The 111618-nt window shown below is 46.6% G+C and overlaps 1 protein-coding gene across 3 annotated transcripts; it reads right to left on the bottom strand.

Annotated features, from left to right (window-relative positions):
- Nucleotides 1-12134: 12134 nt before the first annotated feature.
- On the bottom strand, nucleotides 12135-109425 carry DOP1B (DOP1 leucine zipper like protein B). Of its 3 annotated transcripts, none has more exons than XM_086675941.1 (36): nucleotides 109241-109424; nucleotides 84143-84324; nucleotides 83348-83518; nucleotides 77543-77732; nucleotides 75477-75575; nucleotides 75015-75138; nucleotides 73060-73169; nucleotides 72634-72748; nucleotides 70241-70361; nucleotides 68149-68268; nucleotides 65931-66033; nucleotides 64671-64862; nucleotides 61462-62146; nucleotides 59488-59759; nucleotides 51947-52099; nucleotides 51169-51269; nucleotides 50000-50190; nucleotides 44625-46254; nucleotides 44029-44140; nucleotides 43200-43388; nucleotides 41802-41924; nucleotides 39666-39800; nucleotides 34893-34948; nucleotides 33485-33589; nucleotides 33322-33388; nucleotides 31355-31499; nucleotides 28812-28897; nucleotides 28486-28595; nucleotides 28235-28381; nucleotides 27195-27256; nucleotides 26556-26684; nucleotides 18875-19011; nucleotides 15625-15680; nucleotides 14813-14974; nucleotides 13161-13290; nucleotides 12135-12640 (listed from the first exon to the last, which is right to left on the bottom strand). In XM_086675941.1, exons 1-36 carry the CDS (start codon nucleotides 109376-109378, stop codon nucleotides 12389-12391), a joined length of 6900 nt encoding a protein of 2299 aa, XP_086532067.1. In that variant the 5' UTR covers nucleotides 109379-109424; the 3' UTR covers nucleotides 12135-12388. The 3 variants fall into 3 exon arrangements, 2 of the variants coding, with proteins under 2 accessions (XP_086532067.1, XP_086532068.1); XM_086675942.1 differs by having other exon boundaries at nucleotides 28812-28894; XR_015240439.1 differs by lacking the exons at nucleotides 12135-12640; nucleotides 13161-13290 and having other exon boundaries at nucleotides 14891-14974; nucleotides 18875-18941; nucleotides 109241-109425.
- Nucleotides 109426-111618: the final 2193 nt, after the last annotated feature.

Below are 111618 nucleotides of genomic sequence, written 5' to 3'. Positions count from 1 at the left end.
TTAATGTTTATTTGAGGGAGAGACAGAGCGTTGAGTGGGGAGGGACAGAGAGGGAGACACAGAATACGAAGCAGGCTCCAGGCTCCAAGCTGTCAGCGCAGAGCCTGATGGCAAAGCTCACAAGCTGTGAGATCCTGACCTCAGCCAAAGTCTGATGCTCAACCCACTGAGCCACCCAGGCGCCCCTAACTCTTTTTTCAACTAAAAAAAAAAAAAAAGTCATCCCATTTCTCCCACCCGCTTCCCACCTATTGCGTTTTTAAACTGTAATACATTTCCTTTGTAAAAATGCAAATCATACGGAGATATGAAACAAAATTTACTCCCAATCTCTTCACCAGAACGTATAAACAATTTGGTATACATTAGTCCAGGCTTACTATAGACTAAATATTCCAATACAGATGGTAACCCCACCCCCACCCCCACCCCCACTTACCCCAGTTCTACTTAGGATTTGACGACTTTACCGTGGTGCGGAAATGATTCGCATTCAGTAGAAACTGTACGTGGAATTTCGAATTTTGCTCTTTTGCTGATGTGAAAATTAATAACCAGAAACCTGGGTAAAGTGGAGTAGGGGGTTTGACAGAGGGCGCTCTCCCGCCCTACCTACCACTCCTTGTCAAGTGCAGGCCCAACAGGAAGAGACTGTCTTGACACTACCCGGACTTGACCTTGCTGCTTGGTACTACTTTACTATGGGGGATGGGGGGAGAGTGGGGAAAAGAATAAAGCCTTACCTTTATCTCCTACACCCCCGAAACAGCTCAGCCAAGACACTCTACTTTGAACTCCCAATTTACTCCAGTGGACTTTTTAGTTTATAACAGCCTTCCCAATCTACCCATTTTCTCCTTAAGAGAGGGTACCTCGCCTTTATTCTCTGGAATCACCTCTGGCTTTGCCGCAACTTGTTTGTCCCCAACTGCAATTCTCTTTTATTCTTTTTTTTAAATTTTTTTTTCTTTTTTTTCAACGTTTTTTTTATTTTTTTATTTTTTTTAATTTTTGGGACAGAGAGAGACAGAGCATGAACGGGGAAGGGGCAGAGAGAGAGGGAGACACAGAATCGGAAACAGGCTCCAGGCTCCGAGCCACCAGCCCAGAGCCCGACGCGGGGCTCGAACTCACGGACCGCGAGATCGTGACCTGGCTGAAGTCGGACGCTTAACCGACTGCGCCACCCAGGTGCCCCTCTTTTATTCTTAAATAAGCCCAATTTTGCCAGTAAAACAACTGGCAGTTTTTATTTTATTTTTAAGGTCAACACCGAGCTAGCGATATCCGGTTTGGTCTTCCCTCATGATGCTGGGTAGCAGCAAGCTGTAGTTCCCAATCAGCCATGCTATCAGAATAAACAACCCACACACTTAACAACAATTGCAACCCATAGGACCAGGCTGTTTTTCACTTTCAGTACAGTATTTAAAGAGATATCCAACACTTCCTTATAAAATAGGCTCTGTATTAGATGATTTTGTCCAACCGTGGGCTAGCGTAAGTGTTCTGAACACATTTAAGGTGAAGCTACACTAAGCTCTGATGTTCGATGTGTTTAGGTTTATTAAACGCATTTTCAACCTACGATTTTTTTTTTAAATGTTTATTTATTTTGAGAGAGAGTGCGAGCAGGGGAGGGGCAGAGAGAGAGAGGGAGGGAGAGAACCCCAAGCAGGCTCCAGGCTCAGTGAGCATCTCAATCTCATGACCTCGAGATCACAACCTGCGCTGAAATCTAGAGTCGGACACCTAACCGACTGAGCCACCCAGGCGCCCCCACCCTACTATATTTTCAACTTACAATGGGTTTATTGAGAGGTAGCTCCATTGTAAGTAGAGGAAGATCTGAATGTACGAGGAAATGTTAAAAAAAAAAAAGTTCTGTTGTCACCCTTGCCACTCACTCATTGGGCAAATGACATAATGTGAATCGCCTAAATCAGGGTGCTAGTTACTACCCTTTGTAATGCCCTGCACTGGATAATTTCTCAGTTCCCTCCAGCTTTAAGATTGTTATGTAACAGGCTTTCTTATCAACTCTTTATTGAGAGCCTTCTTCATATCTGTCAACGTCAGAGCTCTAAGGATGCTGTGGTGAACAAAATAGCCAAGGTTTCCTCTCTTGAACTTACGATCTCAAGACTGTGTTGGTTAAATAAATCGTGGCCCATTTGTGACTTGTGAAATCAATTTGATGAGTCTCAACTATCGTTTTGTGGGAATCCAAAGAGTTTTAATTTACTAGTATAGAGCTGTGTCAGTCTAGGGCTGACAACTTCTTCACTTATTACTATTATTATTATTCCAACTTCCCTTCTTGATCATATGCTGTTCAGCACATTTTGAGATGAGATTATCCTGGATTATGTGGTTTGGGCCCTAGATGCAATCCCAAGGGTCTTTGTAAGACAGACACAGGGGCAACCTGGGTGGCTCAGTTAAGTGTCAGACTTTTGACTTCAGCTCAGGTCATGATCTCACAGGATTCCTGAGTTTGAGCCCTGCATCGATCAGGCTCTCTGCCGGCAGCATGGAGCCTGCTTGAGATTCTGGTCTTTCCCTCTCTCTGCTCCTACCTCTCTCGTACTCTCTCTCTCTCTCTCAAAATAAATAAATAAACTTAAAAGAAAAAGTTATATAAGACAGGGACAGAGGGAGATGGGATCGCAGAAGGTTATTTGGCCTCTGCAGCAGAGAGAGACTTGAAGATGCTATACTGCTGATTTTGAAAAGAAGGGGTCTTGAGCCAAAGAATGCCAGGAATGAGCTCTAGAAGCTGGAAAAGGTGAGGCCACTCCATTCTAGAACCCCCAGAGTCTGCAGAGGGAATGAAGCCCTGCAGACAGCTTGGTTTCAGCTCAGTGAAACTTATTTCAGACATCTGGCCTTCAGAACTGGAAGAGAAGAAATTTCTGTAATTTTAAGCCACTAAATTTGTGGTAATTTGTTAGGACAACTGCAAGCGTAGACAATATATTCATGTGCAAGCAAGTACTTACCTATATATACAGATTCTTGTCCCCCCACCCCCTTTTTTTTTTAACACAATTGAGCACACTGTGGAATTCTACATCCTCAAGGCTTACTCATATCGAAAAAAAATGTGAGGCAAACACGTACAGGCTGAACTTACACTACATTGGTATAAAAGGGGATTTTACAGGAAATAAATGCCCCACCACACCCCTCTGGTACTTGTATCAAATCCAAGCTTACATGGAAACCTTTATTTTTTAAAAAAAGCTGAGTTTGGTGTGATTTTTTTAATGATAGAAAACTATCTTATTTGGGGAGCGCTGTAGACTGAATGTTTGTCTCCCCCACAAATTCATACATTGAAATCCTAGCCCCCAATGAATGTATTTGGTGGAGCCTTTGAGAGGTGATTATGTCACAAAGGTGGAGCCCTCATGAATATTAGTGCCCTTATAATAAAATAGACCCGCCAGAGCTCCCTCAACTCTTGTGCAATGTGAAGACAAGGCAGGAACAACCAGGAAGGTACCTTGACCTTGAACTCTTAGCCTCCAGAACCGTGAGAAATGAATGTTTGTTGTTTAAGCCACCCAGCCTACAGTATTTTTGTAGGACTAAGTCAAAGGAAAATGGACTAGGTCAAGGAAAGAGAAATGTTTAAAGTCCATACAGGAGTTAGAATATTTGTCAAATAAAATCTCTCCCTGATTTAATAAATACAATGTGAAATCTGGTTGCTTTCACAAACCTATACAGATATGCACCTTGACTTTTACACTGAACAGTATATTTTGTAGATCCTTCCAAAACAGCCTAAAGAACTTCCTCATGTTATTTTGCAACTTCCTAACATTTTTTTTTAAGTAATCTCTATGCCCCACATGGGGATCGAACTCATTGACCCTAAGATCAAGAGTTACATGTCCTACTGACTGAGCCAGCTGGATTCCTCAATAACATTCCATTTTATTGATGTATTGTAATTTCTTTAGCCAATCCTTCCTTGTGCTGGTGGGCAAAGGTTGTCTCCAAAGTTTTGTTATTATCAATAAGACTACGGTGAATAATTTTTATGTAAGTTATACATGTATATCAGAAAAATTCCCAAAAGTAGGATTGTTGGGTCAAAAGATACACCCAATCATAGTTTTGATAGAAATTGACAAATTTCCTCCAAAGAGCTTGTACTAATTTATATTCCTTATTTGTAGAAGGGATCCTGTTTTCCCCTAATACTAATATCTGCTGAAACGGTCAGTGAATAATATTTCAGAGCAATTTTAAGTTTTTCCTTATATTGTAAGTTTGGACATTATTTGACATGTGTTAAAGCCAATTGTTTTTTCGTGTGTGTAGAACCCCCCGTTCATTTCTTTTGCCCATCTTTCTATACTTTATCTTTCAATAGGTGTTCTTTGAGTATTGGAAAAATTAGCCCTTCATAAAAGGAGTCTTTTCAAATATGTTTCTCAGTTTGCCATTTGTCTTTTACTTTGCTTATGATTTTTTTTTTCAACATTTATTTATTTTTGGGACAGAGAGAGACAGAGCATGAACGGGGAAGGGGCAGAGAGAGAGGGAGACACAGAATCGGAAACAGGCTCCAGGCTCTGAGCCATCAGCCCAGAGCCTGACGTGGGGCTCGAACTCACGGACCGCGAGATCGTGACCTGGCTGAAGTCGGACGCTTAACCGACTGCGCCACCCAGGCGCCCCGTGCTTATGATTTTTTTATGCAGAATTTTTAAAAGAAAATTCATATAGCCAAAATTATTGAACTTTCTCTTATGGCTTCTGGGATTTGTATTCATCTAAAAATGATCATTATTGGCTTATATAAATGCCTTCTCTTGATTTCTTCTAGTATTTTTATGGTTTCTTCATGGTTTCAATCTTTGATCTCTTTGGAATTTATTTTGGTGAAAGATGGGAGGTATAAATCCAATTTCTTATTTTTTTCTGTTGGTTACCCAGCTATCCCAATACCATTTATCAAATAAGCCACCTGTCTTTCCCCCTATTTGTTCGAATACGACATTTTTCTATGCATTTGTGTCCATTGATGGACTTTCTATTTTATTCTGTTGATCTGCTGTCCATTCCTGCACTGGTACCAATTATTTTAGCTTTATAATATGTTTCAAGACCTACTCAGTGTAGTTCTCTTCTTTACTCCTTGTTTTCAGAAAATTTCTGGCTACTTTTGCCTATTTTTCCAAATAAAATTTAGGATGAGTTTATCTTGTTAAAACAAAACAAAACAAAAACCAAGTGTTGTTTTTGGGGGATTGCCTTAAATTCATAGATTAATTTAGAATTTGCAACTTGATGATGTTGAATCTTCCTCTTTAAGACCTAGTGAGCCTTTCCTTTCACTCCAAGTGTCCTTTACTCCTTCAGAAATATTTTCTTCAAGGAGTTCTTATGAAGCTTTTTTTTTCCCTGGATATTTTATTGTTGTTGTTATTGTAAGTGGGATTTCATCTGTCTCATAACTAGCCATTTAGAGATGTTGATGTCAAAAAAACTATATTGATGTATATATATGCATATGTGTGTATAAAGATTTTATTTTCATTTTTTTTTAACGTTTTTATTTATTTTTGGGACAGAGAGAGACAGAGCATGAACGAGGGAGGTGCAGAGAGAGAGGGAGACACAGAATCAGAAACAGGCTCCAGGCTCCGAGCCATCAGCCCAGAGCCTGACGCGGGGCTCGAACTCACGGACCGCGAAATCGTGACCTGGCTGAAGTCGGACGCTTAACCGACTGCGCCACCCAGGCGCCCCTATTTGCATTTTTTAAAGTTTATTTATGTATTTTGAGAAACAGCAAGCGCAAGAGAATGAGCATGAGTGGGGGAGGGACAGAGAGAGGGAGAGACAGAATCCCAAGCAAACTTCGTGCTATCAGCACAGAGCCCAATGTGGGGCTGGAACTCACAAACTGTGAGATCATGACCCGGTTGAAACCAAGACTTGGACGCTTAACTGACCGAGCCACCCAGGTGCCCCTAACGATTGTATTAATTCCTACTCCCAAAGTGGGGCTCGAACCTACAACCCCAAGATCAAGCGTCACATGCTCTACTGACCGAGCTAGCAAGGTGTCCCTTAGTGTATATGTATTAACTTTTTATTGAGTCTGATTGCCTTTAGGCCAATCATGCTCTTTGATTAACCACAAGCTCCACCTCTCCCAATCATATTAGACAACTCGTCTGTTTCCCGAAGAAATTTAGATTCCTTAACAATTAGATGCTTAACCTGGCTTAGATTCAGAAACAAATGGAAAACAGTTGCAAGGGAAACCTGGAAGAATATACAATCAAGTGCTTATGAGTTAAGATAGTAGCTTTACTATAACACAAAGAGCTCTCCAACCAGCACGGTGGTGCCCAGGGCCAAGTGTTCACCCCCCACACAGCACAGCAGTGTTTTGTTGTCAAAGGGTCCAATGAGAATTGAGGACACGCTCATGGAGGATAGAAAAGGCAGTCTTCACGTGTTTTTCAGGTGGGTTGGGCTGACTGTGAAATCAGGTAGTTCAAGGACCAGCAGGGAAGAGTGGGGACAGCAAGCCAAGAAGAGTGCCCTCGTGCGCCAACACTGGGTGCTCAGTGAGACAGCAGGAGCCTCCGGGGAGTGGTTACTAGAGAGGGTCTAAGTTTGGGGCCCAAAACCCACTGTTCCCTGAGCCCCCCACTGTCTAGTCCTACAAATTACTTTATTCAAACTGGGGTTTCCTATTCTTTCTTCCTCCTCCAGCACCACCTTTATCAGAAACATCAACCTTTATGTTTTTCATTTAGTTACTATGGACAGCCTACATATGCGAGACCCCAAAAGAACTGAAGAAGATACAGGGTCTCTCTCTCTTCCACAAAAGGGCGCCTGCCTCGCAGCCAGCGATGGGCTATGACATTAGTAGGTGCTCTAATAGGGCTGTCCTGTGACAAAGTGCCTCACTGTGTCTGAGGAGCTGCAGAAAGAAGCAAGACTGAGGAATTCGGATCTCAAAGACTGGCTCCCATATGTTTGTTACATAAACAATTTGAGTGGGACGTGTCAGGTGAAGGAAAAGAGTATCACGCAGCTGGAACAACATAGAAAAGATATGCAAGAGATTAAAAAGCCGAGTGGTTAGGGGAGACAGAAGAGACAGACGAGAGGCCTCCAGGTCCCAAGGATTAAATTCCCACCTTCCCTCTGCTTCTGGTTGACTTTGTGGGGGAAACCCAGGATGAGACAGACACTGTTCATTGCATAAGGGGAACCCTGGCTTAGACCCTCTTCCGTGCCCTCCTTTTAAACTCACAGTAATTTTGGTTTTGTGTTAGAATTTTTATTGGGGGTAACATACACAGAACCTGAAATTTGCCATTTTCACCCTTTTTCAGTGTACAATACAGTGACCTTAATTACGCACACATTGTGGTGTCACCATCACACATCTCCAGAACTTTGTCATCTTTCCAAACTGAAACACTGTACCCATTAGACACGAACTCCCCATCCCCCTCTCCCAGCCCCCGGTATCCACCCTTCTACTTTGTGTCTATGAATTTGGCTACTTCAGGTCCCTCATGCAAGTGGAGTTATCCATTTGTCCTTCTGCGACTGGTTTACGTACCCTAATGTCCTCAAGGTTCACCTATGCTGTAGCATGTGTGAGAATTCCCTTCCTTTTTAAGACTGAATAATATTCTGTTGTGTGGATAGACCACATTTTGTTTAGCCATTCATCTGTCAATGGACATTTGGGTCATTTCCACCAATTGGCTATTTTGGATAATGCTGCCATAAATGTAGGTGTACAAATATCTGAGACCCCAGGGGCACCTGGGCGGCTCAGTCAGATGAGCGTCCAACTCCAGCTCGGGTCATGACTCACGGTTTATGGGTTCACACACGAACCACTCGTGCTTGCTTGCTCTCTCTGTCAAAAATAAACAGTAAAATAAATAAATAAAAAAAAATGAGACCCTGTTTTCAGTTCTTTTTAAAAAAAATTTTTAAATATTTATTCATTTTTGAGAGTGAGAGAAACAGAGCATGAGCAGGGGAGGGGCAGAGGGAGAGGGAGACACAGAATCTGAAGCAGGCTCTGAGCTGTCAGGACAGGGCCCGACGCCGGGCTTGAACTTACAGACCGTGAGATCCTGACCTGAGCTGAAGTCAGACGCTTAACCAACTGAGCCACCCAGGCGCCCCTGGTTTTAGTTCTTTTTAGTGAAATTGCTGGATCATATGGTAATTCTATTTTTAACTCGTTGAGGAACTACTTTACTCCTCTCCTAGACCCACAGTATTTAAAAATTTTTTAAATACTTTTGAGAGAGAGAGAGAGAGGCAGCGTGTGAGCGGGCAAGGGGCAGAGAGAGGGAGACACAGAGTCCGAAGCAGGCTCCAGGCTCCGAGCTGTCAGCACAGAGCCCGACGTGGGGCTGGGACTCACAGACCGTGAGATCATGACCTGAGCCGAAGTCGGACACTTAACCGACTTGAGCCACCCAGGCGCCCCTAGACCCATAGTATTTTAAAATGTATTTCCTTTCCCGTTGGTTTAAAGGTGGACTTACTTGATTTCGATGGAGAACCGCTTGGAAGGAGCTACCTATATAGGATGAGAAGTAACCAAACAAGTTCAGCCTTGCTGGATTCCTCCTGGTTTCCATGTCATACTTATGAATAAATTGCTCTGAAAACTAGCGTGTCTCCAAGAATGATCCAGGAAGCACCGGTGACAAAAATAACTTGTTACACATGCAGATTCCTGAATGTCACCCTTTCTACTGACTCAGACTCTCTGGGGAGGAGGCTAGGCATCCTGCAAGTTTGCAAGCTCTCCAGGTGGTCCTCGTGCACATGCAGGTGGGAGGACCCTTGCGAAGCATAGTTCCTCTGCTGGATTCTAACTGTAACTGACAGATTTCTAACCTCAGGATACCCCTATCCAGCCTGAAAAATGCTTGCAGGGGTCCTCTTCACTCTGAACTTCAGAGACAGCACCAAGTCCGGTTGGAGAGGATGCAATGGTGTGGAATGATTACTGCACGACGTAACAAAACACATACACATGATCACACACACAGGGTACTAACTTGACCCTCACGAGCCCAGTTGCTCCTTCAGGTAGAAGGTGGAGACTCCTCAGTGTGCCCTTGGCTCATCCGCATTCTGCTCCTAATCGTATTCTCTTTGAAGGTGTTGACTTTGCACGTTCATTGGTTTATGTGTCTCACTGAACTGCAAGTAATACCCGCTAGCAGGCGTTGTCTTAACACCAAAGCATTTTATTCCAATGACACAGAACCTGTCTGGGTAGTTCAAAACTTTTAAGTTCAACCTTCCTTAACTACTTTGGCAAACCTAGCCATTTCTCCTAATTTAACCGCGCATAATGTACAAATACTGGAAAACAAGGCGTGTTCTCCTCTAAAAACAGATCTCGCCACACTTTCAAAGCTAGGCGCTACTTTCTCTGTGCTGTGGCCCTAGCACGAGCTGGTTTTGCAGGAAGTCATACATGGGCGGGGTAGTTTCAGAAACTTGTCTTCCACACATTACGGAACAGCAGTAACCACCATGGGGATTTCCCAATTTTCTCAGCACTGGGGTGGAGAAAAGGGCTCTAAGAGGGAGACAGATCTAGGTTCCGTTTCCTAGCTCTGCTGGCCTTGTAGAATGGGGTAAGCCTCTACTTCCCAAGGGGGTGGGAAGAGAGAATGTGATGCCCGGGAGGCGCCTGGCACCGTGCCTGGCCCCTGGAAGGCACTCTAGTTACAGGGATCGGTTCATCCGCACGCGTGGGCCACCCTCCCACCGACACTGCCCGCAGCTGTGTGTGTTCAAACCCGCTCTGTTAGAGCACCAGCCTGTTCTCCTTGGCTACGGCCACTCCTGGCAAGTCCCACCTCTCCCAGCACACTCCCTGCCCTCAGTGCAGTGGCTGAGGGCTGGACGCGGAGCATTTCCACCGGGAGGAATGGAGGCAGAGCAGTTGGCTCCACAGTGTGGTGAAGGGCCTCGGTTCCAAAGTAAGAAGAAAATACGGAACCGCTAACCTTGCTCCTGCTCATCTTACCGATATTGGGGTGGGCACAGGCTTCTTTTTCACTGAGGGGTGCAAAACTGTTCACAGATCACAGAAATGGTTAGTTGCTAGAACCCTAAGATGCAGTTGCATTCGATAGTCCCATTTTATAGATGAGAAAACCGAGGCACAAGTTTTGCTCACGCTAGTATGTGGGGAAGCTGAACACCACACCCAGGCAAGCCGACCTCACAGCTTATAACCCCAACTCCTACGGTATTCACGAACTAAAGATTTAAACGTGCATCACGTTGATAAGACTTCCTTAGTGTTCCATGATGTACTATGGGATTCCTTTTAAGATTTCCATTTAATAAATAAGGATTCACTTACACACACATGTTCAGAGACCCTTAAGCTGTTTTAGATACTAGAGAGAAAAACCATCAACAAAATTTGTAAATCTAAGCACAGATGGCATAATAGCTCCCGATGATGTAAGTTACTAGTTTTGTAAATTCTGAGGTATGAACATATGCATGCCCTTGAGGTTAACTATTGATCGGCATATGGTTATCGCTTCACAGTCTGAATTACAGCAAACTCACAGAACTTACGTAGAAATTATAGCTCTACGCTTCGGTATTTAAAGCTTTAGTCACCAAGCTTGCAAATGTTCTTAGAGATACCCCTTACACGCACAAACCCATCATTTTCATGTAATTCTTAACACATATTTGTATGAATACCCCTATTTCTAGTGGTGAGCTTGAATTCTTCTTTTGAGCCCTTATGTAGGTAATCGGGTGGTTCTGTCCTCCCCAAATCCCGTACTGGGGCTCTTGACACAAATTGCTTCTACACTGCACACACGCTAGGAACTAGTAGGTTGTTACGGGAAACTTAACCGACAATGCTGGTTAATTCCAAACCGATCCCTGGCGTGCAGAAAGGATGGACAGAGGGCACGCATTAGGCCAGTGTGCATCACCTGGCCTGGAACCCGACTTCATGCGATGCTCTGGAGGCTGAAAAGGGGACATGAGGTAGGCAAGTCTGGAAGGCAAACCATGCTCCCTGGCAGAGAGTTCAGGCTCCCGCAGCCGAGCCAGGATTCTAAATAGGGTAGCTGGCTTAAGCCAGAGAGGCTCGGCAGGAGTGGGGTGACCCCCTGCCAGGAGAGAGGAGTCTGTGCTTAGGAAGGGATTATTTTAATGAACAGTGAGGTCTACAAAGTGGGAAAGAGATCCCAGAAAGGACAAAGGAAAAGGGAAGAGTCGAGAGTCCGTTTCTCTGACAGAGGCTTCAGGCATTAAAGGCTCCGTGACTACATCGACTGATTTATGTTAAATGGAAAGTGCTGGCAAGGCACATCATGGTACATAACTAAGGTTACAGCTGTCAGAGTTCTGAAAACTATGTATTTCTTTCAAAGCTGGATGCACTGTGATTTTAACGCGTGACTTAAAGTTTATTTACTTATAAACTTTACAACCAACACGGGGCTCAAACTCACAACCCCAAGATCAAGAGTCGCACATTCTTCTGATTGAGACAGCCAGGCATCCCCCCCTTTTAAAAAATGTTTATTTTTTGAGAGCGAGAGAGAAACAGCGAGTGAGCGAGCGTGCGCATGCGAGCAGGGATAGGGGCAGAGAGAGAAAGAGAGAGAGGGACAGAATCTGAAGCAGGCTCCAGGCTCTGAGCTGTCAGCACACAGCCCGATGTCAGGCTCGAACTCACGGACCTCACGATCACGATCTGAGCTGAAGTCGGTGGCTCTTCTGACTGAGCCACCCAAGCGCCCCAGCCAGGTGCCCCTTAATATGTGATTTTAATGAGCAAGAGTTAAATACGTTGAGATATCTTCAAGCCCTCACCACTGCTGAACCGTCAATGGTAATGGGCAATTATTATTTTCAGAAAACAATGTATTTTGGCTTTAAAATGTGGTACCAAAATAAACATTTTAAAGGACATAAGTGTGAGGGGTTAAGAGTAATACCCCACAAGTGTAAACTTTTAGAGAAATATACCGAGACAGCCCATATAGCTGCATCAACAAAGAAAACAACTCTTCATTGCCTTCATGCTTCATATTATGAATTTTGTGCTTGCATTAGGTGACACATTAACTTTATTTTCTTTACATAAATTGAAGACGAAACATACAATCAGATCCAAATATATTACAAGGCATTTAGGGAGGTGTGTTTTGTTGCCCAACAAAAAATTATCTGAAATCTACCTTCAAAATCGAAATTGGCTTGTTTAAAAAGCACTATCCTCGGCTCCTTTCTCGTTTAGAACGCACATATCCTGGTTGTCACTGACGTATCGGTAAATGGATTAAACAAATCCTGTCTTATGGGGCTAACATTCCAGATGTTCCAAAAAATCATACTCAACACATTCTTCTAGCTGTTGCAAGACCCTCGGGCTATCTGTGACCGGGAACTCTAAGACTGGAGGTCCTTGGGTGTCGGCAGACAGCTTACTCTGGGTTTTAAAAGCACGATTTAGAGTCTGGAAGAATGGCATCAATTGCCTAATGCTGGAAACAGAATGTTGGCGCAGCAGAGGGAATTCATTCTTTGCGCTGATCTCATCAGAGCTGCCAATTTCCTACAAAAACAAAAACACCGCATAAAGATGATAAGGCTTTGTTAAGGGTTAGAGGTGCGGGTCAAGGACATGTGGGCAGCAAATCTAAGCGATGGGTTCTCTGGGGACCACTCATCGTCAGCACTGGTGGCAGTTTCCCAAAAAATTCAAACGCGAGGTCTTCAACCGACGTTTCCCGCCGGGATTTCACCCCAGCCCCTCCCCTCTCCCCGAGACCCCTATTCTTCCTGCAGGGCCTTCCTCCGCCTAATAAACCGACTCTGTGCGAAACCTCTTCCACGTGATTGTGGTTCTCCAGGAGGCGCACCTCAGCATGTGGGCAGAGAAAGTGACGTGCCAATGAGGAAATAAAGATGGGATTTGGACCACCTCCGAGTTTTAACACTCAGACCAAAGAACTTCTGAAAACTATTCGGTCATTAAGATCAAGTGGCACATGACGGGCTTCTCTCGCGGCCCTCACTGCCTAGCCTCTCTCCCCTCCGCCACAAACACTGACTGTAAAAAGGAAGACGTTTACCCCGTATTTTAACTTTAGAAGTTCTAGAATCCTAACAGTGTGGGGTTTGCATTCTTGGTGATTCTCCTCTAGGTCTGACAGGAAGGCAGGGACCTCCGTGTCCACTTCTGGGACAAATGCCCACCTGTAACTGGATGAAAACAATCCGAGGTCAGGCGTGCTGGCTCAGAGCTCACTTCGAAAAAGATTTTTCAACAGGTTTATGGAGAAATAATTCACATACCCTATAGTACGCCCATCTGAAGTACATAATTGAATTAGCTTTTAGTTTATTCACAGAATTGTTTATCCACCACCATAATCAATTTTAGGATATTTTTTTCATCACCCCAAAAAGAATACCTGCTCCCTCTAGCTATCGCCCCTCATCCCCTTACATCCCTTCAATCTATTTTCTGCCTCTACATATTTTCTTATTTGAAAATATATTTGGCATTTCATAGAAACAGAATCATGCAATATGTGGTTCTTTGTGACTGGCTTCTTTCGCTTAACATAACATGGTCAAGGTCCATCCACGTTGGAGGACACGTCAGTATTTCATTTATTTTTTATTTTTTTTTTTTATTTTTGCTGAATGTTTCATTGTAAGGATATACCAACGTTATTTACCCTCTCGTACATTCGTGGACTTTAGATTTCCTCCACCTTTTATGAGTAACGCAGCTATGCAATCATATACATCAGAACCCACTTTTAAAAAAACTTTCCTTTTTGGAGCAGTTTTAGGTTTGCAACACAGTGGAGCAGGAAGTACGTACAGAGGCTTCCCATGTGCCCCCAGCCTCCTCTCCACGCAATGCCTTCCCCGCTATCAATACCCCACCAGAGCGGTACGTTTGTTATAATCAGTGAAATGACATGAATTTGTGTTATCATCCAAGGCCAGAGTTCACTTCAGGGTGCACTCTTGGTGGTGTGCATTCTATGGCTTTGAATAAATGTATAATGACATGTATTCGTCATCAAGGTACCAAATAAAGTAGTTTCAGTGTTCTAAAAATCCTTTGTGCTCTGACTCCCTGTCTTGCAATCCCTGACAATCTTTTTTGACTGTCTCCATAGTTTTGCCTTTTCCAGAGTATCACAGAGTTGGAATCATACTATCTCAAGCCATTTCAGATTGGGTTCTTTCACTTTGTAATATGCTGTTAGAAAGAACCCACATTTTAACCACAAACATTTCTACGTGATAACTCTTTCTTTAGAGGGGGCAGGACAGAGAGAAGTGGCATCTGGGGCCAGGCATGAAATTAAATGTATGAGCAGCTGTGTTAAGCCTACAGGAAATGTAAGCCAATAGGGGCAAAGTGAAGTGGAGACAGCCTGTTCCACTTATTAAAAACAAACAGACGAAGAAATCTACGCAAATGCAGTGAGGACCACCAGTCCGTGACTCTCGTTTTACGAGCATTCGGTGGCAAAACTACCTAAACGCGTATACACCACAGAAACCCAGCCATCAACACTACTGTGAGGCAAATCCAGAAAACCACAGGTGGTGTAAGCACTCTGACATCTGGTATTCTGAGGAGGCTCGTGGGCCACCAGAAACCCCTACGGCGGCTTCTCCCACCCTGTACAGAACAAGTGAAAGTGCTCACGAGGAAAGTCACCAATTCAAGGAAGGCACACGGGCTTATCTGACTTACATTTGAAACAACGGCATCTTGTCAGGCGGAAAACAAAGTGCTGTGTCCAAGAATTTGCAAGCTGACAAATATAAGATGAGCTCACTCTGGGCTATCTCCCCCAGGGAGGGCCCGTTGCCATCAGCAACTGAAACTTTTGTTCTGTTGATTTTGTTGCTGTTTCTAAAAAATTGCAAAGAAACTCTTGTTATAAATTCATTCACGTATGCTGTAGTCCATTTACCTATGCAATGTCCCTAAGAAGGGTTTTTCCGTTTAAGAACAGTTGAGGGTTGGCTCAGCTGGTTAAACGTCTGACTCTGGCTCAACTCAGGTCATGATCTCACAGTTCGTGAGTTCAAGCCTCATATCGGGCTCTGTGCTGACAGCTCAGAGCCTGGAGCCTGCTTTGGATTCTGTGTCTCCCTCTCTCTTTGTCCCTTTCCTGCTTATGCTCTGTCTCTGTTAATAAAACATTAAAAAAAAGAATGGTCAAATGGCTGGTCTCTTCACAAGTATTTCAAGAAAATAATATTGAGTGTTTGGGGATGCCTGGGTGGCTCAGTTGAGTGCTGACTCCGGCTCAGGTCATGATCTCATGGTTTGTGGGTTCAAGCCCCACGATGGGCTCTGTGCTGACAGCTCGCAGCCTGGAGCCTGCTTCAGATTCTGTGTCTCCCTCTCTCTCTGCCCCTCCCCTGCTCATTCTCTCTCTCTCTCGCAACATAAATAAACATGAAAAATTTTTTTAAATGATAATATTGAGTGTTACATAATCCTACATCACAAAGTGATGTCCGCTCACATGTGTGCATAGAACTCATACAGCTTACCTCAATAATTCGTCATCCTCTTTCAGATCTTCTTCAAGCTGTATGAATGTCTGAATCTTAAAAAGAAAACATAATTCAATTTACTATTGGAGAGGGGTTAAACCTAGCTTAATGTTTAAGATTTATATGTCCATAAAAAAGAGCAAATAAAGCAAGAGACTCGGCAAAAAGAACCTGAAGAATAGGAAAAAATACTTGCTAACCAAGTATCTGATAAAGGGTTAATATCCAAGATGTATTTAAAACAACTCATACAACTCAAAAACAAAAAAGCCAGTAACTTAATTTAAAAATGGGCCAAGGACCTGAATAGGTATTTTCCCAAAGGGGATACCATGGCCAACAGGTACAGTTGCAAAGGTGCTCAACATCACTAACCATCAGGGAAATGCAAAGTAAAACCCCAGTGAGGAATCATCTTACACCTGTTAGAAGGGCAAGCGGCAGAAAGACAAGAGACAACAAGTGCTGGTGAGGCTGTGGGGCAAATGGAACCCTCAGGCACCGTTGGTGGGCATGTACATTGGGACAGCCACTCTGGAACGCAGTTTGGAGGTTCTCCAAATAATTAAAACTAGAACTACTATATGATCCAGCAATTCCACTTCTGGGAATATACCAGAAGGAATGCAAATGCTAGGTTCAAGAGATACATGTCCGCCCATGTCCACTGCAGCACTATTTACAACAGCCAAGACAAGGAAACGTCCTAAATGTCTACTGATGGATGAATGGATAAAGAAAATGTTGTATATGTACATACAGTAAAATACGATTCGGCTATAAAAAAGGAAGGAAATCCGGCTATTTGGAGCAACGTGGAAGACCTTGGCAGTATTATGATAAGTGAAGTCAGTCAGACAAATATTGTATAATCTAGTTTATACGTGGAATCTGAAAAAATCAAAACGAAGCCAAATTCACAGAAAAAGAAATCAGATTTGTGGTTACCACAGACAGGAGATGTGGGGGAGGGGAAATTGGATGAAGGCGGTCAAAAAGTACGAACTTCCATTGCAAGATCAAGAAGTATTAGGGATGTCACATACACCATGACAATAGTTAACACTGCTGGAGGGCATATATGAAGTAGTTAAGGTAAATCTTAAGAGTCCTTATCACAAGTTCTTATCACATTTTTTCTTTCTCGATTTGCTTTTTCTGTCTATAGGAGATGATGGATGTTAGCTGAACTCACGGTGGTCCTCATCTCACAATGTTAGTCAGATCACTTTGTACACCTAAGGTTATATTATACTGTATGCCAATTATGTCTCAGTAAACCTAGAATACAAGTTTAAAAAGCAGATAGTATCAAACGATACAAATGAGTGTGAACAAGCTGACAGTTAAAAAAAGGTCAAATATAATTACAGAAGATAACATATTCTCTATTTGGCCAAGAGCCATGTGCTATCAACTTGAAAATTTTCAGATGAAATTAGATATAGATGAAATAGTATATTAGTCCTGAAAAGGGAATTTTGAAAACATTCCTAAATATCTATTCAGAATCTTATGACATATCCTCATGAGTAATTGATAACTAAATGTAGGTAAGGAAAAAGAGTTAAATGCGTGGAGTATTTTGGAAATGCTGCTCTTAAAAGCCTATCCACAAACTTCTAGTGCTTTCCGAGATTAATGTTATTAATAGCCCTCTAAACAGCATTCAGCTTTCCACTTTAAATATTTCTATATAAGGCATGGCTTCAAAGAAACCCACAACATAAGTACAGGGGGCCTATTATGGAAATCTAGTGTCAGTGAACGTGAACATCTGGCTAGTAAATTCTTCAACTGAAATTTGAAGGATTTAGGACAGATCATTTCTCATGAGGAAGCTTCAGTGACATGGATTCATGGAGTGGTAGGTCATGGTATGTGATGGATGTGATGGTAATGTTTTCGGGGATGGGTGTAAACTCTATAATTTAGAATTTAAAGGATCAGTCTTCAGATTAGGTAATTCATGTCGCCACAAAGTATAGCCTGCCAGTAGTTCTGAAACACGATAACCTGACCTCTTCCCTCTAATTTGATTTTGACTTCACATGAGATAGCATCTCCACCTCATATATTTGGTTATGCACTTATCTAAACAGGATCTGAATCTTTTCTCCCTAGGGCCTCTCCATCTAACAGAGCTTGCCTAGAAACTTTTCTGACTGCAGGTGAAGGCAGAGAATAACTCAGAGGTTTTATGGTTTTTTATTTTTATTGATTTTTTTTATTTTAGACAGAGAGGGAGAGTGTGCGAGCTGGGGAGAGAAGCAGAGGGAGAGAGAATCTCAAGCAGGCTCCACGCTCAGTGTGGCGCTAGACACGGGGCTCAATCCCACAACCCCGGGATCATGACCTGGCCAAAATCAAGAGTTGGAGACTCAACTGAGCGTCCCAGGCGCCCCACGTGTTCCTTGAATTTTACCTTCTTTACTTGTCCAACAGTGGCCAGTTTGTAATGTGTAGTTATTCACTGTGCCTTAAAGTTTTATACTTTGTTTATTCAAACTATAAAATTTCCCAGAGCTACATTAAGTGGTTCTATCTTTAAAAATTCTGTATTTAACCAAGAGCTGACTACATGCTACCAACCTGATTCAAAATTTTGTAGATAAAATAAAAAGGAAATTTTGCAGATAAAATTAAGATATATTTGGAATAGTTGGGGCGCCTGAGTGGCTCAGTCAGTTGAACGTCTGACTTTGGCTCAGGTCATGGTCTTGCGGTTCATGAGTTCGAGCCCCTTGTCAGGCTCAGTGCTGACAGCTCAGAACCTGGAGCCTGCTTTGAATCTAGTCTTCCTCTCTCTCTGCCCTTCCCCCGCGCTTGCTCACTCTCTTTCTCAAAACCAAATAAACATTTAAAAAAATTAAGATATATATGAAATATTATTCCTGAAAAAGCATTTTATTTTATTTTATTTTTTTTTTAAGGTTGGAGTGTCATCGCCTTCCTCTTTTTTTTTTTTTTAATTTTTTTTTTTCAACGTTTATTTATTTTTTGGGACAGAGAGAGACAGAGCATGAACGGGGGAGGGGCAGAGAGAGAGGGAGACACAGAATCGGAAACAGGCTCCAGGCTCTGAGCCATCAGCCCAGAGCCTGACGCGGGGCTCGAACTCACAGACCGCGAGATCGTGACCTGGCTGAAGTCGGACGCTTAACCGACTGCGCCACCCAGGCGCCCCTGAAAAAGCATTTTAAAAAGCATCAACTCTGCTTTCAAGAGTTAAGATATTTGTACTTACTAATTCAGAGACCATTATTGGCCACAATGAAGTCAAATGTTGGGGAGATATTCTTAGCAGCAAAACTCTGAAAAAAAGAAACATCTGAGCAGCAACTGTGGATGTCTGTCCAACTCTGAGATTGTCTGTCAGGCGTTCTAAGGAAAGAAGATTTTAAAGACGTCACACAAATATGCAGTTTGGGTTTCTCATTAGACAAAGAAAAAGCATAAAGCTGTAACTGCTTTGGCATTTAACGACAACGCAGCCTAAGTGGTGCGTGTTGGGAGTCTGTTTCTGCCCCTCTCGCTGACCTCCAGCCCTCTTCTCTGTGAAGTGAAGCAGGTCGTGGCCTTCGTTGAAGGAAGTGAACCAAGCAGCCCTTTACTGCCCTGCCACAGCTGACCAGAGGGACACCAACTTCTGACTGAAACCAGAAATCCGTCAGATGGCCAGTGGCCACCGCATTTTCTTCCGAGAATACGAAATACAAGACACAAGAACCACAGACGGTCCTCGGTGAGTGACGGAGCTACAAGATCACAGAGGTTAGCTGGCAGCTGACACCACATTCTGGGAGTGAAGGGTGAGAAGTGCAGGGGGTGAACAAAAGAGCTGTTTTCAGTGAACTTTTTCATGGCCATGATAAAAACTTTAATTCCTGCAGGAACAAAAGGTGTGAGTTCCTCCAGCCCCTCACAGTCTTCCCCACTTCTCCGCTGAAATAACTGTAGAATATGATTCCCCTGCCACCCCCCCCCCCCCCCCCCCCGTAATTTAAGGTTTCTTAGAAACGTAACAAATTGTTACAGCAAACAGCCAGATAATGGTTCATGCCAGTTAAGATTTATTTGCAGTATCTCAGTAATAAACTCTTGATGTGAGCTAGCTTAAGTGGGTTTTTATTTCTTGCTTTTAAAAGTACTCTTGGGAGGGGCGCCTGGCTGGTTCAGCTGGTAGAGCTTGAGACTCTTGGTTTTGGCTCAGGTCATGATCTTGAGGTTGTAAGATCGGGCTCTGTGCTGAGCCTGGAGCCTGTGTAGGATTCCCTCTCTCTGTCTCTGCCCTCCCCTGCTCATGCCGTCTCTGTCTCTCTTAAAATAAATAAAATTGAGAGAGACAGGGGAGGGGCAGAGAGAGAGGGAGACCCAGAATCCAAAGCAGGCTCCAGGCTCCCAGCTGTCAGCACAGAGCCTGATGTGGGGCTCGAACCCACAAGCAGTGATATCGTGACCTGAGCTGAAATCGGGTGCTTAACCAATTGAGCCACCCAGGCACCCCTCAAAATAAACAAATAAACTTAAAAAAATACTTTTAACCAGGGGTGCCTGGCTGGCTCAGTCCATAGAGCATGTGACTCTTGATCTTGGGGTTGTGAGTTCGAGTCCCAAATTGGGTATAGAGATTACTTAAATAAATAAAACCATAAAAAACAAAACAAAACAAAAAAAACTTTTGACCAAATGAAGGATCAAGCATAGCTCAGACACTTGACAGACAGACTGGCATTAAAAAAAAAATTTTTTTTTTTAAGTAACCTCTACACACAACGTGGGGCTTGAACTCACAACCCTGATGTTAAGAGTAGCACGCTCTACCGACTGAGCCAGCCAGGTGCCCCAGGTTAGCATTTTTGAAGAAGGCTTTGTTTCTGGTTCTGGATGAGATGGAGTAAATATATTACATCCTATTTTTCTAACTGCAATTAAAAAAAAACCAAAACAACTAAAACCTTGAGTAAAATACATTGACTATCAGAAAACTGGAACATGAAGGAAAGGCAGCAGGATGGGCTAGGATCCTTGGGACTTAAGCAATGACCTGAAGGTGAATTTGCTAGGGTTTTTAAATCTTTTATTTAAATTGTTTATTTTATTCTGGCCTGGACACCTGAGAAGAACATAAGCTGGAATGCCAAAGTTTCAACCTGAACGAGAAAAGATAAGAAAAGACACCAGTGCAGAGAGGATATGGAGGTTGGGATTATCAGGAAAGGATTTTAAAGATGTGGTCTAAAAATATCCCAATGATCAATTATGGACATTTGAAACACATGAAAAATAGAAACTGTCGCCAAAGAAACAAGAGATACAAAGAAGAGACAAATGGAAATTTGGGAACTAAAAAATAAATCCGTAAAATCGAAAAGCTCACTGACGGGCTCAACAACAGAACGGAATGGACAAAAGAAAGAGGGAAGTTGAAGACAGAATTCATGGGAATTATTGAAACTGAACAAAAGAAAGAAAAAAGGCCTGGGGGTGGGGGAAGCAAGCAGTCTCAGGGACCAGAGGGACAACAAAACGTCTAGCATTTGTGTCACTGGAGTCTCCCCCCAAAAAAGGAAAAAGAGTACGGGTTGGAAAAAAAATTGAAGAAATAATGACTGACAACTTCCCAAATTTGGTGAAAGACGCAGAAGTCTACAGACAAGAAGACAGACAAGAAGCTGAGTGAGCTCTGAGAGGGATAAAACCAAGGAAATCCAGTTCAGTCACATAATAAAACTTCTGAAAACTGAAGCTACAGAAAAAACCTTGACAGTGGTCAGAAGGGAAAGCTACATGACAGCGGTCCCCCAGCTTCTCCACGTTCTGCTTTCCGAGGCCTCACTCAGCCGCGGTCCAGAAGCACACGATCCTTCTGACACGCAGTCAGAAGGTCAACAGCAGCCTCACGTTACACGTCACGGTGCCTGTGCCTCTCACCTCGCTTCAGCTCACTATGGAGGCACTTTACCACCTCCCATCATCACAAGAAGGGCGAGGACAGAACAGCAAGATATTCTGAGAGAGAGAGAGAGACCACATTCATGCAACTTTCACTAGGGATACTGTTACAACTGTTGCATTTTCTTGTTGTTGCTAATCTTCTGTTGTGCCTAATTTACGAATTAAGCTTTATCTTAGGTACCTACATAAGGACAAAAACCACAGTACAAGTAGTATTTGGAACTATCCATGGTTTCAGGAGTCCACCGGGGGTCTTAGAATGTATCCCCTGTGGAAAAGGGAGACCACTGTACTGAGAAAGGAACAATAATTTGAAGGAGAGCAGATTTCCCTCAGAAACCACAGAGTCACAAGGAAGCGGCACATTTTCCAAGCGCGGAAAGAAAAGAACTTCACCCCAGAACTCCATTTCCAGTGAAAACATCCTTCTGGAATGAAGGTGGAAGGAAAAAACCCAACCCAGACCAAGAAGAAGGAAGACAGTCTCCGTGGAAGACGGAGAAAGCTTGCAGCCAGCAGATCTGCGCTCCAAGAATGTCTAACAGATGTTCTTCAGACAGAAAAGGAACGGTAACGGCAGGAAGCGTGGAACAGCAAGACAAAAAAGCGACAGAAAGGGTAAATTCATGAGTAAAAATGATGTTATCTTTTGAAATTACGCGGGACAGTAGAAGTGGCTTCGGAGGTGGACTATGCCATGTGAGACGCCACCACAGGGGAAGCTGGACGTACGGTACACAGGACACTCGCTACTGTTTGTGCGGCTGCTTCTGAGTCTTAACCCATTTCAAGACAGAAAGTATTATGGAAAAAGTGGTTTGCACGCACAGGGCCCGTTTCATGTTGGTGCTCCGAATAAAAGCTAAACTCGTGAGATTCTTCTTTAGCCACGATGATCTGTTGCAGAATCACTAACGTTCTTCAATTCTAATATTCCTTCCTCAGCTGAGTGACAAAACCTTAGAAATCTAAGGAGCTTCTGCGAGCAGAGAGCGGGAGGGCCCGAGACAGCCCCCGCCCCACCGTTCCAGGTCGTGGGACCCCGTGCAGGCCGGCCACCTAATCTTGCCGCGCTCTGTCTCCCATCTGTGAAACCGGAGCAGTCCCCTACTCCACCCCCCTCCCAGGGCACCTACTCAAGACCACAGCCTATCGCTGGGAACCAAAGGGCTCAGGTTTCAGGCCTGGTTTTGCTGGTCATGGCGACACAACTTTAGGCAGGTGCTACTCTCTCTGAGCAGCAGTATCCTGATGTAAAAATAGAGCTAATACATACAGGACAAGGAGGGAGACTTAAAAGGTGGGACATCCTCCAACAGATGGGCCAAAGTCACCCAGCCTGAAGGGTACAGAGTGTTGCCACTACATCCTTCTGATGCCCCTAGTCAGGGCCTTTGTCAGGGATGGTCTCCTCTCACCTGAGACAAACAGCTTTCTGCCTCTTAAAAAAAAAAAAAAAAAAAAAAAAAAAAAATCCTTGGTTTGGGCTTATCCACAGCTTCTTTTGTGATCAATGTAACATTTATGTCCCTCTGCGCCAAGCTGTACAGAGCCACTCAGTTCTACACCCTGTGCACGCCGACCTCCTCCAGGGCTCCTTGATGGTGCCATCAGTCAGGGGAAAGGGACTCCAGGGTGTATCCCAGGGGAGAAATGTTAGAAATTCCTGACTAATTTTAGATTAGGCCTGAACTATTTACCATGGCATGCAAGTTAGAAGCTTCTGGATGTATCTCTTCTCCTGACTTGGGCATCATTGCTCCTTGGGGGCCAGTCAAGTGTCCCAAGACTATCAGAGAATGCTCTGAATTCTATCACCCCTGCCTCACAGAGGCTGCGTCTATCAATAGTCTTGGGGACAATGACAATAAAGTGGAAAATGCTTTGTAAACTGTCAGTTAACAAAATATGAAATGGGGTAAAAATGCCCATGTTTAAAAACATGGATCATTATTTAAAATGCAGCATTTGAGCTATGCAAAATGGAGGGTATATGGGGAAATTCTTGCTTCTCTAAGGGCCCCCAAACCACCTCCAGATTAAAGTCAGCACACATGCACAAACACACATGCTTTTATATAATATGTACAGTATTATATTGCCTCTCCTCAGAGGTATGATTGCTTAGAACTGCTGGATGCTTCAATCCTGCCATGGTCAAACCACACCACTGTTTGAAAAAGGCTGTCGTCTATACTTTTCCTGTCCTACACATGTAATACTGTCTTTCTAGCTCTCTGGGCCTCACCCTAAATTTTAAAGGCGTGTGTGATGGGAGACGGGAGAGAACGAGCAGGTGTTTGCTCTCAGACTGGGAAGGCACGGGAAGGACTGCAAGGTGCTCTGGCCAACACGTTCTCCCTTCCAGTTTCCCCCTCTTGCCGCCACTGAAAGTGGACTTTCAGACGCTGCTGAGCAGCCGGGTGTGTAAAGCACCTGCTCGCACACTGCACAGGCATGAGGGGGCGGTGCTCCCTGCGGTCCTCTCTCCCTCCAGATCTTGTGGGGGTGCAACAGAGCTCGGCTTGGACTCTGCATTCAGCCAAAGTCTTTGGAGGTCTGCCGTTACCCTTACTGGCACTCCTGGGCGCCACCTGACCAAGTCAGCCGCCCGTCAGCACTTCCAGAAAGGATCTGTCAGTATCTGAACATTCGCTTTCACGTATTTCAAGCGTTCAGGGCGTTAGGACGTGAAAAATCTAATGTGCCTCACGTGTTGAAGTTATGTCAGTTTCGCTGTAAAGATATTTTATTATTGCAAATATATAGTTATAATTAGTAACTGTAAAAGCTATTAGTGTTCTGAATTAAGGCAATTAGGAGCTTTCAAATAGTCAAGTTGGGATGTGGGCCAACACTTACTACTAATGTCAAGATGGGATGCGGGCCGACACTTACCACTAATGTTAAGAGTGAGTAATCAGGATAACTTTGGGAAGAGGACTGCTTTGTGAGCTGACAGGTATTTATAAACATTTTTTTAAACGTTTATTTTATTTATTTTTGAGAGAGAGAGCGTGTGAGCAGGGGAGGGACAGAGAGAGAGGGAGAGAGAGAATTCCAAGCGGGCTCCTCACTGTCAGCACAGAGCCCTGACACGGGGCCCGATCTCAGGAACTGTGAGATCACGACCTGAGCCGAAATCAAGAGTCGGACGCTTAACCGGCTGAGCCACCCAGGCGCCCCTATAAAACATTTTTTTTAAAGGATAGAGTACGAGATTTATGTCATAATTCCACCTGAAAACAACCCGAACGTCCTTCAAGTCACAGACTGGAATACCGTTCAGCAATAAAAAGGAGTATGCTGTTGATAAATGCAATGGAACAGATGACTCTCAAACAGATGACACAGGTCAAAAAAGCCAGACTCGAAGGCTGCACCCTAGCTAATTACATTTCGGGCACTGTGGAAAAGACGAACCCGTATGAACAGAAGGCAGAGTAGCACTTGCCAGGGCTGGGGAAGGGGAGGGGATGATTCCAAGGAGCAAAGGGAACTCTCCGGGGTGATGAAAATGTTCTGTGCGTTGACTGTGGTGGTGGTTACGTGACTATACGTGTTAATCCAATTCATAGAGCTGTACACCCAAAAGGGTGACTTTTACTTTATGTAAACTATAGCCTAGTAAACCCGACCCTCAAAAGAGGATTCACAACATAATTCTGATATTTGTAAAATTATGTTACACTAGTCTTTGTAGTATTAATTAAAAAATCTGTCAAGAATTGTATTAATTTTATTTGATTCCAATCAGGCTGTGAGTGTTAAGGAGAACATATTTTTTTTTTGAGAATTCTTTCATATCGTGGAGAAGGGTGAACTTAGAATGCCCACTTCACCATCTCCACATTTTATGAGGAGAAAAACCCTTCAAAATCATGTATAATAGCTGCAATAATTCATGGGAACGCAAGCTGGTGCAGCCACTTTGGAAAACAGTATGGACGTTCCTCAAAAAGCTAAAAATAGAACTACCCTATGACCCAGCAATTGCACCACTAGGCATTTATCCAAGTGATACAGGTGTGCTGTTTCGAAGGGACACATGCACCCCCATGTTTATAGCAGCACTATCAACAATAGCCAAAGTATGGGAAGAGCCCAAATGTCCATCGATGGATGAATGGATAAAGAAGATGTGGTATGTATATACAGTGGAGTATTACTCAGCAATCAAAAAGAATGAAATCTGGCCATTTGCAACTAAGTGGATGGAGCTGGAGGGTATTATGCTAGGCGAAACTAGTCAGTCAGAGAAAGACAAATATCATATGACTTCACTCATATGAGGACTTTAAGAGACAAAACAGATGAACATAAGGGAAGGGAAACAAAAATAATATAAAAACAGGGAGGGGGACAAAACAGAAGAGACTCATAAATAGGGAGAATAAACTGAGGGTTACTGGAGGGATTGTGGGAGGGGGGATGGGCTAAATGGGGAAGGGGCACTAAGGAATCTACTCCTGAAATCATTATTGCACTATATGCTAATTTGGACATAAATTAAAAAAAATAAAAAATAAAGCAAAAGAAATAGCTGCAATAATTCATTTTTGAAGCAAAGAACAGAGTGAGTATGAAGTACTGTTAAGGAAAGGTCAGGCACTTCCCCAAAATCCTGCTCCTTCACTAGCCTCGGTTGGTGCTGTGACCTCACAATATCTTGACTACAGGAGGAATCCAGCAGGGACAGTGCCGAGAAAGTACTGTCAGACTTTTAGAGACTACCTAGTGGAATCTAATAGCATTATAATAATTCAGTTTTAAAATAAAGCTTCAGATTCACCAATACATTTCTGGATTGTTCTTCTACGATAACCCCTGCCAAGTGCCTATTTCAACACTCAACCATCCTGCCAGAATGTGCCCTGGGCCGCTCTGGTAGCTGGCCCGAGTCAGCCAGCCGGGGGGTCTGCCATCCGGCAGAGGGGTGTGCTCAGGGCGAGGGAGGGTGGCCTTCTTACCTTGTATCAGAGGAAGGTACAGGTGGTATTGATCAAGTTCTCCACTGAAGACAGCAAAAGCCTGACGCTTGAGCAGCATCGCTTTCTGCTCGAAACTTGAGAACAGTTTTAAAGAACTGCTCTGCATGTCTATGATAAATACAGTCAGGAAGTTCCGTTTAGTGAGAAAACCGTAGTCAGAGGGAAGCGACAGGAAATTCACACTAGTGCAATTTCTATCCTTCCTGGTGAAAAAGTCGTGATCTTGACTAAGTAATTATGATCTTGTGGTTACTACTCACATATTTATTTGTAAACAGAAACTTTTCTTTAATGATCATTAATGACAGGGAATTGGAAGAGAGGATGAAGGACGGACAAGTACTCCTAATAAATTACGGTGAGTGAACCGATCCTTACTCTCTAAAGTATCCCTCCACTGAAAAGCTGCCAAAAAGGTTGTCAGGGCCTTCTGGTCAACAGACTGGAACTGGGAAGGCTCATTCATTAGTCCTGACATGTTATGCACATTACATTATGGTCTGCAGCTTAGATGGCACCAGAAAAGATCCTAGTGGGGTTCTGAAATATGTGATAAAAGCTGATTATGATGTATTGGTTCTTTAAAAGTGACTTATGTGCACGTAACATACAACTTACTCATTAGATCTTTAAACATGGTTTTCTCGTGAGTCAGGAGATGGTCAATAATGGACTTCCAACTGGATATTGAAAAAGGCAAAATTAAATATGTCAAGGATGACAGTCTGATTAAAGGCATTAAGAACACACCCCCTTTTAGATATATTAAAGACTTTTCTGAAAAGTTACTGAAATGAATAGTTTTTATACAAGGGAAAGGTGAGCAAAAGGTCTTCATTTACACACTAAACACAGGCAACGAATAACACGGGAAAGAACGAATAATTCCCAGCTTATGGTAAACAAAGAATGGTTTTTTTCAAGAGTTGCCCTTGACTATGTTCACACGCTTGTGCTGATGGACACAAGTGGGGAGTAGTGGCAATACACACCACCAGTTTTCAAATGGGGTCCCCAGGAGGGTTAACAGGAGCTCGAGATGGAAGCCACAGGACTCTGGGGGGAGGCAGGGCAAACTGTCAAGCTTTATAGACTGCTGACCAGTGTCCGCCCTCTATCCCTGTGGTTAATGAGGACATGTTGGGCCACACCAGGGGGAGAGGCACTGAGTGGTTTTGTTGACCTTCCAGCAAAAGGCACTGGGAGTTCACCTTGTGTGTGTACCTCAATGGATCTCTGCCAGCAAAGTGTCTGGCCGGCTGCACGGTCTGAGAACCTGTGTAAGCTGAGACATGGGATAAGGACACCATGGCGTCACTAGTGGGCTCTGTCATCTTAGTGCTAGTGGAATATTGTGTGACTCCCAGATGGAGCAGTACCAGACCAGGGGCCACGGGAACCCTGTTTTGTGTGCTCTGGGGATAATACGCTCCCTTAATTCAGATTCTCCTGAGAAAAAAATGCACCTCTGTATTTTTAAAACACCTGATCTTTCTTCCATGAACACAGTTAGCCTGGAAGCTTGTGACAATGACGTCCCGGGATCTGGGCTGATGCTGACCGCTCCCATTTCAAGTATGAGAATTAATTATGTAAACCGAAACCCTTTTTCCACTCAAGCATTTGCAGCACCCTTTTGTCAGGGCAGCGTTTCTTACTGTGCACAGCAAGTGTCCATCTGAAAGAAAGCAGGGTCCAAGAATAACTCCAGGACTTCTTTTTTCCAGGCTCGCTTGGTATAGGCATAGCCACTCAGGGAGCTCAGCAGCTGAGCGCCGGCTCGGAAGCTGGGGGTGTTGTAGGCACTGAACAGGGACAGGGAGGGAAGAGGGTCGAGGTCAAAGACTGTGCAAAGAAAGCCACTTGATGCATTTCCCATAAGCTAGTGTGCTACCTACGGGCAGGATACCTGTGATTGCGCAGGTACGGAAACACATAATAGAGCAAGCGGGAGATGAGCGGCACCGCCTTCTCCTTCTCGTCACTTCGATAAACCATGTCCAGGAGAGAGGCCAGGACCTACCAGAGCAGGACCACAAGAAGACAGAAACCTGCTGAAGCCAGCGACAGTGAGAGTCGGTCCTCAGGGTGGATGTCACCTCCCAAGAAAAGTCTGGGGTGCAGCTTGGGGCCAAGAGCGACTCCTGAGCTCCCCTGCGAGGGGCCGCCTGCCTGCACAGAGCGTGGAGCCGGCCGTCGGGCCCGCGAGGGAGGACCAGTAGGGGGCGCACTTACATCTGCCAGGAGAGACAGGGCCTGCACGCTGTATACCGACGGGGCGGACGCGGACACCATTGCTGCAGCCGTGGCGGTGGCATCTGGTGACAGAAAGAGGCAGCTGTGTTTCAGTCACGAAGGCTGGGCCACCACTCACGCCTCGAAAGCATCGCATGTACGTGTGACGAGTCCCTCTTCTCACGCGGAGTATGCAATGTCCTCCGTTAGCGTGCTCGACTCCACAGTAAGCATCTGAGCACTGTGATCAAGGGCGTCAGTGCCGACTCACTGTCTTCCTCCCCAGCTCTGTGCTCTGAATCGTTCTCGGGGCATCAACAGCCCCTTAGGTGATCCATCTGACACCTCGGCCTCTGAGCCCCCTGACCCTCTTCTCTCTTCCGACAATCTTTTACTCTGCACCAGCTCTGCCGTCTGTCACCATCACACCCTTGATGTCATCAATTTCTCAACTCTCCACTTCCAGCCTCCTTCTCTGACTGTATCTTGTCTTTCCCGGATCCTCGCACAGGCCACCAAATCCTTCATCAACTCCTCCAGGTCTGCCCTTCTCTGCCTCCCCACCTGCACCCACGGTCTGCCTTCTACCTGGGAAGCATCCCGACTTTTGCTGTTCTCTCCCTCTGAGGCACTCACCTGTAAAAATGCAAACCTGGAGAAACCCAAAGTTCGGCCTATGCAGTTCTGTGTAGGTAAGTGCTCTGGAGAAAACCAAACCACGAGACAGACCTCACTTTCCCCCATGACCATGAACCTCAAAAAGAACCTGATGGCTACCAGATAGTCCCACCCATGGACCTTGGTGGTACGCTGGCTTCCCTTCTCTCCAACATAATTCAGATCCTCCTTCGATAACCATCAATACTCTCCCCTTGTCAGCTGGTAACCTCATTCATATTTCATGGAGAAAATTACTGGAAACAAACAGGACTCTGTCAGTTTGGCCACGATGAGTTATTAATCTACAACATATATATCTATGTTCTCTGCCTGGTCTCCTGTGTTGATAAACATGCCCCTAGCTCCTATGGGAAGACCATAATTCCATTTATGACACCAACTCTGGCCCCATGGCCATCAAGGGTTTTGCTTTCTAACTATCCTTTCTCTCTGTGGTATTTATTTCTTCTCTGCTGCACTGTTGTTTTTCTGTTTTTTTAGTTTGTTTATTTTGAGAGAGACTGAGAGAGAGAGAGAGACTGAGAGAGACTGAGAGAGAGAGAGAGACTGAGAGAGAGAGAGAGAGAGAGAGAGAGAGAATCCCAAGCAGGTTCCATATTGTCAGTGCAGAGCCTGACACAGGGCTTGAACCCACGAATAGTGAGATCATGACCTGAGCCGAAACCAAGAGTCAGATGCTTAACCAACTGAGCCACCCAGGCACACCTCTGCCGCACTGTTCGGTCACCACACAAATATGTGTTGGCATACTCCAATTTATTTATTTTTTATTTTTTTTAATGTTTATTTATTTTGAGATTGGAAGAGAGAGAGAAAGCAAGCCAAGGGACAGAGAGAGAGAGAGAGAGAGAGATGGAGGGAGAGCATCCCAAGCAGGACCCGTGCTGTCAGCACAGAGCCTGACATGGGGCTCGAACTCACAAACTGTGAGATCATGACCTGAGCCGAAATCAAGAGTCAGAAACTCAACTGACTGAGCCACCCAGGCGCCCCTGGCATACTCCAATTTAAAAACAAATCAAGTAAGAGATATTCTTTGGCCTTTGGTTCTACTTGGTTACTGTCCTATTGACAAGTGAGCTTCAGGGAGTTCTCTGCATTCATGCCGTCACTGCTGTCTCCTCCCCCTCCTTTTCTCCCCAGCCTCTTCTCTACCTACTCTGGTGTTCCCAGCCCAAAGGCTTCCATGTTGTTGAGCCCAGTGGGTCTCTGTCCGACTTGCCTCCATTTCTTGGCAGTCTTCCACTGTGTTATTCCTCCCTTCCTCTGGAAGCACTCTTATGTTTCTGTGACCCTACGCTCTCTTGGTTTTTGTCCAACCCCAGTGACCACCTAAGTGTCTTTTCTGGCTCTTTCTCTGACATCTCAAATTTAATACTTGCAAAACCAAGCTCAATTTCCTGTTCCAGAATGCTATTTCAGTCTTTTCCACCTCAATAAATTGCGTAAGCCAAAAACCAAAGTCATCCTTGATTGCCTTTTTTGTTAACCACCACATCCAGCCCATGAGCAAGTTCTGTGGACTCTGCATCTAAATCAGTCCACCTTTTTGTATCGCCCTTGCCTCTAAGCCAACACTGTCTCTTGCCCACACCACTGTGAAATCCTTTTAGTTTTTAATTTTAATTAACTAATTAATTTGAGAGAGAGAGAGAGAGAGAGGGAGAGAGCATGAGTGGGGGAGAGGGGAAGGAGAGAGAGAGAGAATCTGAAGCAGGCTCTACACAGCACAGAGCCTGATGCAGGGCTCGATCCCACGACCCTGCGATCATGACCTGAGGCAAAATCAAGAGTTGGACGCTCAGCAGACTGAGCCACCCAGGCACCCCAGCAGGTATCATTTTCTGACCCCGTGTACCTACCACACAAATCTTCCTCAGCATCAGATTCTTCTAGAGAGATCTGAGGCTGGGCCTTCACTTCCAGGTTTCTACTTAGCCAGCTGGTTTGTTCCAAGGAAGAGCCAGCAATGTTCCCTACAGCTTCTAGGATTTTTTGAGTGACTTCCTGAAAAGAAGAAAGGAAGTTAGCTCAGGAAAAGATGCTGAAATGCCTAAAACCGCACCATTCGGTAGAAACGTAACATAGGTCACAACTATGAACCACACAGGTAACGTGAAGTTTTCCAGGAACCATATTAGAGGGTCAGAGGAAACAAGTTCACAATTTCTAACCTCATATACCCAAAACATGATCGACACGTAATCAATATAGAAATTATTAATGAGATTTCACACTCTTTTTTTGCACTAGACCTTTGAAATCTGATGTGCACACTCAATTCAGACCAACCACATTTCAAGTGCTCACCAGCCACAGGGGGCTAACGGCTACCATACCGGCCATCATGGGCACGCCACAGAGAAACAGGAAGTTATAGCTGCACACTGCCATCTAGCAGATTTGTTTCCGGTGTCTTTGGGACCATGGGTCCTTGCTAGAATGGCATCCTTCGATAATATGACAAGAAACAAAATTAACTGAATTAAGTTGACTCGATGAGGGTGAAGTGAGGAACGATTCATATCAGGAGTATAATCAGTAAAGAATCTGGCCAAGTAGCTGGGATGGAGGCAGAAATGCTGAGCCCCTTTCTCAAGCCAGCACCATCAAGTCTCACCAGCAAAGACTGGCTGCACATCCTTGCCGTCTGAGAACAGAACAATCCTGACTTAGACCGTAAGCCCAACTGGTAGGCTGGGGTGGTCAGGCACAGAGCGAGAACACTGCCAGTGGGAAGAGGGGTGCACGTGAGGGAGCTACCTCGGCGAACCCGGGCAGAGGTGTGGTGTGGCCGACGGTGGCAAGAAAGAGCAAGAAAAGAGACTGAGGGCTCGGAGGGTATCCCACTTCCCACGCAGCGAGTGGGCAGGGAAAAGGTGTAGGTGTGCCTCGAAGCAGGGGTGAGGAGTTGGGGTGTCAGAGAGGCTGGGCATCATGAGATGGGAGCAACCAAAGGGAGCAGGGGTGAGGCACACCAGCTGCCGTAACCCCCAAGGCCAACGCTACCGCCAGAACAGACAGAAGGCAGGGGCGTGCTGTAGGTAATAGGCCACGAGGCAGGTGACCTTGAGAGGCTAGTCTGGGAAGTGCTGTCCAAGTACTGGTCGTGCAGCGTCAGCTTTCTTCCCCACAAGTGGAGGCCACGCGGGTCCCTGGGTTGTCTAACTAAGCCTGGCTGTGCTTTAAACCGTGCTCCAGTGGATCAGCAGCACTGGAACCGGAGAGACCTTTCACAAAAGCCAGGAATAATGGTCAGCAGTAACATCCCCAGGGCTGTAAAACTGATACACATCCCGGTTTAACTCGAAGCCGTGGCTCCAAAAGCCCCTCAACCAGCGATTCTAATGGTTGCAAAATCGTGATTTCCTGACCCCGCCAATCTATTTGTAGTTGGCATTTTACTCTAAGGCTTCCCTTCTCCTGGGGTGAGTTTCACCTTTACTTTTCAGGTTTTTGGAAACTTCCTGTGAGCAAATACTGCTTCAGCAAGGAGGGGCCAGAATGGTTTCAAGGACAGAAATCCACGTGTACGGAGTTGCTGTCCTAATGCTGTGCAGGAGGCGTCTCCACCTCTATCTGTGTGTGGTGGGGGAGAGGGGGCATCGTGTCAATCCCTAGCGGACTGCTCAGGCCGGACGCAAGAACTTCAGCAGGAGACCCCGGCCCGGGTCCCTCGAGCCCCCGAAAGACGTAACGAAGGAAGTGAGATGTGACGACAAAGATCTAAGAGCCGATTCTGCCCAGTGCTGATTATCCACGAGCACGTCCTCTAAAGGCGGCCACTACTCCTGGAACGGTGGCATCGCTACCCTTTTCACACACGGACCTGCAGGTCTCTTTGGTCCTTCTTGCTTTCCAGGTTGGGAGTTCTCGTCACAAAGTCGTTCAGCATGCTGTTGAGAGACAAGCAGCTTCAGACTAAGAATGTTGCAGGAACAAGATGTATTCTGGCAGGAAAACACGGTGACGTGACTGTTGGGGCACGGTACCTGAGAAGCAGAAAGTATCCAGGCGGAGCTAGATTCAACTGCACGGATTCCTTTAGCACGCCCAACAACGAAGGAAAGTTCTCTTGCAAGGCCGTGACTGGCAGCCTATGTTTAAAAAAGCAGGAAAAAATAACCCGACGGTGAACAAGTCAAAACATACATTATAAGCACATTTTAGGTCCAGGCAGTTGGAAAGCAGAGGACATATGGCCTATCTGACTGACCTCTTTGTTCTTATTCAAATTAAAATACGCACGAGCTACATTTTTGTATTCCGGCAAGAACCTGGGGAGTCTGGAGACCAGAAATCCTGCTGCTGACAAGTCAGATGCTCCCAGTTTCCTGTGTATCAAACAAAGGCCTTGAACCAGAGGACTATCTGACCCCTCGGGCCAGTCTAGCTCTAATATCTGGCCTTTCCAGTGTCGCTGGTAACGGGCGCAGCCATCAGCCCACAAGGTCACCCGCCAGGAGCTGATCTTCAGTAGTTTTCATGGTGAGGCCACATAGTGCGACAGGCCGCAGCCCAAGGGCTCCAGGTTCAAGTCCTGAGCCACCTCAGCAGTGCCTCCCCTGCAAGAGGAGGAGGATGGAAATCTGCAGCTGCTGACGGCTCATGGGTCACTGAGACCACCGTAATGCTGAGACCCGCCAGCATTACAAAGCACAGCAGTGACCACCAGGACGGACGTGACCAGCTCCTCTTTAACCCCTGGAAGAAGGAACTGGAAAATCGCTTGTGGGCGAAGTATCGACAGCGGGTTCGAACTTAACCCCAGACCCAGGGACTCCTGGGACTATGACGCTCGGATCTACCCGCCTGTAGCCGTGGGGGTGGCAAGCTGCAAGAAGCTTGGCCCGAGAGCCTTGTTAACCAAGGAAATGGGACCTGGTTGTCAGACTGCCTGACTGTGCAATTCCCGCCACACGAGAAGGGGACTATGTCCCCCACTTCGCCTTCGTGACCGTGACAGAGGCAGCCCTGCACGGTGGATCCGGTATGGCTTCCCTTCCACCTGGGGAACCTGCTTCAACGTCCCCTGTAGCAGAGGCTGAAAACAGACACGAAGCTCACAGGCAGAAACCACAGGAAAGCACTGAGGACTCAAAACAATCACTTCTCCTTTTTCTAAGTCTTTAACACTTTGACGCCGAATGTGAAGTGTTCAAGGGACAGCACACGGATTTTACAAAGTCCGATTGGATCTCTGGAGGAGAAGGAAGAGCCTCAGGGCATTCATTCTCACACCTTGGGAAGAAACCAGGCAGGACACCTTCAAGATGCTTTCTGAACTAAGGCTCTCCAGTTGGCAAGAAATGCAATTGGGAGTTACGTTTATAATCGGCGCAACTGCATCTGTGCAGTGATTGCTGCGACTGAGCAAAGTTTGTGAAGGGTTTGCCTTACCTTTGGATGAAAGCATAGCAAAACTGCAACACGGGGATATCCACGAGCGGCGCTTTCTGAAAATGAAAGTGAAACCAATCACTCCACGTTGGTTAGGAAATAAGGTCAAAAAAAGAATTAGAATACAAAACGAAAGAGAGTCTACATCCTCACAAAGCAAAGGATTTTAGCCAGAGTCTCTCAGATGGGATAGCACATGGGAAAGCAGCCCCCAAGCGTGACAAAACACATGCACACTGTGAGGTCCCAAATCATCACCGCCCTTCTTACCAGATTTCAGGGCGAGTCCCCTCCAGGCTTGTAACAAGTATTTGGGGGAAGCTGTGGTGTAATAAAACTTTGGTGGCCCAAGTGGACCCTCATGAGTGCATGCGACTCACTACCGAAAAGAGACCATAAAAAGTTCTAATTCTTAGCTCAAGGAATTCCCTCAAACTCAGCCCAGACAACTTCCCTACATCCCAAGGGGTTGGAGCCACTTAGAAACTGGTTTTAAAAACATATTTTTTTCTCTTCTTGCTTATAAAAAGCTATTTGCGGAAGTTAGGGAAGTTGAACTGATTAATCAATAAAATGTAATTTTGTTGTTTGAACAGTCAAAAACCAGCCAGCCAGACGAGATCTAATGGTTTTTTTTAATGTTTATTTATATATTTTGAGAGAGAGCAGGCACACGCATGAGTGAGGAAGGAAGAGCGAGAGAGAGGGAGAGAGGATCACAAGCAGCTCCACACTGACATAAGGCTCAATCTCACAAACCTGGAGATCATGACCTGAGCCAAAATCAAGCCCGACACTCAACTGACAGAGCCACCCAGGCGCCCCCTCGTGGTTTATTTCTAGCCCACGAGTTGCAGATATTTGTAGAATTTCAAGCAACATGAAGGAACAAAACTACAAGGGCCTGCCTGGTCCACAAAAGCCGTCGCAGAGCCTCCTCCTGGAGGACAGCTCCCGCTGGTTCTGCAGCTGTACTGCTGCTCATAGAAGTGACCACAGCTTGCAGGGTCAGTTTCCTGACACCTGAGACTGGCTCAGAGTTATAGATGCAAAGTCACCGAGGATCTGACAGTTTCTCCAACCCTGCTCCTCTCTTCAGGGTTGATTACTTTAATATTTATGTACCAGAACGAAAGACGACAAGTCTCCCGGGCATTCGAGGGAGGCCCCCGGGGCAGACATCCAACACATGCCGTGGACGTCTCCCATGACATTTCACAGCTGATCCCTTAAGGGCTTCAACAGCTCCACCATCCGGGCCTCGTGGCGCTCATTTTTAGGCTGGTTCGTCTTCTTTACCCAACTAGAACACAGCTGACTAAGGGCAGACACGGTTTCACTATTGAGGATTCCCTACCCCCGAAGCACAGTTATCTTCAGTTTTGGAACGAAGGAAGGGCACAGCTGACTGGCTGGAGGACCTCGCAGGCCTGTGCCACGTGCCACTGGCTGGAAGACCACTACCCTGTGCCACGTGCAAGGGGGGCCCTTCTGGAGGAAGACGTGACCAAAGGCAGAGTTGTGCTCCAAGACAAGCAGAGCTATGAACATGGCCTAAGACCTTCTTGGCCAGTTTTCTCACATACAGGGTGACAAATGGCTGAGAACAGTGCTTATTCCAAGGTTCAGCTTTTGTTTGCCATCCTGGGTGAGAACTTTAAAATTCAAAGCTATACTCCTTTGTTATAAAACTTTTTATTGTAATAGAGTATACATAAAATTTACCATTTTAACCATTTCTTTTTTTTTTTAATTTTTAAAAACCATTTATTTAGCTTTTGAGAGAGAGAGAGAGAGAGAGAGAGAGAGAGGGTGGGCAAGGGAGGGGCAGAGAGAGAGAGAGAGAGACACACACACACACGCAGAATCCAAAACAGACTCCAGGCTCTGAGCTGTCAGCACAGAGCTGGATGCAGGGCTCAACCTACAAGCTGTGAGATCATGACCTAAGCCAAAGTCAGACACAACTGACTGAGCCACCCAGGCGCCCCTCATTATAACCATTCCTATGTGTCCAGTTCCGTGGCGTTAAGTTCCTTCACAATGTTGTGCAGCCATCTTCACTAGCCGTCTCCAGGACTTTTTTATCTTCCCAAACTGAAACTCTGTCCCCGTTCAACAGTAACTCCTGTCCTCTCTCCTCCCACTTCTGGCAACACTACTCTGCTTTCTGTCTACACAACTGAATATTCTAGAGACGTCCTATAAGTGGAATCCTTTCACTTTGGTCCTTCTGTGACTGGCTTCGCTTGACATGTCCTCAACGTTCATCCGTGTTGCAGCAGGTGTCAGAATTAACTTCCTTTCTAAGGCTGAGGAATACCCCGTTGCATGGATGCACCTGCTTTGGTCTATGTAATCATTCATCGATGGATACCTGGGGTGCTTCTACCCTTTCACTTCTGTGAGCAACGCTACTACAAATACTGGTATACAACAAATACCTGTTTGAGTGAAACTGTAATTTTATTTTATATATTTTTAATGTTTACTTTGGAAAGCGAGAGCGTGCGCACATACATGCTCAGACGTGCGTGTGAGCGTGAGGGAGGGGCAGAGAGAGAGAGAGAGAGGGAGACACAGAATCTGAAGCAGGCTGACAGCTCAGAGCCTGACACAGGACTTGAACTCATGGACCACGAGATCTTGACCTGAACCGAAAGTGGATGCTTCACTGACTGCACTACCCAGCTGCCAAAAAAAATTTTTTTCAGTAAAACTGCATTTTTTTTTAATTTTTTTTTTTTAACGTTTATTTATTTTTGAGACAGAGAGAGACAGAGCATGAACGGGGGAGGGGCAGAGAGAGAGGGAGACACAGAATCGGAAGCAGGCTCCAGGCTCTGAGCCATTAGCCCAGAGCCCGACGCGGGGCTCGAACTCACGGACCGTGAGATCGTGACCTGAGGCGAAGTCGGACGCCCAACCGACTGAGCCACCCAGGCGCCCCCCCTTTTTTTTAAAAATATATATTTTTTTTAACGTTTATTTATTTTTGAGACAGAGAGAGACAGAGCATGAATGGGGGAGGGGCAGAGAGAGAGGGAGACACAGAATCGGAAGCAGGCTCCAGGCTCTGAGCCATCAGCCCAGAGCCCGACGCGGGGCTCGAACTCACGGACCGTGAGATCGTACATTTTTAAATAATCACTTTGTCCGTTCCACTAGTTTCCATTTATGTAATTATTCTTATATTTTTCCTAAAAATTTTAAATCACTTCATAGAATGCAATTATTTCAAGGCTGAAATAAATCCCTGCTTTCTATCAAATTAATGAATTAAGAACAAAAACAGCTCCTACACTTTCAATGAGGCTCCCCGCTTTGGTAAAAACAAAAACCTCTGGGAAGCCTGGCTGGCTCGGTCAATGGAGCATGTGACTCCTGTTCTTGGGGTTGGGAGTTCAAGCCCCATGTTGGATGTAGAGTTTACTTAAAAATAAAATCTTACCAAAAAAAAAAAAACAAAAAAAACCCCAAGTGGTTTTGTTTCAAAACCACTGTACATGACTGCAAGAGGCCTTGGGCAGCAAGGACTCCACACCCGCTACGCAGAAACGGCCTGCAAAACCATAGGAGCCTCATGGTCCCATCCTAGCTCTCTACACACCACGGCTTCTGCTGCAGCCAGATGAAATCTCTTCCTTCTCAGAATGCCTCACATGAGTCCTGTCCTCTGACCCATTTTTTTTTCTTTTATGTAAAAATTACCAAAGTTTGAATTCTGGTCAGAGCTCTCTTCTCCACCAGGCCTCCACTTTGGCCTACGAGGACTGACTTTCAGCAGAAATGATCCCGTCCATCCTCCACGCTAACCTGAACAAACACCACCAGGGTTTCTAGCAGCTCAAGGTGGTGTCCCTCAGGTGATGACCCCAGCCCCCTTAAAATGCCTGCCCAAGATTGTTCAAGGCTGCCAAAACAATCGACCATGTGCTCAGTCGGCACCTAACAGGCTCCTGACCTTCCTTCTCAGAGCATTTATTAAGGAAAGTGTAGTTATAAATCCTTCCTCTGTCCTTTGAGATGCACATACGTTTCTTACAACAGGACTGTCTTTCTCAAGGAGCTGGGAGCCGTCCTCTGGAGTACCATCATTGGGAAAGACAGGGCCCTTGTCTCCCAGTCTCCGGGAGTATAGGAGCCTACCTTCCACGAGCACCGGTCAGCAAACCCAACAGCCTACTCACAATGACCAATCCCCTTCCCCACTTTTTTGTAATTTTCTACTTCCCTGGCTTTGCTGGAGCCCCTGCTCCTTCACGCTTCCTACTCCTCCATTTCTCAAAGTACTCTGTTACCTCTGCACAAATCAGAACTGAGGTCCGCTCTCTCCCCTAACACAGTAGCTACGGAATATAAGTTGGCCTTTACCACCTTCAACTAGTGTCTGGCTTTGCTTCTCTTTGATGCCTTTTAGGCTGCTAGCTCCTTGAGGCAAGTGTCATTTCCTCTTTCTAAAGGTTTTGTTCAACTTGGCATACTGCAGGCACTTGGTAAGAACCCACTCCCAGGCAATGCGTGCCGCAGCAAGGAGGGAACGATGAAAGATGGCCGCTGACCTCCGGTGGTTCCCACCTTCAAACAGGTGCACCAAAGCCCTTTGGGCACACTTCACGTGGCCTCCTCCAAGCCCAGCAAAATACCTCCATGCCACCCCCCAGGGAATCCTAGCTGCTCCTGAGACTTCTGCTTCCCTTCCAAACACAATTTATGAGACACAGAGACAGGAGGGCGCCACGCATTCATCTGGAAGATCCCCAGGCTCCTGACCTCGTCCCCTCGGATTTGCGGCGGCCTCTTCACCACCTCCTTTGCCAGGTGAAGCACCGTGTCTGTCTGCAGGGTGCTGAGCGCACAAATCAAGTCGACAAGGGTCAGCTGGGATGTGCTTGCCGCCGGGACAATCTGCCAAGGAAAAAAATAGTTCCCTTAAGGCTCACAGAGAGAAAACAAACATAAGAACAATGCACAGAAAGTCTTCTATAAGAGCTGCCCCCAGAGAAAGAACTTTGATATTTTAAATAAATATTTAAACAAAAACTGGGTAAAGGACTCTCTTGGTGGGGACAAAGAGTGAGCTAAGCATTTAATCACTGTGACAGAATTAGCATCTGACATACATTAGGAATAACAGGTGCAGTTGATGATGGGGCAGTGACACTGGTACGTTCAAGCTCAGAAAGCATTTATTTATTTATCAAAAGCAATTTTTTTCAACATTTATTTTTGATAGAAACAGACAGAGTGTGAGTGGGAAAGGGGCAGAGAGAGAGGGAGACAGAATCCGAAGCAGGCTCCAGGCTCTGAGCTGTCAGCACAGAGCCCGACACGGGGCTTGAACTCATGAGCCATGAGATCATGACCTGAGCTGAAGTTGGACACCTAACTGACTGAGCCACCCAGGTGCCCCAGAAAGGATTTATTTTTTAAAGTAATCTCTACACCCATCGTGGGGCCTGAACTCACAACCCCAAGATCAAAAGTTGCATGCTCCACCAACTGAGTCAGCCAGGCACCCTTCAGAGAGCATTTTAGAAACATACACTTAATTTGAAGGAAGCAGGCTGACATTGAAAGGTAGCCCTAGAAGTATGAGGATGGTAACAGAGAAAACAGATAAATCAGATTCTTGATAGTTGGCCTTGGCAGGAAATCCCAGGGATGGGAGACACATCTTTTTTTTTTTTTTTTTTTTTTTTTAATGTAGGGCTTGAACACAGGGCTTGAACTCACGACCCTGAGATCAAGACCTGAGCTGAGAATCAAGAGTCAGATGCCCAACTGACTGAGAGCCACCCAGGTGCCCCCGGAGACACATTTTTGATGTCAAGAGTCTCTATAATGTGGCTACATGCACTTGGAAGGATCAGACTTACCACCAGTGAATACCCCACAGGTGTTAAGCTGGGTGGCCTGGGCCACCAACCTCTTATGCCTCCTCAGGGAATAGGAGCCTATGTTGGACACTGAGATAGTGTCCAGGGGGTGGGAAAGACCCTCTGAGGGAGGTGTGACATAGGAACCTAGATGGTCAAGAGAGAAAAAAGGAAGAGGCTTGTGTTGGTTTTACAGAAATAAACCAAGTCCCTGGAGGACTGAGTGATGGACCACAGTGGATAAAGAATGGATGAAATGTAAAACGAAGTTATCTTTGGGAACAGGAATGTGAGGATTTGAATCAGGTATAAATTTTTGTAAGTACTATTTTTACAAATTAAAAAGCCTATGGGTCCTGGGTGATAATGATGTGTCAAAAAGTAGGTTTCTGACTGTAACAAACACACCACTTTGTGGGGAGGTGTTGATAATGGGGGACACCATGCGTGTGTAGGGTAGGGGGTACTGGGGAAATCTCTGTACTTTCCCCTCAATTTTGCTGTGAACCTAAGACTTCTCTTAAAACAAAAAGCAAAGTATTTTATGGTTTAAAACATCTATAAGAGGGGCACCTGGGTGGCTCAGCTGGTTAAGTGTCCAACCCTTGATCTCGGCTCAGGTCATGCATGATCTCTGGGTTCATGAGTTCAAGCTCCGCGTCAGGCGCTGTGCCAACAGCGTGGAGCCTGCTTGGGATTCTCTGTCTCCCTCTTTGTCCCTCCACTGCTTACGTATACACATTCTCTCTTTCTGTCAAAATAATCTCAAAAAGATAATAATAGAAAGAAGTATTCTACATTCATCACAGAGAGATCCGAAAGCAGAAGCCAGGGGTAGCTCCCTGCCCGCCCGCCTGCCCGCCTGCAGTCCCAGCTGGAGTGTGACACGCCTGTGTCATCTACGCATTTAAAGCAGTGAAAGCACTTCAGCGGTTTCCCGAGCCGGCCTTTAACACCACCGTCACTTGCATGTGACTCTGGTGATCCTGGCAGAGCAAGTTTAAATACAACTTTGATTTTTAAACTCTACCTTCATCTTACTGAGGCGTTTAACCTTCTTCCTGCTCCATACTGCTGCAACAGCGGCTGTTAACTGAACTCCCAGATGCGCCGTCAAGGGGTTCAAGAAGTCTAAAATTTTTTGTCGTATGGTCTAGAACACGGGAAAAAGAAGAGTTATGGCAGAGTGGGGCCGGGGCCACTACGCAGCGCCTGTAACGCAAGGAGTAGAAGCCCGCTAGCTGGCCTCGGGAAGGCTGCCCCGCAAGCCCAGCCCCAGTCCGGTTCCCTGGTCACATGCCATCAGAATGTCCAGCGTTTCCTCTCACTGTTTCTCGTCATTACTTTTAAACTGGAGGGTAACGGCTGTGTCTGCCGTGAGCACAGGGACTTCTTCCATCTTGCTCACCGGGTATAAACAAGGCCCAGCACACAGCCGCAGGCATGCAAATATTTGTTCGAATGAATTTACTGAGCACGTACTATGCCCCTATGCCTATATTTAATATCATTTTATTATTTTTAGATACAACGAGCACATGAGGGAGATGTCCTCCTTCCTGGGTCCTGGGTCCAGCCTCAGGGCTGCCTTATCAGATGTATAACTGACTGCAAAGCACTCACTCTCTCTACGCCCCAGTGTTCTTGTTCCTAACTTGGGACTAATAAGAGCGCTTACCTCCTATGTGAGGGCTAGATATGCTAATAATTGTACAGCACTTTGGACGGTGTGTGCTTCCAACCAAAGAAACTCCAGCACAGAGAGGCTAGTGAACTTTCCCAAGGTCCCAGGGAGCTGAACCCAGGCTCCCCAGCTCCCCATGCTCTGAACCAGTCCACCCAGCCTGGGCTGCTGGATGCCTGAGTGAGCCCAGAGGCCACACCTGGCACTGGGTGGTCAGCAGACACAAGACATGGCCAGATAATTCCAAGCCACCATACCTGGCAAACAGAGACTGAGCCACGTGCCCGGATGCTTCTAAGGCAGAGACCGTTAGAACTGGGGGAGAGCTCAGTAAACTAGAGCTTTGCATTTCTGGTTTAATAAAAAAAACCAGCGACACCCTAACATTCTGCCTTGACGTGCCCATGTGTCCAAGGCAATATTAAAAGCTGGACATAAGAGACAAGCTGTGTTACAGAAATGCTTGAGAGCAATAGGAAAGATCTTTAAACCCCCAGAAACTTCTAGTTTAAAAGAAAAGGGCGAAAGGAAAAAAACAGGTTAAAAACTCACAAAGCCTTTTAGTCAGGAATAGGAAAGTTATTCTAACAAACTAACTGGAGGTTTCTATCTCCGACTTATGCCTAACTTGGGTTTCACTGAGCACACACTGATTATTTATGTACACATTCCTGTACGTACTTATTTTTGGTGGGACAACACAAGACAAAAGAGATAATCAAACCACAGAGGAAGTTCTCTCACTTTGGTGGTTTTAAAGTAAACGGAAGAGGATCCCTTCGTGGCTCCAAGGAGATCGACGGGTCTCTTGTGAGTCTCCTCCTTTCTGAGAACATTCCAGAGAAGGGCCATGGTGTTAACGATTCGAGGCAACTCTTCCAGAATGGCATTCTTGGCATTTTTCAAATTGGTCGGATCGCTTACAGCAGTGGTCTAAGAATTGGAAATGAACATGAGTCTCGGCTGCGTGTGTGGCAGAACTAGATAACCAGAATCCGGTGATCGCCAGGGCACTGGTGGGATGGGAGTCTGGGCCGTAGCACTCACACCTCTGACAAGTCCCACAGGCAGGGATCTGGAAGCAAAATGCTTTCCTGTGCATTTCAACCCATAGCCTTCTTTCTAAGAGGCGCCCCTGGGAGTCCGAGGCCCCACGTCACAGACTCCTTTGGTCATCCGGCCAAAGCAGCAGCTGCATTCTAAAATTTTAATCCCCAACAGGTCAGAGCAACTAACAGCTAAAATGGCTTCAGACTGCAGATTTCACAAACGCCATGAGGTCAAGGAAAAAATATGTCCAAGAAAGAGGACATTTTATCCCATTTGGTTATTGATCTAACACTGGGCACTGGGAAGGAGCCCCAGGGAGCGCCAGAAGAACAGACTACACTTGTTTACTCTCACACAGCCTTGTGCATGCGTATTTGCATATGCACTTCATTTGCAAGCATACATTTGCATACATATTTTCATTACTCACATGTGCTGCACATTTCTTATTTGAACCGGTCATAACCCAACGAAGACAAAACAATACAAGAAAATTGCCTCAAACTCAGAAAAAAAATTTTACCTTCTTGTTTTGGTTGGGTTGTTCCAAAAGACAAAAGTGAGTAATGGTTGTCAGACCTTCCAAGAGAGTGAGTGGATAATCCGGAGAGATGTTTTCCCTCTTGGCGGTTATGCTTTGGTGAAGAAATGAGAAATTGTTTTGAGAATTTTTAAAAACGAGGCTGTAAAATATTTAATCCTATCTAGAAACACAGAAACCAGAGAGACAGCGGTATCTTAAAGAAACCGGGGCCCTCATACTGAAATAGTTATAATAACGATGGGCATCCTTTGTGCAATTTTACGTAAAGTTCATACGGTCATTCTAGAAAAATGTTTTCAGATGTTTTAGAATTTCTGTGAAAGTGATGCATGTTTTTAGTTTTGTTTTGCAAAAACAACGGAGAGTGACGGCAATACTCAGCTGGGCTGGGTATCTGTGTAGAATAAAAAGTAAAGGATGGGAGCATTTCGTTCCTAGATACCCCTCCTGACGACGCTAGACAGGCGGCTGATCAGGCTGAAATGATTCTCCAAGTGGCTTCTATGGCAAATTAGTCATTCCTCGCAAAAAACTGTCACTAAGGCAAGAATAGCGTATCAAAGGGTTGGCCGTACCTGATAGAGAGCTTCACAGATTCACTTTCATACTGCTTGACTAGCTCGTCCAAATTTTTGCAAATCTGGACAATGAAAGGTGTCACCGTCCAGCCCAGGGACTTTCCGAAGTACGGCAAGGAGTGCGTGACCAAGCTCACCCAGGCCGGGTGCATGCCGTAGCCGTAGGCCGGCTGCAGCCCTCGCACCACGGCGGACACCAGCAGCCCCTGGGAGGTGAGCGGGTGGGGCTGCACGTACTGCAGGGCGCTGATGGCCTGCTGGAAGTTCAGGGCTTTCCGCCACTCCCGGGACAGTTCTGGCTGATTTTCAGCCTCCTCTTGGACCTGGCCCAGGTGATGTTCCAAGACGATCAGCACCTGCAGGAGCTTCAGCAACTCGATCTGCAGCGGGTGCTCACTCCAGATCTGATCCTGGCCCAGGTTGATGAGACTCTCCTCGAAGAGGCTCTCCTCCTGCAGGGCCCGGCCTCGCTCGGCAGTGGCCAGGCCGTAGCGCTTCTGGCTGGTGTACATGGATGCTGACAGCGAAAGCAGGACAAACTCCTGAACTTTGCACCTCTGCAGCAAGCTGTGAATGAACTCCACATTCTTCCCCTCGGCGGACTTGGCCACGGAGACCAGCTGGGTCATTATTCGAATCAAAACCTCCACGCTCTTGACCTGCACGTCCCGGTTGCCGAGTATGTCTCGGTGGGAGACCTTCAGGTAACAAGGGTAATAGCTGCGCAGGAAACTCAGGCACAGGTAGGTGAGGAGCTCGATCAGCAGCGAGTGGGGACACACGCTAGGAGACTGGGTCTGGAGCTTCCCGTAGAAACTCTGGCCGATGAGGGCCTCCTGGTGGCGAGCGAGCAGGTTGGAGATGAGGTTGAGGTGCGCGGTGGCGCTGGTGTCCATGCTGGTCCTGGACACCGCCTCGATGAACTCCTTGGGGTTGGTCTTGAGCACGGCCTCTAACACGGAGAAGGCGTACAGGACCCTCCGGGAGTCGTAGGGCTGCAGGTAGAGCAGAATGTGCTTGAACAAGGCCTCGATGGTCTCCTGCCTTTCCCGCTGCTGCTTCAGCAGCCGGGACGCACTGAGGGCCTGGAGCTCCAGGTCGGCCTCCTCGTCGCTGGACAACGACTCGGACGCCCGGGTCCTGTCTGAGTCCACGCGCGCCAGGCTCAACTTGGCAGTGGGCTTGAAGCTTTCGGCCTGGAAGGCTGCCAGCAAGGCCGAGCGCTCGGGGTAGGCCCTGCCAGCCATGGGGATGGGCGCGCAGCAGTTTTCCTCGTTGCTCAGCTCCTGCGGGTCGTGGGAAGGAGAAGAAAAGGAGGACGTGTTCTCACTGTCCGTGTGGGCAGAGCTCGTGTCCGCAGACTCCGTGTGCTCGCTGCTGTCCACGGCGCTGCAGGCGGGCCCGTCGGGAAAGTCCACGTAGTAGGGCAGGTCGTCCTCACTCGGCTCACTTCCTGGGGGGCACTTCTCTGGTTCCTTCTCCACCTCGGCCCAGATGGCCTCACGGTCGACGGTGGTGAACTGGCTCAGAGACGCAGCTTCCTCCGAGCCGCCTTCCTGGAGCTCGGGCGCTCCACCCGCCTCTTTGAAAGGCGTCTTCTGCCGGTGAAACCAACGGTGCAAGTCTTCTGGAAATTACAAAACGACAAATGACTTCAGAACAGGAGGGTCAGCCACGATAAGTCAGTTCTAGAACGATCTTTATCTTAAAAAGCCAGACAGAAAGATCAATGTTAATAAAACTCCCCCAAAAAACTATAACAACTTGAGTCCACACTGTATTACGGACAACAGGCAGACAAGTAAAACAACTTTTACGGGGAGGGTGATTTTTAAAAATGCGTATTATTTTGTTCGGCAGTTTCCTTTCAAGAAACGCATCCCACAGAAACGAAAGCAGAAAGTTTTCAAAGCTGTAAGGGTATTCATTGGACAGTCATGTGTGAGGATAAACCGGGACGTGAGCAAAACATGTAGACTGGAAAAAAACCTCAGCTCACGCATGCAATGAAGTGCTACTCGGGTTTTTAAAAGATATGTGTCCTGATACGGAGCAGTGTGTGGGATATATTACACGAAAAAAGGAAAATCAAGGGGCGCCTGGATGGCTCAGTTAGTTAAGCGACCATTCGATTCTTGGTTGTGGCTCAGGTTATAAACTTGTGGCTTCTTGGCAGCGTGGAACCTGCTTGGGATTCGTGCCCTCCCTCTCTCCCTCTCTCGCTCTCTCTCCCTCTCTGCTCCTCCCCCACTTGCCCTGTCTCTCACTCAAAATAAATAAATAAATTAAAAAAAAAAGGTGGGGGAAGAAAAATCAAGCTGCAGAATCAGGCTGTGGTGAATGAGCTCATTTACATGAGAGCATCTGAAATACACAGCTATGAAAAAAATCTAGAAGACTATCAAACTATTATCTGTACCTAGCTCTAATCGCATTTCAAGGGACTTTGATGTATGTTTTTACTTCAGTTTTTTTCTTTAACGTTTATTTATTTTTGAGACAGAGAGAGAGCACAAACAGGGGAGGGTAAGAGAGAGAGGGAGACACAGCATCTGAAACAGGCTCCAGGCTCCAAGTTGTCAGCACAGAGCCCGACGCGGGGCTCGAACTCATGGACCACGAGATCATGACCTGAGCCAAACTCGACACTTAACCGACTGAGCCACCCAGGTGCCCCGTTCAATTTTTAAAATAAGCATGTTAGTACTTCTATAATCAGAAAATATGCAATACTTTAAAATATTTAGGTCTTAGGGCACCTGGGTGGGTCAGTCCATCAAGCGTACGACTCTTGATTTCGGCTCAGGTCATGATCTCATGGTTCATGAGATGGAGCCCTGTGTCAGGCTCTGTGCTGACAGTGCAGAGCCTGCTTGGGATTCTCTGTGTCCCTTTCTCTGTACCCCTCCCCTATTTGCGCATATGCACCCTCTCTCTCAAAACAAAGTAATAAGATAAAAAAAATAACGTTTTATAAAAAATAAAATACATGATTACATATTAAATACAATTATATTATATTATATTATATTATATTATATTATATTATATTATATTATATTATATTATATTATATTTCAGGTCTCTGTAAACAGGAACAACAACCAGAAAGAAGACTTTGGTATGTATCACCAAACCATCTTAATACACAGCTCTCAGCAAATCTATTCCGTGAACATTAAATAAGATTAGGGAAGGAGGAAGAATAAGACAGAAATAGACGAGCTGCCTGATACTCATAGTAATATCTTCAGTATAGATTTCTACACTATTACACAGATAGCGTGAGTAAGGCACTACACTTCTAGGTCCTTCCAGGGGAAGGACAAGGCAGGGAAAAAACATTTTCTCTTACTGGGAAGGGTGCAGGGAACATGGGCTACAGGAAGCAGCAGGAAGTGCTGTGTGATTTTTAAAACCAGCACACGTGGCATTAAAACTTCCTTTTTCATTTTTTTTTTAAATTTCACTCCAAGTTAGTTAACATATAGTGTAATAATGATTTCAGGAATTGATTTTAGTGATTTACCACTTACACACAACAGCCAGTGTTCATCCCAACAAGTGCCCTCCCTAATGCCCATCATCCCCGTAGCCCTTCCCTCCACCCAACACCCCACCAGCAACCTTCAGTTTGTTCTCTGTATTTAAGAGTCTCCTGGGGCGCCTGGGTGGCTCAGTTGGTTAAGCATCCGACTTCGGCTCAGATCATGATCTCATGGCTTGTGAGTTTGAGCCCCACGTTGGGCTCTGGGCTGATAGCTCAGAGCCTGGAGCCTGTTCTGGATTCTGTGTCTCCCTCTCTCTGCCCCTCCCCTGGTCACACTCTGTCTCTGTCTCTCTCAAAAATAAACATTAAAAAAAAATTAAAAAAAAAAAGAGTGTCTCTTATGGTTTGTCTCTATTTTTATCTTATTTCTGCTTCGCTTCCTTATAGAGCTTCCTTCGTAACACAAAGGAACACTAAAAAATTTAGCTGCCATAAATGACAGCCAAACTTTTGAGAAGGTGCTTCAGTTTACATTTCTTTGGACTTTACTTTCTCATAATATGGAATAATAAAAGGCCTTGTCTTTGAGGAGGCAGCCAGCTTTCTTTCCTAGAGGAAAACGGGAGATTACGGTTTTAGGCAGCATCTCCAAAATTGCTGCTTATGCAGGTGTTAGGCTGCTTTTCTCTGTAAGACAAGACTGGTGCAAACAGTATTTACAGCCCAGTGAGCTAACTCAAAGCCCGTAAACAAGCTAACTCAAAGCCTGTTAACCCACTGCTTAGAAAACTACAGGAAGTCATAAAACACACCTATTGTGGGAAGTCATGTTAGTCCATAAACTGTGCCAGGAGCTAATCACCCAAATGGAACGCACTCATCAGGTTTATTTTAGCCTTTCTTTTCTTCTTCCTATTTACTGTTACTTGTGCTAAAGATGCCTCTGGAAGTTTTTTGGAACTCAAAGGCTTATTTCTTCTGCATTTCTGATTGTATGTTCACAGAATTTATAGCTGGAAAGAACCTTAGAGAGCAGAAAGAAACATGGATAAACAGAAACCACTGTGGTTTCTGTGGTTTCTTACCATGTGTTTGAAGGCTCACAAGTCATTTTTCATAGATACAATTGACCAGATTACATGCAAATTTCAACTTCTCGGCCATTCCTAGCTGGAGGCCACCTAAACTATCCCTAGCTCTGAGCAGGGATCTGGAGAGAAGTGCCAGCCTAGCCTCCTCAAACTTAACTTCCCTCTGGACACCAAACTATGACTTCTAAGTGAAGGCATCGGCTTATGAAGACTGGTGTGGATGGTCTGTTACTCTTTCCTCCTATCTTAGGTGCACTTGAATTTTTCATTAGCAAAAGAATAAAAAAAAAATCAGCTATTTTTTTAATGTTTATTTTTTGGGGGGGAGGGGCGGAGGGGCAGAGAGAGAGGGAGACACAGAATCCGAAGCAGGCTCCAGGCTCCGAGCTGTCAGCACAGAGCCCGACGCGGGGCTCAAACTCCCGAACCGTGAGATCGTGACCTGAGCCAAAGTGGGACGCTTAACCGACTGAGCCACCCAGGCGCCCCCTCAGCTATTTCTTATTGGAGCATGGGTTACTAAACATTTCCTTTTTTATTTAAAAAAAAATCCGATTTTTCATGAAAACGACAAGCACACTCCGTAGCATTTCTAAGTGCTGGTTCATCTGCTCCTTAACCTTCAAAAGTCTTCACAACTTTACAAAGTACTCTCACACCATTTGAAGCTGACAAAACCACTGAGTGGGGCTAAGGAACTTGACTGTCACCACGGGCAGCTGGGATCGGGGCTGCCCCTCCCTCCCTCCCAGGCCCAGGGACCCCGGGGTTGCCCTCCGTGGCGGGCTCACCTGCTGAGTTCTCCTGCTTGAGGCAGTGGATGGAGGTCCTCTGGGTCTTAGGCTGCAGCAGGAGCAGGAGCATGGGCTCCAGGATTCGTGCCACATCACCGAGGGAGAGCGCCCGCACCAGCCAGCCCTGTGCCGCCGCACTGATGGCACCGTCCGTGCAGGCCAGACTGTCCAGCACGACGAACAGGGACCTGTGGGTGGGAAGGGCACCACTGAGTCAGCGTTCGGTGACCCCGTGCTCCAGGACGCCCCCAGGCGGCTCCACGCAAACCAGGTTTAAAGACCCACGCAGACAAAGGCCAGGGGATTTCCACCTTGGTTTCACACTAGCATTGCCGGGGGAGCTTTCCAAGTCCCCGGGCCTCACCCGGGCTTCACCCCACATTGGTTCAATTGACTGTGGGGCTAAGCCGCCAGCATCAGAATCAGCTGGCATCTCTCTAAAGCTGGGCACCTGGTACCACACCCAGGTTTGGAAACAAGGAAGGGGCTTTAAAAAAATTTTTTTTAAGTTTATTTATTCACTCTGAGAGAGGGGGAGGGAGAGAGAGAGAGAGAGAGAGAGAGAGAGAGAGAGAGAGCGAGCGCGAGAGCGAGCACAAGCAGGGCGGGGGCAGAGAGAGAGGGAGAGAGAATCCCAAGCAGGCTCTGCACGGTCAGCGCAAAGCTGGACACGGGGCTTGAACTCATGAAGCGTGAGACCGTGACCTGAGCAGACACTTAACCGACTGAGCCACCCAGGCGCCCCAAGGAAGGGGATTTAAAAAAAAAAAAAAAGTGCACTAGATTGTAGTGCAGCGAAGTTCACATCTCATGAACACGGTGGACACTGCCGAGTGTACGTACCCAGCATAGCCAACCGGCCCGTTCCAGACCCAGACCACCGTCCCCTACAGAGGTCCCCTCATGAGGCATGTTCTCCTCCGGTGATTCTGATACATGCTGGGCTTCCTGCCCCCAGGATCAAACTGAGAACATTCCTACCACGTATTCACATGTGTCTGGCCGGAATTCACTTGGGGGATCGTGGGAACCGTTTGCTGTACATCCAGAACATGGGGTCACATTTTCCACTTCACACGCTCCCCTCCCCAGCCAGACACACTGACCAGGAACCTCGGCAGAGCGTCCTGTGAGTTCAGGGTAACTGCCCACAAGGACCACCTTACCTGTCTAAGGAGCGGTTGTGAGATGTCACGCGACTGCCTGGGGTCTCTCTCGTCAGGTGCCAGATGACGGAGAACCTAAACAGAGCTTCTAGTCTTGTCCCCTTGATGAGGAAACAAACGGCAGTGAGGCACTAGTTTCCTAACAGCATGTTGTCCGCAGTCAGCAAACCCCACCGCGTAACAAACAGGAGCTCAGCAGGGCGGCAGCAACGTCGGCAGAGGCGCTGGGCTCCGACCGGCCTGCGGGAGGAAGACCTACGTCCTCCTCTCTTCCTTGCTCACTTTACCACAATAACGCGCATGGTCAGATGCCACATTAGCCTACATCCAGGGGCACACCTGGGCCTGTGATCGAAGATCACAAGAGAGCGTCGCGTTCTCACACCTCTTGAAGATGTCAGGCCCAAGTGGCTTAGAGAACCAGGATACAACTTGACTGCAAAGGACGGCCAGGGCCTAAAAGGGCGATGCATTCTCTATGACTGCCTACTTCACCTGCGAGAGCTCACGGTTCCTGCAAACATCACAGGAGTTGGGGTAGACTTCCCTGGTGAGCCTTAATACGGACACAACCCATGTTCTCAGGACTCTGAAAAGGATGGCTAGAGCTTCTGAAGGCCTCCCAACCCCAAGATTCTGTAACACCTGTTGATTGATCAGGATGCCCGCTGAGCCCCGGCATGACTGTATGTGTGTAAGTCTGTCCCGGGCACAGGCAGTGATGGGTGGCCTGACAGTTGGGATCATAGGACAGAGAAGATAGGCTGCTAAGACTGACCTTGTCAGGGTCCAGGAGGGCGTGGCAGATGATGTCCTCACAGATGTTGGCCGTCGGGGCCAGGCAGTGCAGCCGGTAGAACAACTCTACACAGGTGACGTGATGCTCCCGGGTCTCCTTGTTCAGCTGATTCCAAAGCACACGAGCCACCCTCTGTGACAGAAGGGAGACCGTGAGAACACAGCCAGCACCCGCATTTCTTCCTTGTGCCAGTCCAGTCCCAGCCCCGAGGAACTGGCTTCTATCTACACTTGCTACGTGAGAATCCTTAATATACAGAGAAGTACCATCAACAAACAAAACAAAGCAAACCAAACTCCAAACCAAACTAAAACCCCAGCAGGTAATGTGATAGGTTAAACTTGGAGGTTTCTCTACATCCAATGAGGGGCTCAAACTCATGACCCTGCGATCAGGAGTCGCAGGCTCTACTGACTAAGCCGGCCAGGCGCCCCAAAACAACGCTTTTCATTTAATTTTTAAAAATGTGTTTTTTAACATTTTTATTTTTGAAAGAGAGAGAGAGAGAGAGAGAGAGTGAGCGAGTGCATGAGTGTGGGAGAGAGAGGGAGACACAGAATCTGAAGCAGGCTCCAGGCTCTGAGCTGTCAGCACAGAGCCTGATGCGGGGCTCAAACCCATGAACCGTGAGATCATGACCTGAGGCAAAGTGGGATGCTTAACTGACTGAGCCATCCTGGCACCCCACTCTTTTCATTTTTTAAGTAAGCTCTATGCCTTGTGGGGCTTGAACTCACGGCCCTGGCATCAGGAGTTGCAGAGTCAATCAACTGGGCCAGCCAGGCACCCCTTGAAACTTGGAGATTTCTGACCAGCTAAGAACACTGCAGCTCTTGCCCAAACCTTGACGTTACTTTCCAAGAGATATCAATTGGAAGCAAGAACCTATTGGCTGACGTATCCATCTGACCAGCACACTTGACCCAGTCTTACTATGTGCTGGCAGTGTGGTAGATTTGCAGTGGTCACCAGTCTCGAGGTGACACTTGCAGCACCTTCCCTACCACCTGTGGCTGGTTCAAACTGGTCACCACACGACAGTGATGAAGACTTGTGTCTTTCGAGGTGTTAACTCCATAAACCTGCCTGTTCCCATTTCCACGCACAGTGCCGTGGCGGATGCCCAGCTCACTTTCAGGACACAAATCACACCCCAAATCAAGTCTTCTGTCTCCTCAGCCCTGATCTTAGCTCTTTAAACATGCAGGGTCTGCACCTGGCTGCAGCCCTTCCCTAAATTCCAGGGAGCCCCAGTGAGGGTTGGGGGTGCCTGCCCCACTGGGTGAGACTCAAAGGGAGGGTCAATCTCATTTCCTGGAAGGAATCTCTGAAGGCATTCTTCCAGGTCATGTTAAAAGACTATGCCTCCCCATATTTAAGGGTCTCTTATGTTTTAACAGAGGGTTACCCGAGAAGTTGTGGGGGGAGGATGGGCTAAATGGGTAAGGGGCATTAAGGAAGCTACTCCTGAAATCATAGTTGCACCATATGCTAACTAACTTGGATGTAAATTAAAAAACAAAACAAAAAAAACCCCAAAAACAAAAAACAAAACAAAAAAAAGACTATGCCTTATAGACTGTAATACTTTATAAGTACATGTTAGACCAAATGACTCCTTTTTTGGCCCCTTTATTTCTATTTGACAAAACTATCTTCTCTGCATAGATCAGATTAACCACCGACTGCCTTGAGCCCCTAACCATGATGTCCATTATTTTTTTTAATCTAAAGGAATGTGATTTCCAATTATCAAACTGCAGTTAAACCTCTGATACAAAACTTTTGACTAAGCAGAGTAGTCCCTTTACTTGTGGTCCCCATGGGCAAACTTACAGGTAAGAGACTCCTCCTGGAATTGAAGGGTTGGAGAGTGGATGTTGATCCCAAAACACACACCTGCTCCTTCATCTATGTTGGACTTCTTGATCCCTATGTTCTGGACACTTCATTAGTGAACTGAATTCTGCCTTTACCACCTGACCGGAAAGGTCAGGGGATTCATGGGATTGCAGACCTTATTCTGTACGTCGCGGGCAACAGGAACACTGGTACGTGGACTGTTCCGTGGGAATGAGAAAAGTCTAGAAGATCTGGAAGCAGCCCTCTTCTTAGAGCCCGAGAACTGGGCGGCGGCCTGGATGTTGGTGCGGGCTGCTTTACTGGCTCCTGTCCAGTATCTGGACATGGTCAGGCACCGGCCCCTGCTGCCCCAGCCCTTGAGAGTTGTATACTTTAATAAAGGATGCTACAGTGCATGATGAGTGGTAAGTACTGAGATGTGTACTAAATCTGATTCAAAACAAAATTCAAGACTTCAGACAGAACTCGAAAAAGCGTCCTTTTCAAAAACATCACTAAGTGTGTATCATCGCAAGAGTAATTAATGTGGTCAAAGATTCATGGGCTAAGTTCTCTCCTCTGTTTTCCTCTCTGTGCCTATAATACAATGATGCCAAGCTTCTCAGATATATGCAGGACCAAGGAAGGAAGGACTTGCCCAATCACTGTTGCTGTATTACGGTGACACTGTTTCCAGTTGCAAGATCCACACGGGCTCAATTTTGGCAGGAAGGGGAGGGGGACAAGGGGCCCAAGCCGAATAGCAATTAAATAAAGCTCCACCAGGACCTAATACTGTAAACAGGATCTGAGTATGCAAGTTAGTACGGCTGTGTGAGGAGCTCTGTGGACTATCAGAGAAAAATAAAAATAAAAAAATTATTAAAAAATTATAAAATTATAAAAATATAAATTACAACATTTAAAAAAATTACAGAAAGTTATAAAAAAATAAAACATAATTTAGGGTCTTTGGAAATTATCCTAAGGGCATTCAGGAAATAAAGAAACATTTATTCAAGAATATCTACTAAATTACAATTAAAGCAACAAGTCTGTGGCAGTTGAACTACAACCCTGCCCACCCCCTCGGCTCAGTGAGGCTCGAGGAACAAGGTGACTACCCACTCCAGGTAGAGTCCCCTCCCCACCAGCTCCTAGTCCAAGGCTCTGCGAAAGGGAAGGCAGCGGCACTTCACTCCTCATCCCTCCTCTCGGGTGGAGGCTATAACTGGGCTGCAGGCCAACAGTGCTGGGGTTCTGGTCATTCTTACCCTACTTTGCTTACAGGGGGGAGGTTATATGCTGGGAGAAGCCAGCTCACAAGACTGGAGGTCCCCCCCCCGCAAGTAACCTGTGGAGCTTTCACTCCAAAAGAAGCAGGTCACTATTTGGGTCCCAGCTCTTCCTGAGCAATGGGACATGGAGACTTCGCCCAGAGGGAGAGGCAGGCCACAAAACAGAGAGCTCCATCAAGGGAAAAGAGTTTACTTGGAAGAGGGTGAGGAAGTTCAAGCCTAGGGTACTCTTAAAAACAATGGAATTTTTGTAGTAAGTAATTAAGAGGAGGCTGGAAGCTCCAGCACAGCAACAAATTAAACCACAGGCCAGCTTGTTTATCAGAAATAAACCAGGAAAAGAGGGAGCTAGGAAGAACTCTCCTGGCAAAACAAAAAAAACAAAACAAAAAACCCCTCAAAGACTAGTGTCAAAAAATTATCAGGCTGTGGAGTAATTTACGCCTTTGGGCCCCACTGGAAACAAAAGAGCAATCGGTCAGCAGTTAGTGGAGCCTAACAGCTGGGTGTGATACCAAAAGACACAGCTTCAGAGAGACCAGGGAGAGATATAGTCAATGAGAACCCAGCTAAGACCACCGTCATCTCAGGGGCCTGCACATTCCTCCAGAGAGTAGCGCCACATGGCTCACACCTCCGGGGAAACAGACTTCACTAAAACGGTCTAGGCAAGTCACTAAGCAATAAACAAGAAATGAAGACAACAAAAAGACTTGGGGGGAGGGGTCAGAATAAAGTTGCTATGATACATTATCTAAAATGCCCAGTCTTCAAGAAAAACTATAGGACATGCAAAGGCACAAAAGAATACAATACATACACAAGGGGAAAAAAAGCAGGCAACAGAAGGTATCTGTGAGGGCGACCCAGGTGTCAGATTTATTCAACAAAGACATCAAAGTAGCCAGTATAAATGTGTTCAAAAAACTAAAGGAAACCGTGTTTTAAAAAGTAAAGGAAGGGCACCAGGGTGGCTCAGACGTTAAGTATCTGACTTTGGCTCTGGTCATGATCTCACCGTCTGTGAGCTTGAGCCCTGCCTGCCTCGAGTATGCCCCAGCTCTCTCTCTCTCTCTGCCCTTTACTCGTGCCCTCTATCGGGGGGTGGGGGGGGGGAGTAAAGAAAGGTACAATAACTTCTCATCAAGTAGATAATATCAACAGGTAGAAAGCATAAAAAGAAAAAAATAACCCAATGGAAATCTAGAATTGAAAGTACAATAACTGAAATGAAACTTTCACCCCTGAGGAGGCTCAGCAGTTCATATCAAAGACGAGGAAGAATCAGTGAAGAAAACCAGTCGACAGAAATTATGAAATCTGAAGAACAGAGAGAAGAAAGAATGAAGAAGAATGATCAGGGCCTTAGAGAAATGTGGGACGCCATCAAGTGCAGCAGCTTCCCACAAATGGAGTGCAAGGTGAGGAGAAGAGAAAGCAGCAGGAAAAATATGTGCAGAAATAATGGCTAAAAAAAACTTCCCACATTTGATGAAAAAACATTAATGTACACATCCAAGAAGCTTAAAGAATTCCAAGTAGGATAAACTCCAAGCCATCCACATTGGACACATCACAATGAGATGCCAATGGACAAAGGAGGGAAAATCTTGAAAGCACCAAGAGAAAACTCACTCATCATTTATAAGGGAAACCCAGTAAGATTAAGAGTTGCCTTTTTATAGGAAAGGCTGGAGACAAGAAGACAGTGGGATCACATATCCAATGGTGAATTCAAATGGTAAGTTCATTTGAACATTCACATGAGCATTTGTTACAGATTATTTAAAAAGTGCTGCTTTCCTGGGGCCACCCTGGGTGGCTCAGTCGGTTAAGCATCCGACTCTTGGTTTCGGCTCAAGTCGCGATCTTGCGGTTGGGGAGTTCGAGCCCCACGTTGCACTCTGTGCTGACAGCCCAGAGGCTGGAGCCTGGTTCCGATTCTGTGTCTCCCTCTCTCTCTCTCTCTGCCCCTCCCCCACTCGCACTCTGTCTCTCTCAAAGATAAATAAAAATGTTAAAAAATAAATAAAATAAAAATAAAAAGTGCTGCTTTCCTTAAATATTGCATATTCAGGCATACCCAGGGCTGATTAAAGTAGATTTGTTCTTCTATTCAAAGTGTTGAAAGGAAAAAAAAAAAGCCCAACGAAAAGCATGCTATCTAGTAAAACTATCTTTTATAATAGAAGGTGAAATGAAGACATTCCCAGATAAACAAAAACTGAGCAAATTTGTTGCCAGCAGACCTGTCTTATAAGAAACATGTAAGGAAGTTCTTCAAGGTGAAAGCAATCGACCCCAGTGAATCAAATCCATAGAAAAGGCAAAAAGCACCAGTAAAGGTAATTACATGGTTCTACAAAGACAACCTAAGTGTCTCCTTTTTTCTTTCCACTGATTCTCTTCAAAAGGTTGTGTGAAAGACAGGCACACAGGTACTGCTCAAGTGCACTGGCGGGACACAGCATCAGTGGCACGGGGGAGGGGGTGGCAGCGCAGGTGCAGAGGAGGAAGGAAATGGCCCAGGTACGGACTGAAATCCACAAGAGAAGAGCCAGAAATGGTAAAAAAAAAAAAAAAAAGGAGGTTAAGTAACACACTCTGTCTTGCTGTGTGTTTTCCTTTCTTCTCCCAGCTTCCTGATAAGGACATAAAATTACGTAACGACTATAACACCACATCGCTGGGTTCGTGACGTGCATGGATGTCACGTGCGCACCAACAGCACAAGAAGGGGAAGAGGAGAAGCCCATGCTGCAGGAGGCCTCTGGGTTTCACTGGAATTTAGTCGGGAAGTGAGTCGATTCTGGTAAGTTAGGATGTACCTGCTACGCCCTAGACCGACCACTAATAGCTCCAAAAATATACTGAGGAAAATCATTAAAGCGATTAAAATACTGAACCGGAAAGCATTCATTTGCTCAAAAAGAAAATTACAAAGGAGAAATTAAAAAAAGAGAAAATAGGTAAAATGGTACAATTCTGTGAATATGGTAAAAACTGCTGAACTGCACATTTCACGTGGGTGATTTATGTGGTATGTGAATTCTATCTAAATAAAGCTGTCACTAACAACAACAAAAAGCAATAAAGCCGAGAGGTGGCCTCAGTTACGTGACTTGCTTGAGAAGCGCTCATCCCAAACAGGAGAAGGGTGGCCTATCTCAAAGGCTTTCAGAGCACAGGCTGTTAGGACCTAAAGGGACTGGACGGTTTCAGTATCTCATTCACCCATAAAATATCAGAAAGCTCTCTTCCTCAGTGTCAAAACTTTTCAGGGTGTCTGCTGCCCCATCACTGCAGGGAAAAGGTCCTGGTGAGCAGGCACATCCCTTTCTGCACCCCGGAGCCCCCATCGCTGCTGGGCGGGCCGGAGAAGCCGAGGGCCCTGACCCACAGGTGCCTCACTGACAGACTGTTTAGTAACACTGACCAGTTCACAACTGTGGGAAAGACATACAAACATCATTAGTTAGAGGAACTTGAGGGTCACATGGCAGACCAAAGGTCAAGTGGCAACCGAGTTAGTTAGGTGACCCCTGAACGGCCAAGCGACGTGGAGAAGGAGCAGCTCAGGATCTAACAGCCGCCCAGCGGAGAGCCCAGGAGACCCAGCTGCAGTCCACGCTTGACCTTTGGCATCCACGGGCACCACCTTTATAATAAATTTCACTTTTCCTCATGACCTAGTTGGAACTGTTTTTTTAACATTTTTTAATTTTTGAGAAAGAGAGCGCGCGTGCGCATGTGCTCGAGTGGGGGAGAGGCAGAGAGAGAAGACAGGGAGACACAGAATCCGAAACAGGCTCCAGGTTCTGAGCCGGCAGCACAGAGCCCGACATGGGGCTCGAACTCACGAACTGTGAGATCATGAGCTGAGCCACCCGGGGCCCCAGCTGGAACTGTTTCTAACTTCTTGCAGTTAAAAGAGCCCTATCATATGTAGCTTTAAACTGTTTTACACTGTCCCCACAAAGAGGAACAACAGCTGTTCACCATCTTCAGCGAGCTTTCCTAAATTTGACAAGTAACTAAGTTTTCCTTGAGGCTAAATAGCTTTGGAGCCTTTAACCTTATAAATTAGGGCCCAGTCTCTTCTTCTGTATGTTTAGAGAATCTAACAGTCCTTATGTACGAAGTCCAGTCAGCCCAAAACTGAACACAAATACTTTACTGCCCTCTTGCCACAGAGCCAGAAACTGTACCAGGAGCCTGGGACAGAGGGACAGGCAAGGCAGGCACAGGGTTCGAGCAACCCTCTCCAGCTGTCACCAGAGCCGCCACATCCCTCTTATCACAGTGACTGGGACCTTGGGGACAACTTCAGATAGCTGGCTGGGAAGAGGGCGTCACCCCCCTCCTCCCAGTGGGACGTACCTGATAGAAATCTGTTTTCTCTGCAATGACTTTCAATATTCCTGGAGCAACGGGAGGGACGGTCACCATCTGCAGCTTGCCGAAAAACGGGTTGTGTCCAGAGCTTTTATAGCGTTTCATCTTGTCTTCGATGACCAGGGCGAGGGACTGGGAGTGGTTGATCACCTCCAGCAGAGTGGAGATGGCTACGTTCTGGAGGAAGCAGTCAGACACACAGCAGCAAACGGTCATGAGGGATCTCAGCCACGACGGGAAAGTGCAGTCGCCGCCTCCTGGGAGGAAGCCAGTCAGAGAGGATGGAGATAAAGAAAATCGCGTGAAAATGGTTCACAATTCGCAGATCCTAAGACACCCTGAGGTCCAGAAGTCACACGGCCAGCAGGTGCGATAATCTCTCGTGGGGATGTGCTATCAGTCATCGCTCAGGGCCAGAGGACAAAGGGGACTGGGTCTGCCTTCAAAAGCTTGTCAGATTACCTGAATTTTGAAAACGTGTCAGGGCTCTGGGATGATTCAAAGCGTCTTTTATTTTAAAAGTTTACATCCAGTAAAACTCACATTAAAAATTTCTTTTAAATTTACGTATAGTATATCCACATTTTTTGGTGTAGAGTTCAAAATGTTTTTTCAAGGCTGCTCTCTCGATAGTGGGACTCATGCATTAGCTTTAAGAGAGGCCCAAAATATACTGTGGACTTGAATTCCAAGTGCAGTGCCTCCAAGTACAGTGTCATTTGCAGCTAATGATTTGAGAGACAGACCGCACAGGAAATTTACCGTAATGGCTACAAGAGGGGACAGCTTTGTCCTGTGTTCCTGTGTTCCCTTCAATTTGATCCCTTCTTTCTTGTTTTCCATGTTCCTCTCTTTTTCTTAAAGTGTTCAATGCCTGCTAAGGACTGAATTGTGTCTGCCCCAAATTCAGATGTTGAAGCCCCAACCCCTAATGTGCTGGTATTCAGAGGTGGGGCCTTCGTGACGGGATTAGTGCCCTTATAAGACACATTAGAGAGATCCACCCCCGCCCACATCCCCAGGATGTGAGCATCCTGCAAAAAGGTGGCCGTTTATAACCGAGGGGAGAGCCCTCCTCAGGAACGGACTATGCCAGCATCCTGGTCTCCAACTTCCAGCCTCCAGAACTCTGAGAAAGAAATTTCTGTGGTTTAAGCCACTTGATCTATGGGATTTTGTTATGGCGGCCTGAGCTTCTAAGAAGCTGCCTGTTATGGGCTGAACTGTGTAACCCCTCACCCCCCAACTCTCCCAAATTCTTATGTTGCAGTCATAAGGTCCTTTAGGACCTCAGAATGTGACCTTATTTAGAAACAGGGTTGATGCAGATGTAATTAGTTAAAACAAGGTCACATTAGAATGGGCCCCTGATCCACCACAACTGGTGTCCTTATAAGAAGGAAATCTGAATGCAGGACACATACACGCACATGGAGGAACGCCATGCAGACTGGAATTATAACGCCACGGTCCCAGGAACTACCGGAAGCTAAGGGGGAGGGCTGGAACACATCCCTACCCAGAGCCTTCAAACGGAGAAGGGCTCTGCCAACAGGCTGATCTCAGACTTCTGCCTCCAGGGCCGGAGACAATACCTTTCTGTTTTTTTAAGCCACTCAGTTGGGAGGACTTTGTCACGGCAACCTTAGCAAACTAACACAAATCTTTAACAACAGGCCTCATGAAACAGCCTACTTCTTGATTATCATTAAGCACCTTTTATGTTCCAGATCCTTTAATGGGCTGCACGGGGCACCTAAAGGTCAAAACTACAGCCCCAGCCTCACCAATCTGCCATCAGTAAGACACGAGTCAAATGCACACACAGCTTATGACAAAATAAGGAGGAGACGAGTGTGGGGAAGAGTCCCCTCCCGGCAGACGCGGTTTCAGCCTGTCTGCAAACATCAGCTAGGTGTCGGGACTCCTCGGGGTGGCTCCGTGGGGCAGGGTGCTCACCGGGGAGCCGGAAGAGCGTTTCACAAAGGCGCTCTGTCTCTTCCGCGGACAGGTACACAGGGAAGGTAGCGCAGTCCAGCAGCAGGTGGCATGCGGCAGCGAAGGCCTCCCGGCAGGCCTCCCGTGAACTCCCCAGGTCCACGACCCCCTGCTCCACGGCCCAGTCCCCCTCCTTCTTCCGGCCAGGGCTCCGGGGCACAGGCGACGGTGACTCTGTACTTTTTGTCTTAAATGGAGACCCTCGAGCCATGAAGAGGTCAGAAAGCATCTGCTTAAACTGGGGCACGCTGATGGGCTTGGCATCCCAGGAGTTCTTCCCGCCGGGGTCGCTGACCGCCGTGCCTGGTGGCCCGCCCTCATCCCTGCGGCCTGCGGGCTCTTCGCACTTGGTTTCTTCTCCAGACGCCGTCGGCTGCACCCCAAAGATGTTCTTGTGGGCAAAGGTGGCAATCAGCTCCTGGATGCACAGAAACGTCCTCTGCATGCTCCCACCCTTCTTCCAAACGTCATCCTTGTCGGGAGACACGCTGGGGACCCGCAGGTGCTCCGACAGCTCCGGGGACGAGGCGCTGAGCCCGATCCCGCTGTCTTCAGATTTAAGGGGAGGAAACGAAGCTTCTTCATCACCCGGAATCACCGCCTTTGTGTCTATAATTACTTCACTGTTTTCACCTTTTACTGGACTCTGCAAAAAATGGAGATTTGTAACTGTACACCATCTCACGGGGCCAAGGGATTCAAGGATCAGCCGAATCCAGCAAACCAAAGCTTGCACCTCCTATTTTCCAAAATCATAATTCTCTACCCCAAGACAACTCCCGTGCAAAAGTGTCTAATAAAATGAAGAAGGCCCATCAGGGGGATGGAGATGGTGCACAAGCCCAGAGAGAGGCCACTGTGTCTCCAGCTCTTTGCGCAGGCTGGCATTGAGCCCACTTTGTACATTCATTTAGGCCTTTGAGGTTCAAACACCTTTTGCAAAAACAGTTTCTGATCTATTTAAATTTCAAACGTGAATGAGGACATTGGAGTGGGGGTAAAATAAAGGCATGAAGAAATAAAACGAGAGCAGAGAACTAGAATGAAGGGTTTGCCCCTGTATATATAGCACCTTATCCATCCACCTACGTGTGTGTGTGTGTGTGTCTACACTTTGTGGCTTTTTCTTTTTTTTTTTTTTTTAATTTTTTTTCAACGTTTATTTATTTTTGGGACAGAGAGAGACAGAGCATGAACGGGCGAGGGGCAGAGAGAGAGGGAGACACAGAATCGGAAACAGGCTCCAGGCTCTGAGCCATCAGCCCAGAGCCCGACGCGGGGCTCGAACTCACGGACCGCGAGATCGTGACCTGGCTGAAGTCGGACGCTTAACCGACTGCGCCACCCAGGCGCCCCACTTTGTGGCTTTTTCAAAGGGATGCCACTGCAACCTTTGATCACCAGCCTCTCTTCTTACACTGTTAACTTACATAATATTACATTAAATTTAAAACACTTCACCATTTACGCCACTGTGCTCTCTAGGGAAGAATGAAACAGTACGCACTTCTAAAAACACGGTTAATTATGTTTATAGACAAACGCTTAAACTTTGTACCTTAAATCATTTATAGGATTTTTTTCCGATTAGCTATAACAGCTAGAAAAAGAAAAGGGCTCACTATGGAAAGGAAATGTCTGTGAGTGAGTCTGCACCCGAGGGGCAGGCCCAGCGTCTCCGGGAGTGCCTGGCTACCAGCCTGTCCACTCTCCTGCCCTTGGCTACACTGAATGGGTGTCAAGGCCAGAATTTTCAAATCATTTTTTTTTTTTTTTTGAGCGAGCGAGAGAGAGAGCGCGCGAGCGAGCATGTGGGGGAGAGGAGCAGAGGGAGAGGGAGAATCCCAAGTAGGCACCATGCTCAGTGTGGAGCCCGACATGGGGCTCGGGGCTCGATCCCATGACCCTGGGATCATGAACGGAGCTGAAATCAAGAGTCAGACACTCAAGGGACTATGCCATGCAGGCAGGCACCCCGGAATTTTCAAATCTTGAAGCGAAGTGGAAAATAAAAAAAAAAATCGAACTGCGTGGGGAACTGTGACAGTCTTCTGGGGACCCGGTCTGGCAGCGCCCACATCAAGTCAGAAGGGGCAAGCGTACCTCTCTCCCAGTTTTTTTTTTTTTTTTTTCAAAAATTTTTTTTTTCAACGGTTTTATTTTTGGGACAGAGAGAAACAGAGCATGAACGGGGGAGGGGCAGAGAGAGAGGGAGACACAGCATCGGAAACAGGCTCCAGGCTCCGAGCCATCAGCCCAGAGTCTGACGCGGGGCTCGAACTCACGGACTGCGAGATCGTGACCTGGCTGAAGTCGGACGCTTAACCGACTGCGCCACCCAGGCGCCCCTCTCTCCCAGTTTAAAAAGAAATGGGTTTCATTACAATCCATTTCAAGGCATTGATCCTTCAGAGAAACCCGCAGCCACGAACAAACTGCACTAGGATGCAGCGCGGCAACAGTGAAACCCAGAAACCGCCTAAATAACCCCAACGGGGCAAGACTGGAAGACGCTGTAAAGCCCACAGCTAGACTGTTGTGGAGACTTCTGGCTTCCAGAACCGTGAGACAATAACTTCCTCTCACATAAGTCACTCGGTCCTTGGTACTTTGTTATTGCAGACCAGGTAAACTAGTATCTCACTTAGGTGGTGGTGGTGTCGTTTTTTAATGTTTATTATTTATTTTTGAGGAAAAGAGAAAGAGCACGAGCAGAGGAGAGGCAGAGAGAGAGAGGGAGACACAATCTGAAGCAGGCACAGGGCAGTCAGCACAGAGCCCGACACAGGGCCCGAACCCACAAACCGCGAGATCATGACCTGAGCCAAAGTCGAACGCTTAACCGGCTGAGCCACCCAGCGCCCCTCACTTACGCATTTAGAGAGATACCACCAACACACAAAAACATACACATGACGAGATCTGGAAGGTGAGTGGAAGCTAACCGAGAGCTGTAGGAGAAAGGGGGGGGTGGGTAGGCAAAATGAAGGCGTGATCAGCTTCCACGCTAAAAGCTTTGGAAAGTGTCTGAGGATTTTAGAAGCATAACTTAGATATTACCACTACATCCTCTGACCTTACTCCTCCCCTAACCGACCCTAATTCCTTCCTGCTCCCAGGAGGGCATAAGCCTCACCTGGAGAAGCACGTCAGCTCCTCGAGGCACGTACCGTGCTTCCACTCGTGGGCTCCATGTCCAGGTAGGAAGGTGGCATCTGGACCTTGCTCAGCACTTTGAAACATGTCTTCAAGGCATGCGTGAGCTCAGGTAAGCTTAGAGTCTCCATTTCCTCGGCCAGAGGCTGCACCAGGCAGCCCAGCACCTGCGGGAGGTACTGGGTTTGTACCTCAGAGTAAAGTTCCTGTGGAAAAAAGACCCGGGTTTAATGGGCTTTCAAGTTTTGATCAGAAAAAAGCAAATGCACCTCAAAATGGCACCTTAGAAAAGTCCATTTTTTAAGAGCATAAGTTTCATGTTCGTTCCCAAATCAGAAAACAAAGTATTTTCTTTTTGATCTAGACAAATCAATGGACATTCTTCCTCTTTTTTTCAACTGTCTTTACCTTTTCTAGTAGAAAACTGTTGCCACATTTGTTTCTATATTAAGTAAATTAGCTTCCTTTGAGAAAATTAGTCAACTGCACAATTTTACCTAGAGTTACATTTACTCTCACTACTAAACAACATAGTGTAGAATGATGCCCAGGTCATCTCTGGTTTACATAACTTTGCCTCGGGGCGCTTATAAGTGGCTTAAAGTTATAACCTCTTTTAAATAAGACATAAAAGCCATAAGAGATTAAGTTCAGCTACATTCCCTGCGCCAAAACAAACATTAAAAGTGTCGTGCATTGGGGGCGCCTGGGTGGCTCGGTCAGTTAACTTCAGCTCAGGTCATGATCTCGCGGTTTGTGGGTTCGAGCCCCGCGTTGGGCTCTGTGCTGACAGCTTGGAGCCTGGAGCCTGCTTCAGATTCTGTGTCTCTCTCTCTGTCACTCCTCCATTCATGCTCTGTCTCTGTCTCTGTCTCTCAAAAATAAACATTAAAGGGGCACCTGGCTGGCTCCGTTGGTTGAGCGTCCGACTTCAGCTCAGGTCATGGTCTTGCAGTTCGTGAGTTCAAGCCCTGCGTCGGGCTCTGTGCTAACAAACAGCTCAGAACCTGGAGCCTGCTTCAGATTCTGTATCTCTCTCTCCCCCTCCCCTGCTCATGGTCTGCCTCTCTGTCTCTCAAAAACAAATAAATGTTAAAAAAAAATAATAATAAATAAATAAATAAATAAATAAATAAATAAACATAAAAAAAAGTGTTGTGTGTTTACGTAAAACCACTTTTCAGTATGGCAAGGTTTATTAGGCCAGTGACACTAATGAAAAGCGTAAATATCAGCCAAGCATGGAGCCTCCTCTTCCCAGCAAGGGGCCTCACCAGGGGAATAACATCCAGAAGGAACACCAGGAGGGTACAGAGCTCCGAGACCGTCGGAGGAGGGCTGACGCTGTTCCCGACAGTGTAACTCTGCTTCGCTGGTCTACAGAAGTCACAGGAAAGAAAAACAAATCAGTTCTTTCTCCCATGGTAACTTCAAGCATTCATGACGCCCAATAAAGTTTCTCTATCTCAAACATAATACAGATAGCTTCTGTAATTCTCATAATCAAGCTTTTTAAAACTAACACAAAGTGGGGCGCCTGGGTGGCGCAGTCGGTTAAGCGTCTGACATCAGCCAGGTCACGATCTTGCGGTCCGTGAGTTCGAGCCCCGCGTCGGGCTCTGTGCTGACGGCTCGGAGCCTGGAGCCTGTTTCAGATTCTGTGTCTCCCTCTCTCTGACCCTCCCCTGTTCATGCTCTGTCTCTCCCTGTCTCAAAAATAAATAAAACGTTAAAAAAAAAAATTAAAAAAAAAATAGATACGTATCGGTGCTCAAAACAGAGGAACTTTGGATTCATCTAGCTCTCATGGGACAACTCGACCTGAGTTCACTGTCTTGACTGCAAATTACCATGTAGTTATCTTGGCATTTATCTGAGCACTTTGAAGAAGTACACACACTCTAGCCTAGGCAACTGTTCTCCGTGTCTCCTCTAAAGAAACTTGCGCATGTGTGTGTAAAGAGACAGGACAAAGGACATTTGCAACAATGGAAAAATTGAAACCAGTGTTTTTACCAGGTGTACAGACTGCTCTCCAAAGGACTGTTAACCCACCACCAAAACAGCACACTGTAAAAAGTTACATACAACCTGATACTGCTTATGGAAAGCCTGAACAGACACACGAGACTGTATCATTTCTGGATACGCACTTGTTATAAATGCACAGACAACATCACGGCTAGGACGGACACTAATAATCCCAGTAAGAAGGGGGAAGGTGCTGGGAAGGTAGGAGTTAGTTCTATCTGGGTAGCAACATTTTATTCCTTAAAAAAAAAATCTGAAAAAAACAAAACAAAACAAAACAAAACAAAACGGCCAAGGGTTAACTATAATTTCAGTAATGGGTGCATGTGTATCTGACATTACTTCTTGGTTTTCCTTACACTTGAAATGCTTCGTAGTTGATTGTTTTAAAAAAAGAAAGCACACCTTCTAACTCTGAAATGGAAACAGGACCAAAATATAGTCCATCTTCAGTATAACGTGGCCTTGGGTTGCCCGTGGGTCCAGCTACAACTCATTCATCACAGGTTTGAACACCTGCCGGGACCTGGCTCTAGGGGACACAGAGCTGCACTGTGGGAGCAGCCGGGAAGCGAGGCGCTCCCGGGTTCCCATCTCGGCTGCTGCCAACTTGCCACGCAGCCACACAAGGGCTGCGTGTCACTGGGCCCCGGCTTTCTTACGTGATACAAGGGCCCACTTCTCCTTGGGCTGTCCCGAGGCGTTAATGAGTGCGTGTAGGGCTCTGAGGCCAGAGAAGGGCCCACAGGAAGCGACAAGTCAAGCTTCTGCTAAGCTGCTGGGTAATGGAGGACAGTTGACGGCACAAAGCATCGCACTCGAGGGTGACTGGAAGGAAGGCTGACGGGGGACTCAGGACAAGACGGGCTCTGAGAAATGACGCTATTCCCCTGCTGTAGGGAGAGGGACTGGGGAAAGGCTCGCAGGGAGGCACGTGGATCCCCAGAGCGGGGCCACCATCCACGATGTCAAGGTGGTACAAGTCATCAGACCGAAGGTGACTTGAAGCTGATTGTGGCAGCTGAGACATTATGCTTTTATCGGACCTGTTATGGAACAATTTCAGTAAGAATTTAAGGAGACTGATGATTTCAGAACCACTCACTCTAGACACAGAGCCACAAAACTAAGCCTCCTTAAACACATCAGCCTCCAGGAGAACTGTGCAAAGAGTCTATTTAGTCAACGTAAATTGAAAATGCACAGGATTTTCATCTCAATTAATTAATTGATTAATCAATCAATCAATTAATTAGAATAAGTAAAAAAGCTTCAGAATTATGTGGCAGAGATTACCTGAACCTTCTTAATGGCAATATTTTTTATTCTGCTAAGATTTGAATTCTTTCCCGTCGTGTGCTCAGCAGAGATCACCCAACCTGAGCCACAAAAAGCAGCTATGAAACCACAAGAGCTTCCAGTCCTTCCTGAACATCCTATAATCTGTAACTGGACACTTACCTAAAGCAGTTCTCAAAGCACCTTGTCATATAATCCCAGAGAAAGTCTGTGCTTAGGGAAGTGATCAGCAAATTCACCGTTTTAACAATCTCCGAGGCATTTCTGTTTTCTTTTATTGCACTGTAAGGGAAGGTGGAGACTCTTAACTATATCCATGAGAAACCCTTCACTACGAGAACACTGTTCCTGAAAACCTGTAATTCATTTACTTGTTTCTGGAGAGATGGACAAATCCCAAGAAAGATAAAAATGTTACTGTCCTGTTACTGGAAAGAGTTTGCATGCCATCCTAAACAGGAAATATATTGACACATTCTCTTAGAAAGAAGTGTCAGAGGAGCGCCTGGGTGGCTCAGTTGGTTAGACATATGACTTCGGCTCAGGTCGTGATTTTGTGGTTTGTGAGTTCGAGCCCCGTGTCAGGCTGTGTTCTGAGAGCTCAGAGCCTGGAGCCGGCTTGGGATTCTGTGTCTCCGTCTCTCTCTGCCCCTTCCCTATTCATGCTCTGTCTCTCTCTCTCTCTCTCAAAAATAAATAAACATTTAAAAAAGAAATAAAAAGAAATAAGTGTCAGAGCTGTTGTGAAAAGAATCTGGTATAGAAAAGCAGTTTGAGTCCAGCTGTGGGTAATGAGATAGTCTGTTGGTAAAATAATATGGTATACCCATATCCCCATGGTATTCCCATTTGGGTGGGAAATTTGGCTAAAATTTAAATGTGTATCTTCTATGACTCAGGAAATGTATTCTATGGATTTACCCTACAGAAATCCTTGCATGGTCACCCAAAGATATATGCATGAGGATACCGTTGCAAGGCCATTTAAAAATACTGAAAAATTGGAAGCCACCTACAGGTCGGTCAGCAGGAGATTGATCAATCAGTCAGGATTTATTTAAACAGATGATCGATCCTTACTGAGGAACTTAAGACAACCATTATATTCCATTGTAGAAGAGAGCAGAGCTACTCACAACTTGCATTTAAAAGAAAAAACAGGCAGTTAAATAGCTCGTAATACCATCTTTAAAATAAAAGACAGGCATCTGTGTATTTATATATGCATTCAAAGTTTGGAAAGAAATGAAAACGTTTTATGTTTTTCTCTCAAGGGTGGTGGAGGATGGGTGATACCTTTTTTCTTGATATTTTCAAATATTGGTATGTTCCACAAAGAGCATGGTTACTTTCATATTTAGAAAAACAGTAATTCTGGGAGAAAAGAGCAAACATTCTGGGAGGAAAAAAGCAAACACTCAGAACTCTTGGTACATTTACAATTAAGAAGCCAGATAAATCCTCAAATAGCTTTAAAATTTCAATATATCCAATGCTAATTCAGGCAGAAGGAAACTACATCAAGAATACAGTAAGGGGCACCAGGGTGGCTCAGTCAGTTAAGCATCCGACTCTTGGTTTCGGCTCAGGTCATGATCTCATGGATCGAGCCCTGCATTGGGGTCTGGAGCCTGCTTGGGATTCTCTCTGCCCCTCCCTGGCTCGCTTGTGCACACTCTCTCTCTTTCTCTCCCTCAAAAATAAATGAAAGCATTAAAAAAATAATAAAGTCAAAAGAAAGACACTGCACTATCTTAAAAGGAACAAAAACAAAACCCAGGGTCGAGAGAGAACTACATACTCCAAGGCACCATGTCTGCCATGTCCTGAACCTCACCTGCTCTGCCTTCAGGGTCCTGTGGCACCTGCCCTCAGCATGCCCTTGCCTGGCTCTCCCCTCTGCCACGGGCTCCACTTCCCAACCTTACCCTCCTCCTGCCATCCTCCCTGTACGTCACCACGTGGACACACACCAGATCCGGGTTTCCTACTCGCTCAGTAAATACATTTTGTACATCCCAGGCTGGGTGGAGACTGGCTTCAACGCCTTTTTAACCCTTCACGGTATTCAACAGGGAACTGTCCTTTCACGGCAACTGACTCAAGCGCACAGGTTTTATCTTCACGCAGGTCGCGATCCCTCGCGTGTCCACTTTCTCCAGCCCCGCACACTTTATACCACACGGCAGGGGAAGTGAGACGAGCAGCATCAGGGAGGGAGGAAGAAGTGCGAAGCTGGAGGCCAAACCCGTACCTTGTGAGCGAGTTTCCACTCTGGGTGTAGCTAAGTTTAAGGTCAGAGCCGAGAGCGTCTCTGCAGTAAGAATAAAAGGCCCGGATGACTTCAAGGAACAAATTCCCAACCACTCGAGGCCCTGTGATGAAAAAGAAAACAGACAGAGGTTAATAATCCGTATTTAAATAAGTAAATAAATGGCGTACGCATGAAATAGGAACCGTACACACAATTTTAGAGTCTAAAATGCTCAGAAACTTTAGTCAGATAATGACAACTTTATTAAGTTGGGGGAACAACATTCATGTAAACGGCCAGCATTTCTGTCACGCACACTATGGGCTGGAGAGCGCCCTAAGCACGTTGTATCTGTTAACTTATTCCATCCTCACAACAGCCGCGCGACCAGGTACCGACTGCTGTACGGACTACAGATAAGGGGACAGAGGCAGGCAGGTTAAGTAACTTGCCCACGCCTGCTTCTGCCTGACGGATCCAGGGCGTGTGCTTGGTGTGCATTAAGTGTGCATCACCTCTGGCCAGAGACGTTACCCGGCATAAATACCAACAGAGTAGAATAGGGCAACTTTCCTTATTTTTTCATTAAAAAAAAATGTTTTTACACTTTGAATTTTTGCTTTTAATCTTTTTTTTTAAAGTAATCTCGAGCCCACCAAGGGGCTCAAACTCACGACCCCAGGGTCAACAGTCACATGCTCTGTCTGCCTACGGAGTCAGCCAGGTGCCCGTCTAAATCCTTTTCATCGTGAGCTAGAACCCCACAAAAAAATAACACTGCTCTTGAAAAGCTTATTAAAATGGCACAAAAGGGGCGCCTGGGTGGCGCAGTCGGTTGAGCGTCCGACTTCAGCCAGGTCACGATCTCGCGGTCCGTGAGTTCAAGCCCCGCGTCGGGCTCTGGGCTGATGGCTCGGAGCCTGGAGCCTGTTTCCGATTCTGTGTCTCCCTCTCTCTCTGCCCCTCCCCCGTTCATGCTCTGTTTCTCTCTGTCCCAAAAATAAATAAAAAACGTTGAAAAAAAAAATTAAATAAATAAATAAAATAAAATGGCACAAAGCTGCAGGTTAGAGAAGCACTGCTGTCAATCAGGCAGGTGGAAGGTGGCTGGACATTTCTGCCCCACAACCAGCAGCCACCAGGCAGTGAAGGGAGCGACTTCTCACCCAAGTGTGCAAAGGGATGAAAACAGGATTGATTCTGAGAAAGTAAAAGCTCTCTCAATGTATCCGTGTAAAAAGCAATCCGCAGATTAATCTTTGATGCTGCTTTTCCACAAAACCAAAAACGTGCCTCTGAGAAAACTTCTATTTATTCATTTTTGAGAACTTTTTTGATGATCAGCCCCAAGTATATTTTACCTACAGTATAAGAATGTCGAACGCTTTGGGGGCGCCTGGGTGGCTCAGTCAGTTAAGCGTCAGGCTCTTGGTTTCAGCTCCGTCATCGTCTCACGGTTTCATGGGTTCGAGCCCCGCATCGGGCTCCGTGCTGACATTGCAGAGCCTGCTTGGGAGTCTCTGTCTCCCTCTCTCTGCCCCTCCCCCACTCAAGTGATTGGATGTTAAGATCTTACCGTGAATGGATATCAGAGCAATTTCTATTCTCTAAGCAAGGGAGAGGTCATTGTGTTTTTAGCTGACACTCACAGGACCACAGTGTGCAAGAGGGGACCCTTCAGGAGCTGGAGTCTAGTTCAACCCCTTTCATTTGGCAGAGGAACAGAACGAGGCCCACACGGCAGACGTGGCTTTCCCTGGGTCGTAAGGCAAAGAGAGGGAGGAGGATCCCTACTCGCTTGAAAATAAAATCAAAGTGCATTTGAAGCATGACGTTGGACTGAGGAAACATTCTCACACAATCAGTGCCCTATGCGCTCTGTAGGCACACACACAGATGCACACGATAGGAGCTCCAAGGTATTTTTCCAACAAAAGCGTTCACGTTATTGTGCAAAACTTTTAAGTGGTGCCCAGACAGGATGACTGAACACACAAGGTGATGAAAATGCTTCAAGATTCTGAAATTCCAATGACTGAATTATATTCAAAATAACATGCTGACTGTGTCTCGCCAAGTTTAACTCCCTCGACACAGGCAATCCACATCGGGCCTATGAGGATAACTGCATTTCTTTTTTTTTTTTTTCTCCTCAAAGTTTATTTAGAGAGAGAGTGAGTGAGCGTGCGTGTGCATGCAAGCGAGTGCAGGGGAGGGGCAGAGAGGGAGAGAAAGAGAATCCCAAGCAGGCTCCATGCTCAGTGCAGAGCCCGACACTGCGCTCAATCCCACGACCATGGGATCATGACCTGAGCTGATATCAAGAGGTGGATTCTTAACCGGCTGAGCCCCCCCGCCCCCAGGCACCCCGGTAACTGCACTTCTAACATTACCTATTTCCGGCTTGTCCAGAAGACTGACGAGGATGCGGAAAGGCTTCAGATACGCATGATGGCGTTCCTCTATGTCAGCATCTGAGAACTTCTGGTGCAGTATCTCAGCTAGACCCTTTTTTTTTCCCCAAAAAAGCCACATATTAGGATATTGTAGGACACTGTAGCACAGCATGACACTCTTGGTTTTTCTAATTTTAAGCACAGTATGAAATTACTGTTTTTTTCTAATTTTAAGTATTCTGGGATAGTATTTCTGATAGAAAACCAGTCACAGGGCACGAAACAGACACACACAGAATTTTCCCAACCGCGTATCCAGCAACATTCCCAACGTCTACTTTGAGGTCCTACAAATCAATCTACTGAGGAATCATGATCAGGAATGTTCTGATTGGGATCTACTTTCCAGAAAGTCTCCTTTACCTCAACTAAAAGATCCTTAGAATATTTTTCAAAAAAATACGAGGACTGGTCTTCGTAAGAATTTGAGAGTTCGGATTCTGGCACAACGGTATTTCCTTTAATATCTGAACCTGCAAGAGAACAAGAGCCATGAGCTGTAACAAGATCTGTAATTTTAAGGTACATAACATTATGCAAGGGTCTCATGCTGCGGTATTTTCCAACAGAAAACCAAATTCCAACCTGGTGAGACTAAGTCACATTTTCTTTTTCTGATAAAAAAAAAAAAGCGGTATGCTAAGGATTCCAGCTCAACAGGAATCAATTTAGTTCATCCCAAGAGTTCACCCTGTCTTGGATAAGTCTGATTACAAGGACCTAATGGCAACAGGATCATTTTTAAAATCCAGCATTTATATGGCAGTATGTGAACTCAAGCTATTCTCCTCTATATGCTCTTATTGTGAGTTCCGGGTAAGTCTGTGAGGTCTTCAGGGCAAGAAAGGCATGCCATGGTATTAGGAGCATGGATTCTGGGGCTGAGGCTAACAGGTGGGAGCCAGCACTCAACTTGATCCCAGGTCCTCTCTATATACAGCAAGTCAAGGACAACTAAGAGGGAGCTGAGCATTTATCAGAATCATCCTTTTGATAAAAATGCTTAAAGAGTCTGTAAATATTCTTCTTGACATCCTTCACTGGCTTCCATGCAATGGGCTCTGGAAGTTCTGTAACTAGGGAGAAGAGAGGAAGGAAAGGGTTCAGAGAACTTCCTGACTTTGGTGTGAGAAGACCCATATGTTGAGAGTTGTAAAAGCAGAGAAGCAAAGGATTCTTTAGGGCAGTGAAACCACTCTGCGTGATGCTGTAAAGGTGGACGCGTGTCCTTACACGTGTCCAAGCCCACAGAATGCTCACCACCACGAGTGAGCCCTGGGGGAAGCCACTGATGCTGGGTGATGACGTGCCAGCCCCAGTTCACAGACTGTGACACATGTGCCACTCTGGTGGGGAGGTTGTGGGGGGGAGGGGGAGCTGGGAACTGTGTACCTTCCTCTTAATTTTGCTGTGAAACTGAAACTGCTCTAAAATCATAAAGTCTTAAAAAAAAAAGTTGTGGAGTCCTTTCATGGTCACTTTGTGTGCCACCTGTGCTCAGGTACACGAACATGCAGATTTATAAAATTCTGAAGTGCTAGCCTCCAAGCCCTGGGATTTCCTGAACTCTGTCCCTGTGAACCAACCGTCAAAGGCTTTTCTACAAGTTTATGGGCTGTGCACAGAAACATGGGCCCGGGTTCTCAGGCTTTCCCAAAGTCGGTTCCAAATGTCTTCCAAAACTTTAGGTCAATACCACAAACATTTCCATCTGTATCAAACCATCTGTGGGTTTGTTCTCATACCCCGCAAGCCCATGAGACTTCTTCATAGCAGCAAGCTTCTACTTGAAGGAGGTTTCACTACAAGTTTTTGGGGTATTTCAGGCTTCTTAAAATGCAATTCAGTGAGCATTTTAAATATCCCATTTACGGGCACCTGGTGGCTCAATCTGCTGAGTGGCTGACTCTTGACTTTGTCTCAGGTCATGATCCCAGGGTCATGGGATCGAGCCCCACATCAGGCTCTGCACTGAGCGTGGAGCCTGCTTAAGATATTCTCTTTCTCTCTCTCTCTTTCCCCCTCCCTCCCTCCCTTTCTGTCTCCCTCTCCCCCAATTGCGCACGTTCTCTCAATCTTTAAAATTAAAAAAAAAACCCATTTGTTTATTTCCCTGTTTTTTGTGTAACAGCTGCAACATAAGCAAAGCTACAGCGTAGGCAGAACTCATCTGACCGGTGCCATATTCCGTCAGTGTGTCCTCTCTCCATACTTCATGATTCAGAAACATATCACCAAGACTGAAACTTGATCCACAAATCAGCACTATAAGGTTTCATGTTAACTTCGACTTTTGATTGTCGTATACTGCTCAGTACCTAGTAACCACGCATAAAGTCTTCTGTTTAGAGACATATCTCTTCTCAGGAGGGTCTGGGTGGCGGCTGACAGGATATGCACGATGTCAGATCTGAGCAGAGGAATGGCTCTCTCGTTGGAATCCTATTGGAAGACAGAGAAAACTTTACTGCAGAGGGATGCACAAGTAGATCATCGGCTTTCTGAATGTGGCCCTTCCTTACCGGTCTACCAAGCTTGCTCTTAAAAAGGTAGTTCTCAAAAGGGGTTGGCTCTTCACGATGCCCACGGGCAGAAGCTTACTCAGTTTTTGCTACGGAAACACCATCCTCACAAAAATGAACAAGGACGCTTCAGCCAGCTGGAAGCAAATGGTGACCGCAAAGTGGCTGCTATAAAGCTGCCTGGATCTGTCCCACCTGCCCCCCGCCCCCCACATCCTCGGGAACTAGGGACTTCCTGGGAGAACACAAACGGCTTACCAGACATGTATAAAATGGAAAGAAGAACAGAACAATTTCCAAATTATTTCTTTGCACCAGAACATTGGAGTCCAACAGTGATGCACACAGAGACTTTACCTGTAGATGATAAAGCAGCATGGACATTTCACTATCAAGTCATTTAACAACATTTGTAGGCTACTCTTTACTCACAAAAATAAAATTAACCCTTCCTGGGAATCTTGAAACCACTGTGTTAAATCACATGGACTACAACAGTAAGGCGGAAATGTGGAAATATGGGTTCTAGCTCTAGACACTGGGGGTGGGGCGGTGAGAGGAGGTCATCAAGATGACGTGACCTGGCTGACCTGTGAGCTGGAGGCTCCTCACCTTCTCCTCTGTCCTGGGAGTGTGCGTTCTGCTTGCCTTCCCTGCCTCAGAAGCTGCCTGAGGGACGCAGCCTTGACATGGTGATGTGGCACTGACGACACCTGCATGGTATATGTGACCGACCCAGGCAAAGTCTCTACATAGTAAACTTTTACAATCTGGCAGGTGGATGCAGAGATCTACTTGCCCTGTGCCCGCCCAAGACAGGCCTTGTCAGTAAGCTCCCCGGCATAGTAAACTGGCCACCGACCAATCTGGAGTGGCCTGCCTCTTCCTTTGGCCTCCCCCTGCCCTCTGCATGTATGGGACATTCCAGGTCACACCCAGGAAGTTCCCAAGGAGGCTGTAAACAGTGTAACATCGGACAGTGGATCAGCTGCAGCTCTCACACGTTGCATCTGAGAGCTTGAAGGGCTTGGACGAGATGGTCAGGTTCTAAGACCTCAAATTCTAGGATCCAGGAAGGAATGTCTTTAGGTTCCGGTAGGATCTTTTGACTAACCCCAAACTCCATTCAGTTACATGGATTCCAAACCAATTCGATCTATACTCTATGTGTCTTTTCCAAGTATAGATATACAGGAACACAAATGCAGAACAGTTGAGAAGAGCCATAAGGGAAATGTTAATTCAGAAGAGAGGAGGGAAAACACTGGAGTTCTGTAGGAAAGCTGAGCGGGAAGGTCAGGGAGGGCCTGCACTGAGGCCGGGGGAGAAGGGGTGGGGAGTGAGGGCAAGGAGCAGGGAGGCAGCATCACAGACTTGCAGGCCAGGCAGGGCGGTCAGTTTGGGGGTGCAGAGGGCCTGAAGAGAGAGTGAAACTGGTGGGTTGGGAGCAAACCTATAATACTCTCGAGTTTGGACTTTATCTGTAGGCAAGAGGAAGCCAGATATTTTTCAAGCACGGTATGGATATGAACAAAGCTATCCTTTAACAAAGCAAAGAGCTAAGAGCAGCAAAAAAAAAAAAAAAACCCACAAAAAACAAGCCTGGATGGGCAGAGGATGGACAGTCAGAAGATTATGATGTGGTCCAGAGCAAGGATCAGAAGCTGAAAAGGAGAGCAGTGGAAATGGACAAAGCTGTTCAGTTTTACCACTAGGTGGCGACAGACTGCGGGCCATCACACACCAGAGTCTAAAGACGTGGGAAGGTCAAGGGAAGGGATGACCTTGCCAGGAAAGAAAGTGGCCCTCCGAAGGGCCTGGGGATGGACACAGGAAGAACCTTGACAGTCTAGGTTTGAGAGCAGCCAGAGGAGAGGACGATGGCAAGAACAGGACTAACAGAGACAGTGGCTGGAGGAAGAGGGAGCCTGATGTGTGGACAGTGTGCAGTGTGACACAGGACAGGGAGGAAACGAGGTTCTAGCTACAGCAACAGACTCCATGAGGCCTCAGAGCACTGGTCACAGCTAACTGCTTCCCGAAGGGTCCTCCTTAGGTGCAAGTACTTGTTTGAATATGTAAAGCGTTAGTTAACGCGCATGTTGAAAACAAACACCACCATCCTGGGTTTCATTCTGGGTACTGACGCCTCGAAGCCTCCTCCTCGTTTTGCTCAGCAGCAGAGCACACACGCTCTGAAGCTTGCGACACCTCCCTTTCCCTGCCGCTCTCCGAAGCCCCCCTGCAGCCCCAGTGACGGCCTGTGCCCAGGAAGCCGGGACCTTCGTGCCCCGCTCCACCCACGTGAGAAGCAAAGCACCCACCGTGAGCTGGTAATCCGTCCCCAGCATGTACTTCTGCTCCTTGCCGGGTGAGTCCCTGCTGATGTGGCCCACCACGAAGAGCGAGGCAGGAAGGCGGATGGCGGGGCTCACCAGGACACTTCCCCAAAGGGCAGCGTAAAACACCTCCTTGCCGACCACCAGGGACAGCCTCAGGAGCAGAGCGTCTGTTCTGTGGACGAGACGTTACGGAAGGTAAGGGCTTGGTCCCAGGAGTCTGTGTCTCACGGTACCAACAGCCCCTGCTCGCCTTCCCCTGGCTGTGGGACCATTTCTTCGTGGTTCTGAGAGGCTGCCGCCTCTTGCCTTTCTGTTCTGTCCACCTGCTGGCCATCACTGAAACCGAATTTGCTAAAACAAGCACGTCGCTGAGAGGTACAGCTTCTTGGCCAACGGGAAGTGTCTGACTGGTGGTGGCACCGTGGCTCAGATCCATCTGTGGATCCTGATGCTGCAAGACCCAGTAGGTGGGCTGTTCCACCACCAAAAAGGGGATGAGCAGACCAGTCACTTTCATTAACATGTCAAATAAAAAATAAAAGGTCAGTGCGACTGACTGGAGACTCAAAGGGGACAAAGTTCCCGTGGGAATTTGCAAATCCCATAAAGCCTGTCACTCCATCCACAACACCCCCTCTGCTAAGTCCTGCTCTGGGACGCTCTCCTGCTGATGTCTGACATTCCTTTGTCTCTTATCTCTATCTGGGTCTCTCTCCCATGACGGGACATCAGCAACTCCACGTCCGCCCTTGAAGAGAAGCAGGGTCCTCAGCGGGTCCGGGCTTATTTTCCACGGACACTGACCAAGGCCCGGCCCCTCTCCGCTCAGTGGTGTGCCTGCAGCTGACTAGGGCACCTTCCCCGTCAACAGTGAGAACGGCTTACGGGGCCAATGACAGCAACTGTCAGTAAATGGCAGAGGGAAATCTCCACAAAGCGATTTCATTTAATGAGCAAAGTGACTCAAAATCCAAAAGAATTCTACCTGTTGGGTTTCCTATTGGCAAAGAAGACAGGCAAAAATCACAGGACTGGTCGTCCAGGGTGACGCAGTGGCCTACCCAGGTTCCCAGAATCAGGCCTGTGCTGTCCAGATCCTGTGTCTGCTTCCTGGCAAGGGTCCCTAGGACGAGTTTAACCTCTGTGCATGTTAGCTTGTGGCTCTGAGATACGGAGAAGAGATGGAGATGTTCGGACCATGACCTGAGAGTCTCCCGTAAACCTTAGCATAGGCGAACAGAGCTATCACCTCCCACCCATTACTACCAGGTCTGCTCTGCTTGCTGACACGTCCCTAGGGTCCAGATGATTGGCTGACACACAGCTGGCACCCAAAAACATGGGGAGAGGAGTGTCACTCTTTCCCTCTTATTACGACCCGAGTCACCTTCAGCTTACTTGTCGATAATCAGTTCAAGGTACACAAAGGCATTTCATACAGAAAATTACTACCTCTTTATATTAACAGTAAATTTTGTTCTCTTTAACACTAGTCTGGGGTACCTGGCTGGCTCAGTCTGTAGAGCACGTGACTCTCGATCTTGGGGTTGTGAGCTCGAGCCCCTTGTTGGGTAAGGAAATGACTTAAAATCTTAAAAAAATAATAAATAAAACTAGTCTGACCCTCTTAGTCATAAAATACTTGAATTTTACTGTGCACGTGATGCACATTACCACCTCTGCAGAAAAAAACAAAACTGAAGAGGCACGAATGACAGCCAAATGTTCAGGAAAAGCACACAGAATGGTTGGTGGATAAAGATATCGACTGGTCTTCTATTGAGGCTGAACAAACAAATAGAGCTTATCTCGCCCGGCTCTGAAAACAGCCCAGCAAAGGCCCTGATTTGAGGCAGGAGCGCCACTCACTCAGCAGCGGCGGCTGCAGCGCACTGGGCAGGCCAACAGGCCGGTCTGGAGCTAGGAAGAGATTCCTACAGCAGGAGATTTGAGAAAACCCCGGGAGAGCTCCCCTCTCTCCGGGACCCCTCTCAAGGGGATGACTGATGCTTATATAAAGCCCGACCCCTCTCCGGGGACTGATGCTTAGATAAAGCCCATCGCAGACACAGCGGTGCACTCACTGCCACGGCATCTCCCTTTGCTGGAACGGTGTATTCCCAAAGTCGGTTCCACGGAACACCGACCACGAGCTATTCACGGAGGGTTCAACTGTCCAGCAATGGGGGAGGTGCCACCTAAGCTATCCCTTTTGCATTCAGAGTGCACGGGCTAGTTCCCTTTGTTGGAGAAATGCAGCTTATGTCTCATTTTATCCTAAAAAAATTAATAGACATTAAAAATGTCAATGATGCTGTAGTTCAAAAAAGGGCAATTGTGACAAGACTTTGCTAAGGAGATTAAAGTGAAGGGCAAGATAACTGGGTTAAAAGTCAAGCAATTCTCTGGGGCGCCTGGTGGCTCAGTCGATTAAGCCTCTAACTCTTAACCTCGGCTCAGGTCATGATCTCATCGTTCCTGAGACTGAGCCCCGTGTCAGGCTCTGTGCTGACAGTGTGGAGCCTGCTTGGGCTTCTGTCTCTTCCTCTCTCTCTCTCTCTCTCTCAAAATAAATAAATAATCCTTATATATATAAAGAAAAGCCAAATAACTCTCTACTAAGTAAGAATCACTCCTATCATCTCCAATGTGAAATTAGCTTATACCGTTTAGAGCCCGGGACGCAAATGTTTTCTATTCAGATCGAATCAGCAACCAAAGAAGCCTCCAGACCCCTCCTATTTCCATGCCTCCTGCCTCACCCCGCCTGCTGCTCTCTCGTGCCTCCTGCGAACACAAGCTCACTCTCTATTCAATGGATAGTCAGTGACACAGGCTGTTTGCTGGAAGCCCCAAGCCTTTCCCAACTTGCCACTTGTGTAGAGGATAGTCATGGAAAGCCAACCTGTCACAGGAGCAAAGAGCTCGAGGTGTGGCCATGCGAACAAGCACAACAGTGACAACAGTGTCCTGCACCACCACAGATACATGACCAGAGTACAAAAATTCTAGAGCCAGCAGAGCTGATCATCATGGTGCCTGGAACCGACCAAAAGAAAGGTCAATAAATGTTTCAACTACCATTTAAGTCGGGCTTTCTCAACCCTGACACGATGGACTTTGAGGCAGGTAAGTCTTCACTATGGGGACAACTGTGTCACTGCAGGATGTTTATACTAGATGCCAGTAACACCCTCTCCATCTCAGTGGCAACAGCCAAAAATGATGCCAAATGTCCATGGGGGACACGAATCACCCCAGCTGAGAACCACTAACTTACATGAAAATCTCTGCCAAGCAGTTTTTGCTTGCTTACAAACCTCTGACAATATTCACCTTTCCTCCATTTCCTCAGGAGTTCGAGATTTTCTCCAAACTACTCTTGTTTTCTCAGTGCAGCAAAACACAGCTATGAAGCTATTTCACAGCAATTTTATTTTATTTTATTTTATTTTATTTTATTTTATTTTATTTTATTTTATTTTATTTTATTTTATTTTATTTTATTTTTATTCTATTCTATTTTATTTGAGAGAGAGTGCGCACACAAGTGGGGAAGGCGCAGAGAGAGGGAAACAGAACGAATCCCCATGCTGTCAGCACAGAGCCAGACTCGGGGCTCAAACTCACAAACCATGAGATCAGGACCTGAGCTAAAACCAAGAGCCAGACACTAAGCCAACTGAGCCACTCAGGTGCCCCTCACAGCCACTTTAGAAAAGACATTCTGGCCAGTCGTCTGCAGGCATACAAGGGTCGGAAAGCCAGGGTGAATAAGAAGTCCTAACACCGGTCAGAGTTTCTGTTCTTAGGGTTCACTGACACACAAGCCAGGAAGCCTCCACCTCCACGAAACTCGTGAGTCACCCTGCCCACAGCGGCCCCAGCCCAACTCACCCCTCTGCATGTGCTACCAACAGGACAGCAGGACCCCCACTGACCCTCCTTTCCCTGTTTCTGCACAGTGTCTGCTGGGGGGTGTCTGACTCAGCTCCAGAGCACTCAGGGGGAGAAAGAGCTGACGACTCTCTCAAAATGATGACTTATCTCAAATTAACACGGACACAGAGACCAAAGACTTTGGTGCAATCTTCCCATTACTGTGCCCGTGCACACCCACTCAGAGATTCTAGAACCCTCGACCAGTAACCACCTTGGAGAGCTGAAAACGAATGACTCTGGGGTGCTGCAGACACTGGGCCTGGTTTCCTGTCACAGCTCCATCTACCCAGTGATTTCATGCAGCTCTACTCAGCTCTTGGTCGGATGTCAAGAAATCACAAAAAAAAAAAAGCTATGTTAAGCAATGTTAGCAACTGTTCAAACGAACCCTCATTGATCAACTAAGACAACACACAAAAACACCCCAACTATTTACGCTCTTCTGGTGTGATTCATTCTCATAGGTTAAAAAAAAAACACAAATCGCAACACATTTAGGGAACTGATGTGTTCATCTGTCAGATGACAGAAAAAGCGTTTACGTACACACACGTGAACATACCATATTTGTCTGGGAAACATGAATGGGCCAGAACTTCTAGAAAGAGCCTGAACTAGGAGTCAAGAGACAGATCTGGCAAGGGACCTCTAGTTGACTCCTACATGACCTTCCATTCATCACCTCCACACACCTACCGATCCTGCATGTGGCCACCGGCTTAACAAGGCAGTGACGCAGACTCTGCCTCCTACGGAAGTGGACGGCTGACTGGACCCGCGGCAAGGCGGGGCTCTCCGCTGGGAAGTGGGAAGCCACCACCTGCTCTGTGTGAAAGCTTGAAATGTTCCAGTGTAAATTTTTGGTTAGGTTTGTCAAATTCCACTACAAATGCTGTTGACTTAAATGCACCCTTAATAACCACTGGCCACAATCCCCCAAACCATTCTAGTTATCTGGTTTCTCTGAATTTAGGGGAGCACTCCAAATAGACCTTGGATTGATTCCTTGATTCCACCCCAGCCCCTGCACCCCCCAGTCACAGCCATGACAAAGGTGGGGCGGCTGGGGCCTCTGGCGTGGGAGAAATCTGGGCAGTGCATTGTGTAATCAAATGAAAACTTTTGCAAGCACCAAGGTTTCTAAACCTCCCAGTCAGGCTGCACACAGGCTCTTAAAACAGGTCCTATTAAATAGAGGGTAATCACAGCGATCAGACGGTTGATACAACGGAAGTGAGTTCTTATGTGATAATTCCCCAAACAGGACACGGTATATACCCAATAGTCTGAATAGACTTATGCCTTCTTCTGCTCCTAAGCACGAGTGAAATAAGCCCTCCATGAGTTTTTATGCTTAGGAGCCTTACAAATGTCCCCAAAGTGCTGCTGAAAGGTGTCGAGCTATTCTGCTTAGTTAGCATTGCCTTCTCGAGCCCCAGCCATCAATGAGCATGGCTCTGCTTTTGTTCAGAAGCAGCCAGGTGTAATGGGAAGCAGGAAGACTTTGGAATCTGACCTACGTGGCTCAGAATCCCAGCTCTGCCACTCACTGACCATGTGACTCTGGGAAACCTTACCTTCTGACTCTCACCTGTAACTGAAGGCAGTTCCCAGGAGAACACAGCATTCGGTCAAGCAGGGACCACCACGGCAATGTAAAGCATCACCCCGACTCTGCACCTTTCCCTGCTGCTCCTTCTTCCCTGCTTCTTACACAGCAGGCCCCCCAACGTCCCCCCGCTGTGCACCAGCAGGTCCCCCTGCACCCCCTCCCCCGGTGCACCAGCACCCCCCCCCCCCCCCCCCCCAGCAGTCCCGCCACCGTCAGCACTGGATGAGACCCACCTGTCGTAGATCTCCGAGCCCTCCTCCAGGCCGGGCAGCAGGCCCACAATGAAGGCCTGGAGACTGGGCAGGAGAAGCTTCTGCAGCGGGAGAAAGTATTTCTCATACAGGCCAAGCAGCACGGGCCTCACCGACATGGCCGCGTTCGCCAGAAGAGGAAACAACCCATAGCTTTGGGAAAGAGAAAGGGAGATTGGGGTGGGGGATAAATGAGACACCGAATCAGAAGTTTGGCACAATCACCCAGCCAAAGGGGATTTTCATTTTTTTATTATGTTTTTAAGAAAATATTTATTTTGGGCGGAGCACAAGTGAGGGAGGGGCAGAGCGAAGGGGACAGAGGATCTGAAGCGGGCTCTGTGCTGACAGCCTGACAGCAGCGAGCCCGATGCGGGGCTCGAACCCACGAACTGTGAGATCATGACCTGAGCCGAAGTCGGACGCTCAACGGACCGAGCCACCCAGGTGCCCCCAAAGGGGATTTTCAAAAGCAGCCAGCTAGCCATTTACACTAGGGACGGAGACGCTTGCCTGGCACGGGATGGTCACAATGTGCTGTTCGGCAAAGAGCGGACGTCTAGGCAGGATGCACGTTACACGTCCACTTAGGACACACTTACGGGGAGGCCGGGGAGGATGCCTCCAGAAGGTGAGCCCTGGCCATCTCCTGCTGACGTCTTTAGGATGAACTGTTGCCTACCACTCCCCCACGTTGCTTGTCCTTTTCTAATCTTGTGAACTGAAATGTGATTACTCAGGTAACAAAAAAGTAATACGGTAGGGAAGCTACTCTACCTGTACAGGAACAAATCCTTGGCCAGCCATTTGGTCCCCACAATTTTGAAGATAATCTCATAGGTTTCTAGGGCTTTTAGGTGCACACCACTGGGCAAAGCAGGATGGAGGCACTGGGCTAATCTCTTGCTGATGAGGAGTCGTCTTGGCAATAAGGAATACCTCAGGTTACTCTGAAGAGCCTGGAAGACAAGACGAAAAACAGGAGGAAAAAGGGAGTAATGTTTACAATGGAAAGTAAATCCGTCGAGGCCAGGAAGACAAGAACAGATTCAAAAGGAAGACAGAGGGTCATCGTGGGGAACACCAGGGGGGCCACGAGCCAGGGGGCACGGGTATCAGGGAAGCCCCCAGCAATGCTGGAGATGAGGCAGGTATCAAAATCAATAGCAAGGAAGATTCTGTCACCATCAGACCAGCCTCTTGGCCACACACAGGAAGCCAGGTACAGGTGAGGGCTCCAGTCCATGCATGAGGCTCAGCGGAGCACAGACCGTATTGGGGGAGGTGACCCCCGTCCCTAAGAAGACCCTCGTTCTTGCACTGAGGAAGCCCTTGGACTCTGTCCAGGGAGAAGGGGTCTGAGTTATCCCCATCATTCTCCCAGCTTGGCTTCACAGCCGGGGGGCTCTGAGCGAGGGGTCACCCCAGAAGAAATGGGGGGGCACACCTCTCGGCCATGACTCCTGGCATCTCCACCAGCTGGTGATCCTGCTGGGAGGGACCTGCATCCCGCAGGAGAAACACCCAGTGCTGTTGGGATGTGGCAACGGCACTCCTGAGCCGGGCCTTGCCTGGGTATTCGCAGCACCTGAGAACCACGATCAGGAGTGTGAGCGGACCACGGCCGTTCTGCCGGCCTCAAGTGACCACAGGCAGAGTGCTGCGGTTGGGTGGGTCCTCATGACTCAACCTTATGAGACAAAGTGTCTGTCATTAGGGAACAGTCCACAAATATTTGCTGAAGGCCTACAGGATGAAGTCCACGCTTCTCAAAAAGCCACTCAAAGGCCTCCATAGCATGACTCCTGCCTGCCGTGACTCTTAATACTTCAGATCCATCTGTGATTCCTGCCTGGCTCTCTGCCCAAGCTCCATCCCGTCCACCTTGCTAATCTCCCTCACATGAGACCTAGCGCCCCGTCTCATGGAGGCGGAATGGTTCTCCCTGGCAGGGGCCCCCCGTCCCCTTCCCCGTACTTAGTTCTGGCTACTCCGGGTTCCATGGGCATATCTGTCACGGATTTACAACCCTGTTCTACTGATCATCTGCTCCACGGCTGACTCAGGTGGGCAGTGACTTGAGGGCTGGGTCTATGGTCTTCCTTCACCTGTAACAATCACTTGGGCACTCTGCATAGCACCTGAAACAAAGCCGGCGTGTTCTGGAAGAATGTCAGAAGACATGTGTGATGCCACCTGCACTCTGTGTCACAACTGCTGGCCACTGGACCACATGTTCCTTTGATCAACGAAGAAAATGACCTTAAACATACACTGAGGTTATGCAGGAGGCAAAGGGAAAGGAAGGAAAAGAATATTTTTCATCGGAAGGCTGGAGTCTAACTGAACTCTTGAATTCAATAAACCTATGTTTCAAAAAGTAAAAAAAAAAAAGCTCATGCAACTAGAAGTCATCAAGAAACACCTTGAAACATTATATATATAAGTCTGATATTTTAAAACAAAGGGAAAGCCAACAAATTAATTTTTTTTAAAAGTCTCCTGTCAAAACAAATCCTGAGGTGACTGGAAACACATACTGTGATGAGGGATAAGAACAAACTGAGAGTTTTGGCAGAGGGAAAATGAATGTGGGAAATGCACAGGAAACTGCATTTTATTATGGGCGTTTTCAAACACACAGAAAAGCAGGTGCAACAGCAATGTAACCAGCACCCGGCTTCAACGAGTATCAACTCCTGGCCAATCCTGAAGACGCGGCTTTTGGAAAACCATGTCTGAGACTTGACTGGCTTAACAGTAACGTGGCTGTGGGCTTTCTCCATGGATTCAAAAGCAGGAGAGAGAGAGCCTCTGTCTTCACCTGTAACAATTATTTCTATCAGGATAAAGCACTTGTTTTTTAAGTCACTGCCTACTCTCGTTCGCCTCAGTGTCCTCTGTTTTTCAAGTCACTACCTACTCTCGTTCGCCTCAGTATTCTCAGGACTTCTTCTATCTGAGGTGGAAAAGATGTGATGCACCTCCCATGGTGGTCATCCGGGACTCACCAGCATCTGCTTCCCTTGGGCTGTGCATGTAGAATCCCATTTCTCTGCCCTTGTGACCCTAGGTGTGGCAGCATGACTTACTCTGGCCAGAGAGATGAGTAGAGTGATACGTGTCATATTGGCATAGGCTCTACGAGCCAACTCAAAGCTTGTCGGGTTCTCTTCTCTTGACTCTAAGATCATGGAAATGTGGGTTGAGCTAAAGCCCTTCCCAGCCTGGCTCCCTGAGAAATTACAGAGCAGAAACCCCTTGCAGCCCAGTGAGGCAGAACTCAACCATGCTGTAACACTCACAGAGATTAGGGATTGTTTGTTACCCCGGCATAACCCTCCTTATCCTGACTGATACACCTCTTCCCACATAAATGCAATGATGATGAACCATAACCATTCTTTCCAAAAGAAGGGGGCTGCTTGCTATTTCTTTTTCATTTGAATGTGTGACTTCATGTAATTTGAAAAAGATATAGGAAAAGGAATATAACCAAGAATGGAGACTGTAACCAGCAAAGGTGGACCTGGTTGTTCATCGTATGCCGTCCACGTTAATCCACACAAACACGGCATGCCTGAGACAGGGGCTCTGTGCTGTTGAGGGAAAGGTGCCTAGAAATATAGGATGCTGCTTGATCTGAAAATTCAGCAAGAATAAAGGAGATAAGCAGATCGTACACAGAAAACCGGGAAGCTGTTCCTCCTTCCTGGTAAGAAAAACGCCAATTAAAACTACAAGGAAATGCCATCCTTTTCACCCATCAGACTGTCAAGTTCGATCAAGGAGCACAGGTTCAGGAGCGGAGCAGGGCCAGCCAGGGATCATGAACCAAGTTCCTCACCTGGAGTCAGGATGTGGCCAAACAGAACTTGCGAGCCTGCTCTGTGGAACAGTCAGGACCTTCCACCCTGCAGATTTCCATCACCAATGACGGGACTGAAATAGTGCCTCGGTCACAGTGGCTGTGCTAACCCGCTTCCCACAGAGCCTGCCACTTAACAGGTGCTTCCACGCTGAGGCTAAGCAAACAAGACTGTAGTATCGTTAGACCGGTTTAACATGTGAGCGTGGGGGTGACAGCCTGGCATTCCAGTCCCACCATTTATTTGCTCACTGGGCAAATTCTTTAACCTCTCTGGCTATAGTTTCATCTATAAAAATGAAGATCATGGCGCTTCACAAAGTTGCAAGCATCAGGTGAGACACCACATGTAAACAGGACAGCACGCTGTCTGGCACCCGGGAAGCATATGACCTCTTACTATAAGGACAAACTGAAGGGGCACCTGGGTGGCTCAGTTGGTTGGGCATCTGACTTTGGCTCAGGTCATGATCTCACGTTTTGTGAGTTCAAGCCCCGAGTCGGGCTCTGTGCTGACAGCTCAGAGCCTGGAGCCTGCTTCGGATTCTGTCTCCTTCTCTCTCTGCCCCGCCCACGCTCACACTCTGTCTCTCTCTCTCCCCAAAATAAATAAACATTAAAAAAAAAATTAAAAAAAAATAAGGACAAACTGAAAAGGAAGCACAAGACTTAGAGATGGAGAGAAGATACACTGCATTTTAAAAGAACTGACTGATGGGCAGGGGCATCTGGGTGGCTCGGCTGGTTAAGCATCTGACTTGGTTTTGGCTCAGGTCAGTGACCTGAGTTCGAGCCCTGTTGGGCTCTGAGCTGGTAGCACGTAGCCTGTGTGGGATTCTGTCTCCCTCTCTCTCTGCCCCTCTCCAACTCACACTGTCTGTCTGTCTGTCTCTCTCTCTCTCTCTCAAAATTAATAAATAAACTTTAAAAAAATTTTAAAAGAATTGACTGATGGGGGACCTGGGTGGCTCAGTCATTAAGTGTCTGACTTTGGCTCAGGTCATAATCTCACGGTTCGTGAGTTCAAGTCCCAGATGGGGCTCTCTGCTGTCAGTGCAGAGCCCGCTTCGGATCCTCTCTCTCTCTCTCTCTCTCTCTCTGTCCCTTCCACTCCCATCTCAAAAATGAATAAACATTAAAAAACAAATTTTAAAAAGTTTCTCTAAAAAAATAATAAAAGAATGGACTGATACCCAGTTGTTTACAGATAATGCCCTTTATTGTCACAAAAGCAAACAAGGACACTAGTTAGGGGTGCTGATGAGGAAGGGTGAAAAATTATTCAAATCAGAAAAGCAAAACTCAAACCGCTCTTATGTTTGGTGGTAAGATCACTGCAGACCCAAAATATGATGAAAATCCCAAGAGACACTAAAGCGAAAAAGGAAATCTGCACAGAGGAGGTAGAGTTGGGAGAACATGAAATTTACTTTTAGGAAGACAGAGGCAAAGATAAACACCAATGCTGAAGATTAAAAGGGATAATAAAGTATTACTTCTTAAATAAGATTTGAGGCAAAATTTCTAAACATTTTGCAAGCCTTAAAACTGGAGATTAGAATCGCCTGTGAATAAGGAATCTACTCCTGAAATCATTGTTGCACTATATGCTAACTAATTTGGATGTAAATTTTAAAAAATAAAATAAAAAACTTAAAAAAAAAAAAAAGAATTGCCAGTGAAACGCTTTGTCTGTAGTGCATTTAAAGCACTTTCTGAAATACGGGATTCCCTTAGAGCACCTCCTCCCCCAGAGTGATGGACTTCATGCAGGAAAGGAGGTTGGGGGCCCTATTTAAAAACACTTTTTAAAATGTTTATTGTTTATTTTTGAGAGAGAGAGAGAGAGAGAGAGAGTGCAAGCAGGGGAGGGGCAGACAGAGAGTGGGGGACAGAGGATCTGAGGCAGGCTCTGCACTGAGAGCAGAGAGCTGGATGCGGGGCTCAAACTCACCAACTGTAAGATCGTGACCTGAGCCGAAGCTGAACGCCTAACCGACTGAGCCACGAGAAGCCCCTAAGAACACCTTCTGCGTGGGCAGGTCTAAGTAGCATCTCGCAAACATGCCTGAAGGGGAACATAACCTAACTCTTGATGCCATTAAGGAAACAGTGATCTGCTCGCCATCACCCTACCCTGTGTGCAGAAGCTGGGGGCGGTGGGGGGGAGGGGGACCAGTGAAGGAAGAGCCAGTTGCTTCTGGTCAGTGGTCACAAAGTGGTGTCCCTTTATAAGACTCCCTTTCTAAGACTTTTCCTTTATTCTCGTTGAGGGCTAATGCATGGCCATGAGGGGAACGGCTCCATGTTTTCAGGGCAAACTTAGATGAGAATGAGTCATCCAATGATTCACTCTGCCACTTTGGCTGCTAAAGATTCAGAGCTCAGGGTGGTGTTTGAGCCACCGTGTCTTTTTTCAGGAGCTCCTCTACCTGGAAGCTGTCACTTAGGCATCCCTGGACATGCGGAAGTGCTTGGCCCATGTGGCTGGCCCACTTTTAGGATCTGAAAAGCACTTCTCAGTTGGAAATTGGAGGCATTCTGCCGCATCCTCTCTGAGAGTGAGATCAAGCCAGATGCCCAGAGCTGTCACTGCTCTTGAAAAAGTGAATGTTCTATTTAGAATAGCCCTGGCCTAGGAGGTTTCAAAACGGAGTGCTGGGCACTGGCGATGGGCATGTAAAATGGCGTAATCACTGTGCACACAGCATTGTGCATGGTGGCCCCTCAAAAGATTAAACATTTGACTTGTTTACCAAACTACCATATGATCCAGTAACCCCACTGCTGGGTACACGTGCAAAAGAACTGAGAGCAACTATCAAACAGATATTTGCACACCCATGGTCACTACAGCACTGTTCACAACAGCCAAAAGGTGAAAAACACCCAAATGTCAATGAACTGATAAACCAAATGTGGTCTATACATACAGTGAATATTACTTGGCCTTAAAAAGGAAGGAAATTGTGGGGCACCTGGGTGGCTCAGCCAGGCAAGTGTCCAACTTCGGCTCAGGTCATGATCTCACAGTTCATGGGTTCGAGCCCCGCATTAAACTCTGTGCTGACAGCCTGGAGCCTGCTTTGGACTCTGTGTCTTCCTCTCTCTCTGCCCCTCCCCGACTGGCACTCTGTCTTTGTCTCTCAAAATAAATAAACGTTACATTTAAAAAAAAAAAAAAAAAAAGGAAGGAAAGAAATTCTGACATGCTACAATATGGAGGGCCCCTGAAGGCATTGCACTCAGTGAAAGAAACCAGACACAAAAGGACAAATCCTTTATGACTCCCCTTAAGTGAGGGACCTAACGCAGTCAGATCCACAGATACAGAAAGCAGCATGGGAGGGGTCGGGGGAGGGGAAGTGAGTGGAGCTAGTGTTTGTGTCTAATGGGAACAGGTTCAGGTTCGGATGGTGGTGACTGCTGTATGCCCCTGAACTGTACACTCACATAGTTGAAATGGCAAATTTTATATTACGTAGATTTTATCACCCCAAAAGAAAAAAGAAATAAATGCTGTGTTTCACCCAACCGCTCCTGCGGCTGGGCTACAAGAACCATGAACTCTCAAGCGATGTTTGCATGTTGGACAAACCACAAACTCTTTCCTTATCAGAGAACAAAGGAACTCCTTTTAATAAACCCTGAAGGGACCCAGGGACTTGGGTCCAGCTTCTCCTGAGTGTTTCCAACCCTTCAATAGCAAACTAGCCACCTTGAACTGAGTCCAGCTTCCACTGCTTGAAAACTCCTGATTTCCCTTCATCCGTTCCCAGCTGTGTAAGAGCTGCCAAGACTGGACCCCTGGTGTGGACGAGGGAGGGCCGCGCGACTCTGCCGCGTTCCTGCCAGCCTCTATGCAGACGCTTGCTTCTCCGGCGGGCAAAGCCCAGCGAGTATTTCCAGGGAAGTTTCAGAAACTGTTTGGGTTGTGTTTTTTAGGAAACCCAAAACCCAAGCAAGTTAACAGATACATTGACAAACAGATACGCATAAGTATACAGACATAGTATACAATATATGTGTTTATATTCCATCTACAACACGCATGGTAAACACGGAATAAAAATGATGTTTACTAAAAGAAAAAAAAAAGATGAGAAACATTCTTCAGCTACAGAAGAGACATCTCAGGGAAACTCATGAATCTGGAAGGAAAAAATGGCCGTGTTTTCAGAGTCACTTGGAAAAGTGCTAAACAGAAAGGAAAAGCTAGGATCAAACCAGAAATAAACCTTCCTTCCTTATTTTCCTCAAGAACTACACTATTTTAAAAACATTCCTTCAGCTATAATCAAGATACAATTATAATATTTTGGACTTCATTGTATGTGTAGGCTCAGCAGGTTGACCTGAAAATAATAAAAAAAGAACTTAAAAAACATAAGTTTGGAAAAAAAAAAAAAAAGGTTTGAACCACATCCAAGCTTCATTAATAGAGACCAGGAAGTGTCTCACTTTGCCCCACCCAAGACAACATCTGTGTCGCACTTTGTTAAACTCTGACAGTAAACTGTCAGCCTATCTGACAGTCTGACGTCTTCTAGGACTCTCAGCACAATTTAGAGACCATTCCGTGTAAGAAATGTGATTAAAAATTCCAAAAGGGTAGACCACCGACTCAAAAAAGTAACTTAATGCACTTAAACATGGTTTAAGGCAAATTGTATGTGAAGTGTATTTTATCACAATTAAGAAAATTTTAAAGGGTCATTTAACAATATGGGTAAGGGAGTGAGTTATATTTGATTTTTAAAAAGTTTCGGGGTGCCTGGGTGGCTCTGTAGGTTAAGTGTCTGACTTCAGCTCAGGTCATGATCTCACAGTTCGTGAGTTTGAGCTCCGCGTCGGGCTCTGTGCTGACAGCTCAGAGCCTGGAGCTTGCTTCGGATTCTGTGTCTCCCTCTCTCTGCCCCTCCCCTGCTTGTGCACACACGCGCTCGCTCGCGCGCTCTCTCTCTCTCTCTCTCTCTCTCTCTCAAAAATAAACATTAAGAAAAAAAAAGTTCCTAGAAGAGCTCGCCCAAACCTGCTTTTGCACGGTGATCACCCTGACTTTGGAATTCAGAATGCCAGATGCCCATCTATAAAGAAACTCAAGCAAGCCAATTTTAAAGCAGGTCTCGCGTCAAGCGAATGGTAAAATACCAGCAGGTCTTCCTTCTGGAAGTTGGTCATCTCGAAAAGGATGTTCATTTCATGCTATGAGAACGAAGCCGAACAGTGAGTAAGGCTGGCCAGGTAGCACGAGCTTGAACACTCACTAAATACTTGGCCAAGGGACACCCGCGATGCCCTTCAGACAGAAGGAAAACAGAACAGACACTGAGTAATAACAAAGTGGCCAGGACTCCCCACACTAAAGTAGGCCAAGTGCTGAAGGTGGGGATGGTGGAGAGCGTCACGCCTTACCTGACATGGCAGTGCCTCAGCCACCACGCCAGCTGGGGAGGGCTAGAGACAGGAGGAGGACAGACAGGCCCCCTAACAGCCACTACAGGATGTTGAGATTTCACAGATAACCAATGAAGTCAGCTTTTGTTTAACTGGGGGAGTGACACGGGCTCAACCCCTCTGTAAAAGAAGAGCTTCCTTCTTTAAAAAGGTCACGGGCTGCAACATGACTGTCCTGCGCGGGACGTGTCAGCTGACCGCTCAGGACCAGCCCACAGCACAGTGAACTGAGTGAGCAGTCCGCTCTCGACCAGGGTCACAGCACCCACACCCCACGACCCTGGCAGGGCACCGCGGCCTCTGGTTCACTCAACCTTCCACAGGAGGTAGAGACGCACAAGAATATGTTTCTGCTTCTAAAATTCCTTACGCTTATTTTTGTCCCTTTTGAATCAGCTCCACCTTACTGCTATAGCTGATATTAACTTATACTTTCTGAGCAAACACCATGCTGCCTACAGAGGAGCACAAGCAAAGGCTGAGCACACACAAAGGCGGGAGACGTTACAAAGCGCGGCCCGAAGGTAGAGCAGCGGGCTGTCCAGGGCCGGGCTGGGGGTGAGGAGTGGGGGGGCACATGGCAGGCCAACCCCAGCCGGAGCCACCGCTGACTACCTGATGATACCACAAGCCCTGGGCCCCTCTGTGGGGCTGTCTTGGGAATCCATTTTTCTGAGCTTAAGCGGAGCTGGCTGGGCTGTGGAGGGAATGCTGTGCTGGTCTAACTCATGACAAGGAGAGGCAGGGGCAGGGGCCCCGTGATGATGAGCACGGGCTCGGAATCAGGTGACCTGGGGCCCCATCGGGGCACCAGCCTTGCTCAGCTGCCCCGCTGGGCACAAGTTCCCTGGAGCACACAGGCCAGACTCAAAAGGAGCTGAAAGGTTCCACGTTCATGCCGTTCCCACTTCCCCAGGGCATCGGGATTAACAAGGAGTGCATTCAACAGGATCACGGGGTGCACCCCAGGCTCTCGCTTGAGAGGACTGGGGAATCTCCACACTGGGTCGGGAAACTCCTTTTAAAACACAACGTGACAGACGCATCGCTACCTCACAGAGGGCAAGCTGCGACACACGTGTTCCAGTATTGCTCTTTATTTTTCCCCTTCTGAGTTTATTACAACATCTAGATCGTAGAAGCCACTCCCTCTCACCACTAATGGCGATTTTCCCAATCTTCCACATGGAAACTTTAGACGGCTAGCTGTGACGCTTTCCAGGTTTCCAGACACATCTTACTCTTTCCCGGCTGCGGTGCAGGTCCTGAGCCCTCCCTTACACCCAGGCACCCCTGTGTGGGTGCTGCGGCCGCACTGGCTGAGCTGAAACACGGGATGCTTAACTAAGAAGCCTCAAGCAAGCCTGACCTGCATTCAGTGCCTTCACCAGTAAAAGGGGTTGAATGACACCAACTTCGGAGAATTACAGGTTTGAAAAAACAATGAGTGACAAGCAGGTAAGGGGGGGCTCACTAAAGGGAATCATTCTATTTTGGGGGCTATGAGCCAAGAGGCTCAGGGGTGATGGAAAAGGGTGGGAGGAGGTCACGGCAGCAGAGTTAGATAGTGAACCACACAAAAGGAAATGAATTAGTGAATTAGAAGGGCAAACACGCCCTTCAGAACTAAACACGGAAACATACATGATATAGACAACACAAAATACTTGAAGAATTTATAACCATAAACCAGAAGATCTAATAAAAGCCTATCGTTAAGATACTAAATGACTCAGTGTCTGGACATATGTTCTTTTCTGCTTTTCAAACGTATTTTAATCCACATACAAATGATATATTTAACAAACAAACCAAAAGCCTATCATGTGGAAACCAACTTGTTCAAGTCAGAGCCAAAAAAGCAGCAAGAGTATCTTGGAGAAAGAGTCTCATTACAAATCCCAAACACGCTTCAGTCCCAAAAGTTCTACTCATAGAACTCCATATTCTTTCAAAGTCACAGCCAGAAGAACAGAACTGGCACGCTCAAATGGGACTGAATATTATCCCCTCCTGGGCAGAGGTTTCTCTAGAGAGCTCCAGAGCAGCACTTCCTGATCCTCAATGTTGAAGCAAAATGGGTTCAGCAGGGCTGTGTGGAGTTTGGGACACATCTTCCCAGCGCTCTGGCTCTGACAGCCCACAAAAGCCTCGGGCACCAGAATGCACTGGGCTCCTGTGACCCGCGCGTGCAGCAAGGAATGTAATTCAGAGTCACAAGCCGGGGGTGAAGAAGAAGAACACACCGCCCCAACGCTGCACTGCCTGTTCAAGCTGATCCGAACCTGACCTGTGCGTCTCCTCCTCTCTGCTCTTCCTCTGCTTCCCAGTCCCTGAGACGAGCCAGCTGCATAAAAGCAGGGACAGCTGAAGAACAAGGTAGCTCTTGGTGAGGGGGAGGGAAAAGGCTGCTAACCAGGCACACAGGGACGGTGACCAAGGTGTGAAAGCCTGGCTCTTTCCAGATCCATTCAAGCCCAAAGCTGGCTCCACTCTGCAAACCCCAGCAGCTATAAAACTGCCCGGGACCCTCAGAACCAAGACGCTGAACACATGGCTGGCATAAAGCAGGCACTCAAGGAACACTGCCTCCTCAGAAACACAACGGGGCTTCTGCACTGACGGTGAAACCCGTGCAGGTGGGGAGACAGAAAATCCTCTGCAGTTTCTCTGAAAATGCCTTGATGCCAGCCAGAACCATGCCGGTGCAGATGGCGAGGGCACAGATCAGCAGGGGACATTCCGTGCCTTTTAAGGACACATAAACACCTTTACTGCTGAGAAACAAGCGTGCCTGCTTCTGCCCCCAGAGGAAACAGGCTCCCACGGGTTAAGGATGGTCCAAGGTTGCGGACTCAGTTACCAAGCTTTGGGCTGTAAAGCACAGGATATCCAAGTATACAAATCTCAATGAAGAAACGTATCACCTCACAACCTACAGCACAACCTGAAGTCTAGAGCAGTGATTCCCAAACTGGGGCAATTTTGCCCTAGGGACATGTGACCATGTCTGGAGGCAGTTTTGGCTGTTATAATGGGGTTTGGGGGTGGGATGTGGACAAAGGCCAGGATGCTGATGAACATTCTATAACGCCCAGGGCAGCACTCCCTGCCCCATCACGGAAGGTCACCAGCACCAAGGCCAAGAAACTGGTCTCGGGGAGCATATTCCTGTATTTGGCTAATGCAAAGGGCTTAGTGACATCCTAAAAGCACCTGAACCTTTTCATGCTTGTGTGCTTCTCATGGTGAGCTGACTTATCCTCAGCCTTTTCCTACTGTGGCCTCAGATGTCTGCCACATATCAGCCCTAAATTCCCCCTCAATTAAAGAGAGGAACAAAACGTCAAGTGTTGGTTCCTTTCCTGTCTCTTCATATTAGAGGAAACCCTTTCCAGAAGCCAGCTGGCCACACCTCATAGGTCAGAGAAGGTCACGTGCTCGTGTCTGAATCAATCCCTGCCCAGGGAAATGGAATTACTAGGAAGAAGTCGTAGACCAGTAGCATTGACCTCTGACGCTGGGAGATGGGAGCTGCCACGCTGCAGCACATTGTTACCTGATGCCTACACGTAGCTGGGTTCTTCCGACGAGGAGGCAGGGGGTGAGCAGCTGGGGAGACAACCAGCACGTGTGTCTCAGTCTAAGCAGCGGTGAGTTTGAACATAAACCAGGGCGCTCTGCTTTTTTAAAAATGTATTTTAAGAGAGAGAACTCAAGTATGCACGTGAGTGGGGGAGGGCAGAGAGATTGGGAGGTGGGGAGAGAATCCCAAGCAGGCTCCACGCTGTCAGCACACAGCCTGATGTGAGGCCCAATCCCACAAACTGTGAGATCATGACCTGAGCTGAAATCAAGAGTCAGGCGTTCAGCTGACTGAGCCACCCAGGCGCCCCCGGGAGCTCTGCCTCCAAGCTCAGCGCCCCTTCCTTCATTCCACAACATCTGAATTAGCGGACCTTCCAGCAGATTGATTTCCAAGGCGTACCTCTGCCACTGAGAGAACTAGTTTAAGTACAATCATCACCAAAAGCACATGAATAAGGTGTAAGGCAGAACTGTGCTGCTTTGAAAAGAGCAATTCAACACTTTACAAACTGATCAGGCAATGAAATGCCATGCTTTCTGGCCACGTAAAGATGAGAAGTCATTAAAGTTAGTAAAGAATGAATAAAGTGATGTCTGAGGAGACAGCAAACTGATGGACCTACAGCGCTGAGATAACAGTGAAACAGGAGGCACCACCATCAGAATCCACGTGCGCCAGGTGGGCGTGGGGACTGCAAGGTGCACCCGAATCGTGCTCCCTGCTTCTGTGGTAAGGCTGTGGCTGGGCCCTGGCTGCGCGGCCAGAGGGTAATTTTCTCCCTTGAAGATACAAGTGGAAGTAATGTGTGGCATTAAGGTCTATGCACGCTCCTATATTCTGATCCCCCTTCCCAGGGAACAGAATGACAGCGAACAGAGCAACTCTGCAAGCCATGTGTTAAAGATGGCAGAGTCCTGGGCTTGGGTCGCTAGAACGACCGTGGGGAAGAGAGCTGCCCATCTGGAACACCACGCTGAACCAGTACACGAGCAAGAAACTTCCATCTTACTGGTGGCTCTGGATTTTTGGACGGCTCTGTTACGGAAGCTGACATTTCTGTAACTGATATACCACAGGTGTCATCATTATTTAACATTGTTCCAGTAACTGCTACTAGCAAAATAGGAAAAAACACAAATTCAGTATTGATTGATCATATGTATGCTTGTCTAGCTAAAGAACTCAAAACAACTAGCTGAAAATAAGTGAGAGATAAATTCACTAAGATGGCCAGTTTTCAAATCCTGCAAGTTAATCACTTCCTACTTACCAACAACCAGTTAAAACACAGAGTAGGAAATAAACCCAGTCATACAGCAAAAGTACACGTATAAAATATCTAATACATTTAGGAAACAGGAAGGACTTATGCAAGAAAAATGATTAAGTTCTTAGGGACAAAAGTGAATACTCTCTCATCAATGAAGAGAATGCCTGCATCTCCACGCGGGAGAGCCAACTGTGTAAAGATGTCACCTCTTCCCCCAAATAGTCTACAATTGTTACCTAATACCAGTCAACCCCTCAAGGACTCCTTTCACTTTACGAATGACTCCGAAGTCCATCTGCAGGAAAATGACCTGGCAATGGTATAAAAATTTCGAAAGAGCAGAGGGGTTTGGTTGGTGTAGACAGAGACAGACACACTCTATAGCATGGTGGTTCAAGGGCATAGCTTTGGCACCAACACACACGGATGAGCAGAACACAGACTCATGTGTCTGAAGGCTGAGCTCCCCGCCCATTGACACAGCCCCTGCCCCCACCTTGATGGACCTTGGCAAAAACAGACATGTGGGGAGAGATGTTCCTTACAGCTTCATGTAGAATCAGGGAAAACTGGAAGCAAACCAGTCCCACACTAAAGGGCTTCCAGACTTTGTCCCCTTCCATACAACCTCCCTCTCTCTCTTCTTCTCTCCCACATACAAGACTAGAGCTATAGATGAACTGGTCAACTAGCCCTTTTTTTTTTTTTTTTGCCCCCTTATGTTATCATAAGCATTTTTCGCTCAGGTGACTGTAAGACTACTTCATCCGGATGGCTACATCCATCATCATCCTGTTGTGGCATGACTTAGACTCCTGCCACCCCCAACCCCCCCCCCCCATCGAGGGGGGCTACTTTCACTTTTTTGTCTATTACGTACAATAAAATAGTGCAGGTTCTTATGGTTATCTTTGTGTTGTGCTTCCAGAAGATCAACACAAATTTACAGCGATCGTGTACTAACTGTCTAATGAGTAGTTCTTTGGGAAATGCAAAAGCCACAAGGAGCCAGTACTGTAGTCCCACTAAAACGGCTAAATTAAGGACTGTCCGTACCAAGCACTGGCAAGAGTACGGAATATGTGGAGTTCCCGTACACTGCCGAGTGGGTGAAAAATGACACGACCAGTCTTGAAAACGATCTGGCAGGTTTTTTAAAAAAGTTAAATATATATCCACTGGAAGCGACCCAAATGTCCATTAATAGGAAAATGGGCAAATAAATGATACATACCCATGGCATCCTGCTCAGCAGTAAAAAGGAGTGAACTCTCCATCTACACAACAGCCTGGATGACTCTCAAAACAGTTCTGCCGAGCGACAGAGACCAGACCGGGGAATAAAGAATATATGCCCTTTGATTCTGTTTATATGAAATTTTAGAAAATGCAAACCAGCGTTATTGTGATAGAAAGCAGATCCGTGGTTGCCTGGAGAAGGGGGCAGAGACGGGAGGGAAGGAGAGACTGCAAAAGGGCATGAGAAAGTTTCTGGGGGTGACAAATACACCCTATTATCTTCGCGTGGGGATGGTTTCACAGGGATAGACATGTGTCAAAACTCATCAAACTATACACTTTAAGTACATCTAGTTTATCGCATGCCAACAAAGCTGTAAAAAAAAAAAAAAAAGGAAAGGAAAAAGGAAAACACCATTTGAAAAAAGATAAATAAATGGGAATGCCTGCATTTGGCTCAAATACAAGCTTGAATACAGGTATTCGTGTTCAATCAGTTGTCCTTTTTGAAAAATAGCCACATTTAATTCAATTCCTTCTGCATTAGTTTGCTTGAGTTGCTGCAACAGATACCGCAGACCAGGGGGCTCAAACAACAGAAACTTATGTCTCACAGCTCTGGACGCTGGAAGTCCCAGATCGAGGTGCTGGCTGACTGGGTTCTCCCGGTTTGTAGAGGGCACCTTCTCACTGTGTGCTCACATGGGGAAGAGCCATCTCTCGCTCTGTCCCTCTTCTCAGAAGGACACCTTCCTATTGGCTTAGGGCCCCACGCTAATGAATGACTTCATTTAACCTCAATTACCTCCTGAAGATGTGTTTTGAGATACAGTCACACTGAGGGTTAGGCCTCCAATGTACGAGTTTGGTGGGGTTGGGGGAGACATAGTTCGGTTCATAGCACTTTCCTTACAATGGCTGACAGGAAATTTCTAGTTTCATAACTTTCTTGACAGAATTTATAAAATGTGAGCAGACAACAAGCTCTTACCCTTGTCCATAAACTCAATTCTGCTAGATGAGCTTCCCCGCTCCCTCCCCAAAGATGGGTTTTTGTCATTAGATTGCTGGAGGAACAAATCACCTGCCCGAATCTGGACTATTTCTGCCCCACCAGCAGACCTCAAAGAACAGCAAAAATATCCTCTGCTCACATGCAAAACATATACACTACCCTAGCTATAAATTATCGAAAGGATAACAGCCTCCTGATTTCAGCATAGAAATCTTCTTTCCAAAGGACCATGCCAGCCTCATGCCGACACGTGTTTGAGAGGCTCACATGAGGCGGCCACCACAAGCCCAAACCAGCGACGCCCGTGCTGATCCTCAGCCCCTTCTGGAGAACCTGCGAGAGGGTGAGAAGCCACAATGCCATCTGAGCCCCATGCGTCACCTACCGAGAGGAGGAGGCCCGAACAGCAGCAGAGGACCCCGCAGCCTCTGCCTCACATTAGGATCAGGAGCTCTGCCTGACATTCTGTTAACTAGCTATGTCTCCAGGACCGAAGTTCTGGTGTCAAGACAATCAGCACGTTGCCAGAAGCCAATGGGCCTTGTGCTTACCACCCGTTCTAGTTTACCGACCCATGAAGATTCAGTACCTGCCAAAGACAGGCTTTCAACCTGGTCTCCTCCCAGAAGGCACTCAGGCCACATCTTTCCAATATGACCCTGACACCACACTTAACTGACAACTTCCACCCCCAGGGTCACAGCAGCAGAAGGTTGCTGGAAAATGACTACAATATCTGCCCCAAACTGAGGTACCACACTCTAACACGTGGGACCCCCAAAGTAAGATGACAAGAAGGAACCGGGCATCACACAGGCCCAGAGCTACAAGTCATAAACAGTGAAGGCTGAGAGGGGTTGAGGCCCTACCCCGGGTCACCGGCTAGAGGGGATCTGGAGCAGTGATTTAAACCACATCTCACTGGGGGCGCCTGGGTGGCGCAGTCGGTTGAGCGTCCGACTTCAGCCAGGTCACGATCTCGCGGTCCGTGAGTTCGAGCCCCGCGTCGGGCTCTGGGCTGATGGCTCAGAGCCTGGAGCCTGTTTCCGATTCTGTGTCTCCCTCTCTCTCTGCCCCTCCCCCGTTCATGCTCTGTCTCTCTCTGTCCCAAAAATAAATAAACGTTGAAAAAAAAAAAAAAAAAAAATTAAACCACATCTCACTGGAAGCATGAAGAGGCTGGGGAGGAGGACATAGAGAGACACGTGGGAAAGGACAATGTCCCCCGCCAAAAAGACACCCCACAACTAAGCCCTTATGAAAAAACTGGTACAGGGCTAGTGAGGTGCAGTCAGATGGGACACCAATCATTAATGTCACAGTCTGAATGTTTGTGTCCCACAGTGCGATGGTATTAGCGGGGGGTGGGGGTGGCTGTGGGAGGTGGCCCTCATGAGGTTAGTGCCCTTAGAGAAAGGACCTCACAGGGCTCTCCTGCCCCTTCCGCCAGGTGAGGAGGTGATGCAAGACCGCCACTGTGAACCAGGAAGCAGCCCACACTAGGCCCTGAATCTGCCGGTGCCCAGATTTGACTCCCAGCCTCCAGAACTGGGAAAGGCTGGCTGTTCAGAAGCCCAGTCTGGGGTTATTTCGTTATAGCAGCTCACACAGACTAAGACAGCCAGGAAGGTGGCCCAGAGTGACTCAGAAGTTCTTGGCACACATTGAATCACCATGCATATGAGAAGTGAAGTTCTTCACGACACTGTGGGGCAATAAAAAAAGATTAAGGAAGTAACACTCTACTGTTCCATAAGGGATGTGATGAAAAACCATCCGGGATGCCATCAGAAATGAGCTTTTTGAAAAAACTGATTTACATGGAAAAACAATCTGTACTTCATTGTCAGACCCTGTTACAGGCTAAATTGTATCCCCCAAAATTCATAAGTTGAAACCCTAATCTCTAATACTTCACAGTATGACTATATTTGGAGACAGGGACTTTAGAAAGATAACTACGGCAAAATGTAGTTCTAGGGAACGTCCAATATGACTGGTGTCTTTGTAAGACATCAAGACACAGACATGCACACTGGAGAGACCACATGAGATCCGAGTGAGAAGTTGGCTGCCTACAAGCCAAAGAGAGAGGCCTCAAAAGAAACCACCTCGGCCGGCACCTTGATCTTGGACTTCTAGCCTCCAGAACTACGGGAAAGTTAATTTCCGTTAAGTCACCCAGCCTGTGGGATTTTGCTATGACAGCCTTAGCTGATTAACATAAGACCTCAGACCAAAGGGGCTTTATCTGAACTAACACGATCTAACAGAGAAAAGTAGTTGACTAGGACTAGGGTAAAAATTGAGATCCAGGGGCGCTTGGGTGGCTCAGTCGGTTCAGCTCAGGTCATGATCTCACAGTCTGTGAGTTCAAGCCATGTGTCAGGGTCTGTGCTGACAGCTCAGAGCCTGGAGCCTGCTTTGGATTCTGTGTCTCCCTCCCTCTCTGCCTCTCCCCTGCTCATGCTCTGTCTCTCTCTGTCTCAAAAATAAATAAAAACATTTAAAAAAAAATTTAAAAAAAAAATCGAGATCCAGCTCAGACTCCTCGAGTTTCCAGGCAAAAGAGGTCCTGGGGCTAATCAGTTCAGTGTAGACCAGAAAGGTTCACCAGGTCTCCCATCTCCAGCCCACGTTCTTCCCCAAATAGTGCTAATTCTGAGATGCCACAGGGGGGCTGTGCTTTACCAAGGAGGTGTCATCATTAAGCGATAAGACTTGAGAAGCTGAAACATATCACAATACCCAGCACCTCCTATTTCTCGTTATTCGTGTCACCTGCTTTCTGGCCATTTTGTGAAACAAAGTGGTACCGAAAAAAAGCCACAAAAAAGGTGCTTCATTTAGGACCATCATGAAGTTTTTAAAAAAGATGTTTCGGTGATAAGATTTTCAAATGCCCAGAGTTTATTCATTTCTACTGTCCTTCATTTCAATAATCAAAGTCGTAATCCAGGCTTGGCAAGTGGTTGGGTTCATAAGAGCTCAACATGCCGCCTGTTAATTAAAATTTATCTAAAAATAATCAGTGAAAGATGATGGCCTGGCATCTCAGATAAACAATTAAGCAAAATCTACCCTATTCATGTTGATACACCTGAAAGCAATCAAAGATAAACTTTTTCTACTACATAAAAATCTCAAAATCATACTGTAAGTTTGGCAAACAAACAAACAAAAACCCTGATATACTTAGAACGCGAAGATAGTCTGACAAACCAAGACCTTTTGGGGCTCAGTTTCCTCATTTGCCAAGCCTGGAGCTAGATGAGCCTTCTGTTCTGTCTACAGTTTACGTTTTATAACCAGCAATCACCTACCTTAATTAAAAAGTATCTTGATCTAACCTTACTATTAACCTATAATATTGCTTCCATTTGCATTATGAAGATTTTTTTTTACTAATTCATCACCCATCTACTCACTGAATCTCTGTGTACACCCATGAGCTCAGGAAGCCTGACCACCACCACGGCCTTAAATCCCTTATTCACATCAACTCCTACTAAGGTTCCCTGAATACAGTTGTTGAGTCTCCCAGAAGTTAGGTAGCTGCCAACACTGATCGGGGCTTGCTCCATCCAGCACTTCCTGAACCTCCAGTAACTCTGATCTGACCACAAAAGCTGCCCACTGCCATCCCAGCAGGCTCCTGCACTCGGGCTCACTGCCCACGCATCAGCCAGAAGGATTCTTCCAGCAGGCGAGGCAGAAGTCACCTGGCTTCTCCTCCCTTGCAGAACAAAACCCCGTCATCTGCCCTGGCTATCTCTCCTCCCTCATCTCCTCTCACCTCTCTACTCCAGTCACACCCACCCCCTACTGTACCTTGGACACAGTCCCACACCCCAGATGGTCTCCCCACCAACTTGCTCACTGCATCCAGGCCTCTACTCAAATCTCAAATGTCACATTATCAGAGCACCCCACCCTCCTTCCTCACTACCCCACTTCCCTTCCCTGGTTTATTTTTCCTTAGCATTCAGCACCGGATATCACATATTTATTCATTGTCTGCCTTCTGCCAACAAAGCCTTATGAACTTTGTGTTCAATGCCATATCCCCAACACCTAGGTGTTCGGTCTATCTTGGTTCTACCACTGTATTACTTTGCTAAGGCTGCTGTAACGTAGCACTACACATTGGATGGCTTAAACAACAGAAGAGGATTGTCTCTGAGTTCTGGAGGCCAGAAGTCCTAGCTCAAGGTGTCAGCTGGCTGGTTCCTTTGGGGGCTGTGAGGGAGAATACCTCCAGACTGCTCCTCTTGCTTCTGGAAGTTTGCTGGCAATCTCCAGTGTTCCTTGCCTTATAATTGCATCAGCCAGACCTCTGCCTTCATTTTCATATGGGGTCTTCCCTCTGTGCATGTCTGTGTCTGAGTCCAAATTGCCCCCTTTTAGAAGGACTGTAGTCCGAGTACATCAGGGCCCACCCTAATCTAGTGACTTCACTTTAACTCGATTAGCTCTGTAAAGGCCAGATCTCCAAATGAGGTCACACTCTGAGATACTGGGGGTTAAGACGAGAACCTATCTTTTTTGGAGGACGCAATTCAACCCATAACCGCCACTTAGCAGCTGTACGACATGGGGCAAGTTAGTTAGCCTTCATCAATAAAATGGGTCTTAATAATTCATTGCACCTACTTCATCTGGATAATGAAGATAGTGCCCCTGACAGCAAAGAGGTTATCACTGCCCCCTTATGTGAGCCATACAGATAATGACTTGAAAAGAAGCTCAAGAGCATGGGCTTTGCAGCCAGGCAGCCAGGGTTTGAGCTCTCTGCACTTGCAGGCTCGAATACTGCAGAAGTTTCTTAATTTGAGATCAAGCATATCTCCAGATACACAGTATTATCTGCCTTGCCTGACTCCTACCCATTTTCTAGCCCCCACAGAGCAACTGGAGCCGGCTCCAGTGGGCTAAGCCGGGCTACGCTACTCACTCAACTCCCCTCCGGGGCTCCCCCACGCAGTCCCTGACTCAGTGGCCACTGTCAGACTCCAGTTTTAAAGGACCTACAAGACTGGATGCCCTCCCCACCCCTTACCTCTATAGCCTTGTGTACTACCCTTTCCCCGTCCCTCGCCTGCTTTGTGACCTCACTGGCCTCAGACACACGAGAGCCTCCACACTTAGCCAAAGGGCACTTTCTCGACGAAGCCTTCCTTAAAGACCCCATTTAATATCACAACGTGTCCTCAACACTCACCGTCCCCTCCCTTCTTTACTGTTCCCATTCCGTCATCACTATCTACCTGCCCGTATATTTTGTTTATCATCCAGCTTTCCCCTGATCCCGGTGTGGGCAGAGTCTTGGTTTTGTTCTCTGCTCTGCCCTGACACCTAGGACAGTACCAGCACGTTGCAGGGACTCCCATAGCTACCGAATGAATAGCCAATGCTTTTAAAGCTCCTCCAAAAAGGGTTCATCTGTACTCGATAACCTGCATTTTATTTATTTATTTTTTTTTAATTTTTTTTTCAACGTTTTTTATTTATTTTTGGGACAGAGAGAAACAGAGCATGAACGGGGGAGGGGCAGAGAGAGAGGGAGACACAGCATCGGAAACAGGCTCCAGGCTCCGAGCCATCAGCCCAGAGCCTGACGCGGGGCTCGAACTCACGGACCGCGAGATCGTGACCTGGCTGAAGTCGGAGGCTTAACCGACTGCGCCATCCAGGCGCCCCAACCGATAACCTGCATTTTAAAAGGTGGGTTAAGGGGCGCCTGGCTGGCTCAGTTGGAAGAGTGAATGACTCTTGATCCCAAGGTCGTGAGTTTGAGCCCCAGGTTGGGTATGGAGATCATGTAAATAAATAAACTTAAAAAAAAAATAATAAAAGGTGGGTTAAAACGATTAAACATTTTAGGAAGTTTGTCAGGCATATTGAAACAAGGCTTGTTTAACGGACTACCTTGTGGCCTGAGAACTGCACTTACCAAGTTTATTATCTTACCTAGCTCAAAGTGCATATGTTCCTGAATAAACAGAAAGACATCCTGTATTCATGGACTGAAAGACTTAATACTGTTCACATGGCAACACTCCCCAAAGTGATCTACTGAGTCCATATAATTTCTGTCAGAGTCCCACCAGGCTTGTTGGCAGAAACTGACAAGCTGATCCTAAAAGGCATATGGAATTTCAAGGAATCCAGAACAGCCAGAACAACGGTGAAAAGAACAACAAAGAGCAACAAAGTCATTTCCCCATTTCAAAGCTTACTACAAAGCCTCAGTAATCGAAATGTGCGGTGTGGGCATAAGGATAGACAGGTCAATGGAAAAGAAATGGAAGTCTAGACATAAACCCAACTTATGGCCAACTGATTTTCAACAAGGGTTCCAAGGCCCTCGGAAAGAACAGTGTCTTCAACGGATGGTGCAAGAACAACTGGATTTCCTCATGCAAAATATGCTCGGAGCCTTACCTCACACCATGCACAAAAATTAACTCAAGATGGATCAAAGATCTAAACATAAGATCTAAAACTGTAAAACTCTCAGAAGAAAATACAGGGGCAAATCTTCACGATTTGGGATTCAGCAAGTTTCTCAGATATGACATCAGAAGCACGAGCAACAGAAGAAAAAGTTGATAGCTTGGACTACATGAAACTAAAAAGTTTTTGCATAAAGGATGCCATCAAAAAGGTGAAAAGACAACATAAGAATGGGAAAAAAATATTTGCAAACCATATATCCAATAAGGGCCTAGTATCCAGAATATGTAAAGAACTCTTACACATCAACAACAAAAAGACAACCCACTTTAAAAAATGGGCAAAGATTTTGAGCAGAAATTTCTCCAAAGAAGACATACAAGGGTGACCAGCAGGCAGCTCAGTCGGTTGAGCATCCAACTCTCGGTTTCAGCTCAGGTCACAACCTCATGGTTCGTTGTTTGAGCCCCACACTGAACTCGGCACTGATGGTGTGGAGCCTGCTGGGGATTCTCTCCCTATGTCTCTTTCTCAAATAAATAAACAAATATACATATATATTTTATATGTATACAGATGGCCAATAAGCACGTGAAAAAACATCCAAATTATTGGTCATTAGAAAAATGCAAATCAGAACCACAATGAGACACCACTACGATAGCTATCATCAAAATTTTTTTAAAAATCTAAAAGTAAATGTTGGTGAAGATACAAAGAAACCGGAATGTTCAACCATTGCCAGTGGCCATGTAAACTGGTGCCACCTCAGAAAACAGTCTGGTGGTTCCTTAAGAAGTTACACATAGAATTACCACGTGACTCAGTAATTCCCCTTCTAGGTCTCTATACCCCACAGGAATGAAGACAGATGTTGAAACAAAAATTTGTCCATGAATGTTCACAGCAGCACTATCCATAAGAGCCAAAAGGCAAAAACACAAGTGTCCATCAGTAGATGAACAGACACACAAAATGTGGTCTATCCATACAAAATGTGGAATATCCATTCAGCCACAAAAGTCAATGAAGCAATGACACACGCTACAACATGAATGAACCCTGAAAACAGGCTGAGTTAAAGAAACCAGACACTGAAGGACAGTGTATGTGTGCATTTTTCATGAAATGTCCATAGACACAGAAAGTAGATTAGTGGTTGCCGGGGCCTGTGTGGGGAGGCTGGGGGGGATGGGGAAGGTTTCCTCTCGGGGTGGTATAAACCTTCTGGAATTAGATAGTGGTGATGGTTGCACAACACAGCGAATGTAGTAAAAGCCATGTAACTGTAAGCTCTAAAACGGTTAAATGACAAATTCTAGGTTATGTGAATTTTACTGCAACAAAAAATAATGGACACACCCTGTCCCAAAATAAGTATGCTATTTTTAGATTCCAGGAGAGTCAAGCACTAAACTATGGAAACATCTAGAAGAACCTGAATATGCCTAAATCCCATTCCAGCGCTTCTCTCTTTCCCCTAAAAGGGAGACCCACCTTCATGAATGACAGTGACTACTGTGTTTAGCTTGCACATTCCAGAGTCAGAGCTCTACAGCCAAAGAACTCTCCAGCTCTTATCTGCTGTTTTATTACACCTAGTTATCCCAGCAAGCACCAGCCGTGGCATTCACAAGTGATAAATATACCTTGAAAGAGATCTTGTCGTTTCCCAGCCACTACCTGTCATGACTGCCTACCTCCACTGTGCCTGACGGGCATCTATGAAGGCCGACAGCTGCTCTCTGGTAGTCGGTGCTGGACTGCTAGCTGGACTGTAATCACGGTCAGGCTGCTGGAATTTTTCACTCCCTCCCCAGACCCCTCCCGCATTCCCTGCAGAGGTCAATTCTTTCCCTTCGTTAGAGGACCCTGGCGTGTGTGACCTGGTGAGTGGAGATCTGCAGAGTAGGTATGGGTATCTCTCAAGTCCCACATGGCACTAGGGTTCCAAACTCAGGTATCCTGGCCAGGGGCCTCGGCCAGGCAGCAATGGAGCCCGGGATTGGCACCTTCAAGCCCGAATATTTTCTACCTATAGTAGAAGCACTGGGTATTACTAGGTCATCCTGCTGGGCAGGATGGGAACATGCAGTGGTCCCATCTATAGGACACAAGGTCAAACCTGCATGTGACCAGTTTTGCTCTTCCTAGACTTGGCCCTTTTCTCCTAGTCCAAACACACTCACAATCTCTGGGCAGATTTCAATATTGATGGTAACTCATGGAAGACCAAAATTTGACAATCTGCAGTAAAAATGGCCATAAAAGTAGACCGAAAAAGAAAAAGCCATAAAAATCCTAAGTAGTACCTGAAAAATAATTCATCTTTGAATAACTGATTGGACAACTTTATAGTTTATCTTGTTTAGATGTAAATATAGTTGAGAAAGAGACTGTTCAGCTATTCCATTGACTACATCCACGGTATAATTCTATGATCAGGAAAAAAAAAAAAAAAGGTGGTAAGTATACTGACCAGGATAACAGCAGGTAACTGGGTGACAGAATTATGGGTAGTTTTTTTTTTTTAATATGAAATTTATTGTCAAATTGGTTTCCATACAACACCCAGTGCTCATCCTAAAAGGTGCCTTCCTCAATACCCATCACCCACCCTCCCCTCCCTCCCACCCCCCATCAACCCTCAGTTTGTTCTCAGTTTTTAAGAGTCTCTTATGCTTTGGCTCCCTCCCTCTCTAACATGGGTAGTTTTTCTTATCAGTATTTCCTAATTGTTATAATCAACATGTTGTGTAACAACAACAACAAAAGATAATTCCCTGCCTGGCCTAGTCAGTAGAACAGGCAACTCTTGATCTCTGGGTCTTGAGTTCAAGCCCCACATTGAGTGTAGAGCTTACTTAAATAAATAAAAGTTAAAAAAAAAAAAAGATCTTTTTTTAAAAAAGGTAATTTCTTGAAATAATAAAAAGACAGTGGTGTCCCCCCCCATGCAATCCACTCTCCACCCCACCTACCTTGTTGAGCTTGCCCAGTGAAGATATGAGATCCGCCCATTCACTTGAGGACTCAAAATTTCTTAAAGCCTTTTCAATCACTGAAGAGTAATTTCTGTATCTGTAATCATTTAAGAGTTCCTGCTCTTCTGGATCCATCTTACATTCTCACAGTGGAGAAAGGATCTAAAAGTGAATTAAGAAATAAATGAGGGAGCTACCCAAGGACACAAAGCGTTCCCAGCCCAGAGCTACAGAGGACACGCGTCCACAAACACTACTGTGCACAAACGTACTCAGCAATCCAATTCAAATATTTAGCAAGGCTTCTGGGCCAGGCACTGTGGTAGATAAAAGATAAACAGTTCCGGCCCTCTTGGATTCTGGAGACAAATGGACGGAGCAGAAAAGAAGCAAAAATGCTAGGATTCCTGAGTTGACAAAATTAATTCTAGGAGTGAAACTGACAAAGCGGCAAACCAATCTTGTTGCCCACTGGTAATTCTGAACGCAGGCGGCCCTTCCCACTGAAGGGCATTTATAAAGGCTAAGGAAAAGCAGGTCAATGGTATTACCCAGAACAACCTCTTTAGTGATCTAGTCCTTTTCGACTAGACTATGTTAGAGGATTGGAAATATTCTAGAGGAAGATCTGATGGAAAAAACAAGAAAAGTTTAAACAATAAGGGTGTAAGAATGCAGTATGTGACCCCAGTGTTGCCAGAAATCCACCATGTGCCTGTTTGGTCACTGAGCTCCAATTACCCACCCATCTCCCCAACCAGGCACTGCCCTGACAGCTTCATGCCTCAGTGTGAAGAGTCTGGACGCAGGGTGGTGACACCAGGGCCCAAGCAATCACCATTTTATTCTCCTTGCCTTTGTATATTCTTTGACGGATTCTTTTATTTTTCCCTGTGGCTAGATGCATTCATTATGTATGAACCACTGCAGCTGGTGTAAAGCCTGAGACCTTTATGGTCTAATCCCAGCTCCAATGGCAACCATTTCCTCTTCTTTTTATCCTCAGTGCGACAAAAGGAAACAAAAAATAACACAGAATACTGCACTGATTTGACTTTGTGGAAATGTCTGTCATTTAAACATTATAATGTATGCGTGCTTAGGTCAAGTTTTGCTTTTTTTTTTCCTTCATTAAAAAAAATCTGTAGGTCAACCTATCAGTTTATTCAAATAAATAACAACTCTGATATTATGCCAGGGGTGCCTGTGTTTGGCATCCAACTTCGGCACAGGTCACGATCTCCCAGTTTGTGAGTTCAAGCCCCGCACTGGGCTCACTGCTGTTAGGGCAGAGCCCGCTTCAGATCTTCTCTCTCCCTCTCTCTCTCTCTCTAAAATAAACCTTAAAAAAAAAAAAAAAAAGCTATTCCACAAGATATGGAAATGTTGAAAGTCACCAAGTTCCTTACTTCGACATTTTTCTCAAAAAGGCTGCCTTAAGGCTCTGATTTGCCCTCCTTCTTTAGCCTTCATCTGATTAAGATCTATGTAAAGTATGGCAGGCATCTACCCTAAAATTCCTTGTCCCCTTTTCCATACTAAGGGAACGCTAAGTTTGCTCGGAGCAGTGCTAACAGTTCCCCGCCTCCCTTGCAGCTAGGTGGCCATTAATAGTTCTAGGCAATGAACGGTCAGTAGAAGCTGGTGGTGGGGCCATCAGGAAGGCGGTTTGAAAGGAGGTAGACTCTTCTGGCATGGGCCTCCTGCCCTTCACTCTTGCCCTTCTTTCTGCCTGGACAAAGGTTTAATGTTGGAGGTGAAGCCACGTGTGGCAACCAAGAAGAAACCACCATCCACAGTGTGCAACTTTTGTGGGTAAGTGGAAAGACACAGCAGCTGAGGCCAGAGATGGCTTTAAGAAGGCATCACGTCAAGCCTGGACACTCTGCCTCTGGACTTGATGTTTTCTGCACAAAAGAGATAATGTAAGCCACCGTTTAATCACATTTTGTGATACAACCAAACACGATCAAGCCTGATTGATATATGAGGCTGACAGTCACTAGTACGTAGTCTGAAAAGAGAATAAAATGTAGAGCACTGTGATGTAATTAAATATACTGAAAATGCCATAGTGAGTTCGCTAACAAAGTCGCATGTAGTCAGTCGAAATGGCAAAACCACAGATGAAAGAAACTGAACTGTAGGGGAGCCTGGGTGGCTCAGTCAGTTAAGAATCTTACTCTTGGTTTCAGCTCAGGCCATGATCTCACAGCTTATGGGTTCGATTACTACGTCGATGCTGACAATGTGGAGCCTGCTTGGGATTCTCTCTCTATGCCTCCCACCTGCCCACCCCCAGCGTCTATCTTGCTCTCAAATAAATAACCAGGAAGGAAGGAAGGAAGGAAGGAAGGAAGGAAGGAAGGAAGGAA

The sequence above is a fragment of the Puma concolor genome, chromosome C2 (genome assembly GCF_028749965.1).
Source record: "Puma concolor isolate L17-30 chromosome C2, mPumCon1.1.hap2, whole genome shotgun sequence".
Classification (NCBI taxonomy): Eukaryota; Metazoa; Chordata; class Mammalia; order Carnivora; family Felidae; genus Puma; species Puma concolor.
This window is presented reverse-complemented; position numbering and strand designations above follow the sequence as displayed.

Excerpts from the sequence above, each read along its gene's own strand:
- DOP1B (XM_086675941.1), bottom strand. The coding sequence starts at position 109,378 with ATGGATCCAGAAGAGCAGGAACTCTTAAATGATTACAGATACAGAAAT. Across the intron at positions 77,733-83,347 it reads GGCTCGGAGATCTACGACAG|AACAGACGCTCTGCTCCTGA; the intron begins GTGGGTCTCATC and ends TCTCGTCCACAG. Across the intron at positions 12,641-13,160 it reads TTCTAAAGTTAAAATACGGG|GAAATTGGCAGCTCTGATGA; the intron begins GTAAACGTCTTC and ends TTGTTTTTGTAG.